At 41.6% G+C, this 144,179-nt stretch overlaps 2 protein-coding genes and 1 pseudogene across 2 annotated transcripts; all 3 read left to right on the forward strand.

Moving 5' to 3' along the window:
- The first annotated feature begins 21,516 nt into the window (after window positions 1-21,516).
- Window positions 21,517-22,167, forward strand: LOC133749369 (collagen alpha-1(I) chain-like). Its single transcript, XM_062178538.1, has one exon. The coding sequence runs from the start codon at window positions 21,517-21,519 to the stop codon at window positions 22,165-22,167; it is 651 nt and encodes a 216-aa protein (XP_062034522.1).
- A 428-nt stretch (window positions 22,168-22,595) lies between these two features.
- Window positions 22,596-111,184, forward strand: ITGB8 (integrin subunit beta 8). Its single transcript, XM_062178579.1, has 14 exons — window positions 22,596-22,737; window positions 58,972-59,057; window positions 65,345-65,519; window positions 76,108-76,354; window positions 78,869-79,034; window positions 79,617-79,775; window positions 90,328-90,423; window positions 93,623-93,712; window positions 95,125-95,259; window positions 98,243-98,648; window positions 101,558-101,783; window positions 102,566-102,672; window positions 105,451-105,614; window positions 105,706-111,184. Exons 1-14 carry the CDS (start codon window positions 22,611-22,613, stop codon window positions 105,826-105,828), a joined length of 2,307 nt encoding a protein of 768 aa, XP_062034563.1. The 5' UTR covers window positions 22,596-22,610; the 3' UTR covers window positions 105,829-111,184.
- Window positions 111,185-132,592: 21,408 nt separating this feature from the next.
- LOC133750146 (U2 spliceosomal RNA) lies at window positions 132,593-132,713 on the forward strand (annotated as a pseudogene).
- Window positions 132,714-144,179: the final 11,466 nt, after the last annotated feature.

A 144,179-nucleotide genomic window follows, 5' to 3' on the forward strand; every position in this document is an offset into this window, starting at 1 on the left:
ATGGATCAAGATCCTAAATCTATGACCTGATTCCCTCAAATTACTAGAGAAAACATCAGGGGAGCTCTGCAAGACATTGGCATAGGCAGAAAACCCCATGAGCACAGGCAATAAAGAAAAAAATAGACAAATGAGATTACATCAAGCTAAGAAGCTTCTGCACTCCAAAGCTTCACAAAGAGGCAGCTGACAGAAAGAGAGAAAATACTTGCAAAGTATGTAAATGATAAAGGATTAATATCCACTATCTATAAAGAGCTCAAGAAATTCAACAACAACAAAAAATCCAGTTAAGAAATGGGCAAAGGACATGAACAAGAGTTTTCAAAGGATGAAATATAAATGGCCAACAGACACATGAAAAAATGCTGAGGCTCACTAGCAGTCAGTGAAATGCAAAATAAAACCACAATAAGGTATCACCTCACCCCAGTTAGAATGGCTATCACCCTAAAATCAAAAAACAACAAATTCTGTTTCTATGTTGTAGGGTATGTAGTACCCTAAATCCACTGTTTTTGGGAATGTAAACAAGTACAGGCATTATGGAAGACAGTATGGAGATACCTCAGAGATCTGAAAATAGATCAACCATATGACCCACCCATCCTGTCCCTGTGAATTTACCCAAAGCAAATGAAATCAGCATATGAAAGAGTTATTTGTACTCCCATGTTTCTTGCAACTTAATTCACAATAAATAAGATATGGAATCAACCCAGATGTCCATCATGACTGGACATTATGACTTTATCCAGATGACTAGATAAAGAAAATGTGGTGGGGCTGGCACTGTGGTGTAGCAGGTAAGGCTGTCGCCTTCAGTGTTGGCATCCCATATGGGCGTCAGTTCAAGTCCCAGCTGCTCCACTTCCAATCCAGCTTTCTGATATGGCTTGGGAAAGCAGTAGAAGATGGCCTTTAAGCTCTTGGTCCCCTGCAGCTGCATGGGAGACCCAGAAGAAGCTTATGGCTCCTGGCTTTGGATTGACATAGCTCCAGCCGTTACAGCCATTTGGGGAGTGGACAAGCGGATGGAAGACCTCTCTCTTTCTCTTTCTCTCTCTCTCTCTCTCTCTCTCTCTCTCTCTCTGCCTCCCCTTCTCTCTTTCTCTGTAACTCTGACTTTCAAGTAAATAAATAAGTCTTTAAAAAAAAAAAAGAAAATGTGGTATACATACACTATGGAATACTACTTAGCCATAAGAAAGAATGAAATCCTGTCCTTTGCAACAAAATGTGCCCAACTAGAAATCACTATGCTTAATGAAATAAGACAGTCTCAAAAAGACAAATATGCTTTCTCTGATATGTGGCAGTTAATATTAAATACCAAAAAATGTGTAGAAAGAAAGTGATCACTTTAGGATATTATTGTTATTTTCAGCTCTTATTTATACTCCTGTGGAACTGTGGTCTTCCTACTTTTTATTTGTTAAATATTAGGATTAGTGGCAATTTAAGCATGTGAATATAGCATGGATTAAAGTTATTTCTTTGCAAAAACTGATGAAGAGAGGGAAGGGAGTGAGAGAGATTGAACAGGGGAACAGAGGAGTAAGGAAAATGTGGTTGTCTTTTTGGAACTGTGCCTACAGAATGCATAAAATCTGTCCTCTTTATATTATTAAATTTTTTTTAACTTTTATTTAATGAATATAAATTTCCAGTGTACAGCTTATGGATTACAATGGCTTCCCCCTCCTATAACTTCCCTCCCACCCACAACCCTCCCCTCTCCCACTCCCTCTCCCCTTCCATTTGTGCATTTCATCACAAAATCATGATGCGTACCTTAAGGTTTTCTTCTTTTCTAGAACAAAGAGGCATAGGTAGAAGTGATCATCATTTGCTTTCATCTGAAAGAACATTGAAAGAGTAGAGAAAGAATACAACCAGGACTCCCAAGAAGCCATAGTTCTTCAAGTTGTTGCCAGAATGAGTTAAATAATTGACCTTGTTTTCTGGAGCCTTGTGTCAAATTTGAGAGGAGTTTCCAATTGCATAACAAGCATCTGGACAGTTTTGACATCTTTATTATACTCTCCAAGTTCTTAAAAAATTTCTTTTTTGTTTAAAGATAATTTATTTAAAGATTAAAACAAATACTGAAAGTAATCAATCCTGTAACACAATATCAATGCAATTATCTCCCCAGATCTGAATCTCTAATGTTAATAATCAAGACAACAATTGTCAATTTGAATCAAAATTAAGATTTCACTGATTATTTGACATCAACATCCAAATCCATTTTTATCCCAGGCCTAGTTTTGTTTTTGTTGTTTTATTTGCCTTGTGCTGAATTATTGTGATTTAAACATGACTACTTTGAAATAAGATCATAAATTCTCATAAAAGCAGACTAAGGAATTCATAATCATAGCTCTTGGCCGCCACCTAAAGGTTTCTTTCTTGTTTTTCTTTTACGTGAGACCTACTGTGCATTCCTTTTATAATAGAGTTATTGTTTATATCATCACATGTTTCTATATGAGTAAGGGTAAGGAGACTTACTTTAGTATGTTTTTTTCACTTTTAAATATTTGAGTTAACAGTATGTATTATTATATCCACTTTTCAATCTACTTGATATTAAGAAATTTAAGCTAGGTCTTCAAAGGAAACTGAGAATTTTTCTGTCACTTAAGAAACACTTAGTGTGTTCTTTTGGCACACTATCTCCTGACCTAGGCCAATCCTGGTAACAGAAAAATATTTAAGTCGTATTCTCTGACTTTATGAAAACTGCAATCATTACTGATATAAAAAGCTGGCTTCTATTTTGTCATACTTTTATCTTTAATTGGATTCCACCAAGGAAATCTAGAAGCATGAACAAAGAAAAATGTTTCTCATGTCCAACTTTGTACAATAAATTCAATTAAACCCATGCTTATTGAACCATTGCTGAAAGTAATGTATATGTTCAACTCCTCAAATTCCATAGAGAACATTAAAAATATGTTCTTTATTATGCTGAACTGTAAATGGGATATCAGAATTATTGATTCCCTGCTCCCACCTGGGACACACTTGATTGAATCAAGCCAAATATCTCCAACTTCCTGCTTGGATGCTGACACAGCCATGTTCAGAAAATAGAGCCGGTGCTGTCTATAATCTGATGGTGAGATGTTAGATATGAACTCTATAAACTTCTCATTTCAAAATCCATATGGAAAGAACATTTATGGATCACTCAAATTCTTGTTAAATGGATAGACATGATTTGCTCAGGCACATGCCATTATACATTCCACACATTTATCCAGTGATTTATTTGTAGAACACTATTCTTTCACTCATTCTTTCCAAAAATACATATTAGATCCCTACCATGTATGAGGCACCTACCCTGTCGATGACCAATAAAGCAGGCTAGTCTTTATCTTCATAGAGTTCATGAAGGAAACAGAAAATAAATAAACAAAGCACATTATAGTACTGATTAAAGGAACTAAACACTGTACTGTTGTAGAGATTCAGATTGGGGAAGATCAATCTGTATCAGAAAGCAAAGTCAAAAAAGGCCTTTCTGAGAAAGTAATATGTAAATTGAGACCTGAAGAATAAGGAGTCACCTCTGCCAAGAGTAGAGAAAGAGACAGAGGGAATTGTGTATGGGAAGACCAAGATGCTGAGAGAAAACCAAGAAGAGTACAGAAGAGTAAGCAAAGGGGAGTGCCATAGGATTGGATTAGAGAAGTAAGAGAGAAAAAAAAAACCCTGCAGAGCAATGAAAGTCTTGGTAGGGACTTGGGTTTTAGTTGAAAGGGTTTTGAAAGCCACAGTAGCAGATTAAGAAAGGAAGAAACTACATCTGATGGTTGAATGGAGAAGGGTTTGGGGACATCAACCGAACAGGGAAAATGGAAATCTATTACAAACACAGGAGACAAAGTTGACAATGATGGTGATGGGACAAGAGTGATGGCAGTAGAACCGAAGAGAAGCAAACACAGCTAAGATAAATTTTGGAAGTTGGAGTCAATAGGAATTGATGGTTAATCAGACGACCCCTGACCCCTAAATGCTGCTGTTCCTTCCTAGCTTCTCAGCATTTTCATATACCTCAACATAATTTTGAAATGCCAATGTAGCTTTCTATACTAGATTTCGATATCCATATTAGATTTCATGTCATCTAAGGTTCTTATGTTTTTTAAAAAAATCTTAATAGAATGACCAGCTTGTAATTGAAGGAAGAAACACTTATTATCTAACATCTTTGGCAAATGAGTTTGTCTATTAAAACTTAATTTAACGTATAAGGAAAGTCTATTGAAAACATTAAACTTCATTTTATTTTAAATTTTAAAGGGTTTTTCTTCACATTGTTCACCCTTTCCCTGATCTCTTATCTGGAATATTTTAAAAATCAGCTAATTATAGCTTTTCAAGAAATCAGGCTAATCATGATAAGAAAGAGTTGCTATACCTCTGCAACATAGTGTTATCCCTGCAAATAATGAGATAGAAAGATGGGTTTTCCCATTCTGAAAAGCTGAAAATTACTTTGCTTGGAAATAATTAATTTCTAAATTTTATATTTATATAAGATGAACAAATTTCATGTAATTCATGTATAGATTTAAGAGCATAATGATTCTTCCCACTCTACCCTTCCTCCCACCCAGGCTCTCATACTTCAGTTTATTTTATAATCACAAGCTTACCCCTACACTAAATAAAGGACTCAACAAGTAGTAATTTGTTGCCTCATTGACTTAGATTGTGCTATACTTGACTATAAGCCTAAACTTCTGATCCATCCTTGCATGCTGTTTGTCCTTTGCACTAAGACAGGAGTCCTGCTTTCAGATTTGCATGCAAGTGAACAGTAACTGAACTCCAAGTAAAGGGTATTAACTTTCATCTTCTATTTTGATTGCATAGAAGCCTTTCATTTATGCTGATTTCTCAAGTATATTTTAAGTTGCTGAAATCACTGATCAGCAACATTCAATTCAGGGGAATGTCCCTACGCTGGCATTTCATTTCCCATGTTTCCAGTAATAGTCCTTAAAAATGGAATTCACATACATTATCATTTTAAGTATCTACAAAGGATGAGTCCTTATTATACAAGTTCAACAAGTTCACTGTAAATGCTGGCGTTACATTTAATACCTAAAGGGTGGTTTCCAAACGTAACAACAAAGCACATAAAATTTAATTGTAAAAGTAGATGAAAATAATAATTCAAGTGTCTTGACTTGGTCTATAATGTTATCTCTCTTTTTTTGACATTGTCTGTAAACTAAAATAAATCAAATGTCTACAATACTCTAATCAGCTGCATGACTTTCAAAGTGTCTGTTGACAAGTAACATGCACCTATTATGAACCTAAAAGTAATGTTTGAAGTGCCTCTTCCAAATAGCAACATTCCCCAAAGCTATCTTAAGAAAATATGTAATGGGAATGTGCTGAAGATCAAAGCATTGGTATAAACAAAGAACTCTCTTAACAAGCATAAAATTATTTTGAGAACCCAATAAGAACCCTGGAGAAAGAGGTCCAGAAATTGGACTTTGAAGCAAATACTTCCCAGCTGATTGGTACAGGTGCTCCCTAGAATCATCTTTAGATAGTGCCATCATTGACCCCAGGTGAGCAATCCTAAGTAATTTGCTTTTTTGACTTCATGGAAGTTTGTATTTTCCAAAGATGATTCCACCAGTACATACCATCCTGTATGTTCTTCCCATGACGACACTGACATCTCTTCATTAAATGAGGGGATCATGTTACCTCTGCTTTAATCTTGGTGGACTTCTGATTATAGTGAAATCTGTGCTATGTAATTTCTAGGATCGATTCATAAAATGCAACGCAGCGTCCACCTAGTTCTGTTGGGATGCTTGTCCTAAGACTCCAGTCACTGTACTGAGAAAGCCAAGCAACCACAGGAGAAGGCTGTGTGTAGGACTTTCTGCCATAGCTCCAGTCAAAGCCTGTTGACAGCCAGCTATCAGCAACCACAATGGAAGTGAGAGCTTGTAGATGACTCCAATCTCCAGCCTTTGGGCCATCCCAGAAGAGTAAAAATGTGCTCTCTCATCTAGCCCTAGTCTTGGGAATGAACTTAATGTTGTCATTGTTCTACGTTGCTAGTTTTCAGTGGTTGTTAGAGCAATAGAAAACCAGAAAAAGTTTTAAATGCTTCTGCAACTCCTTCAGATAACCTGTGGGATCCTGGATAAAGCTGCATGTGTTCCAGCCTGCATTTAAGGATTTCTCACTCTGTCCAGCTAGTTACACCCCCGACCCAGATTGGCTTACTGGGTCCTGCATTAGTTGATTGCCTGGATTTGTGGTTCACAATCAGGAGTGATTTTATTCACCACAGGACACTGGGGAATTCCTGGAGACATTTAATTGTGGTCATAACTGGGGATGGGGTGCAACTGAGGTGAAAGCTAGATATTCTGCTCCCTATCCTGTAATTCACAGTTCAGCCCCTCCCCCAGCAAAAAGACTCACCAAGCCTCTATAATGCCAAGGTTCACAAACTGATCCAGATCTCATACCAATTGGCATTGAGATACCCGGTTTTCCCCACAAGTTTTTTGGCCATCATGTAGTTCTGGGGTTCTCAATCAGGAATTGAAGAAAGGATTTTTGTTTGATATAGAATGGGAATATTAGAATATGAGTATTATCTGTGAAGGTTTCAACCTATATAACTGCAACAGTCTGAGTATTTATGTCTCTCCAGAATTTATATGTCCTAACAGATGGGGCTTTAGAGGATGAGTAGGTCACGAAGACTCCCATGGATGGAATTAATTTCATTAGAAGAGGCTTGATGTATCTGCTTTGTCCCTCTACCATGTGAATAACCAGATGGAAGGTATCATCCACAGGAAAAGGGCCTACCCCAGACATTGAACCTGCTGGCACCTGGATCTCATACTTCTCAGCCTCTAGAACTGTGAGCAATAAATTTCTGCTGTTTATAAATTACCAATTTAAGCATTTTTGCTAGACTATGACAACAAGTGAGCCTGTGGTACTCAATCATGACTACAAATTAAAATAATTTGGCAACCCATTTTTTTCTCAAATATCGAAGCCCAGTCCCCAACTCTGGAGATGCTGATTTTTAAACCACTGGATGACAGTATTTCTGAAGAGCTCCTTAGGTAATTCTGATTTGTAGCTATGCATCAGTGCTAGAGGTAATGACTCCAGTGTCTGGAGACTGAGACTCCTGATTTAGGAGCATTATAGGAGTCTAGATGCTAAAAGTAGAAAATTCTCTTGGGCGATTCTGCGGCTTCTCCCTTGAGACCCTTTGGTTTCTGCATTTAGCCTAAAATATTCTGGCCAGAATTCTGCCATAGATTCTTCCTTCATCCTTATGCATTTATTTGAAATAGAAGAAAACCCTGAGTCAACTAATTCTTACTAAGCCAGTAGACACACCATTCAGTAAATGCTGAACAGCCAATTCTAGCACAATGAGTTCAGTATGCCATGCCCTCCTCAATAACTAAAATCATTTCTACTTGCTAGATTTCCATAATTACCTAAAAAGGGATATAAGCACATTGATCAGCAGTCTTAAAAGTTTACTACTGGAGGGGCCGGCACTGTGGCATAACAGGTAAAGCTGCTGCCTGCGGTGCCAGCATCCCATATGGTGCTGGTTTGAGTCCTGCCTGTTTTACTTCGGATCCAGCTCTCTGCTATGGCCTGGGAAAGCTGTGGAAGATGGGCTTAGGCCCCTGCACCCATTTGGGAGACCCGGAAGAAGTTCCTGGCTCCTGGCTTCTGGTTGGCTGTTGCAGCCAATTAAGGAGTGAACCAACGAAAGGAAGACCTCTCTCTCTCTCTCTCTCTCTCTCTCTCTCTGCCTCTCTGTAACTCTGTCTTTCAAATAAATAAATAAATCTTTTTTAAAAGTTTACTACTGGAGTGTCAGGCTAAATCAAATAATGTATATGGTTTCCATAGTTCCAGGTGATGACAAAAATTGATGATAGGATACTGCTTTTCCAGGGTTCCTCTCCTTGTAAATAGAACTTACCTCTCCACCACATTCCACCAGGGGTGAGGGCAGGACAGTGGACAGTATTAGGGAAGTATACTGCCATTTGCCTCAGATGCTAAGCAGATGAAAGCCTGTTCATAAAAAAAAAAGGCTTGAATAGAAAGGAAAAATGTGAAATAGCCTATTATTATAATAATTACCTCAGCAAAAATGTGTTATTTCATCATGACAATGAACTTCTCTGAACATGTTATTATTCCATTACTTTTGTGGTAGGAAGAAAAGCATCAAAACTACGTTTTTCATTTCAAAATGTAATTGTCAAACATCAATTTAATAAATATCTCGGGAATTAACAGCTTTTCTGTTTTTAACTCTTTTAGCTAAAGCTAAAATGGAAATTTTCAATTTCACATGTATTCCTACTGAATATAAAAGAGAAAGCAGAATGTCTAGAATAATTCTGAGTGCCAGTTGCGCAGTACCCACACCTACCAGATGGTAGTCATAGATGAGAGGGTTAGCTCTGGCTTGAGTTGCCAGAATTTAAATCCCAACCCTGCCATTTCTAGTGTGGTCTTAGTCATATGATTTTATGCCCTATGTCTTGGCTTCTTCCTCTGAACAATGATGAGAACAACAGTGTTAAAATCATAACTGTCTTTGTGAACTCAAAGAATAAACAGCAAAAGCTGAGCTCAGCCTCGGTACATCAGATGTACTTAGTGAATGAATGAATGAGTGTATCTTCACTACCAAATCTGTAATGACAGTTCATACTTCCTTTATTTAAAGATTTATTTATTTATTTGAAAGGCAGAGTTACAGAGAAGGAGAAAGAGAGAGAGGGAGAGAGAAAGGTTTTCATCTGCCCAAAATTGTGTCAAGGGCAAGGGCTGGGCCAGGCTGAAACCAGGAGCCAGGAGCTTCATCCAGATCTCCCATGTGGACACAGAGGCTCAAGCATTTGGGCCATCTGCTACTGCTTTCCCAGGTGAATCAGCAGGGAGTTGGATTGGAAGTGGAGCAGCTGAGACTTGAACTGGCATCCATATTACCTGCTATGCCACAGCACCAACAGTTCATACTTCTAAGCGTCAGCCCTGTATTTCCAACTGCCTTCTGGATAGCTCCCACTGAAAACCTTCAGGGCATTTCTAAACTATTTTCTCCAGAATATGAGGAATCTTCAAAAAGTTCATGGAAAATATGTGTCAGGAAAAAACATGCATGGATGTCAAAATTTAGTTAGCACCAAAATGATCTTATCTTTCAATTTTGTTTATCTTCATACAGTTCCTCAACCAGTACCCTAATTTATTAGTTTTGCTCATATACTCATTAAATAATAATCACTAGCACCATTCTACCAAGATAGAGTAAAGTGTTCTAAATGATTTTTCAAGCAACTGATGTTCTGAATCTAGAGGAAGGTTATGCTTCAAGTTATTTTTACTGTCCCTGTTCTACAGATAATTTGTTTGCTATCAGAATGTCTAAAATATTTAAATGATGCATTAAGTTCTTCAAATCTCATTAACTTTTGACCTAATTATCAAAAGAGTATTTTTTTTATTTGAAAAGCAGAGATACAGCAACAGACAAGCAGGCAGGCAGACAGACAGAGTTACCATCCATTGACTCACTCCCAAAATATCCCCAACAATCAGAACAGGACCTGGCCAAAACCAGGATGGTACCCAGCTTCAGGTCAACGTCTGGCTGAAATGCAGGCTCATGTGTGTCCAATATTCTGATTGCTGAGGAGAAGCTGCAACTAGAATCTTTTTTTGGGAAAAAAAAAACTGTAATTTTCTTAAACTATCCAAAGGATTGATACTAGGAAGGCTTAAAAAAAAAAAAAAAAAAGGTCTACTTTTGGTTCATGTGCTGCTAATTTACTAGCTTTCACAGTGGGGTTTTGGAACCACGCAACAGCCTTTCTTTTTTCTTCCTTCATTTTCTTTCTTTATGTTTTATTCTCACATTTGTGTTTCTTAGTCAACCGAGACCATGCAGAAAATCTAAGTAAACAATTAGGAGTATATTTGTTGGGATTGGGGGGGGGGGGGGAGACATCAGTTAGCAGTAGTACAAACATTTAATAGTCATACTTGAGTGCCTGAAGTTTGAACTAAGGAACAATTTCCCTGCTTCTTTTGCTAACTTCATCAAGATAGAGTCTGGCTATCTTAATAACAGCCAAGCTCCTTTCTCTCAGCCATTTGAGTTCCTTTCATGCTAAATGTGTTTTAGTAAAAGTGCAGAAATCTACACAGGAAATTGGAAAGAGAGAAGAATGAAGAGGGAAATAGTGACTCTTTCTGTCCCCTTTCTGCTGATTACCTAGGGCAAGCTGTGAGTCATAAGCAAAAGTGAAGAGTTTTACAGGTGACCCCCTTGGGATGGTCCTTCCAGTAATCCACCCCTCTTTTGCCCTTGGAAGCCTACAGATAATGATACACCTATGCCCTGTTTCTAAAACAGGGATATGGTACTGTCGCTGACACTCTTCCCCATATTTATAACCTGTCCATTTATTAGCAAATTCTCCTCAAATTGCCTAATATGCCAGATATGTTTCTGCTGCTAAGAATCTGGTAGAATTAAGGAGCATATTTAAGTAAACAAACCATTTCTGGATGCTACACGGGCACTTCAAAAAGTTCAAGCAAAGTGAAATTGAAAGAAGTTTTTTTGGCTCAAAAAATTTTGAAATCCATGCATAAGAGTATGTGATACAGAAGGGTACTCCTGAAGAATGTATGGACATAGAAATACATTAATGAATGGGGCTGGCATTTGTCCCAAGGTTAAGATGCCACTTGGAATACTTGCATCCTGTGTCAGAGTGTCTAGACTCCAGTCCCAGCTTTGCTCTTGATTTCAGCTTCCTTCTAATGCACACCCTGGAAACAGCTGATGATGGCTCAAGCTGTTATGTCTCTGCCACCTGCTTAGGAGACCTACATTAAGTTCCCTAATTCTACTTTGGGTCTGACCCAGGCTCAAATGTTGTGAGCAACTGGGGAGTGAACCAACAGATGAGAGACATCTTTGTTTTTGTCCTTCAAATAAATAAATATTTTAAATGAAAAGAATATAACACAAATGGCATAGCTACATAAAAATAAAGCAAATAAAATTAATCATCATATACAATACATATTCTGCAATAAAATCATACTGCTTTTTTTATAAAAAAAATTTAATGACATAAAAGGGAAGGGCATTGCACATTATGGCTTAGGCATCTATAAAGACTTTGTAGGAGTGGCATTGAAAATGACTCTTGATAATCAAGTGAAAACAAGGGAGAAGAGAAAGGGGCAAAACAGGTCTGGGTGAAGATGAAGACTGGGAAAGACAGGTGAAAGTGCAGATGCAAAGTCAGGATTCTGTTCTGTAGAGCAGTGGCCAGATAGAGTTGGGAAGAGCTGTGGGGATTACGTAGAAAAGGGTAGTGGGAACATGATTCAGAGACAGATTATCCTGAGTGTCAGAGCTGATGCTAAAGATCTCGTTCATGGCCTGAGAGAGAGAGGCTGGGGAATGGCATAAAATGAATCAACAAAGGGAAGCAAGAGGACAAGAAGTGAGGCTGGCACTATGGCATAGTGGGTAAAGCCACTGGCATCCCATATGGGTGCTGGTTAGAGTCCCAGCTGCTCCTTTTCTGATCCAGCTCCCTGCTAATGTGCTTGGAAGATGGCCTAAGTGCACCCACATGGGAGACAAAAAAAGGAAGTTCCTGGCTCCTGGCTTCAGCCTGGCCCAGTCCTAGTTGTTGCTGGTATTTGAAGAGTGAACCAGTAGATGGAAGATCCCTCTCTTTATCTCTCTCTCTCCCTCCCTCTCCCTCTCCTTCTCTCTCTGCAATTATGACTTTCAAATAAATTAATTAATTTTTAAAAAGAGGACAAAAAGTTTAGATTTGTATTTCAGAAGAAAAATTCTCCCAGTACTGGGAGAGGGATAGGGGTCCCAGGAAAGGATGATGAAGACTGAACTCAAGCATTTTCCTGAGTCATAAAGATAAGAAAAAGGACAGGAAAGAATCAAGAAGCTTCTAGAAGGTGGATTAATATAAATCATAGGCTAATGAAAGACAAGGGTAAACCAGCAAATATTTATAAAAGCAAATGATTGCCTAGGGTACACATAAGAACTTAATCATCTCTGTAGCTTGAAAAGGATTCAAATAACAACATTGTTTCCATTTTTATTGCAATTGTATATCATGCTGAAATATATATCTTCATAAAATAATTGATTTGCCTACTAAGTCTTGGGGAATTAATTCCCCAGTTTCAAATAGATCAATGTTTCAAATATATTTTTAAGAGCTCATTACATGTTCCCAATGCATTGCAAGAAACTTGGAGCCAATGGACAGCTCACCACAGATCAGTTCCTCTTTTGCCCTTTATTTCTAGTGTGAAGGACTGTCATTGTGAAAGGTTTTGAGCGTTAGATGGATAAAACAGCTTCTCATTTCTTAAATCAATAGTTTTGGTGCCTAGAGAAACTGAACTTGTCCATATGTCTTTAAGTATTTATATCCCTACCCTCGTTATGCATTCACCTATTGTAGACTAAGGTTTTCTTATCCTTTCATATGAAACATCTTTTGGCATGCCTTTTCATGCTTTTCCGCAACATTTATAAACAAGTACATACTTTAAAAAAAAAAAAAACTTCAAATTCGCTGATAAATTGAAATGGAACAAGTTATTTTTACATATAGAAAGAACTTTTATTACCAATGCCAGAAAGAAAGATGTGTCTGTGAGGATACTACAGGGGTGGGCATTCTGAGTTGGCAGTCAGATTAAAACAGTGCTTAGGATGTCTGCCTCCCTTATCAGAGTGCCTGGTCCAAGTAAGTCCTGGCTACTCTACACTTCCAATTCAGCTTCCTGCTAAAGCACCTGGGAGGCAGTGGAGGACATCCCAAGTATTTCAGTTCCTGACACCCTCGTGGGAGACCTGAATAGACTTCTTTATTCATGGTTGTGGCCTGGCCCAACCTGGCCCAACCTGGCCCAACCTGGCTGTTGCAGACATGTGTGGAGTGAACCAGCAGACAGAAGATTCTCTCTCTCTCTCTCTCTCTCTTTCCTCCACCCCTCTCTGTTACTCTGCCTTTAAAATAAATAACTACACCTTTTCTTTTAAAAAGGTACATTTATTTTGGAGCAAAAACAAATTGAAAGTCACCCATCACTTTTTCATAATTTCCATTTTTACATGAATTCTTTGAAGACCCTTCATGTGGTCTCATGGATTACACTAAGCCATGTAAAACTTCCTGAATGGATACTCAGTTTCTAGAGTAAGCCACTTTTCTGAATAGCTAACAACTGCCCATCTCTTTTATTAAATAACTTATCCCCTTCCCGCTGACTTCCAAATCATGTTTTATTTTAACACTATTACTACAGATACGAGAATCTGTTCCTAAGCTGGTCTACTTAGCAATTTATCAACTGAGTCATCTTCATTGTTGTCTATTATTTCCAAGCCACATTATAACATCTTTGAGACATGCAACTGGGCTTTATGAATGCTTGTATTTTCCATAAGGCCTATCATTTTACATACAGTAAATGTTCAATAAATATTTAGATGTTTATTAAATGAGTGACTCAGCTGAATATCTTGTGCCCAATATACAAAGAATTTCCTCGCTATGTTAAAAGGTCACATTCTCCAAGGTGAAACATGAAGTAATTTTGAAATTGGAGAAGGGGGCTGAGAAAGGCTGTAGTCCAAGTATAGAAATTCCATGTGAATTTGATTAGAATAATTTAAATGCTGCAGTGACTTCACTCTCCAGAGGCTATGCGATCATGAGAAAATGTGGAGAGGGAGAATTCTAGTTACGGGCTCACTCAGTTTCACTGTGTAACGATGTACACATACCATGCGGCTCACCAGCTGAACCATGTCAGTGGGGACATGTTGTCTTTACGATGTCAGCTAATACTCTATTTGGGGGAACCAGCTGTGGGCCTGTAGCACTCCTGTACATTTAGAATACTGAGTGATAAAGCAGTAACACTTAATACTTATTACATGTTAATTTACCTTGCTAACTACGTGTAAGTTTAACATGCTAATTTTTATATGGAAGGCAGTAATAAACACGTGTGTCCCCAGCATGTGCAAATAAGGAAAGCTTTCGTCCACTTGTACACCACATGACTTGCAGCTGAAAGATGCTAGAACAACTTTGTCTGATTAAGAACATGTAAAACTAAATTGTGATAAAGAATGCTAGGATTGTAGGCTTCTATGTAAAGATATACTCACTATATCTTTTAAGGAGAGAAAAGAATTATATTGTTATCAAAAAGGGAAAGTTAGGTACTCAGCAAAATCAGACATTTGATGTTATTCTTTATGAGAATATACAAGTGTTGGAGTAAGTATTTGTGTATTTTCCGTTTTGTTTAAAGGATGAAAGTAAAATAATCCAGATTACCATTGCAAAGAGCCTTGGGATAGCATGAGGTGAGATCTGACTTGTGTCATTCATGATGTCATGTGTGGGGAGGGTTACGCATCGTGTCTTGTAGAGCAGTTTTAGGTTCACAACAAAATTGAGATGAAAGTTAAAAAGACCTAAAGAGCTTGGCCATATCCTGACCCGCTTACACACAGCCATCTTCTCCTGCTGCCAATATCCCACGCTGCACTGGCACATTTGTTACAACTGACAAATCCACGTTTTCACATCAATATCACCCGAAGTCCATAGCTGAGTTAGGGTTCACTCTCGGTGTTGTGTTTTCTATTGGTTGTGAGACGTGCTTAGTGCTACATACCCACCCCTATAGAATCTCTCAGAATATACTCTCACTGCCCTGAGAATCCCCAGTGTTATGCCTACTGATCCTCCTCCTCCCCCCCATCCCCTAACAGCCATACCTTTTACTGCTTCCAAAGTTTTGCCTTTTCCAAAATGTCATATGGTTGGAATCATATAGTATGTAGCCTTTTCAAGTTGGCCTCTTTCATTCAGTAACAAGCACTTCGCTTCCTGCATGTCATTTCATGGCCTGATAGCTCTTTTTTTTAATGCACTAATTAATATTTCATTTTCTGGATATGCCAAAGCTTTTTTATCCATTCACCTATTGAAGGACATCTTGGTTGCTTCCCGATCTGAGCAATTATAATTAAAACTATTGTAAAAATGTGCAAGTTTATGTGTCAACATAGTCTTCAATTCCTCTGTGCAAATATCAAGGATTATGATTGCCGGATTATCTAGTTTGGTAAAAAAAAAAAATGCCAAACTGGGGTTGATGTTGTGGTGCAATGAGTTAAGCCACTGCCTAAGATGCTGGCATCTCATAACTGAACACCAGTGAGTCCTGGCTGCCAGGCTTCTGATTCAGCTCCCTGCTAATGTGCTTGGGAAAGCATTGAAGATGGCCCACATGCCTGGGCCCCTGCCACACACGTGGGAGACCCAAATGAATGGAGCTCTAGGCTCCCAGCTTCTGCTCCAGCCCCAGCCCTTGCATCCATTTGTAGAGTGAATTAGCAGATGGAAGATCGATCTCTCTTTGCCTTTACAATAAGTAATTTTTAAAAAACTGTCACATTGTCTCCCCACAGGGCTGAACCTTCCTGCATTCCCAACAGCAGTGAAGAACAGTTCCTGTTGCCTTACATTCTCCCAGCATTTGATGTTGTCAATATTTTGTATTTCTGACCATTCTGATAGGGGTGTGGCGGTCTCAGATACAGCATGGTGGGGAAGAATCAGCTCTCTGATTCACACCTGCTCAGCAATTCCCTTGAAGGCAGGAAGTCATTTCTCTTTGCCAGTCTGGGTCTCAGTGTCCACATTTGTAAAATGGGAATAGCTCATGGAAAATGAATCTGTGAAATGTTCTGTGAATGAAGGGTTTACCTCATTTGGAGAATTTCATTGCATTTTGGTCTACTTGAATTTCTGGAAATTTCTCCAGTGAAGACTTTAAAACTTTAACCAAGAATTTCCCAAGCTTAATCACAGAAGTCTTGTTTAAGAAAACATTAACATCTCATAGACTCAATCATCCAAAGACTTCCTTGGCAAAAGATGCTGTCCTCAGCAATTCATCTTTCTTTGAACTTGCACCTGAGCCTGGACTCTGTCAGTAAACAGGTAGGAGGGCGAGGAGGACACTCTGCCTTAGCCCATTACAGTAGGAGGTTCTTAAACATCAGTGCATAGAAGAACCACCTGAGGGGCTTGTTAACAGTGCAGGTTCCAGAACAACATACAAGCTCTAATTCTGAAGATCCTGGAATAGGGACCAAGAATTACAGCACAAGATCAGGCTGCAGGTGATTATGCCATGACCAGTATCTTTCAGTGGCTCAGGTTCTTTATCCTTGGTAGAAGCTAAAAGTCACACTCACAGAAATATATCCCACTTGTTGGAACACTCATTGTCTCCTGAGAGCTCGAGATGACAGAAGTTCACAACTTATGAACTTTTCACTGAAAACCTCCTGGATAGCTCCCAGCTCAGCTTCAGGGAGATATAATATTAAAAAGTGAATGTGGGTTTGGCTGCGACTTCGAGGTCAATAATCTAGGCAAAATCTAGTTAAAATAGCCAATGGAAGCACCAGCTTCCTGGATGCTTCTCTGACTCCTGCTACTCACCGACGTCTTAGATTCTCGCCATAAAGGGATTTAGTGAGAAATCAAGGTCAAAGGAGTAGGGAAGGAATTTAAGTCATCTGATTTTATGACTTATTCACAACTCAAAGAATCTGATGGTAGGAAGACTGGAATGAATAGCTACAATGTTATTTTTAGACTATCTGTGAATTTCACTTGTTCTCATTACCACAAACCATGAAAAATTAGCTGTCAGAAATTTCAAAGCAAGACAGCAGAACAGGGTAGAAAAACTGGAATCAATTAAGTTGTCGTCTTCAGGAACACTCACTTCTCCGTTACAGTTGCTCAGGTACTGGGAAGAAGGAGACGATGGTGCATTTCATCACAATATCCTGCACATTTTATTACAGGAAAAAAGGGTGAGTTATGACGACCAATGACATTTATTGGAAACAAGCGCTTGGTTCCTGGGTCACTCGTTGTGTTTACTGTAAGAAAACCCTACAGATGATTCACAGGATTTCAGGAGAATTCACTCTTCTCCCCATGGCCTGCAATTCAGATATTTTGTTTCTAAATAATATGGCAGGGACCACAGTCTTACATCTAGGATCTTCTGGCTAATTTTTTCGGTAGTCAGATTTTGAACTTCTTCACACTGAGAAGTGGTGACAAAACATGCTATATTGGGCCGGCGCCGTGGCTCAACAGGCTAATCCTCCGCCTTGCGGCGCCAGCACACCGGGTTCTAGTCCCGGTCGGGGCACCGATCCTGTCCCGGTTGCCCCTCTTCCAGGCCAGCTCTCTGCTGTGGCCAGGGAGTGCAGTGGAGGATGGCCCAAGTGTTTGGGCTCTGCACCCCAGGGGAGACCAGGATAAGCACCTGGCTCCTGCCATCGGAACAGCGCGGTGCGCCGGCCACAGCACGCTACCGCGGCGGCCATTGGAGGGTGAACCAACGGCAAAAGGAAGACCTTTCTCTCTGTCTCTCTCTCACTGTCCACTCCGCCTCTCAAAAATAAAAAAAAAAAATAAAAAATAAAAAAATAAAAAAAAAAACATGAACCAACGGCAAAAAGGAAGACCTTTCTCTCTGTCTCTCTCTACTGTCCACTCTGCCTGTCAAAAAAAAATAAATAAATAAAATAAAAAAAATAAACATGCTATATTATTCATCAACATCTCTGTACTGGCATTCAGACATGTATTTGTGTGGGGTTCAAATGTGTCTTTTTTCTGTGGCAGGTGTTCACAGTAGCATTTAAGACACCGTTTGGGATGCCCACATCCAATATCAAGAGTGCCTGGGTTTGATTCCCAGCTCCGCTTCCAATTCTAGCTTCCTGCTAATGTGCATCCTGTAAGGCAGTGTGTGGTGGTCTAAGAAATCGGGTCCTTTCCACTCCCATTGGAGACTTAGATTGAGTTTCTGGCTTCTGGCTTTGCCCTGGCCCAGTCCTGGCTGTTGTGGGCATTTCCCAAAAAGGGAACCATGGGAGAATTCTGTTTCTCTGCCTTTCTATCTCTCTACCTTTCAAATAGGGGTAGGATTACAGACAGAGGAAGAGTCAGAGAGAAAGGTCTTCCATCCGCTGGTTCACTCCCCAAATGGCTGCGATGGCTGCAGCTGAGCCAATCCGAAACCAGGAGCCAGAAGCCTCCTCCAGGTCTCCCATGTGGGTGCAGCGGCCCAAGGATTCAGGCCATCTTCCACCACTTTCCCAGGCCCAGCAGAGAGCTGGATCAGAAGAGGAGCAGCCGGCATTGCAGGCAGATGCTTAGCCTACTACACCACAGCACCAACCCCAAAAAATATTTGTTTAAAATAGTCTTTCTTTATAACAGACTTCAAAATATCCTCGAACAGATTTATGAGTTTTCCTTTTATTCCTGTTGCTACACATCTAATTTGGCTTAATAAATGGACTATGGCAATAACTAACGTAATATAAACTAGCATATGTGGTATCAATTTTACAAAGTTTCATCCATTTTTATTTGTATTTTATTTAATACTGTAACTGCCATTCACAAACTGCACCAAGAATTGGACTTAGGGGCTGGCATTGTGGAGTAGCAGGGTAAGCAACACTGTCATCCCACATCTCAGTGCAGGTTTGAGTCTTGGTTCATCCCCTCCTGATCCAGCTTCCTGCTAACACGCCTGAGAAGACAGCAGATGATGGATCAAGTACTTGGGTCCCTGGCACCAAGTCAGAGACCCAGATGGAGATTTTCCGTTTGGGCTTTGGCCTGGTCCACTCACTACTGCATGCATTTGGGGAGTAATTATTGCCTGCTCTCTTTCCCTTCCTCACTTCCTCTCCTTCTCCCTCTCTCTGTCACTCTTCCTTTCAAATCAACACAGAAACATTTTTTTTTTAAAAAATTAGATTTAAAAATATGCTTGGAGAGGTAGGCATTAGCCTAGCACTTAAGACACAGGTTAACACATGTTAAGGCATCCTGCGTCCTCTATCAGAATGATTCCAAGCTCCAGCTCCTGACTCTAGCTTCCTGCTAATGCATATTTATCCAGGGAGGTGGTGTTAATGGCTCATGGAATTAATTAGATTCCTACCAACCATGTGGGACACCTAGCCTGAGCCCCCAGCTTCCTCCTCCCTCCTTGTCATTGCAGGCATCTGGGGAGGGAACCAGCTGAAGAGGCACATTCTTTCTCTTTCTCTCACCCCTCCTCTCATATTAATTCACTGAGTAATTTAAGATGCATCCTGAAACTCTGCTGTGATAGTCAGCAGGCGGTGTGGACGTCATAGACACTCAGCCTTACAGGAGTTCAACTTTTGTCTTAATACACTTTCAAGGGTGGCTACATTCCTTATGTCTGAGATTTCTCTGGAAGATACCCTGAAGAGTCGCTAATTACATCTTGAAAGCATTGCTTTTGTGTTCAGATGTTCAAGTCCTGGGCAGATGTTCAGCCTAGCAGTTAAGATGCCCTCATCTGACAACAGGGTACCTGGGTTGGATTCCAGGGTAGGGCTCTTGACTCCAGGTTCCTGTTCATGTGGACCCTGGGAAGCAGACGTGATGCCTCAAGCAATCAGGTTCCTGCCCCGGGCATGGGAGACCTGGACTGTGTTCCTGGCTCTGGCATTTGAGGAGTGAACCAGTGGATAGGAGTTCTTTCTCTCTTTCTCTCTCTCCTCTTTTCAAATAAATGAAAAAAATTAAGATTTATTTGAAACTCAGAGTTACAGATAGAGAAGGAGAGAAGGAAAGGGGGAGAACGGGAGAGAGATGGGAGGAGAGAGAGAGAGAGAGGGAGAGAGGGGAGGGAGAGAGAGAGAGAGAGAGAGAGAGAATATCTTCCATTTCCTGGTTCACACCCCAAACGACCCTGAAGCCAGGAGCTTCATCCAGGTCTCCCATAATGGGTGGCAGGCCCCAAACACTGGGACCATCTTCCTTCCACTGCTTTTTGCAGGCCACTAGCAGGGAGCTGGATAGGAAACAGAGCAGCCAGGCCACACAGAAACCTGAGCCCATATGAGATGCTCTTGTGGCTTTACCTGTTTTGCCACAACCGCAGCCTCAATTGAGATTGAGTCGTCATCTACATCCAGGTTACTTTCAAGCCCTTCCTTTAAGGTCCCGCTCCAAAGTCACAGCTGTTCAAACCTGGGACTAAACAAGGCAAAGGGAAGCCGCTCCGTATTTAACCCCATGTATTTAGGGTACACCGCTCTAGTGGGGCTGCATTTGAGGATCCCTGGCTCAGGTTTGGATCCCTCAGTCGACATCTCAGAAGCACCTGTTCTGGGGATCCAGGACAAGGTTCATTTCCCAACCGGCTTCCAGGGGTGTGCACCGATTTCCACGCGCCCCGACGGGCAGTCCACACCTGAGAAGGGGGGGTTTCCTGCCTTGCACTTAGTTAACCAGGTGCTTTCCATTCGCTCAGTTAATAATTAGAAAACAGAAAGAAAAAAGGAGGGCGCGCGACTTCGACTTGTTTTTCTTTCTTTCTTTCTAACTCCAAATAAGAAGGCGGAAACCATTCGGCCAGGGGGAAACCCCCGCATATTTCACCTTGACCTGGCTGGACCGGTCCAGGAGGTCCGCCAAGCTGCTGGTGGACAAACTTCGAGGCGGGGGAAACTTACTCCCTCTCTGGTAGGAATAGGGAACCATTCCCCGAGTCTCAAGCTGGAAACCCTGCCTGGTTTCCAAGGCCAGCACCGGGTTTCCTCCGGTGCAGGAGACAGGACCCAAGGGCGCGCGCCTCTTCCCCGACGGCGCACGGACAAGCCCCAGCTCCCGGGGCGCCTGGATTGGCAAGGACACCCTCTCGCCTCCTCTGCTGCGGTCCCTAACTAATGTGTTCCGGTTACTGGGAAGGTGACGCCTAAGGTCAAAGGGCTCGCAGTCACCAGCAAAAGTCCAGAATCACCACAGACCCTGGGAAGAAAAAAAAAAAAACAAGGCTGCCCAGCCTGGGGCTGAGGCTGTGCACCTCTGGCGATAAGTCTCCGGCTCTCCCGGGACTGGGCAGCCCCGGACAGCTTTGCGTGACCCAGGGGGCGCCCCCGACCCGAGCGCAGGAGCCCGGGGGCGGGGAGAGGCCCCCGACTCCACTCCTCACGCAGCAGCTGCGGGGCCGTGAGTACCTCGGAACAAAGGCGCGCGCGCAGGGGGCGCGGAGAGCGCTCGAGGCTTGGCGTGGCGGCCCCGTGCCGAGCGCCGAGCGCCGCTCCCCGCCGGGGTCAGGGGGAGGAGGGAGGCGTGCGAGTCCCCGCTGCGAGGCTGCACTTCGAGAGCTCTGAGAACGAGGGGAATGGCCAAGTCTCAGAGCCAAGGGGGAGAAGAGGAGCCGGAGTGAGCAAAACAAAGAGCGAGTGTGGGCCGCGGTGACTTCATGCCTCACCAATGTCCCGCCCACGCTGCTCCGAGCGCTCGCTGCAGCCCGCTGCCGCCGCCGCCGCCGCCGGGGCTGCCGGGGGCGAGGCTCGGTGGCGTGGGGCGGTCTCCTAGCAACTCGGGCCTGGGAGCGCGCCCAGCGCTCCGGGCAGGTTGGGAGCCCCCCGGGGCGGGGAGGGGAACGGGGCAGGACCACGCCAACCCCCCACCCCCCGGCCCGCCGCCGGCCTCGCCTCCCTGGCGTCCTGGCCGGCTGCACGCCCCCCGAGCGCGCCAGCTGCCCGGGCTCTGGGCGGCGGACGCCCGGGCCGCGCACTGGAGCCAAGGACCAGGGCACGCAGCCCCCGCCCCGCGAGGCTGGGCTCCCGCACCCCCCGGCAGAACCTCCCCGCCTGCGCTCGCGGCCGTGCGCTCCACTCGCGGCCAGGCAGGGCGCGGCGATGGCTCGCGCGGAGCCTGCGGGCGTCGGCAGGCGCTGCTAGGGTGCTCCCGGAGCCGCCTCCCCGGCTGCTGGCGCCCGGAGCTTCCTCCCTGGCCCGCCGGGCCGCGGGGCTGCACGCCCGGGGACGTGGCCTCTCCTGCCCACCTGTGGAAGGAGCTCGCGCCGATGGCTGCGCCCTCCGGCCTCGCAGGCGTCCCCTCCCACTAAGGCAGCATCACCCAGCGAATGTACTTTAGGGTGGTTTCCCCCTCCCCAGCTTCGGGCTTTGTTTGGGTTTGATTGTGTTTGGCTCTTCGCTAAGCTGATTTATGCAGCACAAGCCCCATCGGCTGGCGAGAAACAAAAGCTCTTTTCTTTGTCCCGGGAGCTGGCTTGCGGAGCCCCGGCTCGCGTCGGCGACGAGGGGCCATCGGCCGTCGCGGGAGGCGCTGCTGGCCGAGGCCGCGCCGAGCTGGGAGGGCCGCGGGGGCCCTGGGATGCCGAGCGGCGCCGGGGCCCGCGTACCTGCACCGCCTGCCGGGGAGCGCCTGCCAGGCCTGCTGGAGACGTCCTAGCCGGGCTCGGCCCGGGCCCCGAGGTGCGCCCGGGAGGCGCGAGCGCGCGTCCCCAGAGCGGCCAGGCGGCGGGCGCGGGGCGGGCCGCTGTGCAGTATGTGCGGCTCGGCTCTGGGTCTCCCTCCCGCCGCATTCGTCCGCCTGCGCAGCTGCCGGCCAGGTCCTGCGGCGTTCCTCCAGGCGGCCTGGGTGCTCTCACTTGTTCTCGGACTGGGCCGAAGCGGTAAGTTGTTTGCTTTTTCTCCTTCGCTTCTGGGCGCGCTCCGGGAGCTGCCTCGGCCGCAGCTTGACCGGGCAGGTAAAGGGCAGACGTCGGAGGCGGTGCGAGGGGCCGGGGAGTGCTGCCGCGTCCCGGAGGCCGAGTGTCGCGTTTTCGCGCCCCGCAGTGACGGCGATCGCGAACTGCGCTGGGCGCTGCGGGCGCGTTGCCCTCAGGTGCTGGGGCCCGCAGCGACGGAACGCAAGTTTGGGGGTGCGTCTGCAGCAGCCAGTGGAGGGTCCCGGTGCCGCCTCGGTCCCAGTGCGCCCATCCTTCCAGCTCTGGGATCCACTGACCGCTACCTTGTATCTGACCCGAGGCGGTGGATCGATTTGCTGACGGTGAGAGGGACAGGTCCTTTTCGACACAGAAGTTTCTTTTCTCTGCTTAGTTTGAATGAAGTAAAGGCGTTTAAGGAAGAGCCCTGCTTGCAGCTTTATGAAATAAAGAAGTCGGTTTCCCAGCTACTCGATCCCTCCCTGAGCTCAGTCTCCAAGAATCATGGACCAGGACTGACCAATGCAGGCTGTCCGCCCGGATAGGAGCTGCCTGAAGTTGGAGATGTCAGTGTGTTCTAAACTTGGTTTTTCTCATCTGTAAAATGGGATGTTAATACTCTCCCCCAAGTCACCAAGGAAAGTTCAAGTCAGATAATACAGGAATAAGGTGTTTGGGGTCTTTTATGCAGTCAAAATCAAATTTGAGGTAGTAGTATTGGCTTGTCAACACATCATAAAACAACGTAAATAAACATCATAACCATCAGTTTACCGTGGATTCTTACTGGGTTTCCCATGTGGGCAAAATATTTATTCTTACCAATGCAATGAATAGGTTTTTTGTTTGTTTGTTTGTTTAATTACTTTTTCTCTGCTTTCTCACTGAGTCTTTATATGCTATTAGAGACTTAACTCCAATCCCTCTGGTTCAAGGGAAGCGCAATGAATAATCGTGATTGTTTGGTGGACTGATACTCCTGTGCTTTGAATTGATGTGCCAAGCTTCTGCCTGAAGCTAATTAAAACGGTCAAATCCTAACCTTATAAATAAGGGTGTCTAATAGAAACAACTAACTAGCTTCACTTAATTATTGCGTATACAGTTGTCTAATATTTGCTTCAGAGAGATTTACTCAGTGATCTGAAATGAAGGCAGAGTAAATTTTTTATCTTGCGGTTGCTTTTTGGCTTATAACCTAAGTGAAACTTCAGGCAAAGGAAAAAGTAACATTCATTATCAATTATCTCTTAAATGGAACATGCATTTGTTTTAGCAGATTTTCCACTGTGCATAATTCCATACTGTTGCAATAAGTAATAAAGTACTTTTCTAGATTTAGTAAACACTGGTAAAATAACCAAAACAGAATAGAGTGTATTCTATTCCCAATATATACTAAAGAGGAAGAAGTCCTACTTGTCTCTAGAATTTGCTAAAAACGGTTAAAAATTTTTCCTTTAAAGTCACTGTGCTTGTGAACGTAAGTTCAGTTCTTGTGTAACAGCATTGTATTTCCAAGGAGGGACCAGACTGTCTTGAAGCAAATTTTCTGAATGGGCCTCCTTGCACCTGCAGACCTGAAAGGAGAATGCTTATCTGAAATCAGAACAAGGCATCCTTCCTACCACCACCCCCCTACCCGCTCTGTCAATGTACAAAGGTTTGTGATGTGTAGTGATTTGCATGGCAGTTAAAAACATGCAAAAAATTTAAATTATAGCCAGTACAACTCAGAAAATTAGAGATCAGTGTAAACTGTTGTACTTTCGTGATAGAGCTACAAGTCTCAAATTATATGTCTTCACAGTGCAAATTAGATGCTTAAAGCAGAATAGAAATTTAGGTATCAGTTACAAAGGAAATCTTGTTCCCATGCTCAGTAGTTTACACCAGGAAAACGTTGAGGGCTAAAGAAAGCCACACAAAAGAGACCAGAAGCTCTACGAGAACAGTGTCACTTTGGGTTTACGTTTTAAAGCAGCGTTTCCAAGTCTCAAATACACATTGTGCATTTAATGATGAACGTATAGTGAGCAGAGGGGTGTTCTTCATAAAATAAAAATGTTTCTTATGAACAGGAAAATTAGTTTTTCACTCCCCTGGTGGAAATTTTCAACAGTTAGAGAAACAACAACATTAGAAATTGATTAATGATTAACCGGAAAACATAAAGACTACCTGGTGGTTAATACATGAAGAATTGATGTAGCGACTCTTGATATTACTTTCACTTATTTTAAAGGATTAGGAAAGAACTTTTGTTCCCTAAAATTTGATATAGCTGTATGAGTGACAGATTTCAGAAATCACAATTTCTTTTTAAAATGTGGAAACTATTATTGCCATGAAATTTCACCGTCTATTCAACTCTCAACTATTTGTTCTTTGAAATGACAATAAACTAAATTAGCATGCCTTAGTGACCAGTGACCGTAGCTTACTTTCCTCAAAACATATTTCATAGTGTAAGTGTTCTCAGGGTTATTTATGCATACTTAAAGTAGTCAGATATTTAAGAAAGCCAAGGCTTCATTTAAACAGCTTGTCTTCCACATTACTTACATAACAAGGACCCTCATTAATTCTATCTTAAAGCAGCAGAGTTGACTTCTGATCATTTAAAAGGTTGTCTATGCTTGCTGCGTATATGAAAGCAAAGTAGTTGATATGATTTGAAAAACGCCAGAAAATTTTATGTGCCCCCAAACAGCTCCTTCTCTTGTCAGCAATATCTGATATTTGCCACTTGAAATTTGGGTGAAAAACCATGATAATGACCCTGTGTTTCTTTTAATATTTAATATTATGTAATGGAAAATTCAGGCATATACAGAAGGAGAGAGAACGATATCAGAACTCATCTTATGTCCATCACCTGGCTTTAGTCATCATTAAATCAAAGCCAAATTCTTCCATCTCTGCTCCCACCCAGTTCATCTCTTTCCCCCAACTAAGTTATTTTGAAGCAAAACTTTCATATTACTTTATCCTAAACTATATCTAGTAAATTGAAGCACTCCTGGATAAGAAACACATTCTCACTAATTTCCAAAACATGGATTCTAAAATGAAATTTAAGACCACAAGAGTGTTCACAATCTTTTAAGGGAGGAACTGTGGAGGAGAAAGAGGAAAGACAGTCACTGTTTCAACCATTTACAGCTCAATGCATCTATTCTGGTTCCATTAAAAAATCTTTTTCTTGAAAAGCATGTGTATCTAATAGCTTTTTTGGTATGTGCGCATAGGAAGAGGAACAAAAATAACAGGAATAAATCCACTCCCCCAGACACACATTAAATGCTTTATCCCAGTGGGATCCCAGCAGATGTACCTTGGGAAAGTTGTGATTGTAAAGATTTCCCTCTATCTCTTTTATTATCAATGTTTCTCTCCTGCTAGATTGCTCATAGCAGTGTCTATATTTGCTGCAGTATCTCGCCTTTCCTGTCCCTCACTCACTCTCCTTTTGCTACATGTCCTTGAAAGAAGTGTCCATACTTCTAGCTCCAATTCTTTTTTGCAGCTTCTCTTTGAATCCATTGCAGCCAGGCTTTCTTTGTCATCCGTGCAGCCCCGCTCTCTTCAGATCAGAGTGACCTCTCCAAGTCTTGGCCTTCCTCCTGCTGGACCTGTCATTGGTCAGTGACATGACAATGGTGACCCATCTTCCATGGCAGCTCTTCTCCCCTTGGCTTCCTGAACCCACACTGCCCTGTGTAAGCTCCTTCTTCATCTCTGGTGTTGGTTCTTTCTCATCTCCCACTTCCAAAAGTAGAAACATCCCAGGATTCATTCCTTAGAATTTCTCTTCTCCTTAGCTGGTGAGTCTTCAGGTGAGCTGACTCAGTCTTGGACTTTAGATGCCATTTCTAGGCTTACACCTCACAGCTACAAATCTCCAGTGCTGACCTCATCACTGACCTGCAGAGAGTTCAGCCAACTGCCCAGTGCAACCTCTTAAAGTGATAAGAACAGACATCAGTTCAACATCTTAACTGTGTGTAAATCAGCTTAGATTCATTCAAAGCTGAAAGCCCTGTTTTCTTCCCCAAGAGTACTCCTTTTGTAATCCTTATCATCTCAGTACATGTCACGGCAGTGTCCCTGCACTTGAGGATAACGCCGTGTTCTCATCTTTCCTGCCTCTCCCTCACATTCCACAGTCAGCTCATCACCCCCACTGCCTCCACCTTGGTCCATGCCACCCTCTTTGGCTCAGCCTCTCAAATGCCTGCTCAGTGGCCTCTCTACTTCACAGTGCAGCCAGACTCAAGTTTTCAGAACCGGTGTCACTTCTCCTCTCGGAACTCTCCATGACTTTTCATCTCTGCGTGGTTGAAGGCCAAGTCTACACACGGCATCCACAACTCTATGGCAGCTAGCTCTGTTGACTGTGTGGCCTCATCTCCTTATCCTCTCTTTCCCTCTCTCTTTGTTCTGGTGGTACTGTTCCTTGCTACACTCTAGATGCACTAAGCACAATCCTGCCTCCAATCTGGAGCCTTTTGTTCCCTCTGCCTGGAACGCTGTTCCCTGGGATGTCTTGCTGACTCCTCTCTCACTTCTTCCAAACATCTACTCAGGTGTCACCATATCAGAGGGGGCCCTTGGCATCCCTTCATATGTATGTGTCCGTTTGCTTACTGTCCTTCTCCCATCCTGCCAACCCTGAAGCTAAAATACAGCTCACAAGGAAAGGGACTTTGTTCTCTTTCATAAGAAAATGCCAGCCATGTGAAAAGTACTCAGCATATAGTTCTTGAATAAATAAGAACTCAATTTCTTATCAGTGTTATCTCAGGTTGATGCCCTGTTCACATTCCAAGACAAAGCTTCATTTGGTTTCTTGCCCTCTGTTGTCTTTGTAACCAAGGTGAACTGAACAATTGAGTTCTGGTATATTTCATCATAAATTAAATAACAGTCTTCTTCTAGAAAAATAATTAAAAGTATTTCTACATTTACTATGAATGCAGGGAAGACCTAGCTTACTGAATAATGCCAGTTTTGCTATAATTTTTTTAGCCATTCAGAATTCATAAAATAGGGTTAGCCTTCCAACTTCCTTTTTTGGGAGAATTTTGAAAAGTATAGGTTTTCTCAGGTGCTAAAACCACATATGGAATCCTAAAAAGTAGTGGAATTGATTAGGTATAAAAAAGTTCTCAGAATAATTTTAACATATTTTAAAATGTATGTTTAAGTTTTAAAGGCATTATATTATTTACTCAAGTTAATCATGTCTTGCTTAGACTACAAACAAAATTAGTATTAAAATAAACCAAAAAAAAGTAAGGAGGTATAGTCCAGAAAAGAAGGGAAAATTTTTGAGTAACAGTTAATATAGGTTATTAACAAGATAAATATAATAAATTTCATTTCAATTTGATTGTTGAGAGATCTGAGAAAGCTTATGATATAGTAATACTACAATACTTTTTGATCTTCCTACATTCCTTTTTTTTTTAAAGATTTTATGTATTTATTTGAGAGAGAGAGTTACAGACAGAGAGAGGGAGAGACAGAGAGGCCCCATCTGCTGGTTCACTCCCCAAATGGCTGCAATGGCCAGAGCTGGGCCAATCCGTAGTCAGGAGCTAGGACCTTCTTCCAAGTCTCTCATGTGAGTGCAGGGGCTTGGGCCATCTTATACTACTTTCCCAGCCATAAGCAGAGAGCTGGATTGGAAGTGGAGCAGCCAGAATAGAACCAGCACCCCTATGGGATGCCAGCAACCCCCACTTTTGAGTGAAACTTCCTTACAGAAAATAAATGATACGGGTCACCTGGTCTTTGTTCCTTAACATTTCAGAGTCTGGCTAAGTTTTATCCAGGTACAAATCACTTGGTCTTAAATTCCTCACTTTGGTGTCCAGCCACCCATCCCCCACCAAGGGCCAATTTATTGAACACTCGTGTGGGTGTCAGAGGCTGCTGTTTTGATTTAAAGTTCTTTAGCATATAGAGCCAGACTTTATGTAGACATCAAGTTTTGTTGAGTTGCCTTTGATTCTTTCTGTTGTGTGTACTTGTTCAGAAAGGGGCTCATAGCATCCTTCAAAGCACCTGTTTTCCAAAATCCTCAGTCTTTGGAATGATATCCTTTCTGTTAGTTTGACAAGCAAATCTTATATAAAAATCATGTGATTTTCTTGAATGCTACTTGCCCAACTGACACAAGGACATAGTCTTTTTATTATATATTCATTGAACAACCTCGCAACTTTGTGTGTGTGTTACCAATTTGTATTGTATTTACTCAATCCTTCCTGGTCCTCCAACCCTAGCCCCTGTGGCAGCCAAGTCTACATATTTAAAGGAGTTTTGCTCGCAGGAGGATTGCGAGGTCCTCTGTACTCATATATTTCTTAGTTGTAAATGAAGTATATTCTGGAAGCTATTTAGTGATTATAAACTAATCTATAGGAAAAATAACATGTTATACTAATTTATATTGCATTTTACTAAATTGAACAGCTATTAATGGACTTTTTAAGATGTGACCTAATTGTTAATCTCTAAAATTGTAACTTTTCCAGTTATATCCTAAAGATAGTACAAATGAATGGCTTCTGCATGCAGTGGAAAGAAATGGAATGCTTATGCAATTGCACAAACATTTCAGTAGTTCTTGCTCTGAGCCATGCACTGACACAAATGGTTCACTGTGTTAAATTAATCTTTATGGTAATACCATGAGAGAGGTAGGGCTATAGTCCTAGAGCTCAGAAGAGATCACCTAGCCTCTAAGTAGAAGAGATAGGGTTGGGACTCTATCATGGTCATGATTTCTTCAAAGAATTTCTGGACGCGGTGCCTACAGTGTGACTGCCCCATGGCAGACCTTACTGCACGTGCCTTACTGGTGACCCCACCCTGGGTAACCTTGTTGCCCACACTGAGTAATGGTGGAGAGGAGACTACAGATTTAGCGCCCGGTCAGAGCATTCCTGTTTCTGGAGCATCTGCACTCACTCAGCTCACCCCGAGAACCCCTCACTAAGGATGTTTTTATCTCTGCATGAGAAGGGATGAGAAAACACATGGCTTCATGGGAATAACCTGAAATGCAACTCCTCCCTGTAACACATTGGATTTCCAATGTGTCATAGAGGTGCATGACTTGTGTTATGAGACAGAAAGGAAAGGAGAACGAGAGTGACCTGCGACATAGCTGTGAAACAGTTCAATCAAAAGTGCTCAAAGGGACAAAGTCATGGTAGAGTGAGAGCTTCCATCATCAAAGGACCATGTTTCTCCCTGCTCAGAGCTACTCAGTTGCAGGTCTAAGTTCCATATTGAATAAGAGATTCCTACCATTTTTACTCCACATAGGTTGACTAATGTACGTATTCTTTGGCTGTTAAATATTCATAGTGATTGACCACATCCACTGGGACTAGTCATTGAGAATATGGTATTCCGTACATGCTGGATTAAAGGCTTCTACTACTCTGCCTTCTTCAGCAACAGCAGGATGTCAAGATATCAAAAATTCTGTTGAAGCACTAGAAATACAGCAGAGAGCAAAGTGAAGCCCCTGCTTCATGAGGTTCACCTTTTAATAGAAGAGGACACATACATGTACATGTGCATGTGCATGTGTGAATACATGCAGATACTCAGAGAGAGAGAGAGAGAGAGAGAGAGAGAGATAAATGCAAGTAAAAAGAAAAAAAATGATGCAGAGTTATTAAATTGACCTGAGGAAAGACAGGTGGTTCTTATACACACAATACTCAGAACAGACAGCTCCTATAACATGACACTGAACTTTTTGAATGTTTTCCTTCTTTGGCTATACAAGGCATTTCATAGTCTTTCCTGGAGTTTAGCATCTCCTGGAAAAAGTGAGAAAAATGATATGTTAAAGTTTCCAAGTTGATAACAGTCATAAGACTGTTTTCCTCTTTTGCTATTAAAGATAATGAAACTCACGGAGGACTAGGTAGAAGAGTTATCGATCTGTGAAGGGTAATGAGGGTAGATAAGCAAATGATCCCAGATAAGATGATTAAAGAGAAATGGGGATTCTTAATATGTATCAAGTTTTTGGTCCGCCCAAGTTACTCCTCATTATGTGAGCTTGCTGGAGAGTATCCTGCATTTCAAACCTTGTCCACACTTCCTCTCCCTGCTCAGAGTCCTTCTATGGCTGCCCTCTGTCTTCAGGCTTTGCCACGGGGCCTCAGCTGCTGCAGGTGCACACATGCCAGCCATCTCACACCTCACACCACCTGCCTGGGGCCTCCTCGGGAGGGAAGGTGCCTGTTTGCCTGTCTCCAATGCCTGCAGGCAGTAGACTTTACCCAACTGTTTGAAATAAATGACTCCTGGATGACTGAGCACAGTGTGAGCAGTTTGAACTTGGGCAGCTAAGCAAATATGCCCTAATCAGCTCTAATCCTCCCTAGAATTGAACTAAGAGAAGTAAAGGGTGCTTTTTATTGTGGGTTACACCATAAAGGACGCTTGTGTCTGCTTTCCTGGTTCTCTCCAGAAAGCCATCTGTTGGCCTTTAAAACAAATCTTTGTCAAAGATCGAAAGCTGAGATCTGGTCGTATGTAATCTTTTTCGTAACTTGTTTCATCTTCATGATTTTATAATTATCTTCATTGTTGATAATTAAATAAGATGAGTAATTCTGATTCTTTCCCCCTGGGTGTCAATTTTTAAATGAGTTTTTATTTAGATTAAACAGACAGGAAGTTTTAGGCATTTTTAACAAAACACTAAAAGAAAAATTCTATCCTATCCTATTTAATCATTAGTTACGCAAATGTTCTTAAAATGCTCACAGCTTTATGACAGCACTGTTGAGTTTGGGAGTTAAAATACCAAAAATAGTTAAAATTTGTGGAGCATGACCTATAGGCCAGGAACCTTCTTGGACACATGTGAAAATATGAAATATTCTTTAATCTGGAAATATATCCTTTCCTGTTCATAACTCTCTGTGTATTGGTATTCCAATGTATGAGTAAACAGACTAATCAAAAATATGAAAGGCTTCCTCAGGCTCTCTTTCCTAATAAGTAAAGGGACTCTGATGTGGATTTGATTTGAATTCTCAGTCCCTGTTACAGTATGGCTCCCAAGGGTACAAGGGCTCCAGCCTCCTCTGGCCACAGCCCCTTCCAAGGGCAAGATGTCCATGGGTTCTGTCCATCCATCTGTCCAGACTCTGTCACCTCCTTCTTGATCACCCAAGCTACTTGCAAGGCCTTCCTTCTGTGAGCAAACCATGCCACCCATGTGCCAAACCCAAGGTGAGGGTAGCCCAGAGGGCCGGTGAAGAGAAGTGGAGAAAACTTAGACGTGCAGGCAGGTGTGTCCATACAGGTGAAATAAACAACAGCCTCTTTGTGGTGTAGAATAAATCTCCAGGTGGGAGAGAATTGGGGAAGATGTTGAGCTGGAGGGGCAAAGTTTCCAAGTATTGCCAAGCTCTCAGGAAGACACCTAAGGAGCTGCTAATTCTAAATTCAGATCTAGTCTTCTAGGTCATTCATTATAAATGTGTATTTATCAAGGAAGGTAGATAGAAACTATTGTACCTAATGGTTTGCTCTGTACTTAATGGTTTAACTGGTGTGTAACAGTTAAATATTTAGTCTTGCTCTGCTCACTGCCATGTGTACTATTGTTCTTGGCCCTGAAAAAGTTAAGGACAGACTTCCATAATTGTTTCCGTATTCTTGGGGCAAGGGGAGAGAGGACAAACAACAAAAGCACTAGAAACCACTGCATAAGGATAACTACCTGAGGTCAAGGTGCTTATATATTTCAGTAAGTAAATCCCATTAGTAAGCTCCAGGTTGTATACAGATGACACTGAGTTCTACTGTTTTGCAAGTAATGTTACAGTCTAGCAGATGTATATTGTTAATTCAGTTTGACTCTTTATTTCCTTCTATTAATTTAAAGGCTGTCACAGAAAATAACATTTTACTGACATGAATGAACTAAATTTGGTCAGAAAAATTAGCATTTATATTATATTTAATATACATTTAATATTATTTAGTATGTTATATTTAATATTTAAATGAGTGATATTTAGAAAAACACTGCCACACTGCCTTCATAGTGTAAAAGAACAATTTTTCAATTTAGAATCAATCATAATGTGACCTTCTGTCTATTTTCACAGTAAGAAAATTGACTGTAATTCACACAGCAAAGAAAAAATGGAATAAAGGTCAAAATATTGCCCTCTGGGATTTTGTAATTTATTTAAAACAGTCACACCTTTGAACAAAAGTGCTGGGATCAGTTCTTGCTGGGAAATCATAATATTAAATATAAATATATAAGTAGATTTCCAGAGTCATGTAAAAAGATCCCCAATCAAAATAAATAAAATGAAGATCATAATGTTAAATTACAGTGACTTTATTGGCTGTTATATATACTTAAGATGATTTCAAGTGACAGAGAGCTGCCATCTAGTCACAGTACTAAAAATCCAAATTTTTAATTTTATTTAACTTTTATTTAATGAATATAAATTTCCAGTGTACAGCTTATAGATTACAATGGCTTCCCAGTCCCATAACTTCCCTCCCACCCGCAACCCTCCCCTCTCCCGCTCCCTCTACCCTTCCATTCACATCAAGATTCATTTTCAATTCTCTTTATATACAGAAGATCAATTTAGTATAAAGATTTCAACAGTTTGCACCCACATAGAAACACAAAGTGAAACATACTGTTTGAGTACTAGTTATAGCATTAAATCAAAATGTACAGCACATTAAGGACAGAGATCCCACATGAGGAGAAAGTGCACAGTGGCTCCTGTTGTTGACCCAACAAATTGACACTCTAGTTTATGGCGCCAGTAAAACAGATCTTAAAAGCATCCTTTGGTACTGGCCTTATCAGTGAGTCATTATGTAAATTGTGATGGTTTTAAAGAAACATATCTCTTTGCCAGGTTAATTGATGCTATTTTGTTTTAAATTGACAAATATTGTCACATTTGTCATACACAGAGTCTGTAGTCATTCCAGATCAGTAATGGTGCAGTTGGATGATTCTAGAAGATTGATATAAATTTTTTTTAACTTTAATTTAACACATATAAATTTCCAAAGTACAGCTTATGGATTACAGTGCCCCCCCCATAACACCCCTCCCATCTCCCGCTCCCTCTCCCATTCCATTCTCATCAAGATTCTTTTTCAATTATCTTTATATACAGAAGATCAATTTTAGTATATATTAAGCAAAGATTTCAACAGTTTGCACCCACAAAGAAACACAAAGTATAAAGTACTGTTTGAGTACTAGTTATAGCATTAATTCACATTGGACAACACATTAAGCACAGAGATCCTACATGAGGAGTAAGTGCACAGTGACTCCTGTTGTTGACTTAACAAATTGACACTCTTGTTTATGGCGTCAGTAATCACCTGAGGCTCTTGTCATGAGTTTCCAAGGCTATGGAAGCCTTTTGAGTTCGCCGACTCTGATCTTATTTAGACAAGGTCATAGTCAAAGTGGAAGTTCTCTCCTCCCTTCAGAAAAAGGTACCTGTTCCTTTGATGGCCCGTTCTTTCCACTGGGATCTCACTTGCAGAGATCTTTCATTTAGGTTTGTTTTTGTTGTTGTTGTTGTTTTTTGCCAGAGTGTCTTGGCTTTCCATGCCTAAAATATTCTCATGGGCTCTTCAGCCAGATCCAAATGCCTTAAGGGCTGATTCTGAGGCCAGAGTGCTGTTTAGGACATCTGCCATTCTATGAGTTTGCTGTGTATCCCGCTTCCCATGTTGGATCGTTCTCTCCTTTTTAATTCTATCAGTTAGTATTAGCAGACACTAGTCTTGTTTATGTGATCCCTTTGACTCTTAATCCTATCATTATGATCACTTGTGAACTGAAATTGATCACTTGGACTAGTGAGATGACATTGGTATATGCCACCTTGATGGGATTGTATTGGAATCCCCTGGCACGTTTCTAACTCTACCATTTGGGGCAAGTCAGATTGAGCATGTCCCATATTGTACATCTCCTCCCTCTCTTATTCCCACTTTTATATTTAACAGGGATCACTTTTCAGTTAAATTTAAACACCTAAGAATAATTGTGTGTTAATTAAAGAGTTCAACCAATAGTATTAAGTAGAACAAAAAAAATACTAAAAGGGATAAAGTATTAAGTTGTTCATCAACATTCAGCACAAGGACTGATCAAGTCACTGTTTCTCATAGTGTCCATTTATAATAATATTTATAATAATAATGGTGGCAGCCCCTAGCTAGTCTAGGATAAGAGACTAGAGTAGCTGTTCAGGGCTAGCCCAAACCAAATCTCTCCAAGGGAGAGACTGAGTCTGGGAGTGGGAAGAAGGGCTGGTAATAAAGACAAGAAGATGGAAGACTAGATACATTTCAGCTCTAACAAATTGTACAAATTAGATCTTATTACATATGTGAGTGTATTGGCTGGGAATGTTTTGATATTTCACATGGTTTGGGACTTAACTTCCTCTTAAGATAGAAAGGATTAGAATTTCAAGACACATTCGTGGTACATCTAAGTACTATACTTCCTGTGTGCTAATGGTCCCAGGATCCAGTCCTAGGAATTGAGCTACAAATATGTCCCCGGACATAATCTGTGTTTCCTGATTTCAGTGGGAGTTATTATACTTAGTGTAATTTCTCAGATAGTGTTGCAGGTTCTATGTAGGGAAAGGAGCCTGGTAGAAAGCTTCATCCCTATGGAATGAGGGATTGCCCTCACACTCTGGAGAGCTTTGGAATATTCTGAGGTCAAACAAAGAAATAATTAGAGGAGAAATTCAAAATTGTTCAAGGGTTGGGTGGAGTCCATGTACTTTAAGGATGACCAAAGTGAGGAATGTCTTCCTTAATTGCCTGCCGGAGAAGGGATAAAGAACCCAGGCTTGGCTACGCCTGGTCATTGAATACAAGAAAACTGTGGGGTGGCCAGGAATTGCTGTGGAACTGGCTGTTCTAGTTGGAAACAAAGAAGTTGTTGTAACAGAGCTGTATTGTTGGCAGAAAAACCACAGAGCTGGTCTTTTTAGCAGGAGGCATACCTCCCAAGGTATTGCTCCATTGTCTTGGTGTGCATTTGCTTTGGATTTTGATAGTGAACTGAACACAAGTGGGTCATCGTTTGCAAAAGAAAATCCTCTACAAATTATCTACAAATAATAGATGGAGCTCACATTCCAAAAAATTCACCTAGTAGGTAGTAATATTGGAAAAAAACCAAACAAATGCATTCCAGAAGGAAGTCAGTTTCACACATCCTGAGTTTCGCTTAGGAAGGTCCTTTCTGTTAAGTGCTTCCATTACAGCCAGCTAGAATGCAAACCCTATAGTATGGGCTGACCTATATAGTCACAGTGCCTGGCATCTGAGACTAGTGATAGAAATAGGAGAACTAAATGTTGTTAGGAACGGTCCTTAGTTTAGAGGCTGTAGTGTGGTGATGACTTGTGAAGAAGCCAAGGCCACACACAGCTTGGTGGGATCCAGTGGGACTGTGATGACCTGGGAGAGGAGGAGGAGGGGGCTCCTGAGCACATGTCTACAGCTGAAGGCAGGATAGTGCAGCTGCAGAATGGGGCCCAATGCTCTCGCTGTGGGTGCATTGTGAATACACAGGCGGAGCTCAGCACCCCCCGGGGGCTGGATTATCTAGTGATAGATTTGATGGGACGCAGATTGACTTGTGAGCGAATTAAAAATCAGACATCGGGGCTTTTTGGCCAAATGTTTCCTCCCAGAGATGCATTTGATTTCGAAACAAAGACAAGGGCTGCCCCCTAGGCAGTGGAGAAATGTTGGGTCAGTTAGAACTATCACTGCAAGCTACACTCCTCCTCCTCTCAGGATAAACTTCTGATGGCATGGGATTTTTTTTCTCCTACACTAGATAATTATCAGTTCCTTTGGGTTTAATCTTTTTCAACAAAAACTCCCGTGTGAGGATGTTCTTGGCCCTGTGCTAAAGAACAGAGAGTCCAGAGTACATCACAATCTGATCTTCTAGTAGTGGCTACAGTGGCAGGGGACCTACTCACTGATCTACCTCCTTGAATATCTTCACCCTGAAGAATCTCAAGAAACATCCAATTATCTCAACACCTGGAGGCCCACCTCTGCAACATAATGGCATTCTTCTTTCTACATGAATGTCCTCAGAGGAATTTGGGTTACCCTGAGTGCCAGCTCACCATTGTAGAGCTTTGAGAAGCCTGGATGTGAAGAGCCCAGGCTGGTCACAATGAGGTACTTATAGAAGTCCAGGTTATTGGCTGTTTCCCAGATAAGTGGTGATCATCTTCACCCAAAAGATCACAGGAGACGTCCCATGAACACTGGAAGTCTGACAGGGAGTTGTAGAGTCTGGGAGGGCTTTACCAATAGCCTACAAGGATGTGCCCATTGCGTATTTGATAAAAAGGCCATGATTCATTTCTTTACATTACTGGCATGGAAATGTGAATCCATGAGCTTCAGGGCTGTCCAGAGGCCAGGGAATCAGGAGCCACAGGTATCCCTAGTGCATATGAGAGCACAGAAATCGGGAACCAGAGTTAGGGGCTTAGTTGTCATTTGGGAATAAATCATAGAGCTACAGATGAGAATGGGTAGACAAGCTGAGCTACCTCTGTTGACTCGGTGATCTGAGAAGTGGAGAGAGATCCTACAGCATGACTTCTAGTGAGAGGGGGACTCCTGTATTGCCCATACTAACACAGTTGGGCTATCTGTTTCTAGAGGCAGCTTGTGGGTCTCTAGCAGAAAAGGCCTGGAACAGGTCACTGAGTGTTGAATGACAAAAGAGAGCTGAGGTCCAAGGAGAAGCTAAGAAGGAAAGAGAGGAGTACAGGTATCCAAGACAAGGCCGGGAGTGCTGGGTATTGGGGCGTGGTCTCATGTCTCTGAACACAGTGCTATTCCACCCATTTTTACTGATCCAATTGATGGGGCTAACCTAACAATACAGTGTGGTTTTTCACAGACAGCAGTATTTGGGGGACCAGATAGAACAGAGGTGCAATCATGTAGTAAACTAGCCAGGGAAATCCCTCAAGGAGATTTTCCCTGGCCTTCCTGTCTCTCCTGGAGGTGACATCCTCCTGTTATCTGCCTCCTTGGCACCATCCTGTTGCTTTTTACAACACACCTGTTAGGGTTTTATCATAGGTCAAGTTTCACTGTTACTCCAAAAGCTACACCCAGGCAGATACTGTCTCCCTAAGAGCATCACAATGCCAAGATGTAATAGCAGGTATTAAGTAATTAACAAAAAAAAAATGCAGGAACAGATAAATGCCATCAAAATCATTACAACCTCAAAATTCCTCAAGAAGAGGAATTGTCTGTCCTATACTCTCAGATGATAATGTCCTTCCTCTTTGAATCTCCGTGCTCACCCGCCCCATTCTCTTCCTTTTGCTAGCTAACAGAGCTTCCAAAGAGAGGCTGAAAAACAGCTGTGGTAAAGCCATGGTTACTCAGGGTGCAGGTGGAAGGTAGTGTTTTAGTTAATTCAATGTTGTGGTCATTCATAGACCAGCACTTCAAAAATCTCACGGATGTTGTCATTAAAGGGGCAGCTGTTTGAGCTAGTGATTAAGACAATGAGTGTGATACCCATGTCTCCATCAGGGTACCTGGGTTCAATTCTGGCTGTTGGCCCAAATAATTGTGTTCCTGCCACCTGTGTGGGAACTTGAGTTGACTTCCTGCTCCCAATCACAGTGGGCATTTGAGCAGTGAACCAGCAGTGAACACACTCACACTCTTTCCTCTCTCTCTCTCTCTCTTAAATAAGTGAATAATTTTTAAATGAAGGTACCTTAAAAAGACAAATTTATTTTGATGTAAAAAATTAAATCTGTGTATTTTTTCATAATGTGCATTTGTCCATGAATTTTTGAAGACATCTCATATTCTGAGTCTTCCTTTGGAAAATCTTTATGAGATGGATGTGTACACTTTCCTATCTTGGTAGGGTCATCACTGAAGCTTTCTTTGTTATTTGAGGAGAGCCCCATTCTATGAACAAATCAAAACGTATTTCTCAAGCATCCACTCCGTGCATTGGGCCTTGGATGGATTTCTGTGAGGGCAGGCCCTGTACCTGGGCTGTCTGACCTGGAGAACACAGTATGAGGGAGTGGTTGGGACTGAGGTTGGAGGTTTGAGCAATTAGTAATGTAGGACTTTAGATTTCTGTCTGATGTCCCGATGCAAGCCTGGGTTAATTGAAGGTTGCAACTGCTTCGATTTTTCCATACAGATAGTTTACCTTTTGGGGCACAATGTGTGCCCAATGACACTTTCTTCAAAGGTGTCCACACAGAGTAGAATCCAGGTTGCATGTGCTGTACCCTGGCAGTACACAGGATTACTTGCATTGTGTTTCTTCAGCTCTTAGTAAATACTGTTAAATATCAGTGTGAAGACAGGAAGAACAAAAGTCTGAGAGTTAGTTTATCAAATGAGTAGAACGTGGATACCAAAGTGGCAAAAATCAGGGCCAAGAGAGCAGCCAGTGCCAGGTGTGTGCTGGGAGTAGAATGTCCTCAGGGTATGTGTTATAGCAGGCCAAGCTTTTCCCTGGGAGGCATCCTGCCCAAGGTCCCCAAGTTCATTGAGAGAAGAAAACAGAGTTGGGAGAAATTTGCCTAAATGTCCGGAAGTGAGCACTTCAAGCCAGAGAGAGAGAAAGCTCCTGGGACAGTGTGGTCAATGCAGAGGAAACATCTACTCGTCCACTCGGCATTCATGTCCGAGTCTTCACTATGTGCTTGCCTTTTCTCTAAGCCCTGGGGATGTGGCAGTGAACAAAGCAGACAACAAATGTCTGCCCTTGTAGTGCTTACCTCCCAATGGCAAGAGAAAGACAGTAGACAAAGAAATAGAATGCATAGCACACTGGACAGTACTGTGGGCCTAGCAAACCAGAGGAGGAATTAGAAGTACTAGGGAGGAAGTGTGTGTTTAAATAAGGCAAGTGAGGAGTTGTCCTTAAGTTCAGGTAGGAAAATAGGAGCCAGATAACATTCTGTCTCCGTGGTGCATCAATGTAACAAGAGGTTGATACTTATTCATTATTATCTCATAGATTCTGTAATTTCAGCTATAATCTAACAAATCTGATCATTTAATAAATATGTTTCAACCGTACCTGTGTGACAAGCTTTGTCCAATATGCAGGGAGAAAGAATGAGGAAACAAAAGGATTAAGGTTCTTGTCCTTACGAGTGTTACATTTGGGGAGAAGAAAGATAAAATAAAAATAATGATGTGATGATAAGTAATTACCTAGCATGTTAAGGGGTGATAATTGGTGTGAAAAAGGGAGCCAGGATAGGTGGGTTGAACAGCGTAGGCCTGGTCATGAAAGGTGATGTGGGAATAAGGTGGTGAAGGCAGTGAGAGAGAAAGCCTCATGGAAAATTAGAGAGAGCTAGAGGAAAGCATGGAGGTCACATGACATGAGAGGCATTTGATAGATGGGACCATGGAAGAACTGGATATAGCAGACTCTTGGCGTCTGGATTCCAGAAGGAGGTGAGAAGACAGGTCAGGAAGTGGGGGTCCGTTGCAGTTATTGGCAATTGCAAATTCTAAAGCAAGGACCATGGGCAAGAGGGGCTAAGTCCATGTGGAAGACAACATACTTGTGATAGAGCGCAAGGAGCAGAGGCATCTAGGATGGGAGAGACCTTCTGCGTGCTTCGTGAAGTCACCAAGGATTTAAATAGCAGGGGTGTTGGAAAGAGTGGCAGCAGGTGCACACTCATCGTATCATGGAAATGAGAAGGGCTCATGCGGGGCTCAGAAAATGCCTGTAACGAATAAGGGTCATGAGTGACTGGTGTGAGAGACAAGTGTCAAAAATAGGGAAAGCGTAGCTGGGATGCGAGCAGATGCTCGGCAGGTGTCCATAAGGAGAACGACACCTGTGCACCCCCAGAACCAGGGCCGTGAGGAGGGAGAGAGAAACATCACTTGTGAGAGCAGCCGAGCAAACCAAATCCTCAGCAGGGAGCCAGGTTTCTGTTAGAACAAGATGAAGGGAGTATTCGGAGCTGAGTCCAGGATACAGAGCCTTCTTCTGGAAATGGCCTGGAAATTTCAGGGGGTATAGGAGAAGGGTTCCTGAGTTGTAAAGGGTTGGGAGAAGAGGGGATGTGCAAGGCCTTGAGATAGTTAGATGTGGAATCATGGGCTTGTTGTAGGGACTGCTACCAACCAGGATGAGCGAGGCCAGGAGAACTGAAGCAGGGTTGTGGTGCTGAGCCACAGTGCAGGGAGCGGGGAGGGGAGGTTCAAGGACTTGCACCTGATTTGTGTGCAGGGGAGGGAAGACATGAGGAAGCCTGATTTAGTTCCAGCTGAGAAACAGATGAACTTTTCATTAGGTACATTGGGCTACCTTGACCCTGGATGATGGGGCTGATCGCCTGGGGAGGTTTATAGTTCCTGGCAGAAGTCCCTGGAGGTGATAGAAACCAATAGTGTTTAGAGAGCAGAGAGGTTTAGAGAAGAGTTTCCAAACTCCCTAATGTTGCCTATTTCCTTGAGGAATTTGCTTCTGGCTAGAAATGTCCACACATGTATAATATGTAAATGACACATGCACAACTGGTGAAATAAGCAACACACACACATGATTAACACACTAATAACTGGAGTTCTGCACCTCCTATAAGGATGACCAAGCAAGTTCTGTCAAGATTCCTAAGTGGAGAGATTGGCTGCTTCTGAAGGGAACAGGAAGAGTTTGAAGGCAGAGATGTTGAATTGGAAGCCAAGGGTCTAAACTGGACTCTGAAGGACTGGCGGGGTTGTACAGGAGGCAATGCACAGGGCAGCTCTGCAGCCAGAGAGGAGGCGTACATCCTGACCATGACCTAGGGCACAAGGGGCAAAGTGATGGCTGCAGAGTTAGGAAGGGCAGATTTGTTGGAACCTTATGCTATGGGATAAGTGCCTGTGTTTCTCTAAAACCCGCAGGTTGAAATCTAATCCCCAAGGTGTTGATGCTGAGAGGTAGGGCCTTTGGAGGAGTGTCCTTAAGAAAGAGACCGATGCGGGGGCGGCGGGGGGGCTGGTTTTCCCCTCTTGCCCCTCCACGATGTGAGAAGACCCTCACCAGACAGCAAATCTGTTGGCACCTTGATCTTGGATTTCTCTTCCTGCAGAATTTTGACAAGCTGTGTTGCTAATTAATTATTCAAGCTGTGGTACTGTTTGGAAGGATAGCGATGTGATCTCAATGTATCAGGAACTGAATCTAGCAGCAGTGCCTCTAATCATGACTGTGAGAGAAGTGTTGCAATAAAGAGAAGGACAAAGAACATGGGCCCCCACTAGGATGCAGCAGGTGGGAATGGGCAGAGAGGGAGTTGAATGCTGAAGACTGTGAAGGAAAACAAGGTCTTGCTGGCTGACAGGTGGTTGGGAGTGTGGTAGAGGGAGGAGACTTAGCCAGAATAACTAGGAAAATGATGTAATGCATAAATATGGGCCATTCAAGTCAGAAAAAAGTGTCATTTTCTATTTGAGACTCGTAGATTTTGAACTTGGAGCAATGGAATGTGCCGCAGACTTTGAAAATTCAAGTCAGAAACTTGAGTGAGAGTGTGCTACTGAAGAAGTGAATTGGTGGTCCCCAGAGAAGAGATGAGACGTAACCTGTTCATTCACAAAACTGTCTGACATAGAGTAGTTTGAGAATGGGAGGAATGATAAAGTACCCACTCACTGTTAAAACGCAGAGGGCATCAACATCACTCAATGCTAGTTGCCAAATATTAGGAGGGGCCAGTGTTGTGGCGTTATGGGTTAATCAGCCGCCTGTGACGCCGGCATCCCATATGGGCTCCAGTTCTCGTACAGGATGCTCCACTTCCGATCCAGCTACCTGCTAATGTGCCTGGGAAAAGAGCAGAAGATGGTCCAAGTCCTTGGGCCCTGGCAGCCATGTGGGAGACCTGGAAAATGCTCCTGACTTTGGCCTGGCCCAGATGGAAGATCTCTCTCTCTCTCTCTCTCTCTCTCTCTCTCATTCACTCACTCTTCCTTTAAAATAAATAAAATAGACCATAAATACACACATAATATAGTTAGGAAATTGCCATTCGTCTTTGAGTGAGTGATTCACTAGACAGGTGAAGGAAATGATCTTGACAGAGAACTCTTCTTCCCCCAGAAAAAAACAAAGATAATTTGGAGTTGAAGAAAAGCTATTTAGATTTTCTCAGTAAAGTTAAGGTAAGACTCACAGCTTAAGTGGAGGACTTGATAGATATTCTGTTTTAAAAAATTGTTGGTGCTAGTGTTGTGGTGTAGTGGGTAAAGCCACTGTCTGTGATGCTGGCATCCCTATGGGCACTGGTTCATATCCTGGCTGCTCCCCTTCCAATCCAACTCCTTGCTAATTTGCCTGGGAAAGCAGGGGATGATGGTCCAAGTGTTTGGGCCCCTTCTGCTCACATGGGAGACACAGATAAAGCTCCTGGCTTGTGATCGATCAACTGGGGAGTGAACCAGCAGATGGAAGATCTCTCTCTCTCTCTCTCTCTCTCTCTCTCTCTAGCTCTGGCTTTCAAATAAATTTTTTTAAAAATGTTATTACCCTTTCTCTTTGTCTCTCTCTCTCTCACTGTCCACTCTGCCTGTCAAAAAAATTGCTATTACTCTTTATTAGAGAGGGAGAGTGAGAGAGACACTCTCACACTGGTTTATTCTCCAATGGCTGGGGCTAACTTGAGCCAAAACTGGGAGCTGGGTACTCAGTCCAGGTCTCCCATGCTGGAGCCAGGAAACCAACCACTTGGCTATCACTGCTGCCCCTCGGTGTACATCAGCAGAAAGTGGAGTCAGCAGCTGGAGCCAGAAACTGGGAACTCTGACATGCGATGAGGATTTTCTAACTGGCATCTGAGCCACTAAGCTAAATGCCCATCCCAGTAGAAATTCTTGAAGATTTAAGGAGAGAGAATAGTGTACGTGGAAAAAATATAATGGAAAATTAACAGGAGGTAAATCAAAGCATGTCTGAGAGGGAGGGGAGATGAGAAAGGAATTTTGGGGGAGAGATTCAATCCTTAGTAGATTCATGACAGTGTCCCATAAGGCAATGTCAGATGCTAAGGTTTAAGTTGTTGTTTGGACTGTGTCACCTGACTCTGTCTGCCCTGCTTTTGCTTTTTTTTTCAATTTCACATTTAAGAGTTCCAGGCCTGGTAGCCTACCTTCTGTCCCAAATGCTGGCTTCTCTTAAATTTGTCACTTTTTCTGCTTCTCTTCGGTATCTCAGGCTTAAGAACTCTGTTGGTTTCAGGATCCAGCATCTCCAAGGCCTATGACAATGCTTGGCATCTGTCCCTGGCCCCAGGAATTCCTACTGTCTCTGTCCATGGTGGAGACAGAGAGGCCTGGGGGGGATTTGGGTAAGGCAGCAAAGCTTGAAGCCAGGAGAGGAAGACAGTGTAAAGTTTAGAAAAGTTTGGTGATGATGACACAGGTAAGGAGAGGAGTGTTTAATAAGAGCTGTGCACGTTGAAGGAGTAGAGGAGATGATAAGCACTAGGAGGTGAGAGGGTCCTGCAAGCAGACAGTGAGAGTAAGGAGAGACATTAAGGCACTGTCGGAAAATTTCTCCCCAGGAACTGTGGACCATGGATAAAGGGGAGTGTAGATAAAGGGGAAACAGTAGCTGAACTATCTTGGGAATTATGGGGAATATGGAACAAGAATTGCATAGGACACTGCAGACCAATCATGGTATCAGTATTAGATCTCCTGAATTTGCCAGTTCTACCAAATTCTAGCCCAGGAGACGAAACTGGACAAATAGTCATTGGAAAGTTTAAAGTAATTTAAGTATTGCAGAAGACTAAATATCTAAAACTTGTAAGATACGGTTGGGGTAAAATCTTTCGCTTATAATTCAGAATTCCCTTGCCTCAGCCCCCAAATGGAATTAATTTTTGGAAAAATCATAAGTAATTTAGAATAATCTTTGGCATCAAAAATAGAAAATTACTTAGAGACTAAAATATAAAGTATAGTATTAATGTGAAGATCAAACTACGTTAGTATAATTAGTGATAATAATAATAGTATTAATTGCAAAGATGCCCTCACATTGATATTGCTACCTGCTCTGCTGCTGAAGAGAGTTTGGAAGAAATTCCAAGTAGACTATAAAAAGTAATTTTTGAATTTGCAAAGAGTTTTATCATTTCACTGAGCTCTGTCCATATGAAGGAGTACTAAAATAATTTACCTCTTACTCTGAATAGAAGAAGATATGAAAATAATTCAAGTACTGTGTAGGGATAAACAGTTTTAACCACAAACTGATATTTAAGCTAAAAGACATGCACAGTGTATTAAAGGCTTACTCTCTGAAACCCATATGTTTTTCTGTATATTGGCCGCAAAGGACTATATTTTTTCATTGTGCACTGATTGTCCTTTACCTAACAAATAATACTCCAGCTGGGTCAATTTACGGTGCTACTTTTAAATAAATCTTTTGGTTAAATTTACTTTAATAAAGTTTCCATTTAAAGTGTCAATGAATGGATTTTACAGATGTATAGGCCTGGGGGTGGGGGAACTGCTACAAAACCACAAAGGACCCATCCATCCCCCAAAAGCTTGCTCATGTCTCTTTGCTGACAGTGCAAGTTCAAGGAAAAAGAGTGGAACAATAAAAGGCAGCAAGTGTTTATCCTAGAAGTTACAATTTCTTGGAGTGCTTGGGTTCAGCTCCCAGCTCTGGCTTCTGATTCTGTCTTCTTTGTGGTGCACACCCTGTGAGACAGCAGTGATGGCTGCAGTAATTGAGTTCCTGATCTCCATGTGGGAGATCAGAGTTGAGTTCCCATCTCCTGGGTTCAGCCCAAGCCCTTGCAGGCACTTAGGAGTGAACCAGCAAACAGGTCATCTATCTGTCTACCTATGTACCTATCATCTGTCGTCTGCCTGTCTATCTCTGTCTCTGACCTCTCAAATGCAAAGAAAAAGAAGAGTGAATATTCATTTTACAATATGCACAACTGTTGCATCTAATGTATGGGGATTTTGGTGGCTTTTTATAATACATCTTCCATAGTATAAAATGTATATTACAGTAAGCCCATAAATTAACAGAACTGTACATGCCATAAAGCAAATATTCTACCCCAGTCACTTGATTTTATATAGCATTCTACTCTTTAAAATGTTTCTGCTGCTCAGTGGGGAACACAGCCCCACATGAGGGGACCATTTTCCCCCACCTCAGCAGCAAGGAAGTGTAGCCTCAGAGTTCATTTATGAAGCCAAGGTCAGTGCGTTGGCAGGGGTAGGACAGGAACAAGTCGCCTTCTCTGTATCAGATTTGGCTTCCAGTGCAGAACTGGAAATCCACAAATGGAGATAGCAACAGCACACAACATTCCGTGTGCTTCTGCCTAATTAGCAGGCAGCTCAGAGCCATCCCTTGGCACGAGGTTGGGGAAACACAGTTGTAAAAGGAGCATCCCACCCTGTGCTGAGCGAGCGCCAGCTCATTTGATTCATGTGCTCGGGGAGATGTTCAGGCTGGGACTTCCATGCTAACGCTCAGTGTTTCCGTGAGCACAGAAACAACAGAATGACTGCTCAGAAGGCTATAGAAGTCTTTAGGGAGGTCTTTGGCACTGTGGGTAGGAAATAATCCTGCATGGGAGACTCTAAAACCTCATCTTTAGAGTGGGAAAGTGCGATGATCTTAACAAGGATGCGAGGAAAAGTAAGGATGCACTTTTAGATTAAAGAACTATCTTCAGCTGCATGGAAACTATAGGACTAATAATAATAATAATAATAATAATAATAATAATATCAAGGGATTGCAGGCACACTTTGGAGTGCTGTCTTTATATTATTTCCTATGAGAAACATTCTGCAGTCAGAACTGGGTTCACACTCAATCTCTGTATTTAACTAGCTGTGTGATTTGGGGATGAGAACTTACTCTCTCTGAACTTTAGTTTGCCATCTGCAAAATGAGCACAAGTAGTGCTTTCCTCAGAGGATTTTTTACGAAGTTTCAGCGAGCTAAATGATAGGAAGTGCTTGGTAGAGGGCCAAACATAGATACTTGTTTTATTTGCCCTAATTCTATTGTACAAAGATACTTTAAATATTTGTGGGTCATGTACATTATGAAAAAAACTATGCCTGGATTTCAAAAAAATTATAGCAAAGTGGTTATCTTTTCATTTCATGTTCCACGGACTTTTTGAAGTACACATGCCTATGGATTTGATTGGCAAGGACCACAGTCAAGTTTTTCAATTTTTTTTTCATTTTTTTTTTTATTTGAGAGGCAGAAGGAGAGTGAGGGAGGGTCATAGGTTTCCATCTGCAGGTCCATTTCCCAAATGCATGCAGTGGCTGCGGCTGGACCTGGGACAACTCCAGGAGCCAGGAACTCAGTCCAGGTCTCCCATATGAGTGGCAGATGCCCAATGTGTCCCTCTCAGGCTATGCCTTAGCAGGAAGCTAGAGTCAGGAGCCATAGCCAGGAGTCAAACTCAGGTTCTCCGATTTGGGCTGCAGGCATCTTAACCGCAGCAAGGGTGGGGAACCTTTCCCCCTGCAATGGCCATTTGGATATTTATAACATTATCTGCAGGCCATACAAAATTATCAGCTTAAAAATTAGCCTGCTATGCACTTAATGAATTTCAAGTCCTGTGTGCAATTGTCTTGGCAAAGCCAGTCCAAATGTTTTCATGGGCCTGGACATTCCCCATCCCTGCTAGCTAAATGCCTGCCCCCATACTTTTCTGAGTTTTGAAATACAATTACAGGGAAAAAAAATAAGTTTTAAGTGAACTAAAATTAAATTTGAGTTTTATTTATTTACTTGCTTTTTACTTAAAACTAAGTTCCCCAGAATTTAGAGGGTGGCTTTGCTGCTTTGATTAGGTACACACCTGGAATTTGACCTCAGCTTTCAAAGCTACACAGTGTAGGAAATGCATTCCTACTATCCTAGGCTATTACCTCCTGAGCCATGCCATGTGAAGTTTTGACATGAACAAGTGTGTGTGTGTGTGTGTGTGTGTGAGAGAGAGAGAGAGAGAGAGAGAAGTGGGAGAAAGGAAAGACGTAAGACGTATCTGCCAAGAGTCAGAAAAATAGGAAGAGGTCCTGGAACTCTCTCCACCGAGTATGTTAGGTTGAAAACATTATTTAGAGGAGCAGAGTGGAAGCCGGTGAATGCTTTGGCTTTTATAGCAAGGGAGTGTGCCTCGTGAACAGGACAGTTGGAATGTATGGAAAAGTTCCAGTGCAAACAAGACACAAAGCACATGACGAAGGCTGCTTTTCCAAGTCAGACAAATGCAGCTTTAACCAGCATTGGCCTCAGAGGGGCCTCCGGAGCTCTCCTTGCATCTTGAGATGCTGATGCTTTTGGGAGTCCCAAGTCTTCAGTGGGGGCACTGGCAGTGGGAGAGACCACCAGGCTCTTCCCCATCTCTCGTTGTGAGCTCCTCTCACTGCCTCACAACCTCCCACCGGGTGAGCATGAGAAGACAAACCGATGTGCTCAGGTGCGGGAGCAACTGTGACATTGAACTTGATCTCCTCCAGAAACTACTGCTGTTGAGTGTTGGGTGGCCACCAAGCCCACCAGAGAAACGTCCTTGCAGAGAAAATAATACAGACTGCAAAGTCAGCTGCAAATGACGAACACTCTTTCTCATGCCCCCCACATCAAATAGTACGTGTCCAGATATACATAAGTTCCTGGTTCCAAGTCCACCTTTATGAAGAAAGAATCCTTCATCATTAACTAGTGATTTGTTTCCTCATTCTCCTTTCTCATGTCTTGTAGCCTCTGCATGGGTTTTTTCATTTGCTGTTTTTATTTCTCATTCTACACCCCTAAAATACCTTGCATCCAGGGTGACCTTGCCCTTCAGTTGGCTTGAGGAGTTCCAGTTCACATCTGTTGTACCAGTGTAATAAATAGTGTCCCTTTCAAGTTCAAAAGTATCCCAGTGTAGGTCTTAAATTATTCTTCCGGCGTGTGTTATGATTAGAGCTTTTCCTATGAAAAGCTTCTTACAATGTGTATAAATGAATCACAATTAAAAAACCTATGATATAATCCCATTTGATCAGGCTTTAATACAAATGAGTGTCATTAGCAGATTCACAGTGGTTTATTTTATAGATTCCATCTTGAACTACAGTTTTGATTTATGCCATCTTAGCCCACTTTGAACTCTGACTCATGTTGGGATTGTCCCAAAAAGGAGGGCAGGGCATACTAATGGAATGCAACATTGCCCCAACATTTCTAAACCTGCCCAAGGTGCACAGAGGTGTTTTTTCCACATTTTGCTCTCCAAAAATTATTATAAAAGCACAAAATCCCATTATCATACCATCAATTGTTTACTATATAACAAGTTGAAATTTGTCCATAAAACATAAAGATTACATATAAGAAAAAGCCTTAAAAACTGGTTTATGAGAGTCAAAAATATCAGTGCTATTTCCTAACACTGCTCAGTAAGGAATTACTCAATTTCAGAGGAGCATGGAACATTTGCAGAACTGAAATTTGGTTAAGATATGAGTGATGACAAAAAGTGAATTTAGTGAGTTTGCATCTGTTAAAAGTAGTGTTATTATTTCTAACATTAGCATAGGTATTACAATTCAGTATCATCATACATTCAGCATTCCTTAGGAAAAAGAAAACTTGATTTACTTTAAATTACCAGAACTACACAATATGTTAAAAATATTAATCAAATGTCAACATAGTGATGTCATTATAGGTATGTTTGTTTTCTCATTTGGGACAATAAGTTCTCTCAGATATGTATCATAAAGCAAGCATAATTATACTACCTTTGGGGAGCTGGCGCTGTGGTGTAGTGGGTAAAGCCGCCGCCTGCAGTGCTGGCATCCCATATGGGTGCTCTTTCGAGTCCCAGCTGCTCCATCTCTGATCCAGCTCTCTGCTGTGGCCTGGGAAAGCAGTGGAAGGTGGCCCAAGTCCTTGGGCCCCTGCACCAGCATGGTAAGACCTAGAAGAAGCTCCTGGCCCCTGGCTTTGGATCAGCTCAGCTCCAGCCATTGTAGTCATCTGAGGAGTGAACCAGCAGATGGAAGATTCTCTCTCTCTCTCTCCCTCCCCCCTTCTCTGTCTGTGTAATTCTATCAAATAAATCTTTTAAAAAATTATACTACCTTTTGCAATAAATAGGTCTTGAAGAGGAAGGATTTAAAAAAAAAAAAAGATTTATTTAGGCCGGCGCCACGGCTCACTAGGCTAACCCTCCGCCTGCAGCGCCGGCACACCGGGTTCTAGTCCCGGTCAGGGCGCCGGATTCTGTTCTAGTCACTCCTCTTCCTGTCCAGCTCTCTGCTGTGGCCTGGGAATGCAGTGGAGGATGGCCCAAGTCCTTGGGCCCTGCACTCGCATAGGAGACCAGAAGAAGCACCTGACTCTTGGCTTCGGATCAGCGCAGTGCGCCGGCCGCAGCGGCCATTTGGGGGGTGAACCAACGGAAAAAGGAAGACCTTTCTCTCTGTCTCTCTCTCACACTGTCCACGCTGCCTGTCAAAAAAAAAAAAAAAAAGATTTATTTATTTATTTGAAAGGCAAGGTTACAGAGAGGCAGAGGTAGAGGTAGAAAGAGAGAGATCCACTAGTTCACGACCCAGAGCTGCAAAGATCCAAAACCAGGAGCCTGGAACTTCTTCAGGTCTTCCACATGAGTGCAGGGGCCCAAAGACTTTGGCCAACTTCTGCTGCCTTTCCAGGCTCATTAGCAGGGAGCTGGATGGGAAGTGGAGCAGCCAGGACTTGAATCGGCCCCATAGCACCTGCCTCAAGGGTGGATATTTTAAAATATAGTTATTCTCTATAAAAACCTCAGGATGTAAATTTTCAAAATAACTTCAACTTAGAATACCATTATTTACTACACATTTATTGAGTCATGCACCAAGTACAAGGCTCATGTAATGAAGATATTTAAAAAAATAAGAAAGAAAAAAACTGGCTTTAAGTGTTTGTCCTACCAGGAACTGATAGTTTAGTAATCTTACTTACACACACACACACACACACAAAATACATCTTTTAATGTGGATACTATACTTGATGCATGTAATTTTATGTTTTTTTTTCATTGTATTACTTCAGTTTGTCCTTTTAATTTATCTTTCAAAGCTCAGATGAATATTTATCAGCTAGGAATTGTGTTTATCTGCTAGTGAGATTGAAAAATATTAGAGTAAAATGTCTTCTGCCATCAGATGGAGTTCTGAGAGTTAGCCCTGGACAGCTGCAGTGAGTTTATGCACTATTAGCCTTGGTTTCCACGAGACAAGTTCCCTCTGCTCTGAAATAATGTTCAAGCTCTATATATCACATCCACATTCCAGGCAGAAGAAAGCAAGCCAGGCAAAAGGCAAAACCCTGCCTTTTTGAGAAACTTCAGATGAGCAGATTTGCAGGAAGCTCGGTAGGAAACAGAGCTGCCGGGACTTGAACCAGCACTCCTGTATGGGATACCGGCAACACAAGCGGCAGCCTAACCAGCTGCACCACAACACCAGTCCCCAAGCCACCAAATTTAAAGTGGACTTTGCTACTTACTCTAAAAATGTCCAGTTGAAATATGTATTTGTGACATAAAACTTATTTTAGGAACAGAAGTTTGGCAACAGCAGTCCTTCTTTTAAGTATATCTGTGTCTTGGTCTATTTCAACTGCAAAATTGTGTTCTATGTATTCTAAATATTAAATTAGACATACATACACATGTATACATGAAGTCTAAGGATGAACCTAGGAGGAAAAGAGATGGGAGTAGCTGTGCTGATTCCCAGCAACCTTGTTTTCTTTCTTTTTTTTAAAGATTTATTTATTTGTGTGTTTTTGTAAGGAATTAGCTTTGTACGGGTATCCACGTTTGTTTGTTTGTTTGTTTTCATTTATTAAACTTTTATTTAATGCATATAAATTTCCAAAGTACAGCTTATGGGTTACAATGGCTTCCCCCCTCCCATAACTTCCCTCCCACCCGCAACCCTCCCCTTTCCCGCTCCCTCTCCCCTTCCATTCACATCAAGATTCATTTTCAATTCTCTTAATTCATGTAATCAATGCGGTTAGGAAAGAGATGCTGCCTGAGAATTAAAAAGTGCTTCTCACTGATCATTTTTCCGTGGAGTCCCAGGAAAAGGTAGAATGATTGATTCTGAATATCAAAGACTACAATCAGTATCCATTTTATGTGTTCCTTTACAGACAGTTGTGGGCATTCTTTAAATTTTGTGGAAATTTTGTTGTATAGACTTATGGCAGAAAAAAAGACATGATTTTTTTTTTTTTGACAGGCAGAGTGGGTAGTGAGAGAGAGAGAGACAGAGAGAAAGGTCTTCCTTTGCCGTTGGTTCACCCTCCAATGGCCGCTGCGGCCGGCGCATCTCGCTGATCCGAAGGCAGGAGCCAGGTGCTTCTCCTGGTCTCCCATGCGGGTGCAGGGCCCAAGCACTTGGGCCATCCTCCACTGCACTCCCGGGCCATAGCAGAGAGCTGGCCTGGAAGAGGGGCAACCGGGATAGAATCCGGTGCCCCAATCGGGACTAGAACCCGGTGTGCCGGCGCCTCAAGGTGGAGGATTAGCCTGTTAAGCCACGGCGCCGGTCAAGACATGATTCTTAAAACTTTCACTACATATGATATTTAATGTATAGAAAGATCCCAAACTAAATATGGAACTTTTGTTGTGTTTTTTGGACTTTTTTAATGGGGGAGTGCATTTTACTCTTTCTCACTTTTATCCATTAAATGTACTCAAAATAACATGAATAAAGAGTATCATCTAAAACAACCATTCAAGGGTGTCACACACAGTTTCCTGACTTTTGTAGGCTCTATCCTGTTGATGATGGATGTTTATTATACTTTATGACAGGCCGTCATACAGGTCAATTCACAAGTGTCATAAACATTTGATTCTGGGAAATCATTCAGAAATTATTCAGCTTAACTCAATGTCTACATTGCAAACTGTGAATAAAATGAAATTGTCCTAAGAGATTTTCAGTAATCCAATTCATAGTCATGCCCAACTTGTATTTGTAATAGATTAAATATGTGTATTTAACTTAGTCGGCTTTTAAGAATTATTTTGAAGCTACCAAAATAAACATATTAATGTTTTACTTAATAGGTATTTTATGTACTAGCAATATTTTTAAAACTTTGTCTTTATAACCCAAGGCAGATTCATATTAAAGATAGTAAATTACATATACTGTACATTTAAAGACACATCAACATCTCACTTTTAATGAGCCTAGAATTAAAGATATTCACACAGAGATGTATATATTTGCGTGTGTATATACACATGAGTAACTAATAATAATAATAGTAATAATAATAATAACAACAACAATATTTTGACAGTTCCTTTACTGAATGCCTGCTATGCCCTGAGCACTATATGCAGCCTGGTTGACTTCAGTTCATCCTCATCTCAAGTTTCTAACATGGGTGCAGTGAGCCAGTGTTGCAGCGTGGGTGTGGAGATTTACAGAGTTTAAGGAAGTAGCCTGCAGGCACAGGGCCGGGACATAGCAGTGCTATGAAAGTTCAGAAGCTCCTTACCAGCAAGCTTTAGCAATGCTACTACAGTATACGTGTTACCTCCAGTTGTAACATCATGTATTTTATGTATCAAATTAGACAAGTGGTAACGCTATGTATTCTATGTATTCATGAGAAAAAGGAAGACCCCAGCCCCTGCTTTCCTGATCAAGGTGCAGTCATTTAGAACACGTGCACTTATTAACAATCTGCTGCTACATCCTTGACTGATTTCCGCCAAAGCAGCACATTTTTTTAATGACCTGGGTTTCAGTCAACACCAAGGACTGAAGTCGTGGGCATAAAGGAAAGATCTGAGGACCCGTGGTTTGCAATATTATCATTCCGTTTCCCTGGGCTTAAAAATTTCCATTAGGACCAATAAAAAGTTATCCAAAAGTGTGATGCTAGAATGTAATGGATACAGTGCTGAGTGTAACGTCCCTGGACAAGCGGCTTAAGAAGCAGCAGCCGCAATCCCATAACCGTAGAGTAGGAAGAGGAACCACTCAGATGCACAAGCTAATAAAGTGTGGAGGCAGTGCCAGGAGCTGCTGGAAACCACAGCTGGGGCTGTAGCCTCAGGGATTCGCAGCAAAGGAATGGAGCGACCCAGAGACAAATGACAAACTGCCAGGTCTGCAAACAGCACTCCTGTATGGACTGTGTGTGCATGTGTGTGTGTGAGAGGGAGAGAGAGAATTGCTAGCACATGCTGATGCATAGCTCTCCAAATAGTTTGATCATTCAGGGAAAAGAATTGTTATAAAGTGATGTGACATTTGCACGTTAGGTACTTCACTTACTTGCATATTTTTAAAACTAAAAAGACGACCCTGAAAATCCTGCATGTCCAAGTGGATCTGGCAGGTCTTCTGCGCAGCGTCACGGTGACACTCTCCAGAAATAATGTCTGACACTGTTCCCATGGCATTCAGTTGATGGCCTCCCTCCAGTTCTGCAGAACTACAAGGCCTACCTCCTCCAGGTCCATTTATGGGATCTTTCCCCTGTAGTTACGCACACTCTCAGAAATGTCAGCTTTGGAACCTTCGGAAGTGTGGACAGGACCGAAGTCTCTGTCCCCTTGGCCATCATCCTTAGGTGTCTGGAGTTTGAGAGAAAAATGTTGGCCCTAGAAGGTTTTTACGTGCAAGAGTCAGAATCCAAAGCGAAAAAAGGTTTGGTTGTGAATTCATCAATGACTGCCCTGTGCTTGACTCTGGGTTAACGTGGTAAGAATCTGACAAGCACTGAAAACAACCGTGACAGCCTCCCTCCCGTGAGACTGCCGGCACAGCTGCCAACACGAAGTTCTACCTGCTGAGCGAAAGTCTTGCTCAAGTCTGAACTGAAATAGACTTAATCCCATGTTCTGCTTGGCTCAAGGCTGAGTCCGTGAAAGTCAGGTTAGGTGCATTCTTGCCGCTGGAACAAAACCCCCGACACTGAGCAATTTCTAAGCAACAGAAACCGTAAGAGTTCTAGAGATCTGGGAAGTCCAAGATCAGGATACTGGTGTTCTGTGTCTGCTGAAGGGTTTCTTGCTGGGTTCCAGTGTGGCAGAAGAACTGAGAGGAAGAAAGGGCTCAGTACTGTGCATGCCTCTTTTATAAGGGTCTTAATTCTCTCCATGAGAGAGAAGCCATTATCACGTTACCACCTCGTCAGACTGCCACCTCTTAATACTGTTGCATTGGACACGAAGTTTCAGTACGTGAATTGAGGGAAACACATCCACACCACAGTGGTTTGCAAATGTGCTTGATTTTTTTTTTTTTTAAGATTCATTTAGTTATTTGAAAGGTGGAGATACAGAGAGAGGGAGGGAGAAACAGAAAGGTCTTCCATCTACTGCTGCATTCCCCCAATGGCCAGGGCTGAGCCAGGCAAAGCCAGGAGTCTAGAATTCCATCCATGTTTCTTATGTGGGTGCAAGGGCCCAAGCACATAGGCCATCCTCCGCTGACTTCCCAGGCGCATTAGCAGGGAGCTGGATCGGAAATGGAGCAGCCGGGACCCAAATTGGCACTCAGATGGGGTGCTGACACCACAGTGGCTTAACCTGCTGTGCTTGATTTCTAAGCTTAACTTGGTTTCCTGTCTGGAAATAAAACTGAAAAGATCACTCCCTCTTCAGAAAATTTCAGAAATCAGCAGGTTTGACAGGTTGCTGGCTAAGAAAGATGGACTGTTTGTAGGCAATGGAATCTTTATATTTGAGTGGCCACAGTGTTAATGATGGGAGCCCAGAAAATCAGAGTTATTTCTAGGTTTGGAGATTCTAGGTCATGTTTTGAAAGATGAGCAAAGAGGTTTGGAATAACATACATAAAAAGTTGATAAAAGAAAAGGGACACAAACAGGGAATAGTAGCTTAACCCAAACCATTCCTGGAAAACACAGGGAAGAGTGCTCACTAGTGCTCCAGTCCTCTGTCTGCCCACTGCCAACACCCATCCTTTGCTACCTTCATGTCAGAATTTTTTTTTTTATATTAGTTTCCAGAATGTTGGGTAATGCTGAGAGGAAGAGAGGCAAAGAGAGGGAGAAGAGACCCAGAAAAAAAGAGAGAGAAGGAAAAGGAAGCCAATTGGCATGGGAGTTTTGTGCTCTCTATTCCTTTATTTAATTTTTTTAAAGATTATTTATTTATTTATTTATTTGAGAGGTAGAGTTACAGACAGTGAGAGGCAGAGACAGAGAGAAAGGTCTTGCCTCTGTTGGCTCACTCCCCAGATGGCCGCAATGGCTGGAGCTGCACCAATCCAAAGCCAGGAGCAAGGTGCTTCTCCTGGTCTCCCACGTGGGTGCAGGGGCCCAAGGACTTGGGCCATCTTCTGCTGCTTTCCCAGGCCATAGCAGAGAACTGGATTGGAAGAGGAGAAGCCAGGACTAGAACCGGTACCCACATTGGATGCCGGTGTCACAGGCAGAAGATTAACCTACTATGCCATAGAGCTGGCCCATGGTCTCTGTCCCTTTAAACAGCCATGTCAAGGTCAATGCTGTGGCTCAGTGGGTTAAGCCACTGCTTGCAATACCACTGGCTGGAATGCTGACTGTTCCACTTCTGAACCAGCTCTCTCTTAATGTACCTGGGAAAGCAGTGGAAGATGGCCCATGTACTTGGGCCTCTGTGCCCAAGTGGGAGGCCAGGGTGGAATTCCAGGCTTCTGGCTTGGGCCTGGCCCATACCTGGCTATTGTAGCCATTTGGAGAGTGAAGCAGAGGGAAGAAAGCTCCTTCCCTCTCTGTCTCTCCCTCTCTTTCTGTTGCTTTGCTTTTCTGACAAATACATATTTAATAAATAAATAAAACTACCATGTCCCTGTGTGGCTGTGAATATACACACTTTTCTTTCATCAGTATTACATTTTTTTTTATTTTACAGGCAGAGTTAGACAGTGAGAGAGAGAGAGAGAGAGAGAGAGAGAGAAAGGTCCTCCTTCCGTTAGTTCACCCCTCAAATGACCACCACGGCCAGCACGCTGAGGCTGGTGCACTGCGCCGATCCGAAGCCAGGAGTCAGGTGCTTCCTCCTAGTCTCCCATGCAGGTGCAGGGCCCAAGCACTTGGGCCATCCTCTACTGCCTTCCCAGGCCACAGCAGAGAGCTGGACTGGAAGAGGAGCAACCAGGACAGAATCTGGCGCCCCAACCGGGACTAGAACCCAGAGTTACATTTTTGAAAGAGAGGGACACAGATTAAAAGAAGCAGACGATGGCAAAGGACATGGCAGATCACTGCCTCTAAGTAGCCATCTTCAAACTTCTTGCACCCCTGTCTGTTATCTAAGATGGTGAGAGCCTCCCTCCCATAGCAACCTGGTGAACTCTCTTATGCTTGGCACACTGTGTCTGTTGTCAGCTTATCTCGTTTTCTCCTCACCTGGCCTGTGAGCTGCTCATGGCCAGGATGTTGACCTCATTGGCTGTGAGTCCATGAGTGAGATGCACAGAATCCCCCTGTGAAGTTCAGTGCCCGTGATGTGTGTGATCCACCTCAAACTCATGATAAGATGACATCTGAATCATTCTGCATCGTAGCTTATTTGTTTGTCTATAATAATAAGTCTTGTTTTAACTGTTTGAGTTGTTAGTGGAGAGAGGAAAACAATAAATCAATTCCAGGAACAACGAGGTAGTTGAAATATCTTAGCCAAGGACAGGAATCTATGGAATAGGGCATTGGTCATAATGTTAGTGATCCAGCCCAAAGTCTGTGTGGCTTAGCAGGTTAAGCTGCCACCTGCAGTGCTGGCATTCCATATGGACCCTTGTTCGAGTCCCAGCTGCTCCACTTCTGATGCAGCTCCCTGCTGATGCACCTGGTAAAGTAGTGGAAGATGGCCCAAGTACTTGGGCCCCTGCACCGACGTGGGAGACCTGTATGGAGCTCCTGGCTTCAGCCCAGCCCAGCCCCAGCCATTGTGGGCATTTGGGGAGTGAACCAGCTGATGACAGATCTCTGCCCGTCTCCTTTTCTCACTGTCTCTCTTTTTCTCTCTGTAATTCTGTATTTCAAATAAAATATTTTTTTTTAAAAAGTGACCCAGCTTGAGAAATTAAATTGAGCTAACCAAAATAACTTTCAGTTTAGCCACTTTAGTTCTAAAATACTGAATCCACCACTCTATCTGGTTCTGATATTCTTCATGCCAAAACAATCACTGTTAACACCATCAGAATTCCCAACTTAAATACTTTGTGTGTCCACCAAGGTTATTTCTCGGGAAATTTCCTGACCATGACTCAACATGGTTTTATATATTAAAATTTACGTCTGTACATGCTAAATTTATAGGAAACCTTTACAACCCAAAAACCAACTGCTTGGTTCAGAGATTATGAAATTCAGCAAAATGTCAACACACTTAAAAATTTGGAGTCCACTACTATTGCAGCAAAACTCAAGCCAGACCCTAAGATGTGACTAAAACCGCATTTTTAAACACCTTCCTTTTCCTCAACATTTAAATAATAACTCTCAAGGTATATATTAATTGCAGTGAGCAGTTTAACTCTTCCTAGAGAGGTTGCACATTTTTAAAAGATTTGTTTATTTATTTGAAAGGCAGAAAGAGAGGAGAGGAAGGGGGAGAGAAAGAGAAAAAGAGTTCCATTCACTGGTTCATTCCCCACTGGCCATAACAACCAGCCCAGACCGGTTCAGGCTCAAGTCAGTAGCCTAAAGCTCCATCTAGGTCTCCCACGTAATGGCAGAGACCCACGAAATTGGGGCATTCTCATCTGCCTTTCCAGGCACATTAGCAGGGAGCTGTATGAGAAGCAGAGCAGCCAGGATTCACAGATGAGAAGCCAACATTGCAGACGTCAGCTTAACTCACTGCATCACAACACCGACCCCAAGAAATGACACGTTTCTGATGGCATATATTTAAAATGAAAGGTTGCCTGATTGAAGTCTTCAAAGTCCATTTCTATATAAAACTACAGAGCCTTCCTAAAATGAGTGTGAACCCTAACACCTCCTTTTCTCCTCTATTACAGAAAACAGTAGATGCGCATCCTCCCATGCTGTGTCGTGTTCCGAGTGCCTTGCGCTGGGTCCAGAATGTGGATGGTGTGTTCACGAGGTGCGCCTTTTCGGTCTTTCATCTTTTCCTTTCTTCACAGTTGATTTTGCTCACCAGATCGATTTCATTGCCTAAGATTCTGTGCCTTGAAGGTGCATCAGGAAAAAGAAAGATACTGCTTAACATCAGGAAAGTTTTACTTGGTTTTATCTGGCTGGATATAAAATAAGTAACATTTTTATTAGGAAAATTATGGTAATTTTGAAATGAACTGCAAACCATTTTATATTTTCCATCTGTTCTATAGAGAGAATTGGCAAACACAGATAGTGACTCTTGGTAGTTCAGTAAGCTTTGGCGTGACATTCCTGCTGCAGCTTGAAGCATAAAGTTATAAATCCCACTTGGATCATTCACTTGTATTTGCTTATTAAAGCAAAGCCAGATAATTTATTGGGCTATTCCGTTTATTTTATTTAAAACACTTGAAGATAAGTGATGTACTCGATTTCATAACATCATGAATCAATTTGTCGGTTACTTATGGAAAATGTGATGTTCTGCTTTTGACATGAGACCCTGTACGTGAGATAATTTATACATTTAAATTAGTTGGAATGGAGAATAGTCCAGAAAATGTTTATTTGTTCAAAATTAGCGCTTTCCTATTCTACCGAGAGAAACAATCTCCAATAACAAAATGCTTAGTAAAACAGTTATTGTGCATTGTTGAGTTTTTTCTTTAGTCAGAAATGCAAACATTGCAATGAAGAAGCCATCTGCTAATTTGGGGTTTCTTAAGTCATGAGATTTCCTAAGTAATTTTACAGTTACTTATATAGTTCCTGGGCCTTTTGCTTGACGCATGTCTGGCTGGTGTTTCCTCCGGGTTAGCTCAACAGGTGCACCTACCACCATCTTTCCATCCCCTCAGGTTACTGTTTGTCGCGAAGCCTCCCCCAGGAGGCAAGGAAAACTGAAAGTAGAAAAGGATGATGGACATGCCTTTCTTCTGTGAAACAAGTCAGATAGAAGAAAGGGAAAAGTTTACAGATAGCAGTCATGCCTGAAAGTCAGCATCTCTTACTGACAGCCTCAGGTTGCCCAGAGCTCCACCAGTGAGAAAAGCAGATACCATTCATAAATTAGGACATGTTTGAGTGGAACTCATGGAGCCAGGTAATGTCAGGGTGGACAACTGCAGAATCCTGGGGCCAGTCCCCTCACTTCCTATGAAGCAGATGATCTGTTTGAGTCTCTGCCTTTCTCTGAGTCTCCATTTCCTTGAATTTGGAGTTTGCCTCTAGGATTTTCTCTGTTAAGAATGCTTCCTGGCTTGATATTTCCTGACCCCCAAACCATATCCATTTTAAAGTTTAGCTGCATCCCTAAGGAAGATCCTTAGAGCCTTGAAATTGGTGCCAACCTGACATGAGCTGTGGAGTGCATCAGTGAGGGTCGTTTGGGAGAACTTTCAAAATACAGTGCAGAAGCCCAGTTGTCAGCCAAGTACAAATGCCAGCCAGAGAGGGCCGGGTTCTGGAAATATCTCCTCTCCAGCTCACACAGCACAGAAAGAGTGGAGAGTCACAGCTCTGGGAAAAGCAATCATGCCACATAAGGGGAGGGGGAGATTCTGAGTATTCATAGGAATAGGCACTCAGATGAAAGGGAGGAAGATGAGGGGCAAATGGGCAGTAGCCAGAGGAAGGAGGCAGACCTGCAGCCATGGATGGCCCAGGCTTTTAGAGGGGATCTTAGCAAAAACTTCCAGTCATTCACTTGAATACGTATGCCCCAAAGTATCTCTCTACGTAGTGCAATGCAATTGACTTTATGCATTGAAAGGCAGGCTCTGTAGAGATGCTGAGTTGGATTCAAACCCCAGTTGCCCAGTGTCTAACTGTACAGACCTGGACATCTGATAGATCTACTCTGAATCTCAATTTTCTCCACCTCTAAGATGGAAATGCCAGTTGGACCTCACTCACAACACTGCACCAATGAAATGAAGCAATACCCAGGACAAGGTGGACACAGAGGCATTGCGGAAGAAATGGCACTGATGAGTAGAACAGACCTGAATTGGGCGGGGTGGGAGGTGGGGTCTGGAGGCATTCCTGCAACTTAGGAAACCCAGGGGATTGCCTGATGGAGAGCATAGCCTCAGGGGAAGTGGTTGGGTTAGAATTCAGCCACTGACACTTTGATGAGCACAAGGAGCTGTCCACTCCCTGCTGGCTGGCCTGACAGCATCAAGAGGAAGAATGGATTGGTGAATTTGTAGACCCAGATGCAAATGATGTCTCTGATTTCTCAAGCAGCAAGAATGGACAGAGAGGGAAGGAGGAGGCAGTTGGTTTGCTTCTGATTTGAAAGTAACTGAGAGATAGGAAGGAAAGGATCTTATCCATATGACCTAATGCTACACCTTAGGTTCCTTTTTAACAGCTATGAAAGACAAGTTCTGAAGAATCCTTTTGTTCTCTTGACTCATGTGACTTGGCTGATAGAAAGTATCATGGCATAGCCAAAGTTGAGAGGGCAGGTTTGGGGCACAGTTACACTGGCATGTGATACAGAGGGCATTCACTGTCCCAAGGAAGTAAAAGCCTTTCATTTCTGTGCGGGTTGCCTTGTTTGGAAATCAGAAAGGTTCAGGAGCAGGCACTGTGATGCAGTGGGCTAACGCCCTGACCTGAAGTGCTGGCATCCCATATGGGCACCAATTCTAGTCCCAGGTGCTCTCTGCTATGGCCTGGGAAAGCAGCAGAAGATGGCCCAAGTGCTTGGGCCCCTGCACCCGAATAGGAGATGCGGAAGAAGTTCCTGGCTCTTGGCTTCGGATCAGCATAGCTCCGGCCATTGCGGCCATCTAGGGAGTGAACCAGCGGATGGAAGACCTCTCTCTCTCTGCCTCTCCTCTCTCTCTCTCTCTCTGTGTAACTCTGACTTTCAAATAAATAAAATAAATCTTTAAAAAAAAAAAAAAGGTTCAGACATGAGGAGGAGGAAAAAAAAACTTCCCTTCTTTACACCCCTCAAATATTGTATTAAATGAATGAAAAGATCGATTGGCACAGAGCCAGCCAGTGTCATGTCCACCTGGGTTTTTTCACCCTTGAGTAGTTTTTAGGGGCAAAAGATTGACATGTGATTTTGCTTGTGCTGTACTAGAAGAAAAAGTAAAACATACGGATTAGAAGAAATGAAAATGACACAAAATGCCAAAAATTAAAAGGATGTGCTTTCAAATTGCTTTTCTTTTACATGAAGTGGAAAGTAGGCCACAATGGGCAGGACAGCGTTCCATTCTCCTCTTCGATGCCATGGTCTTTTTTTTTTTTTTCCATTTCAAACCTAATTGGCAAATTGGCGCTGTTTTGCTAACTTCATTTTTATAGCGGTGTAAAAACAGCCACGCTGATTGAGCATATTTTGCTGACTTCGGCAGAACTATTTGACATTTAAAGGTCAGGTTTCACAGTTTGATGTATAGTTACCATGATTTACACAAATCTCTCCTCCATTCTGTATACACAATTAACAGACTACATGGCTGAAAAGAAAAACAAAAAACAAAAACCAGTTAGAGCTATTTGTTCTTTATTTCCTTTCCGTGATGTGCCCTCATGGGGGTTTTAGATGAGTAACATGCATGTGGCATTTGTCGGAGGCAGGTTTTGTGAGTCATGGGTGAGCAACCGTGTGCCAAGCTTCATGTCCTCTCTATGGCTCTCATGCAGGAGTGGACTCTTGGGAGGAAAGTGATACACATGCTAGAAGCTTCCTTGCCACCTTTCTCCAAGGAACTCCCAGCTGTTTAAAAACTAAGTCTCACTGGGGCCAGCACTGTGGTGCAGTGGGCTAATGCCCTAACCTGAAGCGCCAACATCCCATATGGGCACAGGTTCAAGACCTGACTGCTTCACTTCCGATCCAGCTCTGGGAAAGCAGAGAAGATGGTCCAAGTCCTTGGGCCCTTACACCCACGTAGGAGACTCAGAAGAAGCTCCTGACTTTGGATCGGCACAGCTCTGGCCTTTTCGGCCATCTGGAGAGTGAACCAGCGGATAGAAGACCTCTCTCTCTGTCTATGTCTCTCTTTCTCTCTCTCTGCCTCTCCTCTCTCTGTGTAACTCTGACTTTCGAATAAATAAATAAATCTTTAAAAATAAAAAAACTAAGTCTCACATGCAGTACCTCCAAATTTTGTCAGTAGGTAGGATAAGACAAGAAATTAAGACTTCGATTATTTCAAACTTCAGTCGGAAATCTTGATGTGCGGTCAACTGGAGAACAAAGTTAATCTTTCTGTTTCCATGAAGTCGTTTGCCAGATAACACCTGTAAATCCTGACTGGAAAGAAGGAGCTATTCCCTCTTGGCTTTACATGTATTTGTGACACATTTTAACTCGGTATAAAAAGTCCCATGATGAACATTCTGTCTTGACAGACCACAGGATGTCTCCATTGCACTCTTCATCTGTTTCATTGTTTTACAATTCTTAAAAAATGTAAAAGTGTTTTTTGGCATTCAAATGATACAGAAACAGCCCATGAGCTCCATTTATCTCAGTGACTCTAGTTGACTCTGTTGGGAAGGAAATTAAAGTCTTTGTGTGGATGTTTTTATGTCACTTACCACCATCCCATCTCAGTACTCACCAGTGCCAGGGATGTCCCTGGTTATAGCGAGTGACTTCATAGTCAACATTTACCTCTGCTTCAACTTGATAACCCCCTTTATCTATAACCCTATGACGTTCTGTGCTTCCCCTAAGTTTAATTCCCATGAAGAGTGCATTTACTTATTACATTCACCTGTGGTTTGTCGACTTGGCTGTTAGAGACTCTACCTTCCTTCAATCTGTATGCTGAGAACCTAACAAATCTTTGTTTCTGAGTAAGGATTCATTCAACATCCTGTGATGGAATAATTAATAGATTGGAAACCCAGTTCTCTGACTCATCTGAACTAAAGGAGGAAAGTTGAATATCAAATCAAAATAGCCACTGCTGGGAAGATCACTGAGCAGATATCCAGCTCATGTGAAGCTAATATCCCAAGTAAACCAGGCCAACATTGTGCAGTGTATATATATATATATATATATATATATACACACAATGTTATATATTTATGTATATCTATATAGTATACATATACATATATTATACAAATCTAACGTTATACATAATAAAACATGCTTCTATACCGTTATTATATTTACCACTCTTAGAAAAGAAATCTGAATGGTTATATAAAAAATAAAAATTTCAGGTTTTTTTCTGAATCATGATGAAGTAAATTTTAAGTTTGTTCCATTAATTCCAAGTGTATTGGATGACTTTTTAAAAATACATTTATTTATTTGAGTGTCAGAGTTATAGAGAGAGGGGGAGACACAGAGAGAGGGAGAGAATATTCCATCCGCTGGTTCACTCCCTGCATGGAAGCAACAGTCAGAGCTGGACCAGGGGAAAGCCAGGAGCCAGGAACTTCATCCAGGTCTCCCGTGTGGGTGACAGGAGTTCAAGCACTTGGGCCTTCATCTGCTGATTTTTTCAGGCTATTAGCGTGGAGATGGTTCAGAAGTGGAGCAACGGGGACATGAACTGGTGACCATATGCGATGCTGGTGTCACAGGTGGCAGCTTTACATACCATGTCACAATGCTGGCCCCTGGATGACTTTTAGATAGCTATCAAATGTCTAATTCTGAACGTTAGTTAATTGTTTCAGATTCAGTTGCAAATCATGAGACACTGAACTGCAATCTTTTTCTTAACCCCATCATGAGCATCATCCTTGGATTACTGAATTATTTATAGACTGTTGCATATATAACAAGTTGGGTGATTCTTGATGCAAGTCTTTTATGAATTTTCAGTACCTAATTAGGCAGGTCATGTCTAAGGATTTGCTTTCATATTCCAAGCATAACAGTATTTAATAGACATACCAGAGGCTCACATTTGGAACCACTGAGTAGTCTATTTCAGTTAAATTTTCTCTTGGATCAGTCTTTCCAACATAAAATATCTACAAAGAATTAAGTTGGTATAATTTTACTGTGATCAGTTAACAATGTTTGAAGTGCTTAGTTTAAATCTCTTTTTAATAATTCATTTTCTTCTTTATAAATAAGATTCAGACATTAAAATTTTATTTCAGGCACATTTCCCAGTACTCTTGCTGGAAACATGCAACTACTTTGAATAGTTGCATAATTTATTCTCTGTTGGAAGATGCTTCTTTGCAATATTTGCTATGTGGTTTTCATTGGTTATAGCTGAGATGATGTGCACCAAAAGCGTCAGTGATTTTCCTTCTTTCAAACAGGATTTCATCTCAGGTGGACGAAGGGGTGAGCGCTGTGATATTGTTTCCAATTTAATAAGCAAAGGCTGCCCGGTGGATTCGATAGAATACCCCTCTGTACATGTGACAATTCCAAGTGAAAATGAAGTTAATACCCAGGTGACACCAGGAGAAGTGTCGATTCAGCTGCGACCAGGTTTGATGATTTTTCAAATAAAACTATGATGAGTTTTGATTGAAAATTATAGTTCATTTGAATTTGCTGGTGTCTAATATGGGCTAACAGTCAAGAAACCAGAATTGTAGTCTCTTGTGCCTGTGGCTAGCTGCGTGACCTGAGACACCCTGTGACCATGACCACACGATGTAATAACAATGTGCTTTGATCACATAATCTGCTCACACCATGACATGGTCATGTTCCTGCTCACCACCAGCTCACAGACAAAGGCAACATGTTTCATTCCACTTTTCCATTTTTCCTCCAGTGCCCAGCAGAGTGCTGTCAATAGTAAATACTCCATAAATATTTACTGGATTGATTGATTAATTAGCTAGCAGGAGATGGGAATTAAGCTTTGTAATGAACTTGTAGACACAAAACTGGACTCCGTGACTGTTGTAATTACAGTGGACAGCTGTGTCATGCCCCTTCCTCCTGTGCTTCTGCCACACTTCCTCTTCCACCACAGTGTATTCTATAGTTTGATACAAGCCATAGGGCCACAGAAAGCACTTTTCCTCCAGTGCTAGAGAATCCCAGTGTATGATTACATAGAGAAAGGTAAGTCAGGATACACAGGCACTCAATTAGGTGGATTTGGTGTACAGCGGTATGCAATTGCCTTCAAGTCTTCATAATTTCATTCTGGGTGGTCCTGCCCTGTCATTTTTTTTTTAATAACCACTCTTGACACAACCCCCTCCCCACTCCATAGTTGAGCTAGTTCTTCCAGACTATTTGATCACCAGAAAAACAAAATCTACTTCTTTCTTGGCCCTTGATATATTTCCAGCTGCCAATTAAAACTGTGTTCTTCACCATATAAAATAATACTGCTGCCCAGTATGTGCATACATGAGCAACAGCAAGAAAATGAGATAGAAAATGAAAGTGCTTAGGTTGGCAAGATTGTGGATCTCGTCACCTTTTATTGCAAAAAACAATTTACAATGGCTAATGAGTTCCTTTTTAGAAAAACAGAGGAAAGCAAATATTTTATGTTTTTGTTCACCTAATTCTAATTCAGTGTGTTCCCTAGACTCTGCCCTTAAATATGGCTGTAATAGCTCATGCATCTCTCTTGCACATACACACTGTGTTATCATTGTCCAAACACCTTTACTGATTTCGTTCTCTCTTCCTGTTATTCTAATAAGTTCATTGCTCTAGATTTTCTGATCAGTGTGAGCTTTCTTGGAGCTTCTCCTGAGGCTAACTGTAACATCCCCAGTTTCTGAAGCGAGCATTTGGCAAAGCAGTTAAGCTGCCCCTTGGGACCCCCTGCCTCCCATCTCACAGTGCCTGGGTTTCAATCCCAGCCTCCACTTTCTATTCCAGCCTCCTATCACACCCAAGGAGGCAACCACGATGCTCAGGTACTTGAGTCCTTCGCACTCATGTGGGAAACCTAGATTGAGTTCCTGACTCCCAGCTTCAGCGTGGTCCAACACTTTCTGTTATGGGAATTTGAGGAGTGAACCAGTAGATCGTAGATCTCTGTCTTTCTTTTTCAGTCCCCCTTTCTTTTTTTAATATAGAAAACTATTATTTAATAAATATAATTTCAAAAGTACAACTTTTGGTCTAGAGCGGTTCTTCCCCCCATGACCATCCTCCCACTCATAAACCATCCAATCTCCTACTCCCTCTTCCATCCCATTCTCCAATAAGATTCATTTTTAATTATCTTTCTATACAGTAGATCAACTCTATACTAAGTGAAGATTTCAACAGTTTACACCCACACAGACACACAAAGTATAAAGTACAATTTGAAGACTAGTTTTACTGTTAATTCTCATAGTACAACACATTAAGGACAGAGGTCCTACATGGGGACCAAGTGCACAGTGACTCCTGTTGTTGATTTAACACTCTTATTTTTGAAGGCCGTAATCACCCAAGGCTCTTGTCATGAGCTGCCAAGGCTATGGAAGCCTCTTGAGTTCACAAACTCCAACCTAATTTAGACAAGGCCATAGTCAAAGTGGAAGTTCTCCCTCCCTTCAGAGAAAGGTACCTCCTCCTTTGATGGCCCCTTCTTTCCACTGGGATCTCACTCGGAGCGATTTTTCATTTAGGTCATTTTTTGCCACAGTGTCTTGGCTTTCCATGCCTGAAATACTCTTATGAATCTCTCTATCTTTCAAATAAGTAATGATAAAAATAAATAATGCATAGAACCCAAGTTTCTTACACATTTCCATATCCCCAGCAATGCTGTCATCTGGTGCCTTCCCATTGTTCACAAGACTCTTTAGGGTCTTAGTTTAGCCTGTTGCTCCTTTGAGGCTGATTAACACTGAACTGTTGCTAATATATCACTCAGTTACATTTCAGTTTCCTGACTCCGATGAGTCTATAGATATTCTTCAGTTCACACTTGAATGTGAGAGCAAGATACTACCAATACATCTTTTACAAATTGTTGTTCAATATTCTGGAATCCTATCTATCCATTCTCCACCCACTCTTCATTTTCCTTCAATGGGTTTTTTAAAAAGGAGAATTTGAAAACACACTCCTTACTATGTGTAGACAAAGTACAATACAGTGATCATAAACTTGCCACCTTAGTCTGTTTGGCTGCCACAAGAAAATGCCATCGATGGGGTGGCATAAACCACAGAAAAGATCTGTTTTCACAGTTCTAGAAGGACTAGAAGTCCAAGAGAATGGGATGGCCAAGATCAAGGTGCTAGGAGATTCAGGTCCTGTGAGGACTCTCTCTGTAGCCTCACATGGCAAAGGAAAAAGGGAGGGAGGGAGGGAGAGAAACACTTGCACAAATGCTTCAGTATCTGCTTTGAGAGCACTAAGCCCATCGTGGAGGCTGACCCTCGTGAACTCAAGTAAACTAATTATCCTTTAAAGGCCCCATCTCCAAATACAGTCACACTGGGGCTTAGGGCGTCAACACAGGAATCCTGGGGAGCAGCTTCAGGGCAGGTAATTCAGTCCATAGAGTTTGATATGTAAAATAACATTTTTAAAATTCACAGAATATTTTTAACAATTAATCATATTTTAGACAAACAAGAAACATCAATTCTAAAAAGTGAAAAGTGTTTTCATAGGCCAACATCTCTGAACATAATGCAATAAAATTTGAAAACAATCCAGAAAGATAAGGATCAAATAACAGTAAAATTAAGGAAAGCCTAAATAATTCTAGCTCCAAGAATAAAGCAAAACTATAGTCACAGACTAATAAGAAGAAGAACACACATCAAACTATATGGGATGTGACCAAAATTGTTCTCTCTCAGAAAAATTCAAGACACTAAATGCTTTTATCATTAAGAAAGAATGAATAATAATGAATTAAGCATCCAAAGAAAGCTATGAGAACAGCAAAAAGAAAATAGCCATATGAAAACCAAGAGAAGGGAGTTCAAACATTTAAACAAAAACAAGATTGAGGAAATGCAAAGTAGAAATAACAACAAAATAGACATATAAGTCTAGGAGTTGGTTCTCTGTAGAGTCCAATAAAATAAGTTACTGGCAAATCAAATTAAGGAGAACAAAAAACAACCTAATTGTATAACTAATCACAGAAACAAATACTGAAAAAGGAGACTTCAAGAGAATATTAACCAAAAACCTATGGTAAAATGTTTAAAACTTGGTAATACTGATAATTTTGTAGGGGAAATGCAAGTCTAAAATTGACTCTTGAAAGGGAAGAACCTGAAAAAACCCAAGAATATACAAGAAGTTTTAAAACCTATAAATGTTTATAATTATAAAAATTACAATCATTCTTTATTAAAATAAAGAGAACTCTCTAAAGACATCAAGCCTAAGCATTTTCAAGGGAAGGAGTGTTTCATGTTCACTCAAACTTTCCAGGAATATATTCTCCGTATACTTTATAGGGTACTTCAAAAATTCAGGCAGTTAAGATATCTGCATCCCAAATCAGAGTGCCTGGGCTTGACACCCAGCTCTGGCTCTTGTCTCCAGCTTCCTGCTAGTGCAGACCCTGGGGGGCAGTAGTAATGGCTCAAGTGGTGGAGTCCCTGCCACTCATTTGGGAGAACTTCCTTCCTTCCTCTCCCTTTCTCTCTCTCCCCCACCCCACCTCAAATAAGTACATTTAAGAAATAATTTAAAAGATGTTTATTTTGGAAATTTTTAACTCCAGGCATAGTTTTTCACAATAAACATTTCCATGAACCTTTTGGAGACCTCTCATACAAAATCGTACACAGCTTCTAGAGGTTTCCCAGTTCCTTCAAGGTAGTATAATTCTTGTATCAAGTCCTTAATAAAAATTTAGTAAATATAGTTAAGCTCTATGTAACATAGGTCAGTGTTGTAGCATAGCAGGCAAAGCCACCACCTGCAACTTGCTAGCATCCCTTACCAACCAGATCCCTACTAACAGCCTGAGAAAGCAGCAGCAGATGGCCCAAGTGCTTGGGCCCCTGCACCTGCTTGGGAGACCTGGCTGAAGCCGCTGGCTCCTGTGACCACCTGAAGAGTGGACCAGCAGATGAAAGATCCCTGTCTCTGGCTCTCACTTTCTGTAACTCTATCAAATAAAAATAAATAATACATTTTTAAAAGATTTATTTTTAATTTAAAGGCAGAGTTACACAGAAAGGCGGAGGCAGAGAGAGAAAGGTCTTCCATCTGCTGGTTCATTCCCCAGATGGCTGCAATGGCTGGAGCTGCGTAGATCTGAAGCCAGGAGCCAGGAGCTTCTTCCAGGTCTCCCACGTGGGTGCAGGGGCCCAAGCACTTGGGCCATCTTCTACTGCTTTCCTAGGCCATAGCAGAGAGCTGGATTGGAAGAGGAGCAGCCGGGACTCAAACCGGCGCCCATATGGGATGCCAGCATGGCAAGTGGCAGCTTTACCCACTAAGCCACAGCACTGGCCCTAAATACATTTTTAAAAGATGCAGGTGATAGTAACAATATGACCCAAAAAAATGGCCTTAATAAGAACAATCTAATCACAAATAAACATATACAAATTAGCATAGTTTGCTAATGTGGCTAAATCTTTCCAACATAGCTGAGATCTTTATTGGCAGAACTTTATTTTGTAGCAAATGTGTATTAAATTACATTGAAAATAGGCTCATCTGAAAAATGAATTTTGCTGCCAAAGACATACCGGCTGAGCACAATAGAGTCATGGAGGTTGATGAATGACGATGCATGAACCTAACATAGAAGCTTCAGCCATGAAGAAATAGTTCTTGCCTTTCACTGGTTAGAGTCTAGTAGCGATAAGAGCGTTAATGACAAAAATATATGTATTTACCAATACTCTGGTAAATATTCTACATAGATCTACTCCTTTAGTAGCCCTTAACCACTAAAAGAAGATGAGGATGCCCTTTCTGGAACCTCATAATTATATAGCAAGCACTGTGATGGTGGGACGATCTTGTTGTCATGGAAACACAGGGGCAGGGACCTCAGCCCACTGCTGGGAGGAGCAGATTACCGAGTGGTAATTATGGGAAGAGGTGGTTAGGCCACCGCAGGAACACAAGGCACGTAAGTGGACACAGGATGAGAAGAGGCGGTTAGGGCACCGCAGGAAGAGAGATCACGTAAGCAGGACACGGGAGTCTGTTTGCGGAGTGTATGTGGGGAATTCCCAGCCCTTTTGTCCTGCAGGAACTAATGATGTAAAGTCAGGGTGGTGGAGTCACTTTGATCTGCTCTGATTAATTGTCTGATAGATGGAGAGCGACTGACATACTAAGCAGGGAGTGACGTATGCGATTTTCAGTCTTAAAAAAGATGGACTCGGTGTAGATAATAATTGCAGGAAAAATGAGACCATTAGGGGAAGACAAATGAAGAGACTATAGAAATAATCCAGGCAAAAGCCAAGACGAGCTGGGTTGGATGGAAACATATCTGACATTCTAAAATGCCGCAGGAGGTCATTGGAGATTTTTAACTTGGTGAACATAAGTGAAGTATTTGACTACGTACTAAACTACTGATTCACAACTCTTAAATCCTTTAACATGTCAGCAGTAATGAGTTTGAGCTACAGCGTTAAAGTCAACCTAATTTTGCCTCGTGTTAGAAATTCTACATCTCAAAGGAAAAAGAAGAAACCAAAAAGGAAGTATTATGGTCAACCCCAAGTGATGGTCTATTACACTATTTTCCTTACGGTTGGCCTTAACTAGTCATCACATATGTTTAGTGGTTGGGATTCACTGTTTAATGCAGAAAAAGAAAAAACTAAGATTAGTGAAACAATGTGTACTGAGGGGGAAAAAAAAAGATAGCCCCACATCCAGGAGTCAGTATTTTAAAGATATCCATAAACTCACATCACCAAATAGATCCTTCATACTTACCTGTTCTCCAAAAATTAGAAAGCTGTTGAAAACAAGGAACCATTTGCAACAAGAAAACAGTTGAGTCATCACATTCCCTATTGTAGGAAATTACTTGGGTTCGGGGTGCAGGGGCGGAGGACCCTTAGTGTTTCAGTTACGATGCTACTTGGGGTGTTCACTTCTCATATAAGAGAACCTAGATTGCCAGTCCTGGCTCCACTTCCAGTTCCAGCTTCTTGCTAATGTTCACACCCTGGGAGGCAGCAGGTGATGGGGTGAGGGCTCAAGTACTTGGGTGCCTACCACCTATGTAGGAGACCTAGTTTGACTCCTGACACCTTTCTTCTGTTTGGCCCAGCCCCAGATGCTGGGGGCATTTGGAGAGTGAACTGGAAGATGGAAGATGTCACTGTCTGTCTCTCTGTTTCTCTGTGTCTCTTCCACCCAAATAGATAAACAAATTTTTAACAATTGTATAATAATAAAAATACTTAAGCTATGTTCTGATACTGACAAAGAAAGATACCAGTCACAAGAAATATAAAGTTATCTTCAACAGCCAAATCCCTTAATGTGACAAGAGCAGCTATCATTAACTTAATGTGAAATAAAAAAGACACATTAGCATTAAATTCAATTTAAATATTTAGCCTTATTAAACACTGACAATATTTGGAGAGTGCACTGCAGTCAAGTTTAGCTTTATTTATATTACATATTCAGTTGAATATAACTATTTAATACCATCAGATATTTAGAAAACTCCAAATAGTTTTAAAATAACAGAAATGTATGAACCTAGACCATGAAAAATTAACAAAGCTCTTAGAGAAAATGGGATTGCAAATCACATATTTCTGAGAGGATAATTGGGTGTGCAATGGAGTGTTATTCTAGAGACAACCGTTCTTCAAGGGAAGAAAGGTCAAGAGTGGAACATAATCACTTGGTTATAACCACTCAGTATGTGACGAACCTAAGGGCACTACCTCTCCAGGGCAGAGATCCATGGTCTGTCAGCAAAGTGTAGCTGTGGCCCCCAGGTAGTCACCTCCTCCTGCCAACTACAGTTCCTTTGGTGGTAACCTGGCACCAATGGCGGGGAGTGAAGATTGGCCCCAACTCCTTGCAACCAGCCCTAGCGCTTCATAATTAGATAGTTTTCAAAGTCCCTCTAAGCCCATGTTTCACACCCTGTTCTATTTCTCATCCCGAGTTATGCCTCTGCATCTTGTCCAATCTAGTTGATAAGTGGTAACACCAGGAGATTACATAAAAACTGGTTTCTGTGTACTGGTCAATCCACGCCAGTGTTGCAGAATCTAGGAGCAGGGTGCAGCTCTGCAGAGCTCCTTGGTCAGAGGAAATTTGTAACCTCATGGTGGTGACAGCACACGTATGAGACCTTACTTCTAGATATGTTTCTTTCCAATCCAGCATATTCAAAGCCTCTTTAATGTCATCTGCCTTTTCAGTCCTCCATTGGTAGCATTCTAGTATTGAGTGAGTCTGGGTTTTTCCATCAGACACAGTAGTATCTGCACTGCCAGAGAGAGGTATTTCTACCACCTTTTACTGTGGGATACAAATGCCTAAGAAACTTTCTTCTACGAGAAGCAATCATACATAATTATCCAATCCAAAGCCAATCTGGGAGTATATTTTCAGGAAGGTCTCAAATTTCATGGGCAAGACATGGTGATCCAACCTCAACCCCTTTTGTTTCCTTGTTAGCAAGTGGCATGAGATTTGGGCTCCACCTCTCTATGGCTGATTGCTTAAAACTGGGACCTCCCAAGAAGTTCAGGGGCCTTGCAGTGTAAGTGCTTGCAAGTGATTGCTTTTCTCTTCAGCAAGGACTGTGTATAAAGTCTTTCTCCTCTTTTAGTGAAAACTCGTCATACTGAGGCCCCTGCCCATACTGAGATCTTCATCTGACCCTAAGTACTTGTGCAAGACCAGCATCTATGTGATCCATAACCAAGCCACCGTGTCCTGCAACCCCCAGACTCTGATCATTTGGGCAGGATTGCACATAGCCTTCTTCCTTACTGGGGCCATTAAGAACCTAGTGTGCTTCCTAGACCCAGTAGCTGATGCCTGCTCAGGGCCCCTGTGTGGCTAGCATTTGTTTGGGCCCCCAAAGACTGTTTCTTTGCTAATGCTCCACAGACCCTGCCTTTTTGCTGAGGTCACCAACCCACACTTTGGCTGAGCCCCCTGCACAATAGGCCACGTATCTGGTACATCCAGCTATGCCTCAATGAAAACACACAGACATTCATCTTCAAACAGAGCTACCATAAACTGCCATGATTCACCAAGATAAAAATACCATGGGCCAGTGCCCGAGGCCTTTAGCAACACAACCAAGTCAACAGTTAAGAAAAAAAATAATAAAATTACACAATTTATAAAATTTTAAAGAATGCTGACCCACACGTTAAAGTTCAAGACCCTCCAGAGGAACCACACTCCAAAATTGTGCTCCATTTCCATGTCTCATTGATCTGTCCCATGTTCAGGTTTAAGTTTTCTGAATTTCATTATTTTTTAAAGATTTGTTTTATTTATTTGAAGGTCAGAGTGACACAGAGAGAGGGCCGGACAGAGAGAACAAGAGATCGTCCAGCTACTGGTTCACTCCCCAAAAGGCTATAAAAGACAGAGGTGGAGCCTGGAGCTCCATTCATGTCACCAGCATCAGCAGCAGGGTAAAAGTGTTGGGTCATCTTCTGCTGCTTTCCCAAGGACATTAACAGGAAGCTTAGATCACAAGCAGAGCAGCCGGGACTCAATTCAGTGCTCTAATATGGGATGCCCATGTCAAAATTATCAGCTTAACTTGCTTCACCCCAATGCCAGCCCCTGAATTTAATTTCTCAGAACAGGTCTTGTCACCAGAAGCCCGAAAGCTGTGCAGAACACTCATACATGCTCTCCTTTAGCCCAGCTCCCAGAATGAAGGGGTGAGAGAATGGGCTGAGCTGGGCTATGCATGCCCTGGTTCTTCTGCCAAACTCTTGGACCAAAAAGCTAGGAGTGTAACACTACAGGGAGTTCCTACACATAAAGGCAAATTAAGAATGAAAGAACAGGTCCCTTTCTCCTGTAACTAATACTACATTTTGGTAAAACCTTACTATTTTGAATAAGTTACTAATTCAAATGAAAAATGTTTGATGTGTGAAATAATTTAAGAGGATATTGCTACTTTCAAGTGCATTAAGACTGGAAATATGATTGGATAAATTAAGGTATTCCTTTAATCAGTAGATTAGCCTAGCAATTATGGATAGAAATTGGTGTCTACTTAGAAACTATTTTCCACTAAAAATATTTTCCATGGGAAAATAATGAGTGACTTACTCTATTGTTTAAAAAAAGTGAAATTCTCATATTGCTTGAATTTAAATAGATGACTTTTCACCGAATATTTTAAATTAAAAGCTCTTCTACTAACTTTGCTTGGGGATAATCCAGGTCCTTCTTTCAATAATAATGTGACACAAAACTGAAAAGAACAGTGTTACAGATGGCTGTCCTTGGGAGGCTGACTTCTCAATTTCTCCATGTAGTCCCCTCTTCACATTCCAGCTGTTTTGGCCAAGGCCAGTGCCTCTCTGCTATGGTTCTTCTCCAGTATACGTTTCTTGTACAACCACTAAGTGCTGGACAAGTGCAGCTCCCTGGATCCTCCAAGTCTTCGGTTGGCACCACTGTGTTAGCCCTCAGTCTAATTCATTGACTGCTAGGAAGAATCTTGTTAATTCATGATGAGGCATTAAATATTTTGGCCAGCTCCATGTACTCTCCACTACCAGAGTTTTCATACCTCATATGTAAATAAGATGTGCATACCTTCATCCAATAAAAGAGCATTTTTCTTGGGATATCTTTCTGATTTCCTCAAATCTTTGCACGAGCGCAGCCACCTACTGTTTGACATATTACTGCTTGCTGTTTTGTACACTGCATTTCTAGCTACTGAAGGCAACACAAGTTCATAAAAGTATTCTGTTTCATTGCATTAAGATCATCCATTGGTTATCATCCCTATCTAGCCTATAGAATTAAGAGAAACGTTGGCATAGTTTTAAATGCTTTATATTCCAGAATATTCCAAATTCTGTTATATGCAAATTTGTGGTAATTGTTCCAGATGCTGAAAGGTAACTGAATCCCAAGATGCTTAAAATGAAGACCATATGATGATTTTTTTCTTTCTTTGAACTAGGAGCTGAAGCTAATTTTATGCTGAAAATTCATCCTCTGAAGAAATATCCTGTGGATCTTTATTATCTGGTAGATGTCTCAGCATCAATGCACAACAATATAGAAAAATTAAATTCTGTTGGAAATGACTTATCGAGAAAAATGGCATTTTTCTCCCGTGACTTCCGCCTGGGGTTCGGCTCCTATGTTGATAAAACAGTCTCGCCATACATCAGTATCCACCCAGAAAGGATTCACAACCAATGCAGGTATCTCATATTTGACACAGATATCATATTAAATCAATTTTTTCTTATAAAAATCTCACATTATTTTATATAAAGAAGTGTACAGATTTTATATTTTAGTCTTATTAGATAAATATCAAAGATATGTGGACGTTAGTTCCTGCCTGCAAACTTCTGAAAGGGTGTGTAGATCAGGTTTTTTGTTTTTGTTTTTTCAATATCAGTCATTCAGTTTTTAAACACCAAAAAAAATACCCTCTACCTAACATTGGTAACTTTGGATAATCAGGCTGCTGTGTATATAATTATGTGTTTGGAAATTCGGCATTTCTCCTCTTTGATTGCTCTAAATTTGTTGAACTAAGATTTCAGAGTGTTTATCTTGCCCACACTGTGCCTAGCTCTCTGTGACTGCATTGTGACTGTGTATAATTGTATTGCTAAGGATATGACCAAAAGAAAACTCAGCTAGCTATCACATGGAGAGTGAACCAAAGGATGAGAATTTGCTGAAAGTCTTTTTTTTTTCATCATTTTGGAATTCTGGTTCTAAATAGCACATGCTCCACCATGAATGAAAAAGTAATCTTAAAATTGCATATTTATCACATGGCATTATCATAATCCTGCTGAATTTTCAGAGAAAGAAATCTGTGTAGTTCTTTTTTCATCAAACATTTTAATACATTTTAATAACTTTCCCACTTCCATGAATTGCTCACATCGACTTCCAGTACATGTTTCACTTCATTAAGGCAATTTCTTCTTGCTTTTATATATATATATATTATATATATATATATACACACACACATATATACATATATATACATATACATACATACATATATATATATATATATATATTTTTTTTTTTTTTTTTTTTTTGCTCCAGAACAGGACTCACTCAGACCCTATGGAGTTCCATGAGTTCCTGGCCTTGAATGTCTGACAAAGAAGTCTCATTTTCTGGGATATCCTATAATTCTTAAAATAATCTTGATATTTTGGTTCATCACCAAGAATTCCACACCAAGTATCATTTTGAAAATCAGTATAATAGGGAGTGTGCGTTTGGCTCAGTGGGTAGACATCACTGAAATATACCTGCATCCCATATTAGAATTCTGAGTTTGAGACCCAGTTCCACTCCCAGTTCCAGCTTCTTAATGCACGTGCTAGGAGGCAGTGGGTGATGGGTCAAATACCTGGGTCCCTTCTACCCACATGGGCAACTGAGTTCAGGCTCTCAGTCTGGCCCAACCCTGCCTACTGTGGACGTTTGGATTTGGAAAGTGAACCAGCAGATGGAAGATTCCTCTCTGTATCTTTGTCTCTCTCTGTCATTCAAATATAAATCAATAAAAATAATCATTTAAAATTCAGTGTAATATTTTTAATTGAAACAATAAAAGAATACATCAACTAAATTCTGAAACCATTTCCCAAATACGTGCTACTCAACTATCTCATGATCAGTTGTGATAGGGAACCACTGCAAATTCTCATCTTAAAAATTCAACAGGCAGCCGGCGTCGTGGCTTAACAGGCTAATCCTCCACCTTGCGGCGCCGGCACACCGGGTTCTAGTCCTGGATGGGGCACCGGATTCTATCCCGGTTGCCCCTCTTCCAGGCCAGCTCTCTGCTATGGCCCGGGAAGGCAGTGGAGGATGGCCCAAGTCCTTGGGCCCTGCACCCGCATGGGAGACCGGGAAAAGCGCCTGGCTCCTGGCTTCAGATCAGCACGATGTGCCAGCTAGAGCAGCCATTGGAGGGTGAACCAACGGCAAAAAGGAAGACCTTTCTCTCTCACTATCCACTCTGCCTGTCAAAAAAAAAAAAAAAAAAAAATTTCAACAGGCAGGGGCTGGTGCCGTGGCGCAGTAGATCAATCCTCCACCTGTGGCGCCGGCATCCCATATGGGCGCTGGTTCTAGTCCCAGCTGTTCCTCTTCCAATCCAGCTCTCTGCTGTGGCCTGGGAAGGCAGTGGAGGATGGCCCAAGTGCGTGGGCGCCTGCACCCACATGGGAGACCAGGAAGAAGCACTTGGCTCCTGGCATCGAATCGGGGTAGCTCCAGCCGTAGCTACCATTTGAGGGGTGAACCAACGGAAGGAAGACCTTTCTCTCTGTCTCTCCCTCTAACTCTCACTGTCTGTAACTCTACCTCTCAAATAAATACATTAAAAAAAAATCTTAAAAAAGAAAAAAAAACAATGTCACCAGGCATATTAGCACATCAACAGCCCTTCATTGTCCTGTACTACAGAAACATGTTTAATCTTCACTTTTTTGAACACCAAGCTTTATAGTTCTATTTCCACCATGCAAGAAAGCATTTACCAATATTAAACTTCTATCTAACTTTGTAAGTGTAACTTTTTGCTTATAAAATTTCCCTGATTAAAAAAAAAAAAACAAAAAACAAAAAAACAAACACTCCCTTCTCCTACCAACGACATCATGTTGGTGGTATTCTGGAACATTCCAGGAAATGAAAAATGAATTTGCATTCCATCTTTCCCCTTTCAGTGACTACAACTTAGACTGCATGCCCCCCCACGGATACATCCATGTGCTGTCCCTGACGGAGAACATCACAGAGTTCGAGCAAGCTGTGCACAGACAGAAAATCTCTGGCAACATTGACACGCCCGAAGGAGGCTTTGATGCGATGCTGCAGGCTGCCGTCTGTGAGGTAAGACATTGCACCCTGCTGAGCACTGGCGCACCTGCAGAGCTCTCAAAGGAGAGCTCCTTGTCTCATTGATGGAGTGAAACCGTCATGCAGAAGAACGCACTCTCCTATCTCTCCCGTGTCTCCAGTGTTATGCATCTGGGCACGGGTTTGAGACAGGCTGAACTGTAAGAGGAGGCTAAATCGAACGCACCAAGGGGAAAGGGTTGTTCATGCACATGGACTAAGCCTCTCCAATAAGACTGCTTTCTTTATGCACCTCACTTCATGGAAGAACCAGAAATAGCCAGCGGTGGCACTCACAACGTGTTACTGACGTACTTGGTAGCTTGTCTCATTCCTCCTCCAGGCAGGGCAACCCCAGAACTCTGTATCCAGGAACTAGTGTGGTCAAAGTGACTGTGGGAAAACAGAGAATAGACAAATAAAAGAAAATGCTGTTTATGAAGTAGCATTCTCCGCGTGCACATCCTTCTAGCCTTGGTTTAATATTTGTCAACTGAAATGTTACATTTACTGGAGGTAAAAACCACAGTGCAGATCTGTGTTACTGCACTAGGTCTAATTACATGTTTCTTTAAGAGTCACATCGGATGGCGAAAAGAAGCTAAAAGACTGCTGCTGGTGATGACGGATCAGACATCTCATCTGGCCCTCGATAGCAAGTTGGCAGGCATTGTGGTGCCGAATGACGGAAATTGCCATCTGAGAAACAATGTCTACGTCAAGTCCACAACCATGGTAATGTAGCAGTAGCCCTCTCAGAGCTATGACTGAGTTCAAGGACAAGTTTAAATTGGCAGTTCAGCTGTTCTTGTACCAAGAACTGACCTAAAAGAGCAGGATACAGCATCAGGATAAGCCATGAGCGAGAACAGGTAGAATAATGCCATTTACAAATGTGGATCAACAGAACATTAAATACTTGGACAACACCTGGTTTGATGGGTTGCAAATGTAGCACTAGGCAAGGTTTTAAAAAATAAAAGTGATACAAAGCCTTCTTTCTTGTGCAATTCAATAACCTTGAAAAGGAGAGGGGGGAGAGTATGCTTTGTACAAATAGACAAGTTCTCCAGGGTTGCTATCTACTCACAGATTAAGGAGTGGTATGAAAAATGATTGTGTGGCCATCTGGGGAGTGAACCAACAGGTGGAAAATTTCTGTGTGTGTGTGTCCCTCTCTCCCTATCACTCCGCCTTTCAAATAAATAAAATTAATCTTTAAACAAACAAAAACGGATAGAAGCTCTCAAAATTTCTCAGTTCTTGGCTCCCTAGTGTCTCAATGATTTTTTTCCACAGTGCCTCTAGGCCAAAATAAATATCTATCAATTGCATGTATTGAGTAGTTGGATCTAAATAGCTTCACTGTTTATGTCACAACAATGTAGGAGGTAGTAAAAATAATGTTTGTTAATCAAATATATAGATAGAATTTTGTGTCAGTTTTTGGAAATAACAATGAGAACTTCCCAAACTTTGTAATCACACAGGACATTGCTCCCCTAACTTTCTATTTCACCTTGACCCACATGGCCAAAATAGGATTCCATTTAAAGGAATAGAACTAAATGGAATCTTACAAGGAACTAACTGCTACCTCCAGTGAGTAGTTCATGGGCTCTTGACATATACTAACTGTCACTGTATTTACCTTGAAATTTTAAAATATTTCGTGAGGCCACCATTTGGTCTAGCAGTTGAGCCACTAGCTGGGACACCTGCATCCCACATTGGTGTACTTGGATTTGATTCCCAGCTCTGGCTCTTGATTTCAGTTTCCCACCAATGCAAACCCTTGCAGGCCCTGAAAGTCAGTGGTGATGGGTCAAATAATTTAGTTCCTACTACCCATGTGGAAGACCTAGATTAAGTTTCTAGCTCTTGGCCTCAAGCCCCCAGCTGTTGCCAGCATTGGTGGAGTGAGCCAGCAAAAAAAACTAATTCTTTCTCACTCTGTCTCTCTCAAATAAATGTGAGTGTAGCACAGTGTTCCAAGGCACCTCATACACAATTTGGAGCTACAGTATTGGAAGCAGACATGCTGAAATGGTGTGGTCCCCATGTATAAAATTTAAAGAGATCACCAGTAACACTCTCTCTCTCTCTCCCTCTCTCTCTCTTTCTCTCTCTCCGTCAGACACTCTACAAAACTTGTTGAAAAGCTAGAGGAGCAATTGTGTTGGCATAGACCATAAGTTCAACCTTTGGTCAGTGAATTTAAAACTTCAGAATTTGGAGTTATTCCAATAGTCTTTCACTGTGTTAGTTCTCGTGTGCCTCATCTCACTTTGGCAGACACATCTACTTCTACTTAATCATTTCATATCTATTATTCCTCTATGTGACCTCTGTTAATCTGAGGTACAGTTCTCATTTATTTATTGAAGACTGGAGGAGGAGACAGGAGACAATAAGAAGCTCTTATTTTTTAAGGAGAAATAATAGTGACATTCTTCTCAAATTGCTATATTCTTTTGAAGTTCTGCCAGCTCACTGAAGTCATCTCTCCTTTGTTGAGAGGCCATTGCTCATCTAGAGAGGATTCCTTAGGCAGGGAAATGCTGTAATAATGTTAGACATACATCATGTCACAGGACCTTATGGAAATAAATTAGAATTCTGGTGGAATTTCAGACAGTGTTTGGGTTTTTATGATATCAGGAAATTGGACAGTCTGTCATGAACTTCCCCCACCTGCTGAGTGATCGAGTCATTTATTTGAAGAAATGACCCTTCCATGTGTCACTGGTGTGATATATTGAGTAGGCCAAGGGGTAGTGTGTTGGCTACTACATTAGAAGAATAGTTGATTTCAGTTATGGCAGGTCTGTGTTTTCAAGGAGCTTAAAAGCACTTTGATTGCTCTCTTACCCATGCATTTATAGATCCGTGGGCTTAAACAGTTCATGGAAAATGTGCTTTGAATTCCATTTCCCCCCAAAGTCTGGAAGCTTCCTCTCTGCAAGATGTGCTGCTGTTCTAAAACTCCCTTTATCCAAGGCTGCCTTGACCTTGACTCTAAGCATTTCTCAGATGACCACCATCCTTCCTAATTTGACCATGATGGAGGAACTTTAAGATTTCTTTTTAAGATTTATTTATGTATTTGATAGGCAGAGTTACAGAGAAGCAAAGTCAGAGAGAGAGAGAGAGAGAGAGAGAGAGAGAGAGAGAAGGGTCTTTCACCTGCTGGTTCACTTCCCAAGATGGCCACAACAGTCAGAGCTGCACCAATCTGAAGCCAGGAGCCAGGAGCTTCTTCTGGGTCTCCCACCTGGGTTCAGGTGCCCAAGGATTTGAGCCATCTCCCACTGCTTTCCCAAGCCATAGCAGAGAGCTGGATTGGAAGTGCAACAGCCGGGACTCAAACCAGCGCCCATATGGGATGCCGGCACTGCAGGTAGTGGCTTTACCCACTACGCCACAGCACTGGGCCCCAGAACTTTAAGATTTCTATGAGGTATACCAATAATGGAACACTTGGATTCCTGGTTTTATCCCAGCAGCCAATACCAACAATGTTGAACAGTGCTCACATCTGAGTTTCTTGGTCTAAGACTCTGGTTCTTTTATTCAGAAGGAGAAATAATTAGTAAAAGACCTCTTACACAAATACTTCAAAAAGGTCATGGAACAAATGGAATTAAAAGGTAAGTTTGGGACTGACGTTGTGGCACAAACCATTCAGCCCCAGCTTGCAACACTGGCATCCCATTTCAGAGTTCCAGTTCAAGTCTCAGCTGCTCATCTTCACATCCAGCTTCCTGCTGCCACACCCGGGAAGGCAGTGGATGATGGCTCAAGTGCTTGGGTCCCTGCCACCCCTGTGGGAGTCACAGCTGGAGTTCCCAGCTCCTGGCTTCAGTGTGTCCCAGCCCTGACTGTTGCCAGGTATTTTGGGAGTGACCCAGCAGATGAAAGATTTATCTCTCTTTCTTTCTTCTCTCTGTCTCTCTCTCTCTCTGATATTCTGCCTTTCAAATTAAAAAATACATCTTATTTTTTTAAAAAAATATGAGTTTATTTTCGTGCAAAGAAAATTTGAAGTGATGCATAGCTTTTCATAATATGCATTTTCTACCAACCTTTTAGACTCCTTGTATGCAAGGATTTCAATTTTTTGCACCAAAATAAACATCTTTTAATTCTAGTTTCCACAAACCTTTGAAATACCTTCATATGTATCCAAATTACAAGGGCCAGAGTTCCACTGCTTATACACATAACTGTTGCATGATTATCAGTGCAAACCCTAGAATCATAACAACTAGCACTGAGTATGTGTTAACTGAAAGCACTCCAGCAAACAGTGTCAAGCTAATCGCTACAACAACTCCATAGGATTATCATAAGTATCTCCTTTCACATACTGAAAGGTCAAAGGTCAGAAAAGTTAAGTTAGTTATCTTAGGACAGAGAGCTGAAAAATCACTAAGTAGCAGAGCTGGGCCAAATCCATCTCAATCTTATGTTAAAATCTATAATTTTTGTCTACTTTGTCACAGAATCTCAACTGAAAAGGAGAAATGCAGAGATGAGGTTCCTGGTATAATTTCTGCTCTAATTTTCTGAGTGCATCTTACTTAGGATTTAGCTTATGTAAATTACAAAATAAGGTATAATTTAAAATTGTTTATGTGTACACATTGCTTATATTTGTATAATGGCAATGATGTTACACAAGAGAATAACATAACATCTTTTACTGCTTTTTCTTCAAGACTGAGTGCCTGAATCAGAAACCCAAGTAGTTTAACAACCAGTAATAAGGAGAGTTCTTTCTATAATGGTAGATGTCCATATGAAAGTTGTTCGTGGTGTAGAAAATGGGTTATTAATACCGAGGGTCTGGAATTTCACCCTGCCTCCCCACCCAGCTCCTCCGGGGTTATTCCAGCCTCTCTCAGCCCTCCCAGAAACCACTCACCCCACCCTTGGCAGAGGCTGAGAACAGCACAAAGATCTTCAGTCACAATGAGAGGAGAACAAGGAGCAAGTATGTGGAGGTCACCCAATGGACCTCATCAGTGCGGTTTTCAGATGTTGGTGCGACTGTCGGTCCTGAGTAGAGAGATTCGGCTCGGTGAGCTCCTGCCACACTCCTGCTGTCTGTGCTACCAGTCACGAGGTCAGGCTTGGTGTGGCCTTTTCCACCCAGTACTTCAGTGCCCCGTGACACGGTGATCAGAGATGCTGCTACCTCCTTGGGATTCCCTTACCCCTGGCTTCCTAGTGTGTTCCTTTTGCTGTGGCCTCCTTTGAGTAGAGCTGGTGCAGCTTAGAGGACTGGGGCAGTATTGCTGCAGGAATATTAGGCACAGCTGAACAGCTTTGCTCTCTCGGGTGAAAACCATCAGCACTGCTCCTCTTCTCCTGCATCTGTGCCTCACGAGACTCGACTTCTAGGACGCCACTGAACAATCTTTGTATTTGCCACAAAGTCCAGCTACTTTGGACTCTATTCAGTTGTCCTAGAACTGCAGGGAGAGGAGTGCGTAAGAACATACTTAACTAATTGAATCCACATCTTTGCTACCTGATTTAATGAATGTTCATAAAGTTATCACATTTATTTCACTGTTTTTATCTTTTTTTTCCAAAAGGGATTTTTATGACATTTCAAAGTCTGGAGGACATTGATAATTAACAATACTGCACAGAATTGCAGTTAAGGCTTTCACTGCCATCTTTTAGTTAAGGGATTTGTTTATTGTCTTTGCTGCCCTGTGAGTAGAAAGAACCTCTTGGATGTCAGAAACTTGAAAATGTTTCTCTCTCCTGTTTCTGGGTTTCTTTGTCTTGGATAAGTGCTAATAAAAATGATCATTTTTAAAGATTTATTTATTTGAGTTAGCAGGAAAGAGAAAGACAGGAGAGAGAGAAATTATTTTCTATCTGCTGTTTCACTCCCCAGATGGCTACAATGGCCAGGGCTGAGCCAGGCTGAAGCCAGGAGCTTCATTCAGGTCTCCCACGGGGGTGCAGGGGTCCAAGCACTTGGGCCATCTTCTGCTGATTTTCCCAGGCCATTAGCAGGAAGCTGGATCAGAAGAGGAGCAGCCGGGACATGAACCGGCACCCAGATGGGATGCTGGTGCCGTAGGCAGCGTCTTCACCCACTATGACAAAACACCAGCCCCACTGATTTATTTTTCATTTATTCTTCGATAGCCAGCAAGGAAAACAAATAGGCAGGCAGGCAGGGAGACAGACAGGGAGCCTCTCTCTACTGATTGACTCATCAAATATCCACAGTTGCTAGGGCAGGGCTGGGCTGTGCTGGTCTTAAGAGGAAGCCAGGCACTGGGAACTCAATCCAGGTCATGTGGGTGGCTGGAACCCAGTTACTGTAGCCATCACTGCTACCTCCCAAGGTCCATGTTACCTGGAAGTTGGAGTCAGGAACCAGAGCCAGGCATTGAACCCAGTTCTGATCAACTAAATCACTAAACCAAACATTGGCCCCAAATATGCTAATTTATCGAGCATTTATTCTGCGCCAGGCACTGAATACACCTAGAAGGTTTTAAGTCCATGTGCAGTTCTTTTCAACAAATGCATTGTTGCATTAACAAATGCAGTGTTACATCTTGCTTTTAAAAACTTACAAAATCTCTGCAGTCAGTATTTAGTAGGATTTTTTTTAACAGAAAGGTAAAGTTTTATGCAGAAATCACCTGTATCAGGTTCAAAGTAACCCAAGTATCTCTGAATAGGATAAACTGAGAGTTTGCAAAGATGACACCATCAAATTCAAACCTGATTAAAATACTTATGGAATGGACTGTCCTAATTAAACTGGAAACTGCTCTAATGAAACAGAAAACTGTTGCCATTCTTCTTGAAAACCTTACAAAAATTGCTAGCCCGTGCCTTCCTTTAGTGAATAGAGTATCATGATTACAAATCAACTCTACTTTGGGCAGAGACCTAAACATCTTCACAGACCAAGTATGAAGGAAAGGCCAGTCAACATGTATCCACGAGCACCTTCAGCCTTTGTGAGTGAACTTCAAATGCCTTTATTAGACAGTCTTTTATTAAAAACTATCTCTCAGTAAGTAATCCCAGGGCCAGTTTTGTGCCACAGTGGGTTAAGCCACTGCCTGTGATGCTGGCATCCCATATTGGACAGCCAGTTTAAGTCCCCACTGCTCCATTTCTGATCCAGCTCCCTGTCAATGCACCTGGGAAAGCAGTGGAAGATGGCCCAGGTACATGAGCCTCTAACACCCATGGGGAAGACTCAGATGGAATGCAGGGCTCCTGGCTTTGGCCTGGACCAGCCCCAGCAGCCATTTGTGGAGTGAACCAGTGTATGGAAGAATCTCTCTCTCTCTCTCTCTTTCTCTCTTTCTCTCTCTGTCTGTGTTACTCTGCCTTTCAAATAAATAAATCTCTACCAAACACACACACACACACACACATACACATACACACACACACAAAAAAAAACAGTCTCATTCCCTCATTCCCAGAGAGGAGCAGACCACCTCAGCTGGACAATTTTGCCCTGTAAAGGATGTTTGTGTCAGAAGACACTTTGGTTGTCACGGTGGAGAAAGAGGGCAGCAGACATCTGGCAGGGAGAGGCCAGGGATGCTGCTAATCCTCCCACAGTGCACATAGCATCCTCCTCCCTGCACGGGAAACATCCAGCCCAAAATGTCAACAGCACCACTACTGAGAAACCCTGACGTATAAAGTTATACTGCAAAGCCGTGTGGATAGAAAATAGGCTATGGGACTGGATTTAGACCCACAAGGCTAATGTAAAGTCGGCCTCTGCTATCAGACTGCTCCCATGGCATCTTGGTATTTGTCTCTCCTTTAGAAAATAAATTCCACTAAATAATCCAGACCACTGAGCCTTCTGTGTAACTAAGTTGTTGAGTTTTTAAAAATATCTTATCATTAACACTTCAAAATTTATATAATCTTATGAAATGATTTTTATGAATTTCCCTTAATATGAAGAGAGTCATGCACTTCTCTTTTGTCCACTTGTGTCCATAGATTCTTAAAATCTGCTGGGAGCAGGCAGTTTTGCCTGGTAGTTGCAATGCCTGTGTCCCAAATCTGATTGCCTGGGATCAATTCCAGGCCCTACCTCCCTTTTCAGTTTCCTGCATTTAATGTGCACCCTGGAAGGCAGCAGGGAATGGCTCAAGGAATTAGGTTCCTGCCTGTCCCTTGGGAGACATGAATTTAGTTTCTTGCTCCCAGCTTCAGCCTGGTACAGCCCTGGCTCTTGCAGGCATTTGGGCCAGTGGATGAGAGATCTATCTGGGTCTGTTTTTCTGTCTGTCTGTCTATCTGACTGTCTACTACGTATCTGTCTATCATCTATATCTCTCCCTGTCCTATCAAATAAAGTGTAGAAGACCCACCCCATGGCTCCACATCATCGCTTTAAGTGAAACAGCTCTCAATGACTCTCACCTGCTCTTCCTCTGACACTTACGTCAGTCCCTGCAACCTGAGTAAGAAGGGCACTTTCCCTTCTCTCTCTTGCCTGCTGGCTCTACTCACTGTGTCATGGGTTAGCCAGAGGGGGAGTTGGAGTACAGGAACAGTGACATCAGCAGAACAGGACAGCTGGCCTAGAGCGACTGCGTTCCCCTGCTAGTAACAGGAAGGACTTGAAAGACAAAGCTTCGCAGAAGATAATACGTTTCTTGGAAGGAAGTGGAAGGGCTTCAGCGATGGCTGTTCCTCCACAGGTCTGCTGTCAACGCTGGCTTATTTAAACATCTGTTATACATTTGTAATTAAGAAAAATCTGCCTGGGTTACTTGCACTTTTCTTTTCAAGAGATTTCTCTCTAGGGTTCAAAAAGTGTGTTCCACCTAACTTTCTTAATGAACTCCCGGTCAAGCTCGAATATTCTAGATTTAAAGATTGCATGCTTTTGGTCCATTGGATTTCCTGTCTTTGGAGCAGGGAAAGAGATTAAGAGGGTTTCAAAAGCTGCTTCCATCTTAGGCTGCTCTTTAAATATTGACTTCACGTGAGTTGAGGGTAAACTGGTTAAAAACATATGGATTACATTTCCTGTAAAATAGGAATGGTTTTAAAAATTAAGAAGGGTGAGTGCTTGGCAAGCTGCAATTATTTTTTGTCAAAGCAAAAAGATTTGAAAAGTGGCTGTTGCCATTAAAAATTATTCCCAATACGGCTGCTTCTACCTTGCCTTTACTTGTTCTTTTTAACTTACTGGCATTTTTCAAGCTGTCAAAAATGCATTTTAAGGTTATACATTGTATTAGGAACAGGAATAAGAATTTAACCAGCAAAATTTATATTTGGGGGACTTGTTTTCTAATACTTTAAAATAATTTTCTTAAGAATCTTTTATTATGCAAACCTATGTGGTAATACCCTGTGTCTTCACAAACTGGTTTCATATCACATTTAAATGCAATTCATGGAAATTTGATTTTTCTATCACATTTATAGAACAGCATAGAAAGAAATGACATTTGTTATGGTTACTCATGTTAGTCATTGCATTTTTAAGCACTATATCTTATGTCCATGTATAGATGTAATATTTGGGTCACAGAACTTAGACTGTAAGTGAAACTAATTAATTTTACCAAATTCCTATGGTTGTCAAAATGCAGAAATGTTAACCAAAATGATTTAGTGAAATTTTTAACGTTGGAAGATCTAATAAGAAACAAAAAGTATAGAGGGATTTGAACCTGAATTACAGGATGCTAATTAGGTTTGGCCACATGCACTAGGTGCCCGTGGGCAGGCAGAGGCTCCTGCGAGTGAGTGTTGGTATCATCTCACTGGGAGGTGTCCAGTGATGAACTTGAGATTGGAGACACGAGTTTGACTTTTAGAAGAGCATTTGTGGAAAGGAAGCATTGGAGGAAGGAGGCCAGAGGGAGACAGGCCAGCAGGCACCTAAACAGAGTTAGACAGAAGGAACAAGTTCTTGGGGACTCTAGTTCACAATAAGGTATTGGAGCCTGTATAACAAACTGGAGGGAAGGAGGTGGTGGGGGAGATTAGTAGATCCAAAGGTTGCATTAGAAACAACAGTGTTCTAATATGGTTTTACAATGAAATGTCTGCAGTTTTCAGCTTTCTTATATCTTCTAAATTAAATTTTACTCACTTTCTCCTACTCATCTCCAGCTGTCAGTCTACCACAACGAATGCCACCGTTGACTGCAAGATTAATTTGTCCATGTAAAACAGGTTTATAATAGGTAACATGGCAAAGAGATTATGTATAATGATACTGTTGAGATATCTATAATCTGTATCTTAGATAAGTAATTAGAAATGAAAATTAGAATTGCTGTTAGTTTTAACCTATTTTAGTTTATTCTTTTTATTTATTTGAAAGGCAGAATTACAAAGAGGGCAAGAGACAGAGACAGGGTTAGGGGCAGAGATCTCTTCCTTCCTCTGGTTCACTCCCCAAATGCCTGGAACAACAAAGCCCAGGCCAGACCAAAGCCATCAGCCTGAAATTCCATCTGGGTTTCCTGCATGCCTGGCAGGGATCCAAGTACTTGGGCTATCACCTGCCACCTCCTATGGTGCACATTAGCAGGAAGCTCAATTAGAAATAGAGGCAGGACTTTAATCCAGGCACTTCGACAGGGGATCTGGGTATACCAAGCAGTGGTCTAACCTGTGCCACAGCATCTGCCCCAGAATGGCTATTCAATCAAGGACCAATTGTATTGGTGCACATACTATTGTTATCATTTTAATTTTGTCAGCAATCATGAAAGCCAGAACTCTGTAAAGTGACAGACCTGAGAGTTGAAATCAGGGCTTTCTGCTACTGAAGAGGTTTATGCTAACATCATATTTGGGTATATAGATGATATTACATATACATATTTATAGGTATGTCATATACACAATATATATTTGTAATTTAACACTTACTGAGTTTTGCCTCAAACCGTGAATGCCACTAGTGTGTTAATATTTCTGTACATTAAATTACCTTTCAGTTATGTCACTTTGAACTCAACGTCAACTTCAAGAGGTGCTGATCTCATTGTGTTATGCTGAATCCAGCCCTCTTTGTTTTTCCAAGTTATAGGTTTTTATGTTACTTATAAAAGATCTTAATACATTGATACTGATATTGTCTTTGAAAAGAATGTAAATGCATCTGGTAAATCCATTACTTTCCAAAATAAGTCCATTTTCTATAAATCAAATGGCTTTCTTCATAATAGATGTTTGGATATGTGTGGGATTGAGCTACTAAATTTCACTCCCTTCTTTATTTCATTCTCCATTGCAGGAACATCCCTCACTAGGACAACTTTCAGAGAAATTAATAAACAACAACATCAATGTCATCTTTGCAGTTCAAGGAAAACAGTTTCATTGGTATAAGGTATGTTAATTTCCCACATATAAGAATTAATTAACATTAGAAGACTTCTTGGAACCACAGGTAAGGATTTGGAATTACTATATCTTGTACAGTTAATGAATTTAATACTGTAGTCACTACAGTATATTTTACAGTGTCTGAAGTTTAAATTTATACTTTGCATTAAGTATAAATTCTGTCTACACTGGTAATACATGGAACCCAGTGTGGGCACCAAATGCTGTTTGAGAACTATAGTCAATGCAACAACAAAGGAAAAGACTTCATCAAGTGATAAGTAGTTCATAATCCATGTCTACACCTTTCATGTTCAGAGTCTTGCTTATTTTGGGGGGTGTTCAGATATTCATGGAAAATGCACAGTATGAAAGAACTACACCATAGACTCCAATTTGGACACCAAAATAAACTTATCTTTTAATTTCATTTTTCCACTAATTTTTTAAGTACCCTCATCTTCTGGCCCTTGTAGAATACCAGCTTAATTTTCAGTAGCACCAACACACCCAGCTTGGCCTAGGTCACCCCATAGAAGTGGGTGAGCTGACACAGCTTCATACATAAGAATAATATTGTTGGGGTTTGGAAACTGTATTACTATGGAGGCACCGTGGACTCCTACAGCAAGACCTGCTCATCTGTGACCTTGGAGTAACTTCCTTTTCCCAGTCTCTTAAGTTTAGTTTTCTCAGATCCACTCTTCCCTTCGTGTCTGTCACTCTGTGCTGCCCTAATTCCCATCGAGCTCCTCTGTTCTCTGTTACTGGGTTTTCTCAGCTCCTTTGATTTTTGCATCTTCCTTCTACTCTGTAAATGGAAATCCCACTAAGTGGCCCATCTTCAATACCCTTTACTCACTTTTTTAAAACTTTGAAGAAACTACATTTTCAGAGTCTTGAACCCATTGCACTGTGGCATGGAACCACCTTTCCATGGAAGTGGGGAACCTGACCCAAATTAGGTGGCCCAAACCACTTTGTTAACAGTAAGAACCACTTCCACTTACTGAGCATTTAGTCATTATCTGCTGCTGAGTTGATAAACATTAACTCATCTCATCCTGTTAGGAACCCTTATTAATGAGGGCACTATGATCCATATGTCCGATGTAAAGACAAGGAACCACATATAGAGCAGTTAAATGCTTGCTCAAAGTTCTCGAACAACCCAAAGTCCAAGCTCTTAACCTCTAAATACTGTGCAGATTTTTATAACTTGTGCCTCCTCTTTCTCTGCTGTTGATCACTTCCTGATACTTCTATTAGCTATTCACACTTTTTCCCTATGCCTTGTAAACCTGCTATTGAGCAATGAGCCATAAAACCAGGTACAGTTTTAATTAAATTCTCTGCAGAGTAAGAATCAACAGATTCCAAAAGCCTGACAAATTCTGCAGCGAGTCCCGTGTGTGCCCTCATGGCCTCCTGCTTTGAGTGCCCAGGGATCATTTTTGTCCATCCCCTTTCATCTGCGTTCTAACAACCTTGTAATTGACCTCCCTAATCCAGCCTCCAAGTGGTGGCCAGATGGACTACTGAACTCACAAGTGCACCCACAGAGCTCCTGGAGTTTACTTTTCCAGTGGCTCCCTCTGGCTTAGAGGACCAGGCTCCGCTGTGGTCTGTGAGGCCCTCTGGTCTCTGCTTGCAGCAATGGCCTCATTACCCACTCTTGCTGGCCTTGCACTTGCTCCTCCGGCCAGGCGCCTCCTCCTCCTCTGCATGTACACATCAGGCCTTCTCTTTCCTTTGTGCCTTTGCTCTTGCTGCTTGCCACACCCCTGTGTCTGGATGCCAATCTCCATCATCCCTTGTTTAACTCGTACTCAGCTTTTTTTTTTTTTTTTTTTTTTACAGGCAGAGTGGACAGTAGAGAGAGACAGAGAGAAAGGTCTTCCTTTTTGCCGTTGGTTCACCCTCCAATGGTTGCTGCGGTAGGCGCACTGCGGCCGGCGCACCGCGCTGTTCTGATGTCAGGAGCCAGGTGCTTATCCTGGTATCCCATGGGGTGCAGGGCCCAAGAACCTGGGCCATCCTCCACTGCACTCCCTGGCCACGGTACTCAGCTTTTAAGATGCAGTCCTGCATCAGCTCCTCCAGGACATGGTCCTTGCTCTCAAATGTTTGCTCGCTGCCCCTCTCACAAGGGTCTGTGCAGATCTCTATAGCTTCATATGGACTATGGTTTATGAAACTGATGGATAGAAAATATGAAGTATAGGCTATATAGTAATATATGTACATATGTAGTATAGGCTATATAGTAAAGGCTGTACAATAGGCATCTAATAAAAGTTGGATAAGTGAATTTTAAGAATCTGTATGTTTTTCCTATGATCTGTGACACCACATCTTTGGTTTCTGTGGCAGCGGGCATGCTGCAGGAATCTGATGATACTTGTGGAGTAGAAAAATGAGTGAATTAATGGATTTCTGAGACACTTTGCCATCTCCTTCCTTATAAAAAATGCACCCTGCATTCTAGTGAAACTGCTTTCTTCTCTCTGCTTCATCTCTACCTCTGGTAGACCTTGTTCTCATTTCCTCCTAAGAATACTTAGACTTTTCTCTGTAATTATTAAGGACCCCATCTGGAACACCTGCCCCATAAAGCTTCTCCTTGTGACTGTGATGTGTCCCCCACTCTGGCCCTGTGTTTCCTAGAGGTGTTCTGTGAAGCAGCAGCTCTGTAAAATATTTATATATGGTACATGAGAAAAAAGCCTGATAACCTAGGCAGGATTAGGAATACCATATTAAATACTATTAAATGATTTCTAAATTGCAAGGCTGTTCTGATCCTTTTAAACTGTGGGTGTGTGTTATGAGTCCCTAAGGGTAAGAAATAAAATGCAGAACTTCTTTCTTTCCCCTCCAAACTCATTTCATGTTTAAAATCTTTTGGGGCTATGTTCCATGGAAGATACTTCAGGACACACTGGTGTGTGGTTGGAGATTAGGTTTTTAGGCCATTGTGTCATGCACACTCATGCACAGCCACACACACACACACACACTCACACTCACTACCATTTCAGGAGTATATATTGTGACTGCCCTTCTAGGTTGCTTATATTTTTCTTTGTGTCTCACAATAGCTCACCTTTTTCTGAGAAATATAAGAAAGTTTTAATATTTGCTGACTGTTAAACCACTGCATACTATTGTCATTACATAAATGCTACTGATATGTCTTCTAGGACCTTCTACCCCTCTTGCCTGGTACCATTGCTGGTGAAATAGAATCAAAGGCTGCAAACCTCAATAATTTGGTAGTAGAAGCCTATCAGGTATGCATATATTTCACCCAAGTTTCTGCAGACAATAACTTTTAATCCTGATTTCTGTGGCAAGATATAAATTATATGTATATTCTTTGGCAAGATATAAATGTTGAGAAGAGTGGTTGAAAGAACATTAGGAATTAGGAACCTGGAGCTTAGCCCTAGCTTTACTAGGAATGGTACCTTGGCAAAGTTACTTCAGCTTTCTGTCCCTCAATTATCCCCATTCACAAGAAAATAAGACTGGGCTGGAGGATACCCCAACTTCCTTCCAAATTCAAAGTTCAAGAAGTCACCAAACCATGGCTATGCAGTATACTTTATTACCAAGACATTGCACAAGTCCCATGTCATAAAGTAAAATAAGAAATTCACACTATTATTTAAAGCAAAAAATCCACCAAGGGAAATGAACTATCTGAGATATAGAGGTTACTAAGAGGACTCTGTTGGGTCTCTGTGGTCAGACAATTATCCAATTATTTTAGCAGTTTTGTGAAATAGTTTGATGAAAAGAATCACCTTAATAGCTACCTTCTTACTCTCTTATTGATTGGATGCTGATGGCCAAGAATTTGAATATCTGCTCTCTAAAACTGGGTCATTTCTGGTTAGAACATGTTTCGATGTTTTGATGATAGTGACAATTATTTTCATGCCACTAAGAACCAGTCATTTTCCACATATGATCTCATATGGTCCTCACATTTGACCTATATGACAAGGGTCAGTAGTCCATTTTACAAATACATTTGTAGAAACCAAGGTGCAGAGAAACTAAGCAAATTAACCAATGGTTACCCAGCTCATGAGCTGAAGAAGCAGGAGCAAACTCCAGCTGTTCTTCACCTCCAGGCCTTGAAGAATCTGCTAGGACATCTATCAGGTGCTTCTTGTGTCTGCAGTATAGCAATGGTCTCCCCCTGAAACTGTAATCTCATAGTCCTAGATCAGTAGGCATTTGGCTTCCATGTCAGTCTGAAGTGTTGGAAGCCGAACTTTAGCAGCTGAGTGCATCAGAGCTGTGTTCCACACTTCAAGCTGTCGAAAATGACCACTTGTGATGATGAATGTGTTCTCAATGTTTTCTTTAAAATATGTGTCAGTATTATTGGATTTAAAATGATTATCTTTGTAACACAGGCTGAGTGAGAAATCTCTTTGAAATGATCAAAACGCACAGTCATGGGAAATACGTGGGAAAATAGAAGCATTTCTGTGCAGATAATCTAACCCTTCAGTATTTCACATATTCTCAGGTCGCTGTGAAAATGTGGTTCTTATTCATCCTTTGCAGAGCAGACTCTTGGATTTAGTTAACAGCTGAGTCTAGAATGATTTAATAAGCTTGACTCTGCTTCGTTGCTTACGTTTGAAACGACGATAAGAGCGTAATTAAAAAAATGATGTCTCTGCAGAAACTCATTTCAGAGGTGAAAGTGCAGGTGGAAAGCAAGGTGCCAGGCGTCTACTTTAACGTCACAGCCATCTGTCCAGATGGGGCCAGGAAGCTCGGCACGGAAGGATGCAGCAACGTAACAAGCAGTGACGAGGTACGTTTGAGTGAGCCGTTCTGACTTACAGGAAACCAAGTTGTTTGGCGTGCTTGTTCATAGAAAAATCAAAGCACTATTGACATCTTGACATATTTATTCCAAGCGTCTTATTTATGCTCCATGTATCTTACATCGTCTCTTCACAATGTTCCTGTTTGTTTTAATTCAATTGACTATTCTCATTAACTCTCAAGTTAAAATAAATCAATATATTCAATTAAGCTCTTCCTTAATAATAATGAGCAGCTCCTAAAGCGGTTGTCACAGCCAGCATAGGTTAGAAAAGTCACATCTCTTCAATAAATTGTCTCGGACCTAGTGGCGATAAGAGTGCCATTTTGGTTTCAAATCTGCTGGTTTTCAGAGTGAATGTGAAACTGAAAGCATTAAGACACAGAAAAGAGTGGGAATGAGGGAGCAGAGGATGAAGGCTGAGAATTCTGAGGTCTTTCACTTCGTGATGGCGCTGGTACACTCAGCATGAGTGAGGAGGTTGGGACACTTACTAAGAATCTCCTAAGAAAGGAGAAGTGGCATCACTTAACTGTAAAGGATGAGGCCCCGATCACCCCCAGCAGCACAGGGGAGCAGAGGACATATTCTCTGAGGATGGCCAGAGTGCAATCCTGGAAAGGCAAACTGATTTTCACTGAGTCGTTCACCTCTTGGGGCAGTAATTGCCTCATTTTAACCTTTTTATACATTTATTTAATTTTTATGTGAAAGGCAGAGAGTTGGGTGGGGGGAGGGGGAGACTCCCCGAATGCCAGGTTTCTCATGTGGGTGGCAGGGATCCATCAACCATCAGCCATCACCTGCTGCCTCCCAAAGTGCACATGAGCAGGAAGCTGAAATCAGAAACAGAGCCAGGACTCACATCCAGGTCTCTGACCTGCAGGTGCCCCAAGTGGAGACCTGACCCCTTGCCAAACACACACCCTATTCATTTCATTTTAGATAAGTGGCTGGGACTATAGGATTTCTAATCCCTGTTTCTTCCACCTCTCAGGTATTATGGTATTGTTAATTACTTTAGTGGCATGCTATAGGTAAAGAGTTATTGAAAGAAATGGAAAGTCCTATTATTCTAAGATCAAAAATAAAGAATTTTCCTTTCTCCTTAATTAGAATATATTATTGCATCTTGGAAATTTTAGAATCTGCAATAGCACATATATTTTTCCTCTGAGCTGTATATTTTAAAATAATTATTTCAAGCTTCTAATTCTATAGTTCCCTCTATAATCACTCTTTGGATTTTGTTCAAAAGGTATCACACAGCAGTTTACAAAATATTTATGATTTAAATACAGAGAAAACTTTTACTAGCAAAAGGTAGTTATGAAACACAATTTCTTATGAGTAGTTCTTTCTTTCAAAAATCTCTATTTTAGAAAAAATATTTTCCTGATTTCTTATTTTTTTCCCCCTCTTCTTTGCCTGCATCCCTTTTCCCCTCCACTTTTTTTTTTTTTTTTTTTTTTGACAGGCAGAGTGGACAGTGAGAAAGAGAGACAGAGAGAAAGGTCTTCCTTTTGCCGTTAGTTCACCCAATGGCCGTGGCAGCTGGTGCATTGCGCTGATCCAAAGGCAGGAGCCAGGTGCTTCTCCTGGTCTCCCATGGGGTGCAGGGCCCAAGCACTTGGGCCATCCTCCACTGTACTCCTGGGCCATAGCAGAGAGCTGGCCTGGAAGAGGGGCAACTGGGACAGAATCCAGCGCCCCGACCAGGACTAGAACCCGGTTGTGCCGGTGCCGCAAGGCGGAGGATTAGCCTATTGAGCCGTGGCGCCGGCCCCCCTCCACTTTCAACCAAGTAACATAAGCAGTTTGGCTCTGAGGAATATTCATTTGCCTCCTTCCTAATTACATCAACCCTAAGTTTTGTTCCACTGTTAGGAATGGCAGGGGCCACATTACCCTACACATCTGTTAATCCTTAACAATCCTAAAAACAAAAAAAATATTTCAAGTGCAAACCAACTGTATTGATTTTAATGAGACTGATTCTACTTCCTTATGCATAAATAAACTTACATTTAGATTTTATGTATATTTAATTACATATATGCTAATTGAATAGATTTCTGTTTAAGACCACAAAATATACAACCTTCTTATGTGACAAATGACCTGAAGATGGTAAGGCAGGTCAACTATAAGTAGACACATCAAACCAATTGTGTTGTGCAAAAAGAAGAAATAGAGCAAACGGAAAAAGTGGCCAAGGGAAGGGCATTGTAGTTTCAGGAGGGAAACCAAAGCCTGGTGGTCCTCCTCCTTGGCTCCGGAGTAACTCTTCCCTCTGGGATAAATATTTGACCCCATCTTGAAGATGTAAGATTTGAGAATGAGACGTCTAAATCTTTTGTCCTTGACTGATCATAGAAAAGGTCATATTTTCCTCCTTTGGTACCCTCTATAAAAGAAAATGTGACTCTGAAACTTTACTTAGAACCCTAGAAAACAGGAAAGAAAGAAAGCTGGTTGAGTATCTCATCTCAGGGTTTTATACCAGCTGAGCAGAGCCCTTTGCTTGGGTTTATTTGTTCTATCTCTAGCACCAGGTATTCAATAATCCCACGTTTTGGGACTGAATTCAGACCAATGCTCTATTCTTTCTCAAATCTTCTAAGAAATTAATCATAAAGGTGGAGTAGATGCTTTAAATAGGCTTAGTCTCTTTAATGGTGCAATAATAGCAACCATGGCATCCTTCAACTCCCTAGTTATTAATTTATTAATTATTAGTAGTAATTAAGAAATAAATGACTGAATTAATTAATAATTAGGTATTAATTAAGAAGCAAATGACCTTGAAAAGGAAAACTGCATCTACTTATGAAAGAGATTCATGTGTATTTTACAAATATTACTCATGTCTTTAGGATAGTATATTATCAATTCAAATCTTAGCAGTTATAATATTGGTGATAAAATAATCAATGTATGTAAATCTATTTCCTCATCCTCAATTTAGGTGCTCTTCAATGTGACAGTGACAATGGAAAAATGCAGTGTCGCAGGAGGGAAGAACTATGCAATAATCAAACCTATTGGGTTCAATGAAACCAGTAAAATCCATATACACCAGAACTGCGGCTGTGAGTGTGAGGCCAGCAGAGGAGGTGCAGCGAAGTGTGCCGAAGAAGCACCCCTGGATTCCGTGTGTCCCCAGTGCCAGGAGAGTCAGTGTCATCATGAGGAAGAGCAGTCTCCTGGCCAGAGCTGCAAGGCCCACGAGGACCAACCCATGTGCAGTGGCCGAGGGGTTTGCGTTTGTGGGAAATGCCTGTGTCACAAGATGAAGCTTGGAAAAGTGTATGGAAAATACTGTGAAAAAGATGACTTTTCCTGTCCCTATCACCATGGCAGTCTGTGTGCTGGTGAGTATGGGTGGACACAGTCCGTCTTTGTGGTCACAAAGACACTGGCGTGTCAGTGAGAGTCCCTTTACGTCTCATCTTACAAATGACCACCTCTGAATCTGAATTTGATTTTCAATGTTTCTTAATGTGTGGGATTAGGAAACAGCATGAGGTCTATCGCCTCAAATTTTGCTATTTATATTTTAGCTTACTTCATGCAAGAAATACTTTAAAATAAAGACTAAAGTTAATTGTCATTTCCATGTATTCCTTGATCTCATAAAGATAGCTATCTGAAAGGGAAATGGCTGATGATGGCTGACCCACCTTCTAGAAGAATCAGATATTCTAGAAGGACCTGATTCATTCTGGTTAATGGTCACTCCCCCCAGTTGACTCAGAGGGTTTTATTTCTATCAGGATAATGAGAACTGAGCTATAAAAATATACTTTTCATTCACTGGAAAATTCTCAATGCATGATTGTAGCTGGAATTATAAATCTGCATAATTTAAATCTCTCCAGTCAATTTTTGAAAACCACTAGCAACAGAATTGCCAAAGAACAGCATTCTTTAGGAAAATGCTGTTTTACTAAGTAATCTGGAAGATTAGCTCCCGAGGCCACACACAGACCAAACAGAAAATGAAGTTATCACAATTCCTATGGGCTAATTAAGTTTACTGCCACCTAGAGGTTAGATTAGAGAAAATTTGTACACATTTGGAAATTAAAGCAAAGTATTATTTTTAAATGACTTAAATAAACAGTCATTTCTGTGGAAACGTCCCTGTAACAATGTGCTGAGTCTACGTATTATAAAAAAAAAAAAACCTTGGTAATATTTTCATTTAGCAAATATGTGTTAAATTACTGATGAGCAGAAATAGTTCGTTGTCCTAAGGACATAGAAATAACAAACTTATAAAAAATAAATTTTATATTCTTATATAAACTAAAAATGGTCCTACAGCACCTAAACATGTGATGGCAAGTTGCCTTTATACCCTGTTACGTACATAAAATATTTTAAATCCCAAGCATTTATTCAGCTGTAACTGGCATTGTGAGTAGGATGAATTAGATTTCTAGGTGACATAAGAATGAATCAGCAGTTTGTCTACTGCATGTTACAGAGATGAGAAATATTTTACAGAGGGGAGAAAGAATTTACTGAAATCGTCTCCTACAGCATCCAGTCTCTCAAACAAATTTCAAATACAATGAGGATCCCACTGTGATTACAGTGAAATGTCAAAAATTCAAGAACGAGCCCTTCTGTAGGACTCTGGCGCTCTGAGCTGCAGGCGGGGAGGATCTGTTTTGAACTGCCTGTGCTGAAGTGCACACTGCAGGGCTGACATGCGTTTTCGCCACTCATTTCCTCTGCAGGGAAAAACACATGTTCACAGGTCAGCTGGCTAGGGCTTGGCACACAGCCGACAGAGCAACAGAGTCTGGCAGACGTCTGTTTGGCCTGGAGCTCATTAGTTTTACACTGGGCTGATCCTGCCGTGGACCCTGGGGCAGTCACTGTAAGGTGCTCAGCATAGGAGAAGGGACAGAGCGAGTGGGAGAGGAAGGAAGGAAGCGAGGGAGGGAGGGAGGGAGGGAGGAGTGAATGCAGATCGGCTGATTTGTGGACACGTGCATTTAGGAAACATTATATACCCCAATAAAATGTAAGCCCCTTATGATTTCTAGTTCCCTTTGCCATACTAAACTTTGGCTACTTTATTCAGTCTAACATCTGTTTAATTATATATAGAAAACATTACTTCAACTTGCCTGTGTGCATAAGTGCCTCCACCCCACCCCTCCAAACACATACCATCTTGTTTATTTTTTTTTTCATTTATCACCTAATAAGAGCTCACCATGTAGTTAAGGACATGCCCCATTAAGCTATTACACAAAGGAATACCACTCAGACATAAAAAGGATGGAATCTTGTGATTTGTAACAACATGACTGAAACTGCTAAGCAGAGCAAACCAAGCACAGAAAGACAAGGGTCACATGATCTCACTCATATTTGGAGATGGTGATGTCATAGAAATGAAGGTTATAGTGATGGCTACAAGAGACTGAGGAGGCAAGGGAGGTAGAAGGGTTGGGGAAAGCTTAATTAGGAGCACTAGGTTATAGCTAGAAAGGAGTAGGAATGTCTGTGAGTCTACTGTACAGGGTGGCCATAGATAAAGTTAATGTACCGTGTATCTCTCAAAAACCAGCAAGCTAGAAGATGGAATTTTGGCTGCTTTCACCATAAAGACATGCTAAATGTCTGAAAAGAGAACTATTTTTACGCTGATAGCACATTTCAAAATGTGTGCACGAGCCAAAAGATCACATGATTCCTCACAGATACATACAATGTTATATGCCTGTTAAATCTTTTAAATGTAATTTTAAATGTACTGAGGGTGTGAAAGGATTAGTCAGTCTGCTTCCTAGTATCTTTAAATGGTGTTGGCAGCAAGAAGCACTCTCAGTTATCCCAGACTTGTAATAACAAGGCTGAGAGATTTACGTTACTCACTCATACTCACTCATACTCTTATTTTACTGATTTCAACTCAGACAACATTACTGCAGCCTTTGTCGCTTCTTTATAGTTTGTGTGCTTTTAACTTAACACCGGGCAAGGGCACTCAAGTGACTGGGCCGCCAGTGACTTGGGGACACCCTGGACACATGTTAGCCCAATACATTAGCATCGGGAGACGGTCTACAATAGAACTGCTTTGCAAATAGCTACCTCTAAATCCTGGCATTGTAGATGTCAACCAAATAGAAAACAGCGCTGCTCCGCCTCACTTGAGCATCATTGTGTTTCCAAGGAGATGGGATGGGAATCCACATCTGGGAGCTCTTCACAAAATCAAGGGCTCGGCAACTGAGGTCCTGGGGTGTCTGTGTTGCAGGGCACGGAGAGTGTGAAGCGGGCAGGTGCCAATGCTTCAGTGGCTGGGAAGGGGACCGGTGCCAGTGCCCATCAGCAGCAGCCCAGCACTGTGTCAATTCCAAGGGCCAAGTGTGCAGCGGAAGAGGCACGTGTGTGTGTGGCAGGTGCGAGTGCAGCGATCCCAGGAGCATCGGTCGCTTCTGTGAACACTGTCCCACATGTCCTACAGCCTGCAGTGAAAACTGGTATGATTCCTGTGTCTCCAGTCAGTCTTACAGCAGCCCTCGTGAGGGCTACGTGTTCTCATTCCTGCATTTCTTAGTCTTGAAAGTTGCCTGGTGAATTCTTACCATTACACTAAAAAGTGTTGAGTGGATTTTAGAGATCCGGAGTTGGAGAGTCAAACCTTTTGCTGTAGACAGCTTTGGAAGCATCGGAATAAATTCACTGTGGCCTTAGTGTTTTTGAAATAGGTTCCTGAACATATGGGCTACCCAGTTTATTATTAGTTGGTTATGTGATCTAGGACAAGCTTTAGAAGTTTCCATGCCTTTGTTTGCTGATATTGAAAATCAGTATAATAATACCATGGTACAATTCTGAATAAATTAAATGCTTCATGTAAGAATACCACCTTTGTTCTTGGTACATGGTAATCATAGAATACATGTTAGCTGTTATTACTCTATTTTAATGATAAAGAATGAGAATGGTTATGAAGTCCTCTAAAAGTGATTAATATGTTAAATGAAGGTGACATCATTATTTATTAGTTTCTAATAATTAATGTCCCAATAATAGTTTTTAATTTAAGTAATTCCCCAATAACTGATTTGATAATTAGCTGTTAATTATTGGTTAATTTGGAAATGCAGTATTTCAATATAATGATGGAGTTATTTCTAATGAACCTGTTGAAATTTAAACTGTCTGGTCATTGCAGATGTGTTCTTGTATTTCTCACAGAACATTTGACAGCTAACACTTTTTTAAAGAATAAAGATTTTCCCTTCCATTTCCCCTTCAGGAATTGTGTGCAATGCCTTCACCCTCACAATCTGTCCCAAGCTATACTTGATCAGTGTAGAACCTCATGTGCTTCCATGGAACAACCTTATGTGGAGCAGGCATCAGGTAAACCAACACTGGACAATCAAGGCACTGGGGAAGGGCGTTTGGTGGGCGTAGAGGTTAAGTCCCCTCTGAGGTACCTGCAGTCCCAGCTCCACTTCTGATTCCAGCTTCCTGCTGAGACACACCCTGGGAGGCAGCAATGATGGATCCATTCCTTGTATTCCTACCACCCACATGGAACACCCAGATCAAGTTCTGGGCACCTGGCTTCAGCCTAGCCCACCCAGCAACTGCCCTGTTGCAGGCTTTTAGGGAGTGAAGCAGTGGATGGCAGATTCTCTCTCTCGCTCGCTCGCTCTTGCTCTCACTCTCGCTCTCGCTCTTGCTCTCGCTCTAGCTCTTGCTCTCTCTGTCCTCCACCCCACTTCCTGTCATTCTGCCTTTCAAACAAACAAATAAATAAATAAATCATTTTCAAAAGAGAATTCTCAGCCCCCCTAGAAAATCTCCCTGGGTTTCAGTTTTTCTCATCTGTGAAACGGAGGCAATAACAAATTGAAAAGGCCATCAAAGAGGCATCTAAAGATGACACAGAAATAGGGGAAATGCATGAGACCTGTGCCTAAAGGCTGCTTAAACTAAAAACTCCGTAGAACCCAAAAAGCCAGAGCCAGCTTTGTGCAGGTTTGAGGTATGGAACGTTATCTGAACTAGAATAAACCTTGAAATCGTGTCCTCATTGGAAACATTCCTATTGCATCTACTATTTCGGGGCTGCCCCACCACCACCACCACCACCACGCCAGTAAGAAAAAATGCAGCTCTTGCAGAGGTGGAACGCAAGAGCAAACTTTCACCAGGGCTTTCTCTCCCTTTTGCTTTGCAACCACACTGGGCTTAGCCCGTAATGGATTTGGCTCTGAACGGAATCCATGTGCTGCCAGCTGGGGCGACAGCAATCACTCCAGAAAGCCAAGTGCCTTTTCTAATAAAAGGGCCCTCGCTATCAACATGTCATTTATAATGTTCAGTAAACACTCCTCTGATTTAACTGTTGTTACCATAAAAAAAAAATTGCCTAAAACTTCTTAGGAAAAGCCCCGGCGTGACCAAAACTAAGAAAAGCTTGGGTCAGAGGAAAATGTTTGACCACCCCTAGCAACGGTTGAAAAGGTAGGGGATTTGCACCCTGCAAGTGTCTTCTACCCTACCCTGTTAGAAACGACCCTAAAATGTGTCAGCTGTGAGGGGGATCCCCTCCTCGTCACAACTCTTGTGCAAGGAGTGGAGAAAAGGCTTCTTTAGGCACCTCTGAGATCCGCCCGCTCAATCACACTTAAAGAGTGTTCTTTCGGTCTCTCTGGCTAAGCTCCCACCGGGCAGGAGGCCAGAGAGGGGAATCCAGCCACGTGCCCCCTCTGAGCATCTGCTTGGCTGGGTGACTGGTCTGGAGTCAGCCAAGGCAGATGACAAAATGCATCCTGCGCGTTGTGACCCCGCGAGTCACTGCGGAAGGCTCCAGGGCACCATTTTGAGAGCGCCTTGGAGTCTGCCCCGATACGGCAGGAGCCCTACTCTGGCATTTAGGGTTCCTGTTCCACAGGAGGAGCCCTGGGGCCTCTGCCTTTGTACGTTCTTTCAAGTTAACTGATTGCAGACCAGCAGGAAGGCTCCTCAGCCTTCCCGGCTGGAGAGAGCACCCCTTGCCTCTCATCACCAAGCTCTTGGTGGATCCAAGAGCCCCATGGTGCTGGTTCCTGGGAGTTCTAACTCAGATCACCCATGAACTGGGGATGGACTACCCCAGGCCTTGGCCAGTCCCCTCCCTGGAGACCTCTCACATTCAAGGGCTCCTCCCCATGCCTGGAGAATGGGCAGAGGCACAAATGCCTCTTTAGCCAGGAAGTCACTTTCTGAATCTGGGACAGCTGTTGAGTTCCCTGGAATACTTGTCTATTGTGCAACCATGTTCCCCTGCGATTAGAGTAATACCGCTGGCAGCAACCAAGCCTGTCCACTTTCCAAGGACGCTGTGCCAGAGGCCTGGTGCTGAAGCAGAGATCTAGCGTGCTCTTCACACTGCTGCTTTTTTCCCCTCCAACTGGAAATTATCTGTCCTTGAAAAAAATAGGGTGGAAATTTTAGTAGAAAATAGAGTAGATTTAGCTACCAGACGAGTGAAAAAAAGAAATTAATAAAATTGAGGAAGAGATCTGAGTGCTGTCCCAAACTGGACACTCCCATTTCCTGGAGAAGCCATGTGTAATAATAATGAAAACCTACACTGCAACTTCAGAGGAAATATTTATTCATCTAGTACCGATTTTAGATTCTGTAGCTGTTTACTTTATTTTCCATTACTGGTGTGCAACATAATAATAAGGGAAACATATGCTCATGCCCAGAGCTGTTAGATAATTGTTTAAAATCCTATTTTCCACTTAGTGATCAACAGTAAACACTACAAAAAGTGTCCTTTTCTCTGTCATGGATAAAATTATGTTTGGTTAAGGGATTTGGACACATTCCAGTTAATACAATTAAAGCATCAAGCTGCAAAAAAAAAAAAAAAAAAAATGTTATTGAATCCCATTAGCATGGATATTCCCCTAAGGGAGGTTTTCTATTGAAAATATTTTTATAAGAAATATGCAATAAAATTAGAGAGAATACTTTTTTGAGCCAGCAATCATGTCATGTGAATCCCCTATTTTAAAAATATAGGTTTGCAAATATCTCTGGTCCTATTCATTGAGCTCTCAGCATAAGTTGCTTGGTACCATCCTCTGATCTCCTCATTCTGATTTTTAATCCATTTATTTGTTTACTTTATTACAGAGTGTTTCTCTAGCCCAAGCTACTTGAGGATTTTTTTCATCATATTCATAGTCACATTCTTGATTGGGTTGCTTAAAATCCTGATCATTAGACAAGTGATACTACAATGGAATAGCAGTAAAATCAAGTCCTCCTCAGATTACAGAGTGTCAGCCTCAAAAAAGGTCAGTGAATTAAAAAAAATGCTGCCAGTAATTATTGTCTAGCTACAATATTTAGGCCCTTAACTAACAACAATATTTCTTCTCCGTCAAGGATAAGCTGATTCTGCAGAGTGTTTGCACAAGAGCAGTAACCTACCGACGTGAGAAACCTGAAGAGATAAAATTGGATATCAGTAAATTAAATGCTCATGAAACTTTCAGGTGCAACTTCTAAAAAAAAAAAAAAGATTTAAAAAAGTACTTTGTGGGAAACTGATTTTTCAATAACTGCTCCTAAAAAGGATAGTTCTAAAAGTCACAGGAGGAGACAGATTGTTCCAGATTGTGCCGGTTGCTGGATGGACTCGAGTGAAGATTGCCAAGCATCCTCATCATCATGTGACTCACATAGCTGCTGAATTTTTCAGAGAAAAATGTCTTACTACTGTCTGAGACTAGTGTCATTGTAGCACTTTACTGTAATATATAACTTATTTAGATCAACCTAGAATGTAGATCATCTGAAGAGCACTGATTACACTTTACAGGTACCTTCCATTCCTATGCTTCCCAGAGAGAGAGACAACGTTGTGAGAGAGTTGCATTGTGTCACCACAAGGGTACAGTGATCCCTGCATTGACCATGCAGGCAAAAAATATCATCTGGTAGTTACACCGGATCTTTTAGGCCAATTTTGCCAAACACTTCAACTGTTGGCAATGAGTAGACAAGAACAACTAGATGAATAAATGGTTAGTGTCTCATTTATTCAAGAGGTGAACAGATGAAAGCTTAATATTAAGGGATATTGCTTCTGAAACTGTATAGTTTAATGCATGTGTGTTGATCTTTTCTTTTTTCAAGATGGTTACAAATTCTAACACTCTCTCCTCTTTCTCTTTGTAGTTTGTTTTTCTCCCCTGCAGGATAAGTTTATATGTCACAAATGACTGGACTGAATAAGTGCTAAGTTACTACTGCATACAGAACTAATAATACAATGTCACTTTATTAGAATACTGGTTTTAAAGGCTGAATGTTAATGAGAAACACTGTAACTGTTGTCCAAACCAGAATAGCTTCATTGTTTGCAGACCTAGTGTTTTGATTCTTCTTTACCTGGTAAACTGGATGGATTGTTCAACCCTTTCATTTGTCTAGTCATTAAGGTAAAATCTGCAAGCCATTTAGAAAGTCTGCCTCAAGCAATTGAATGAGTTCTCTTTCGTAGTTTTGAGTGCAAATAGCTGTTATGGGTTTTTTAAATGAGCAGCTCTATTTGCCCTTCAATGCGACCTGGAAAGTCATGTTTTCTCTGGATTACCCCAACCACACCCACCAGAACTCAGAAAGGTATAAAATCAGAAGAGGGAAGGTGATATAAATAAGCTCATTCACCTGTCTAGTAAGTCAGGGAACTGAGACTCAGAAAATTTAAATGATGTCTTGAAACACACCCAACTGATAAAGTGACAGCACTAGGAAAGAGCTTCTGTCTTCTTATTGCCAGGCCAGTGTTCATTGCACAATATCATGCTACCTCTTTAAGATATCCAATTGGCAAAAATTTTTAAATGGGATTTACTGAAGTCTTAAAAACATAAGAAGACATTTCAAAGCAATGCTGAAATGAGTAATTCAAACCAAATTCTCCATATTGGCTTCCTGTGTTTCCTCCTCACCAGCCTGAAAGTGACTGCAGTGTGGCGCACCCACGGGGAAATGCACACACTCCATAGCCTGGATGAATAGCGCCCCCTGCAGTTGTACAGTGCGCAGCTTGAGGCCTTGATAAAAAGGCCTTGCGCTCTCTCTCCCTCAAAGAAATCTTCACAATTCTCTATCCCCATGGACTTGGTCAGTCTGGGTCTCCTGGCTGGTGGTCCAACAGGCCTGTGTGTAGGACAGAGTTTTGCCTATGAGCACAAAGGGATTTATTTAAAGCATCTTTTAACTAAGTTCTCGGATTTGCTGCCTTCTAGTACTTGAGCTAAAGTACTAGATATTTGCATGGTGGTGAAGACAGCCCTAGACAGGACTGAGAAACCTTTCATAATTGCTCTGGAAGCCAACTGCACAACAACTCCTCTGGCTGTCACAGCCCCGCAGTGATGATCCTACATGGCATGGCACTTGCTTCCTCATATAGAGACTGGGGACATGAACAACACGTGGCACTGTGTTTCACTCATGGGAGCAACCTTTGCTTACCCAAGACTATGTACGTATGTGCGTTTGCATCCTGTCACACATACTATCCATTTTAAAGGGGAAAAAAAAGGATGCCTAACAACTTCCAAAATACAAAAATGGAAGATATCCATGATTCAAATGCTAAATTTTCTTAAAGGGACATTACACTGTTAATGAACAGTAAACTAAATGCCATATGGACTAAATGTCCATATGAGTATAATAAAATAAGATCCTTAAAAACCAAGGATGTATATTTTTCTACCCTCTCAAGTTTGCCTTAGTGGCATAGTCTACAGAGAGTGTGACCAAAGGAGGGGCAGACTTTCTCACAGGAAACTCAGTGCTAGCTGGTGATTGTAGTTACACTCATGACATCTTGTGCTTTCTTGTTGTTTTGTTTTGTTTTTTAACTTAATGAGCTAATTCTTAAAGATTTTAGAGCTTATCTTTTACTTGAATAATTGATATATTTTCTGTATAATGGTTTGTGAAAAGAGAATTAATATTTGACTAGTTAGATTTAATTAAAAGATAAGGGGACACAGGGTATTCTTAGATTAAATAATTTATGTACATAAAGCCTATTTTCAACTACTAGGACTACAGGAGCCTTTTGAGTTTCATTGATATTAAATACAACTGTAGAAATTTTAGTTTGTTAATAACATTTAGAACTTGAACACCACTTTGGTACGGTAGCATTTTGTGCCCTAAAGTTTCTAATGACTTAAAGACGTGCCATACATACACTACAACACAGCTGAGTGCTGTGTGCGTCTGATTTCTCTGGGGACATCTTTACATTGCAGCGCACATATATTTGTAGGCATTCGCTGTACTTTTGGAAATTTGCTAATATTTATTAAGTCTTAGAAGTTCCCTGAAAGATTAAAAATTCACTAAAAATCTGACAGGGTCCTAAATATTTAATTTGGCATTGATTTACAAAAGTAACCCCCAAAAGCCCAAGGTTAAACAGAATAAATATATCTGGAGGTGAATTTTTTAAAACTGATAAATAAAATTAATGGATGGATACATCAGATGCAACACATCGTGGAATAATGAATCCTCAATATTTTAAAAGATATTTACTTAATCTTCATTGAAGACATCCCTGAGACACTGACGTATGTTGTGATAGACCATGGAATGGGAAGGTTTTCTCCACATCACTGTATTCCTTCTGGTACCTGGTAACATAGATTACACTCGGTGACTTTTCCTTTCCTTCCTGTTTTTCCCTCCACATGTTTCCAAGACGTTGCCCTAAACTTTCAAGCTCCATAAACTTAATAGTGAAAAAATCACTGAATCGATTGATATAATGAAGTCCTTCATTCCCATACACCTTACCCATTTTAAATCGCCTTTGAGTCTATGCTCCTAAACAAGCATAGACCCATTAAAACCTAACAATGTCACATTTTGAAACTTTCATAACTGTTTGGGCTTCTGTCCCTTTTGAAGAATTTGAGATATATGCTTTCATGGAAGTATCAAGCGATAGACGGTGACCTGGGAGCTCAGCTATGTGCACCTTTTGCTCTGTTTTGTTTACTCATATATTTAATTTATGACTGTTCATGTCTATTGTGATCCTAAGAACTCCATTTCCTCCAATGCAAACTGAGATGCGTTTGCAAAGAAATATAGTACTAGCATCGTTCAGTTCATTCTCCTTTTCTTTTGTAATTCCGCTACAGCAAATGTGCTGCATGTAATTGATTCTACACTTCCATGTTCATATTTCATAGATTCCAAGACACTCACCTTTTCCATAGAACATCTGAAATTGTGATCTATCTTGCAATTGTTGGCATCTGCAATTGGTGCAGTGTTAAATATTGTGCTTGAATACATATTACACTAATTCCAAGTTAGCTGGATGTTCATGGCTATAAGGGCATCCCTTGCCTTATGAATGTGAGTGAACTCTCATATGATAACATGTGAAGCCAATTTTCAGTACAACTATATCACATACAACCTACATAGAGCTCATCTGGTCAGATACTGCAGATCTTTAAGTTACAACAGCTCTTTCAGGCTCCTGATTATACTCTTCGCTAGCGATTATGGTTTCAGCAAACTTAACTGATACGACTAGGTGGGTTTCTTGCAGTTTTGTTAACAAAGTTTTATATTTTCTATTCCTTTCTAAGGGATCCTTTTATATGATCATCTCACTTTTAAACAGAATTAACTGGAAAAAATACGATATGAAACCATCATAGTTAGATTTTGCAGTATCTTATATGTCTTACGTCAGTGGCAGGAGAAAAATATGATACAATCCATCCATGCAGTGAAAAACAACTTTCCTCGTGGGTCTTCCTACTTGTTCATTCTTCGTTATCATTTTCATTCTTTTCATTTTTTCATGGGCTCTGATAAACTTGCCTTCAAGCCCGTGTAATGACTGTTGTAAATCTGCATATTTAAGTGATTTGAATTATTTGAAATAATTGTTCAACTCTCTGGGCAGCTGTTAATGAAATATCTGAGAGTAATAACACTACTCTTTTATCTACCTGGAATATTTTTTCTGCATAAATTTTACCTTTGTAAGCTAACTCTTCTAATCAGGTGTCTAGCCTCAACAGCCAACTTCAGCTAAAACTGTCTAACACAATAATGATTTTAAAAACACTGCAATCATCAAAGATAGGAAATGTGTGATTTTTGTAAAGAACTTTTACCAATTTTACACTGTCCTACAGATAAATGTGATTTTGATGAGATTACTACACAATGACAAGTATGGTACACAGATTTATTGAGAATGTTGAATATATAATGTTTTAATTCTAAATTATAAAAAAATTAAATTTGCACATATTAATATAGAAATCCATTGTGTATATTTAACATATCTTTAAAGCTATTTTACATTTACCAGCTACTTTATTAAAGTTGTTTAAACCTCTGCAAAAAAATTTTAGAAATGTTTTTAAATTATCAGTAACATAACCCTATTTGTCTCACGTAACATGTACTGCCTTTGTAAAAAGAACTTTAACATAGAATGTATTTTTAAATTAAAATATTTGAATATAAATCAACTAAGAAAGAAACAAATTTTCACTTCACATGTATCCTGTTATTTCTGGCTTTTAATTATTCATAAATATAAATTGCCTTAACTGATACAGATGATTGGAGAATATGATGATTTTACATACTACACTATGAACCTGTTTATAGAGCTGATTGACTACTAACTTCCGTTCTATGTATTTATTAAAGAGCTGACACTGTAGTTTGTTGTGAGATGTATATTTTTCTAACAGAGCTTACAACAGTTATGACAAGGCCCTTCACTATTGCACCATTCTGTTTCAATGTAGGTGTTAACCAATAAGAAACTTTATGTCTTAAAATAAAAATGTAAAGATCCAATGTGAAGAATGCTGATTTATTTGCCTTGTGCTACTTGACCTTCAAAGCTGCCGAGCACTAGTACAAGGTCACGAGAGGAAATGCAGTGATGCCCCACACTCTGCCGTGGGCAGAAGACATGGCATAATTCCAAAAACGCTACTCCTGGGAAACAGTACAGCCAATGGTGAATAAGTGAGACCAGATAATTGTCCTTTGACTTCCCAGAGCTGCCAAAGTGTGGAAACAGAAGAAACATCCTAGTGAAAAAAAAAAAAAAAAGAACTGAAAAATTAGCTAACTGTTAAAACAGGCTTTTCCCCCAATAGAGACGTCCACCATCACCTCGACGCAAGTGTAATGTTACACATTCAACAGTGCATTCTGGAGGGTCAGACTTAAAACAACTGACATCTATCAAACACTCGTGTACTGTGACTTTCCATTATGTAACCTAGGAGAAAGAATAAAGCAGAAAGGTAGTGCACACGTTAAAAATTCTGTAAAGACATGTCTACAGATTCCCTTTCCCTAAAGAGCTTCCATCACTTGAAGGAAATGGGATGCGTAACCCACCTGTGGGTGGAAGTGTTCTGCTGGAGAGTTGAGGGGAAGCTAGCCCAGGGCCTCCGAAGCCTCAGTGTTCAAGAACTCATCCTGGCTATTGGGACAGCTCAGAATCCTGATTTGGACATGAGTGTTGTTGGACCCCATTCCTCCCTTCCCCCCGTTAGTAATGAGATCAACCTCTGGAGGATCACAGAGCACACAGTTAAGACTGGAATTCCCAGACTCCTTTGCAGCTAAGTGTCATTGCAAGTCTAAATGTGAACCAGTGGAAAGGGAGAAAGAGGCATACATTCAGCCCCAGGTCTCACTTCCTCTCTCCTTTCTGTTGTCTGGGACAACTGGCAAAGTGTGCCCTGTGCTGAAGTTGTCAGAGCCTTCCCTTTAGCTGTTGACTGCTTCTCCCATCAGTAGTGCCTGGGTAAGGAAATAATCTTACCTCACCCATTGCATCTGATGCTATATCAGACAAGCAGTACTCTTCCCTAATCCAGCATTATTTATACAAACATCTCGGCACCGGCGCTGTGGCACAATAGGTTAATCCTCTGCCTCCGGTGTCGGCACCCCATATGGGCACCAGTTCTAGTCCCAGCTGCTCCTCTTCCAATCCAGCTCTCCATGAACCATCGGATGGAAGACCTCTCTTTCTGTCTCTCCCTCTCACTGTCTGTAATTCTACCTCTCGAATAAATAAATAAAATCTTTTTTTAAAAAAAAAGTATACAAACATCTCACTGAACCCTCAGCAACACAATGAAGTACAGGGAAGCCAAGAATCTTGTATAAATTCATGCAATCAGTAAGTAGCCAAGACAGAATTCATATCCAGTTCCAATTGTCTTTCCATAAGAAAAGATCATTTGCATTGTGAGGATGGGTTTCACTGGTTAACATTTGTTCTCACATTCAACAAAACACATGCAACAAATAAATTGGAGAAGCTGATATATATACAAAAAAATTACATAGGAAAACAGGAACAAGTCTTAAAATTGACAAAATGCTAAATGCACTCAAATGTTGGAGTCCAGGGATTATTAGAAAGCCAATTGAGGACAGTATCTGAGCCAAGCCTTGCAACAAAGGTGAGTGTTGCTATGTAGAAAGAAGAGATAAGAGTGATAAAGGGACAGCAAGGTATGACCAAGGCTGGAAAGTGTGAGGACTTCATCCAAGGTCATTGAAATCCATTAGGAATCAGCATTGATAATGAGAAAAAAAAAAAACCTACAGTTCCTAGGTTATGCAGAGCTTGATTTCTAGACTGAGAATTCTGAAATTTGGTTACTAAGGAGAGAGCAACTCTAGAAATTTCAGAACAGAAAAGTGGTATTATTGGAATTAAACATGGTTGACACAAACAATGAATATAGTTTTCAACATTAATTTATGCTAATAATAAATGTAAGTACTATTTAATGCTATTAAAGGTTATTTAATACTAAAATTGCATACTATTTGATCCTGTGGTTTAAAAAATTGGAAGTATACAAAAGCAGGAAAAAAATTCAAAGTCTAACCCCTAGTGGTACTCATATTCATATGTAGATTCGTTTTCATTTTATTTTTCTATGCACTTACTACTGTTATCATATAGATAATAACAATTTATTATAAAAAAATCCAGACATCAAAATTAAATGTTAGTCTGATCAACCACCCAGAGTTCACCAAGGCCAATATTTTTGAAGCATGCACATCTATTTGTGACTACAAAACAAACAGGCAGATTAAGCTGCTGCCTGAAATGCCAACATCCCATTTCTGCACTGATTAGAGTCCAGGCTGCTCCACTCCTGATCCAGTTCCCTTCGTAGCAGATGATGGCCCAAGCATTTGGGCCCCTGCCACCCATGTGGGAGACCTGGACAGAGTTCCAGGCCTCTGGCTTGGACCTGACCCAGCCCTGGCTGTTACAGCCATTTTAGGAGTGAACCAGCAGAAGATTTGTGTGTGTGTGTGTGTGTCCTTCTTCCTCTATAATTCAATCTTTCAAATAAATAAGTAAACCATTTATAAAAAACAAATGTGCCATAGTCTAGTATAAAGAGATTTTATTCTTCAATAAATTATTACTAAATGAGAGACCCTTGAGCACTTCTGATGCAGTAGAGAGATAGCCAATGTGCAGACTTGTTTATGTTGAGAAGAATTGGATGAATATAAAATACAACAGGGGAACATTTCAAATTCTGACACAGAAGAGCCAGTGAACCGAGCATGAAGACTTTTCATGAGCAAGTAAAGACCTAGACAAAAATAGAGAGAGAGGGAATATGACTGCTACTGAAAGGAAGGCTGGCAAGAACCTGGGCACTGTCTCGATATAGGTGATAAGGAAAGGAGTTACTTGAAGAAAAGTCTAATGCCAGCTCCAAAATTCACTGTAGGCTTCCAGCCAAACTGGGTAACTCCCCATCTTGTCTCAACAACCACTCTGCTCTTGCCAATCTATGACTTTTAGACTAAATTCTAACATTCTCAAAATATTTGGCCAGACAAAAATAAAGCTGGCAAGTTTTAAATCATTTCAACGGTCAAGCTTTCAAATATTATCAGAATAAATCTAGTGGAAAGATAAGTAGTATCTTCTTTTAATGTAAGTATTTACATCTGAATGTTGTGATCCTAATTGAAGTGCAGTGGACTTCATGAAAAAATCACATGGCACCTTGCCTTCCGGCACCACAATTCTTGAGAACGTCACTGGGCCAGTGCCTAACTTAGTGCTTAGGGTCTGGTGTTGTTCAGACTCCTCCCACTGAATTGCCTTCAGACCTGAAAATATCTTCAGACTAGACTGGTGAGAGGAAAACCCTTCCTTTATTCCTGTTCTTTTCTTTGTTATGAGTGCAAAATTCATGTGGGTCATAATGAAAGTCATGAGATACTTCTTTCCCACTTTTTCCTATTAAATACAAGACAATCTGTAAGTCCATGGCTTTTGAAGGGTTGTCCTTGAACCAGCAGCATCAACATCACCTAGGCATCAGTGAAAAATAGAGATATTTTGTGATTCCTGTGTTTTAAAAAGCTTTTGAAGAGATTCTAATGCCCATCAAAGTTTAGGAACTATGACTATAAAGGCTAAAAACTAAGGAGCAGGCACTGTGGTGGTACACTTAGAAACTGTCATTCCACGGAGGCCCCCGCCACGTGATGCCTGCTCACTATCTCAGTGTTGCCTCTCAGCCTTGCTCAACTTCCAATCCAGCTCTCTGCTTTTGCCTGGGAAAGCAGTAGAAGATGGCCCAATTCCTTGGGCCCCTGCACCCATGTGGAAGAAGCTCCAGGCTCCTGGCTTCGATCAGCGCAGCTCCGGCTGCTGGGGAGTGAGCCAATGGATGGAAGACCTTTCTCTCTCTCTCTCTCTTTCTGCCTCTCCTTCTCTCCCTCTGTGTAACTCTGATTTTCAAATAAATAAATCTTTTAAAAAAATCATAGACGAAGAATGCTATTAAAAGAACCGGAAGTTAAAAAACCACAGATTATTGAATAAGTGCTACCTGTTCTGTCTACTGGCTTTATAATTGGGATAAATTAATTTATAATTAATTGATTAATTTTATAGGCAAGTTAAGTTTCTTCCCTTAATTCTTTGTCTGTTTCAATAATACCTTGCTCCTTTGTTAACCTGCTTAAGTCTGTTTAGAATATTAGTTACCAATGAACAAAGATTTTGTCTAAAGCTTCCCATAAGAATGTCTTTCCTTGAGAAAATAATTTTCCTGAATACTTCCTGATACAACATTTAATGGGTATGAAAACAATTGGCAGTGTAGAAATTTGTCATCAAAGTTCACTTTTACTCTCTGCGAAAGTCAGTAATTAGGGAAACAAGCGCATGGTGGTGCTAGAATGGGCATGACCCACAGCACTTCCAACTGGGGCACCTGCTGACGGTCAGCACAGTGCTGGACTGAGTGTGATAACTCCCTCCCACACTGCCAGATTTTCAAGAGTAACAGTTCTGAGACTCTCCTTCAGGCCATGGAGGATAAAAAGAGACAGAAGGGATGGGAGGAAAAGAAAATCATTACTAAGTTTTTTGAGAGATCCTTGGTGCGAGTCCCCATTCCCCCTCTCTTTGGAGAGAGGGCAGAGGATATCCCCTCTAGCCTCCAAGCCTAGTGCAAATGTCCCTCCAGTTGCCTTATATGCTATCCCCTCAGAATGTTCCTTATGCTTTTCCCAGCCTGGGATGGGTGACTCACGTGTCAGCTTGACCGGGCCACAGCTCCCACATGTGTGGTTGAGATTCGTGCTGGATGTGTCTCCAGGGTTGTTGTTGGATGAGATCAGCATATGAATCTACGGACTTGGAGTAAAGCCGATCGTCCTCCAGGTGCGACTGGGACTTCATTTTCCTGCAGACACCCTCTGACTTCCTCTGTGGCTTTGCCTTGTCCTAGTTCTCCAAGACTCAAACCCTATCCTGAGTCTCCAGCCTGCCAGGCTGCCCATCAGATCATGAACTTGCTGATTCATCAAAGTGTATCTCCTATTGGAGCTGTTTCTTTGGAGAACTCTAATACAATTTCACTTCCTTGTAATATCTGACTTCAACATTCATCCTATTTTACTTTCTCTTAGAATAATAGCTTCTCATCTGACATTTACCCAATCCTAACCTTTTCATGGTAACACTAAAATATGGAAAATGGGGCAGGTGTTATGGTGCAGATGGTTAAGCCACCTCTTAGAACCACCACACCCCTCATTGGAGTGTCTGTTCAGTTCCAGGATCCTCTGCTGCTGATCCAGCTTCCTGCTAAGGAGCCTGAGAAGCAGAGGATGATGGCTCAAAAATCTGAGTTCCTGTCACCCAGATGGAGTTCCTGGCTCTTGGCTTCAGCCTGGCCAACCTCTAGCTGTTGTGGCCATTTGGGGAGTGAATCAGCAGATTAAAAAAAAAAAAAGATTATCTCTCTATATATATCTCTATCTCATCTCTATCTCTATCTCTCTCAATCTTTCCTCACCTTCCAATTAAATAAATATCATTTTCAAATTAAATATGAAAAATAGACTGATATTTACATTACATTTGCTTTCTCTAAAGCCAAATATATTCAGGTAGAACTTACCCTACAGAAAAGCTCATTCTTTTTAGGAATGTCATCAGATGGGTCTTAATAAACACATGCACACAGTTCTGAATCCACTATCACAATCCAAACACAGAATGCTTCCGTCAATCCCATCTTCTGTCCCTATTCTCATCCATGGCAGCCACTCACCTGATTCCTATCACTGTGTCCCTCTTGTCCAGAATGCCACATAAAGCAAATCATGAATAATAATACAGATAGCCTTTTGTGGGTCACTTTTGTGTGACCTTCTGTCACTTAGCACACTGCTTTTGAGATTCAACCATGTTTCCTTGTGCAAGTTGTGCCTTTTTATTGCTGAGTTATGAGATTCCACTGCATGGATCTACCATAATTTGATTATCCACTCTCCAGCTGATGGACATTTGGAGAATTTCCAATTTTTCATGACTATGAATTAGGCCGCTGTGAACATTCTCCCGCAGGGCCTTGTGCATGGATGCGTTTTTGTTTCTCTCACTTATGTACTTAGAAGTAGCATTATTAGATTGATTGGAGAGCATATGGTTAACTTCATCAGAAAATCCCAAACTGCACTGTTTCACATTCCAGCCGCAATCTGAGTGATCAGATTGCTCAACATCCCTTGTCATGACTTTGCAGAACGGTTTTGAAGAACCATGCTAGCAGGTGTGTACTTCTCTCTTTCTGGTTTTAATCTGTACTTGCCAAAGACTAAAGTGAGATAGCTTCTCTTCATGTGCTTTTCTTTTTTAAAAATGATGTATTTATTTACTTGAAAGGTAGAAGAAGGAGGAGAGACAGAGACAGATCATCCTCGATCCACTGGCTCCCTTCCCAAATGACTGCAACAGCCAGACTTGAGACAGGTCAGAGTCAGGAGCCAGGAACTGCATCCTGGTCTCCCACATAGTGGGCGGAGGCCCAGGCACTTGGACTATCCTCAGCTTTCTCAGGTGCATTAGCAGGAAACTGGATGGGACACAGAGCAGCCAGGACTCCAACTGGTACTCCAATATGGAATGCTGGCATTGCAAACAGTGGCTTAATCCACTGCACACAACACAGGCCCCTTTATGTGCTTCTTTGTTATCCACAGTGGCCAACCTCCAAGATGGACCTCCAGAAACCCCTAGATAATGGAATTCACACCCTTTGTAGTTCTCTTCTAAATTTAATAGGCTATGTAAAGGCAGGCAAATGGCATAGTAACTAAGATGCCACTTGGATGTCTGCGTCCCACATCAGAGGACCCAGATTAGAGTCCCAGTTCTGCTCCCAACTTGAGCCTCCAACTAATGTGGACCCTGGGGGATAGCAGGGGGTAGCTCAGATAGCTGAGTCCCTGCCACCCACATGGGAGACCTGAACTGAATTCCCGGCTCCTGGCTTCAGCCTGGCCCAGCCCCAGCCAATTCAGGCATCTGAGTTGTGAAGCAGCAGATGGGAGTTCTCTTGTCCATCTCTGTCTGGTCCCTCCTTTCCACTCTGTCTCAAACATTTTTAAAAAATAGAAGAAAATGGCTGGCACCACAGCTCAATAGGCTAATCCTCCACCTATGGCGCCGGCACCCCAGGTTCTAGTCCTGGTCGGGGCACCGGATTCTGTCCCAGTTGCTCCTCTTCCAATCCAGCTCTCTGCTGTGGCCCGGGAGTACAGTGGAGGATGGCCCAGGCCCTTGGGCCCTGCACCTGCATGGGAGTCCAGGAGAAGCACCTGGCTCCTGGCTTCAGATCAACGCAGTGCACTGGCCGCAGCACACCGGCCGCAGCGGCCATTGTGGGGTGAACCAACAGAAAAGGAAGACCTTTCTTTCTGTCTCTCTCTCTCTCACTGTCTACTCTGCCTGTCCAAAAAAAAAAAAAAGAAGAAAATGAAAGATAAGTTCATGTTGGTTCAAAAACTTTTGAAATTCATGTGTATGAGAGGGTCTTCAAAAAGTTATGGAAAAGTACATATTAGGGAAAACCTGTGCACAGATTTCAAAACTTAGTACTAAAGCAAACTTTTAAGTCCTTACCCCATAAACTTTTTGAAATATTCTTTCACTTCGGTTATAAACCTTTACTAAGATAAGCACTATGCAAATCTTTGCTCCCAGTTTATGGTGTTTTAAAATAATATTACAGAAGCTTTCTAGAGAAATTTTATATTTTTATGAAATCCAATTTGTTTTTTTTTTCCTTTGCCAGTTCATGCTTTTGGTGGCTCAGCTAAAAAATCTTTGCCTAATGAAAGGTTGCATTTTGTTTTCCAACATTTCCTTCCAGAAGTTTTCAAAATTTAGGTTTTGTATTAGTAGTATGATCCTTATTATCCATTTTGAGGTTTTTATAAAAGTTGGTGCAAGTCCATTTTCTTTGAAAGTCTAGTTGTTCCAGCATCATTTCTAGGAAAGATTGTTCTTTCTCCATTAACAACCTCAGTACATTCATCAAAAAATGACTGATGGGGCCACGCGCTGAGGCTCAGTGGGCTAAAGCCCTGGCCTGAAGTGCCTACATCCCATATGGATGCTGGTTCAAATCCCAGCTGCTCCTCTTCCAATCCAGTTCTCTGCTGTGGCCTGGGAAAGCAGAGGAAGATGGCTCAAGTGCTTGGGCCCCTGCACCCACATGGGAGACCTGGAAGAAGCTCATGGCTCCTGGCTTCAGATCAGCACAACTCCGGCCTTTGATGCCATTTAGGGAGTAAACCAACAGAAGGAAGACCTTTTTCTCTGTTTCTTCCTCTCACTGCAGTAACTCTACCTCTCAAATAAATAAATAAAATCTTTAAAAAGTGGCTGATCATGTGTGAATGGTTCTATTTCTAGAATCTGCTCAGTTCCATTGATCGATTCCATCCTTCCACAAACACGTGCACCTGGGAGGCGGCAGGTGATGCTAATGCACTTGCCTCCCAGGGTGAGCATCAGCAGGAAGTAGAAATTGGAAGCAGAGACTGGAACCCCAGCATTCAGATACAGGATGTTGTCTTCCCAAGTGGTTGTCTTAACCACTGCACCAAATGCTCAACCCTCCTGACTTTCTGAGTGTTGAACCTACCCATCCCCTTTCGAGTCTCTACCCCATTCTATAACCTCACTCCAACTTATTCAGCCATATTTTGCAGAAGAGGCAATCATAAACTTTAAATTGTGCCTCATCTGCTCACTGATGCCAAACTTTTGTTTTTTTCTAAAGATTTATTTTATTTATTTGAAAGACAGAGTTACAGAGAGAGAGAGAGAGAGAGAGAGAGGTCTTCCATCTGCTGGTTCACTCCCCAGATGGCCGCAACAGCTGGAGCTGCACTGATCCGAAGCCAGGAGCCAAGAGCTTCTTCCACATGGGTGCAGGAGCCCAAGAACTTGGGCCATCTTTTTCTGCTTTCCCAGGACATAGCAGAGAGCTGGATCAGAAAAGGAGCAGCCGGGACTAGAACTGTATGGGATGCCGGCACTTCAGGCCAGGGCTTTAACCCAGTGCACCACAGCACCAGCCCTGATGCCAACCTTTTGACTTGCAATGTTCTTCCTTCACTTGTCTGAATCCTGATCTCCCTTCAAGTCGTTCTAACTCTACCTCACTTCCTCCATGATGCTTGATCCAGTTACTTCAGTGCCCCGCCCCCTCTTTCTGTCTCTCCTTCTCCCTTTCTTCCTGAGCCAATCATTTGGATGTGAGCACTCTGGGAGGAGGGCAGGGATGAAAACAAAAGTCATCGGAGGGCATTCGAGAGTAGGATAATACTGCAGAGTCACAGTCGGCATTCTGTTCCTGGTGTCACAGTCCAGGAAATTGCTTGCTCCAGTTCCGGGGAGATTCCAGTCATGCTGTTTCTGATCAAAGATAATCCTCCTTCCTCCCCTCCCACTCTTGGAACAATTCTGGAAGACTGGAAACGCAAAGATAAACACAACCTCTGGCTTCTCCCAAAGTCTTTTGTAGAACTACAGACACATGAATAAAGTGAAATGTTACATGTATCTGTTCATGTATGCTATACAAGGCAAGACCTAGTTGACATCTCTGGATTTTAATTTATATGTGATTTATTATTATATTAATTTATTATTATTATTATCATATGAATTTACTTACTGTCTGTGTTGAAATCTCCACTCCTTTGTAGTCCCCTGGCTTCTTTCTCCCCATGGAAAAATGCTAGTCAACATATAAAAACCAAAATATTTGGTCTCATAAACACATTAACATCCCTTTAGTATTATTTCTCTTAGTTTTACACAACCAGTTTCTTTATCAAACTGTCATGAAATAGAAGGCTTAATTCATAAAAAACATATTGAATATCTCATCATCATCTCTGAACAGAAAATCCATTTGAAATATAGCAATTGATTTTGACTAATGATTAAAAATAAAAGGCACCTTAGTTAAAACTAATGAATGTGACATCAGTTGTTTTTTTCTTTTTCTAAATATTTATTTTACTTAATTGAAAGGAGGAGTGAGAGGGAGATTGGGAGAGACAGAAAGAGGTCTTCCATTTGCTGGTTCACTCCCCAAATAGCCAAAATGGTAGGTGCTGGGCCAGGCCAAAGCCAGGAGCCTAAAACTCCATCCAGGTCTCCCACTTGGGTGCAGAGGCCCAAACACTTGGGCCATCTTCTGCTGCTTTCCCAGGCACATCAGCAGGGAGCTGGGTCAGTAACAGCAGCTGGGACTCGCACTGGCGCCCTCATATGGGCTGCCAGTGTTGCAACTTGATGGCTTAAACCAGTGCACCACAACATTGGCCACTGGCATCCCTGTTTATGAAAGCATTTTGTCACTATAATTCACTGAAGATGAATAATTCCATTACCTGGGGAAGGAGCTTCAAATTGCTGAACACTTCATTTTTTTTTTTTTTAAGTATGTTTGTCTCAGTGTGACAGATACTACCAAGGAACCGCCTGGGGAAACAGAAATTGCCAAATGTTGGGTTCACACAACCCGCCCTGATAGAATCTTAAGACACAGCAGTAAAACTTTGGTGATTTCCATGATCCCAGATGAAAAACAAAGAAGAAAGTCTTATACTGTAAGTGGTAGCGGGGATTTTTCTCCCTTATGTTGGAACTCAGCTCATGAAAATTCAGCTGGAGTTTACTGCACCGAATGATCAGAATCAATCGATGGCTTGCCCAGACAACGCGAGTCAGCCGCAGAGGGAATTACGGGCTGGGTTCCTGACAAACCTGTTTCGTGTGTGATCCACGGTTCAATTCTGATGCAAGTCTGAATTCTCCCTTGAACAGTTTGGGAGTCAAGGGCCTGAGAAAGTTCGTGTGTTCCTCTTTCTGCAATCCCCTGGTTCTCTGATTTTTGGTATGTTTTTCTAGCTAAGCCTTTGTCAGCTGAAAGTAAATAATTTATTAGTTCTGGTGAGGATGCGATGCTGCAGGAATAAACAGCATGATGCAGTTTATACAAGGAATGTTTTTAAAGTACACAGCTCTGTGAGGATGCTTCCTCGGTGGTGCCTAAACACGATCCCTGAAGCCAGAAGGGACAGACCGGAGAGGTCATGACGGAAGAGCCCAAATGAAGAGGAGGGCCACGGACACCCCTGCCAGCTCCCACAGAACCGCAGCACATCCCAGCACTAAGTTCCACAAACACACAAGAGTCTACCGTCCACACGACCCCAGCCCGGCCTCTCCCAGTCTCCGTTCGGACATTCCCCTTCTGAAGGTGTTTTTTCCGTTTTATTTGAGAATTTCTCAGCTCTCCCATAGCCAACAGGACAAGCAAATGGAAATGCTGAAACGCAGACAAACCATTAAATACAAATAGTGGGTACAACAGTAACTGTGAGATGCGAGAGAAACTGATGCAAGTGTCACTCGTGGGTGGCAAGTCACTGAGCTACAAGACACTTGAGATGGAACAAGTAAGGAGAGCTTAAGGAGGTGCTGCGATTTGTTTCCCAAGGGTTCGCGTGGGAGCTTGGTCCCCGTGCGTTGGCACCTTTGCCAAGCGAAGCCTCAAGGGAAGCAGTTGGGTCCTGGCTCCACCCTCAGGAAGGAACTGATGTTGTCACCACGTCTCGGATCACTTAGAAGTGGGTGAGTTCTCAGAAAGAGTGGGATGTTAAAAAAGAGCAAGCCGGCCTCTTCCCAGTTTCTTTACTGTTATTATTACTAATTATTGTTGTTTGTTATTTAAGGCAGGGGAGAGAGACAGCCTGCTCCCATCTGCTGGCTCACTCCCCAGATGTCCTCAACAGCCAGGACCGGGCCAAGCAAGGAACTCCATCCAGGCCTCCCACATGTGTGGCGAGGACCCAAGAACTTGGGCCATCCCTACTGCCTCCCAGCGTGTGCATTAGCACAAAGCTAGGATGGAGTGACAGAGACGGTGACTGACCCCAGGCACTGCAATGCCGAACGTGGACATCCTATCCAGCATCTTCCCCTGCGCCCTTCTGCATGCAGCTGGCTCCCTCTCTGCCGGCCCACCCTGTTGTGCCACAGCCAGGGGGCCCTCACATGGTGCTAGCACGACCCTACGGGAAATCTACAGGCACCAGACGTCTGAGCTGCATGACCTCTTTTATTTATACACTCCCCAGCACTGGGTATTCTGTTAGGGTGCATGAAACAGATCAAAGGAGTATCTTAAACACAAGTGGGGATAGAGGGACCAAAAGGCATGAAATTGGTTCATGAGTCACAAAAGTCCATGATCTACTAAGTATTGATGCGGCAAATGTGACACCATACATGATAATGAGAAGACACCAAATATTCAGGAGATTGTAAATGGCATATCACACACACACACACACACACACAGGTGATACCCATTCTGGCCCAGGTTCTCAGCCTGAGATGAAATCCACAAAGTCATAGCTGCCTGGTAAGCTGGTGCTGAGACCAGGATGCTTTTGCCCTATTGCTCTTCTATAGCATAAGTGTTTGCTGATTTCTGGATCCTTCCATCTGCTGAGCTCCTTGCTCACCCTCAATTTGGATTCTTTTAATCACACTGGCCATGGAGATGGCAGATAAGGGAGAGAAAAGTAAGACTTGGAAGCACTGTGAGAGAGAACATTCACATCCCATGTCCAGTTCTAACCCTCTACCCTCTTCTCAGTGTGCTAACTTATCCCACCTCTTTCTCCTGCGTCTCACTCTGTTTACATCAACTCGATGAACCACTAGCTCTGATGATTTGTGTTTGCACTCTGAGTCTTTCCATTCTGTGTCTTCTGGGATGGCACAGCGTCCCTGGTTGCAGCTTGGAAACTGCCAGTCCATTGAGACCACTGCCACGTGACGCCTGCCCACCATCTCAGTGTTGCCTCTCAGCCTTGCTCGAACACCGGTTTGAGTCCCGGCTTCTCCACTTTAGATCTAGCTATCTGCTATGGCCTAGGAAAGCAGAAGATGGCCCAAGTCTTTGGGCCCCTGAACTCACGAGGGAGACCTGGAGGAAGCTCCTGGCTGCTGGCTTCAGATCTGCACAGCTTCAGCCATTGCGGCCATCTGGGGAATGAACCATCGGATGAAAGACCTCTCTCTCTCTCTCTCTCTCTCTCTCTCTCTCTCTCTCACACACACACACACACACACACACTCGCTCTCGCTCTTGCTTTCTTTCTCTCTGCCTCTCTGTAACTCCGTCTTTCAAATAAATAAAGAAATCTCTAGAAATAGAGAGAGAGAGAGAGAGAGAGATGCCACAAAGCTTCCTGGGCTTAGAACCTCGTGCTATCATTTCATAAAGACTATGAAGCCCCTCCCCACATGTCAGGCATTTTCCCTATGACTAGGCTAATTTTCCTTACAGAATCTCCCAATCTTCCATGATATTCAGGTTGATAGTTCTACATCTTATTATTTTTGGTTACATTCTTTTATTTATTTAATTATTTTGGCTTATTTTACCATGAACAAGCCTCAATTAAAAAAAAGTTTTATTTCTTTTTTGATTTGAAAAGCAGAGTAACAGAGGTGGGGGAGAAGGAGAGAGAGGTCTTCCATCCATTGCTTCACTCCCCAGATGGCTACTGGGGCCAGCACTGGATCAAGCCAAAGACAAAAGCCAGAAGGATCCAGGGGTGGCCAGGAGTCCAAGCACTCGGGCCATCTTCCTTTGCTTTTCCCAGGCCATTAGCAGGGAGCTGGATGGGAAGTGGAGCAGCAGGGACACAAACTGGTACCCATTGGAGATGCTGGCCATGCAGTAAGAGGCTTTATCCACTATGCCACTCTATCAGCCTCCATACTCAAATTATTAATGCTATTAAGTAAGTCACTAGCTCTATGGTACAGGAATCTGAAAACGTATGTGCACTTCTTGCCACAGAATTTGATCAGTAGGACTTGGCTTAATACAAGTAGCTCATTAGTAGGAAATCCACATATCCAAAAAGGGAGTCATGAAATGCAGGGGTCTTGGCATGTTTAACATTCCTAAACACAGTGCAGTCAACAATATTTCTGAGGAAAAGAACCGCATGTCATATGGAAGCTGGATTTTTATCAGTCACGATTCTTCCATTGTGAACATTAAGGATGGAATAAAAGTCATTATCAGTAGAGTACTCTCCTAGTCTAAATAGTAAAATAGAACTTAATAAAGGGATTTTTTTTCATTTTGCATAAATTTTAGTATAATTTATGAAAAAAATTTCCTGATTCCAAAAGCTTGTTTACCACCATTTTCTATTCTTATCATAATTTTGCTACTTTAGATCATTAATTTTTTAAGATTTATTTATTTATTTGTTTGTTTATTTAAAATGCAGAGTTACAGAGAAGAAGAGGCAGAAAGTGAGAGATGTCTTCCTTCCACTGGTTCACTCCCTAAATGGCCACAACGGCTGGAGCTGGGCTGATCAGAAGCCAGGAGCCAGGAGCTTCTTTTGGGTCTCCCACGTGTGTAAAGGGATCCAAGGGCTTCTTGGGCCATCTTCACGGCTTTCCCAGGCACATTAGCAGGGAGCCAGATTGGAAGTGGAGCAGCTAGGTTTCAAACCAGCACCCAAATGGGATGCCAGCCCTGCAGGTAGAGGCTTTACCCACTACGCCACAGCGCCTGCCCCTGGGTCATTAAGGAAATGATTTTTTAAGTCCCTTTTTTAAAATGAGTGGCTGATTTGAAAGAGTGACAGAGAGAAGAGAGACATAACTTCCATCCACTGGTTTACTCTCAAATGCCTGCAACAGCCAGGGCTGGGCCAGGTCAAAACTAAGAGCCAGGAACCCCATCTGGGTATCTCATGTGGGTGGCAAGAACCCAGGTATCCTAATTACCATCAGCTGCCAGCCATGCACATTACCAAGAAGCTGGACTGGAAGTGCAGAGCAGCAAGAACTCAAAATGGCACTCCTCTATGTGATGCAGGCATCCGAAGCAGCGGCTTAACCTACTACACCCCAACTCTGGCCCTGATTTTTCTCAGGTGCTTCAAAGTCTTTTTCCCACTGCTGTCCCTAGTTACTCAGATCCTTTCTCCACAAGCAACAAGGGAGGAGAAATTAGATAAAATAGAATTATTCAAGTAACTCAACCAAATTTAATTTTTATACTATTCCCAAGTGTGATGAGGATGAAAGGCAATAATTTAATTGATTATCATCAAAATACATTTAAGATTGGCACTACTGATCATGAACTATTTATGAAAATAGTTAAACAAAATTTTTGGTACTTAACAATATGCAAAGGAATCTTCAATTTATATTTGTTCATACTCACGGAAATTCATTAAATGCCTGGCACTTAATCATCTGGGTTTCTTTATTGTGATTTATTCACATCCTCTTTTTGATTCCCTATGACATGTTCATCCTCTTTTATAAAAAAAAGATAGTATAAGTATTCACTATGTATATGAGATATAAACCAGTTGTAAAGACAATACTTCAATTCAGATTTCTCTCTCTCCTTTAAATAGGGTTCTCATTCTCCTATTCATTTCTCTCCCTGAATAAAAAGCCTAAAACTTAACAAAAAAAAAAAAAAGATAATGATAATACTTCAGGGCAGGCATTTGGCATGCAGTTAAGTAGCTGGTTGGGACATCCCCACTCCATATTGGGGTGATTTGAATGTTGGCTATGCTGCTTCCAACTCAGCTTTCTGATAAGGAACTCCCTGGGAGGCAGCAGGTTACGGGTCAAGTACCTGGGTCCCTGCCACCCACTAGGAAGATCCAGATAGTGTTCAGCCAGTCCCAGCTCCAGCTCTTGCAAGCATTTGGGAAGTGAACCAGTGGAAGGAAGATCTCTTTTATCTATTTCTCTGTCTCCCTCCCTCCCCCACTCCTTCCCTCCTTTTCTGTTTTTCAAATAAAAACAAAAATAAATAGTTTTAAAATGATTCTTCAAATTAGACTTTATCAAAATTTTTAACATTTTCCAAAAATTCCACGAAGCACTTAACTAGATAATCTCATTTAATGCCCAGAGCGCCCTCTTGAGTGGGTATCATTATTATTCCTATTTAACAGAAAAGGAATTGAGACAGCTGGATGAATTAATTTCCCCAAGGTGGTACAGCTAGAAACTACAGTCAGATCTTAATTCAATGAGTTCACTCATTTCTTCATAATGTTAATAGCATATTCAATGCCCTTTAATGCTATTCGGAGCTTTTGGTGTGGATATTCTCAAGTCCTAGTCTCTCCGTCTGCCTCTGTTAGCTTCAAGTTTCTTTTTCCTGCTCTGATGACTGCAAATCAATCTCTTACTAAGATTTAGTCGCTGAAGTGCGGGGGGCATACTAGAGGCAACAGGCTGCACAGGGTCCCAGGCCACCATTCTTGTGAGTTCATTTACCTATTCTACAAACATCATCGTGTGCCACACCCTGTCTTGAGGTACTGGTTTTTTTTCTACAGGAACCACATGCCCTGAGCAAACAATATGGTAGCCCCCAGACTGGCCATTCTCAAAATTCCCAAAAGAACATGATGGCCATCCTATCATTGACTAATCAAGGAAGACCCTGAATACAGAGACATGCACAAGGAAGACCCTGAATACAGAGACATGCACACAAGCTGAACGCTTACCTCTTAGCTGCAACTTCAGCTGGAAGATTCCTTATCTTTAATCCCTCATGCAGTCTGGGAATTAAGCAACAGCTGCCCATACTCCTTGCTCTGTGCTTTGCAAAAATAGAAACCTACTTCCTCCCAATCCCCAACCCAGGTGCCCAGTAATGACTCAATGCACGTTGGGTAAGTAGATTCAGAGTTTGGGGTTCTGTCACAATGACATCTGAAGACATTTTTCACTCTATCTTTTGGCATTGTTTATGTCACAATGTTTCATTTTTATACAGTATTATTCAGCAATGTTCTGTAGTTTCATCACACTTAATGTTCAAGATAAGATAAATATTAGGTAATCTTTTCTAGTGCTCCAGAGTATCTTTTATTTATTCACTGATCAATATGATATTTATTTTCTGTGTTCACTATGAAGACAGAAATAACTTGATTTTTGCCCTAATTGCCAGAACACCATGGATTTTTCTTTTACTAGTAAATGAATTTACTTTTATCACAGAAACTAAGCCACATTTATCTTTATAAATTTGAAAGACAGGAATTTAAAAACACACTGTACTATGATAATGTTATTGTAGCATCACTTTGAGCAGAACATTAATATCTGCACTCTAACATTAAAAATCTGTCAAGAATGCAATTCCAAAAGTGGACTTAGAAGAAATGGCAAACTATCAGGGTCTCTGTCTTGCACAATGGGATGACTCCTGGAGTGCAACCAAGTACTTTCTGGTAAATGATGCCCCTGGGCTATGAAGCCCTGGCCCTGTCACCAGCAACTAAATTTGGATGATACCTTGGTCTGGGCTCCCCATGAGCCATAACCTCTCCAAAAATTCAGGTGCAGATAATCTATCTGGAAGGTTATCTCAGGAAACACTGGAAGAGTAGGGAATTGAAAGAGAAAACAAAAACAACCAAAGAAGAGCACATTATCAACCCTTCTACTGCTGTGGATAATTGTACCTTAAGCTTGTAGGGAACACGGGGAATCCGTGCAAACATGGTTCCTTGGAGTTGTCCTGCAGAGAGGTCACAGAGTTGGAGATTTCATGCAGCGACTCTCAGCTGAGAAAGGAAGAGGGGGTGGGAGGTGCTGATCATGCCAGTGAGGCCCCATGGGACTCGGGTAGACACTGAGTCCCTTCTCCAGTTGATAAACAGAAGTGCACTTAGGAATGGTCTTCAATGAGTTGCTTAGTTAGAGGAAGTCTTCAGAATGAGTCCCTTGTGACTGTTCTATATGGGCTGTGAATACTTCCTAGGGTGACTGCTCTATCCCACAGTGACCATTCTGATCTATTCTTGCACTACTACAATATTTGAATCATAAGAGTTACACATTTAAGATGAATCACTCATCTTTACATTGTCCTCAAGAATATTTTAGCTAGTCTCATGTTTCCAGACACAGTCGAGAATTTTGCACCAAATCCAACAGGCATAAAAAAAGAAATCCTATTAGTAGTTATGTCACGATTCGAGAAAATAATTTAGAAAGAATGAGCTTCTGCTAAACAAAATCAGTCTCCCTGTACTCATCTTCATTCTAGGATCTGTAACTGCATATTCAACTCTTCTTTTATATTTGGGGCAGTGATTAAGAAGCGACTTGGGAGGTCCACATCCCATATCTACGTCCCTGGTTACAGGCCCAGCTCCTTGGCTTCCAACCCAACTTCCTGCTAATGTGCCCCCTAGGAGGCAGCAGGTGACAGCTCCAATACTTGGATTCCTGCCACTGACACAGGAGACACAGATTGAGTTCCAGGCTCCTGGCTTCAGCCTAGCTGTTTAAGGCCTTGAGGGAGTGAACCAGCAGATGGAAAATCTGTCTCTTTCTGTCTCTCTGCCTTTCAAATAAAGTGAGATCCACTATTTAAAATACCTTCAACTAAAAAGATTATTTCTGGATATGTTACATTGAATATAAGTTATCGAATTGTATACATTTATGTTATTATATTTATTATTTTATTGTAACCTTTTCTACTATTTTGTTGTGTTAGCTAGGTTATAATTAAAGATTCTAACAAATGAATAATCGTATAAGTCTATTATTAAATATTTATTCCTTTTTACCCAAAGTATCATCTCAAAGGCACTCTATCCTTTGGGTGGAAAAAGACATATTTAGTTCTTATCTGTCATTCACAAATTCACAAATGAGGTCCTCTCTAGGAGGAGATCTAACTACAATAATCTAACTGTAGAGGAAGGAGAAAAAGTACCACAAGAAAGAAAAGGCTGGGCCTTGATTCTGGACCTGTGGAGTTAGGCTATGAACAAAGCTGGGCTGGGGAAATACCCAAGAAGAATGTTTTCTCTTTTGCAAGGATGATTAGAAAATCCTTGCTCTCAAATGATCTATCCACTTATCAACCTGGCTCTTTCCCAGGTCACTGTCTGGCTACTGTTTCCACTCCACTGGATGACAAGAAAGAATTGAAACGCCTTTGCGACAAGAGCTTGGCTCAGTACCCACACACTTCCTGAACTGCCCAGGCCTGCGTGCTTGGAGTATGAATAGTAGAATGTTCTGGATTTGATTATGACACAACTGAATTGCGAAGCATTTTCATAAGTTTCTGGAACTTAGGACACACACACAAAAATAAAGGATTTCATTACTTTTTACTCTGGGGAGCTGAGACAAAGTGCTGAAACATAATAGCACAAGGAGATGACTTTAGAGAGATTAGCAGCATTTAAACAACTGTAAACAAAAAGGAGAAAGAATGTCCACTATCCACAAGCTCAAAAATGATCTCCATCAGCACCATATGAAAGTACTTCAAAGAGTTTCTGGCAAATGGGGCAGGTGTTGCGGTGCAGCCACTTGGATACCGACATCCCATGTCAGAGTGTCTGGGATTGAGACATACCTCCATGTCTGCTTTTGTTCCAGCTTCCTGCTAATGCACTTGGGAGGCAGCAGATAATGGCTCAAGTACTGAGTCCCTGCCACCCATGTAGGAGACACAGATGTAGCTCCTGGCTCCTGTCTGCCCTGGCCCAGTCCCAGCTCTTGTAGGCATTGAGAGAGTGAACCAGTCAGTGAAAGATCTTTCTCTCTCTCTCTCTCTCTCTCTCTCTCTCTCTCTCTCTCTCTCTTTGTGTGTGTGTGTATCATTTACCTTTCAATTAAGTAAAATAAAAAATAAGCATTTTTGAAGAAATCTTATTTGATTGAAAATAAGGGGAAAGGGGAAGAGAGGTATGGAGGAAAGGAAAGAAGAAGAAAGGAAAGGACCGTGGGGAGAAGGGGAAGAAGGAAGGGAAGGAGAGGGGAAGGAAGAAAGGAAGAAGCTCTTACATAGCTATCAGTTTCAAGTGATTTCTGCAATCATATCTAATTCCCACTTCTCTAAATTACTTTTTTGGTCTTTATTCAGTACTCCTGCAATTCACCTCCCTGAATACCCTTGTGGAAAAATTATTCTAGGGGTTTACCAGGTGGGAGTACTGCTATCCGACTGCCCATTAATGGGCTTCCTCTTGTGCACCAAATTTTGCAATTTCGTCTCTACTCTTTTCCTGAAAGTTCCCCGATCTTAGGCTCTAGAAGTTGACCCAATCACACATTTGTAGGCTTCTGATTCCTTAGGAGAGCTGCTCAGGACATGGTCACACATGTGCAAGGAGACACAGGGCAGAGGACTGCACATCACACAGCAACAGCATGTGCAGAAGAAACCTAACCTGTGAAGCCAAAAAGATCAGAGCACCACCAGACATTAAATGCACCAGAGCCCTTTCAGAAGCAAGGGGCCCATCCAACCAGAAAATCTGGAATTAAAAGCCTGAAGCAGACATATAGGGCAGTGGTTAAAGTATCACTTGGGAGCTCTGCATCCCGTATCTCAGTGCCTGCGCTTGGGTCCTGGCTCTGCCCCTCAGTACAGCTTCCCTCTACTATGCATCCTGGACTCAAATAGCTGGGTCCCTGCCACCCACGAGGGAAACGTGGATTGAGTTCCCGGCTTCTGACTTTGACCTGGCCCAACTTATGTGGGCATTTGAAAAATGAACCAGGAGATGGGAGAATTTCCTTCTCTCTCTCTCTCTCTCTCTCTCTCTCTCTCTCTCTCTCTCTCCTAAATAAGCCAATAACTTTAAAAAATAATAATAATAAAAGGAAATAACCCACTTACCATGCTGCTGCTCTGACTCCATGCCCCTCTAATCAGAAATAGTGAGGCCAGCATTTCTGCATGCCAGATTTTCCCTACCTAATCCATAAAACTATCCCCAGACCCCTGACTGAAGAGGTAGGGTTAAGTCACATTCTCCGGCCTCTTCACGATCGCAAAATAAAGACTTTCTCTTCTCAAATGACTGATGTCAAAGGTTGTTTTTGTGTGCACAACAGTCACCAGATCTGGCTCATTTGGTAACAATTTCTGGCAAGCACAAAGGAACTTCAGGTCTTCAGACCATCTGCCAGTGGCATCACGTGCCTGCTGCAAAAGGAAGAAGGCTAGGGCGAGCACTATGGCATAGGGCCTGCAGTGCCTGCATCCCATACAGGCGCCGGTTCGAGACCCAGCTGTTCCACTTCCAATCCAGCTCTCTGCTATGGCCTGGGAAAGCAGTGGAAAATGGCCCATCCTTGGGCTCCTGCACCCACATGGGAGACCTGGAAGAAGCTCCTGGCTCCTGGCTTCGGACTGGTACAGCTCCAGCCGTTGCGACCATCTGGAAAGTGAACCAGCAGATGGAAGACCTCTCTCTTTCTCTCTCTCTCTCTCTCTCTCTCTCTCTCTCTGCTTCTCTGTAACCCTGCCTTTCAAATAAATAAATAGATCACTAAGATCAAGTGTAGTATCTGTTCTTATCAGTTTAATATCTCATACGTCCTCCGTGCAAGGACACACACACACAAAAAAAAAATAAAAAAATAAATAAATCTCTTTTTTGAGAGAGAGAGAGAGAGAGAGAGAGAGAGAGAGAGAGAGAGAGAGAGAAGGCTACCATGACTAAGCCTGAGAATCTGCTTAGATCCCTTAGTTCCATGTTTTAGTCAATGGGAACCCCTCCCTGTTGCCGTAGTACAAGCTGCTTAGCACTTCCCTTTGAGAAAACCAGTTCTGAAACAAGGTGTCTCTGGGTGAGTAATCTCAAAGATACATTGCTCTCCTCCCTTGCCTCTCTGTTGAGCCTTAGTTTTTGACCCTCTGGGGACCTTGATTGACTTTTGTGAATACTGGCAGAGTAAACCCCAAGTCTGGTGTATCAGAGGCAGGACCAGGTTTCATTGTTGAAAATGGATGATCCCAGGGCTGGTGCTATCATGTAGTGGGTAAAGCCACCATCTGTGGAGCCAGTTCAAGTCCCAGCTGGTCCACTTCTGATCCAGCTCTCTGCTAATACACCTGGAAGGCAGCAGAAGATGGCCAAGTGCTTAGGTCCCTGCATTTGTGTGGGAGACCTGGAAGAAGTTCCTGGCTCCTGGCTTTGGATCAGCTCAGCTCTGGTCGTTTCGGCCATTCAGGGAGCGAACCAGCAGATGGAAGATTCTTTCTCTCTCTCTCTCTCTCTCTCTCTCTCTCTCTCTTTCTCTGAAACTCTGCCTTTCAAATAATAAATAAATAAATATATATTTTAAAAAAAAAGGAAAGAGAAGGGATGGGCTCAGTCCCATTGTATTCCTAGAGATTAACTGATTTTTATATCCTCCTCTGTAGCTCTGGCCTCATGGCATTATTTTCAGTGTAGACCATATGAGGATTATGGAGCCTACAGCAGAGCCCAGCTTCGCTTTCCAGGAGTGCAAGATAAAGGACAGGAAAAACAGCTACATGCACATACAAACACACACACAAATCAAGGGATTAACTCAAACCCAGGCAGGGGAATTTCCACTTCTACAAGTCCTGGTTGACTTAAATAATCAGTGACAACCTCAAGCTTTTTAAAAATATGTCCACTCCCTGTTCCAAACCTCAGATTTATATAATTAGAAAAACCGCATGCCTTCTTATTGAAACAATGTGAGGAAAATAAAAAGTTTATTTCATTTTATCTTAACCATTCATACTCTCAGTTGGTTTGATATCTGGGCTAAATACCTTACTTAGTGCAGAGGAGGGGAGAAGGATTTCATAAAAGCCCATTGGGGAGTTAACTAGCCGCCTAGGCTGACTCCAACAAATGGTGCTCCTGCTGTTGAGGCTGTCATTGGGACCACACCAAAGAGGGATCAAATGCCTCTAGCAAATGAGAACTAAATCACTAATAGATTAATAAAACCATTAATAAAGATCAAACAGAGCAAGTGTTAATTACATGGGATTAGGATCTGTTAACATTTATTACTTTTAGTATTTTTAACTCAAAATATTGTTGATTATTCACTTAAATGCTTTTAGCATTTTACTCTAAGAACTACTCTTTAAAAAAATGTCTTTGTTGATTAACTGTGACTACAGGGGAACCAGGTCACCAACCAAGACAGATGGATTCTAGTAACAAAGGACACAAAACATAGCAAAGGAAGATTTACAAATGGTGCTTTTCAAGAAAAAAAAAATGATCACAAGGGAGAAATAGAAAAAGTGCCAGAATCTAAGTGAAGTTACTGGTGTCAAACATAAGCAAAAATGAATAAAGCCATGAAGAAAGGGTTCTTAGGCATCATTGCCTGATAGGAACTATCACAAAAGACTGCGAAACCTACAATCCATGCAGAAGGTCACCATTTCCCATTTTTTAAATCTAGAAATCTTTTATTTAATATATACAAACTTCACCCATTTCATATATACAAATTTAGAAACATGGTCGTGTTTCCCACCCTACCCTATTTCCCACCCACAATCCCACGTTTCTTCTTCTTCCCTCTCCTATTCCCATTCTTATTTTTATAAAAATCTATTTTCAATTAACTTCATATATATAACATTAGCCCTAAACTAAGTAAAGAGTTCAACAAATAGTATGAAGAAAAAAAACTATTTCTCAACAGTTGAGACAAGGGCTGTTTAAAATCATCACAGCTCACAGTGTCAATTTCACTCCCATAGATTATCTTTTAGGTACTCTATTAGTTACCACAGCTCAGGGAAGACATATGGTATTTGTATTTTGGGAACTGGCTTATTTCATTAAGTATAATGCTTTCCATTTTCTTGGAAAATATAGGATTTTTTTTTTTTACCACTGAGTAATATTGCATGGTGTATTTGTGGGAGGGAGGTTATGGGGGGGGGGGGAGCCACTGTAATCCAAAAGATGTACTTTGGAAATTTATATTTATTAAATAAAAGTTTAAAAAGACAAATCTATAAGAATTTTACAGTCAGACCCCCCCCCCCAAAATAAGAAATTAGAAAAAATAAAAGCAGTGTTGGAGATTTATGGGTTTCTATCAAATGAGCCAACATACAGGTCTCAGGACTTCCTGAAGGTATAGAAAGAGAGAGTGGATTAGAAGGCCTATTTAGTGAAATAATTGCAGAAAACTTCCCTAATTGGGAGAAAGAAAGGGAAATCCAAATATAGGAAGCACATAGAACTCCTAATAGACATGACCAGAAAACATCGTCATCACAACACATTGTAGTCAAATTTTCCACAGTAAAACATAAAGAAAAAATTTTGAAATGTGCACGAGAGAAATGCCAGATTACTTTCACATTGATCTCCAATTAGACTTGCAGATACTCTCATCAGAAACCCTACAGGCTAAGAGAGAATACTGGGATATAGTCCAGGTCTTAAGAAAAAAAAAACCCCATCAACCCAGAATACTGTACCTTGCAAATCTCTCATTGATGAATGAAGGTAAAGATGCTTAAGGATGTGTTACATCCTTAAGAAACACAGGAACATAGTCATCACTATGAAAGAATGTGAAGGCAGAAAATCTCCCAGTAACAGTACAAAGTAAATCCAAAATAAATAATAGTAATATTTATGGAAAAATGGCAGGACCAAGTTGTTACTTCTAAATGGCAAACTTGAAAGTAAATGGCCTCAATTCTCCAGTTAAAAGATACAGACTGGTTGAATAATTAAAATAATAACATCCATCTATTTGCTTCCTTCAAGAAACACATCTCACCAAAAAAGATATCCGCAGACTGAAAGTGAAAAAGATATTGCATGAAGACAGAAACCAGTAAAGAGCTGATGTAGTCTTCCTAATATCCTAATAGATTTTAACACAAAAAACTGTGAAAAGAGACAAAGCAGCACACTTTGTAATGATTAAGGGATCAATGTAACAGGAAGATGAGATTATAATAAATATATATGCACCCAATTACAGGGTGCCTGGCTATTTAAAATAAATGTAAATGGATCTAAAGGAGACGTAGACTCCAATACAATAGTAATGGGGGACTTCAAAACTGCATTTTCAGTTTTCAGACAGAAAATCAGCAAACAACAGAGTTAATTGACCCTATTGACTAAATGGACATAATAGGTATCTATAGAACTTTTCACCCTACAGTTGCAAAATACATATTCTTCTCACCAGTGCATGAAATTTTCTCTATGATAGATCACATGCTAAGCCATAAAACAAGGCTCAGTAAATTAAATTTTTTTAAAAATTGAAATCATAATATGTACCTTCTCTGACCACAATGGAATGAAATTGGAAATCAACACTAAAGAATCTCTAGAACATAAGCAAAAGCATGGAGACTGAAAAACATGCTCCTGAATAAACAGTGTGTCATAGAAGAAATCAAAAGAGAAATAAAACAATTTCTGGAAATGAATGAAGATGACAATATATCATATCCAAATTTATAGGATACAGCAAAAGCAGTGTTAAGTAGGAAGTTTATAGTAATTGTTGCCTACATCAAGAAATTGGAAAGTCATCAGATAAATGAGCTATCAATGCATATCAAGGACCTAGAAAAACAACAAATCAAACCCAAAATTATTAGGAGGAAAGAAATAATTAAAATTGGAGAAGAAATAAACAAAATTGAAACAACAAAATACAAAAGATCAATGAAACAAAGAGCTATTTAAAAAAAAATGAACAAAATTGACACATTGTTGGCTCAACTAACCAAAAAAAAAAAAAAAGAACCAAATCAATGAAATCAGGGATGAATAAGGAAATGTAACAAAGATACCACAGAATTTAAAAAAAAAAAGTCATCAGAAATTACTACAGTGAACTGTATGCCAAAAAATTGGGAAACCTAGAAGAAACAGATACATTCCTGGAAACATACAATCTACCAAAATTGAGCCATGAAAACAGAAAACCTAAACAGGGCAATAACCAAGACAGAGATTGAACCAGTAATAAAGACCTTCCCAAGAAAGAAAAGCCCGGGACTGGATGGCTTCACTGCTAAATTTTCCCAGATATTTAAAGAGGAACTAATTCCAATTCTTCTCAAGCTATTCAAAACAATTTTAAGGGAGGGAATCCTCCCAAACTCCTTCTATGAAGCCAGCATCACCTTAATTCCTAAACCAGAAAAAGATGCAACAAAGAAGAGAACTTTAGACCAAACTCCCTGGTAAACATAGACACAAAAATCTTCAACAAAATATTAGCCAATTGAATCCAACAACGTATCAGAAATATCATTCACCTGGACCAAGTGGGATTTATCCCTGGTGTGCAGGGATGGTTCAACATTTGCAAATCAATAAATGTGATCCATCACATTAACAAACTGAAGAAAAAAAACCATTTGATTATCTCAATAGATGCAGAGAAAGCATTTGATGCATTTGAAAGCTTTGATAAAATACAATATTCTTTCATGATAAAAATTTTAAGCAAATTGTGATTACAAGAAACATTCCTCAACACAATTGAGACCATTTATGACAGACCCACAGCCAGTATCCTATTGAATGGGGAAAAGTTGGAAGCCTTCCCGCTAAGACCCAGAGCCAAAGATGCCCATTCTCACCCTTACTAGTTAATATAGTCCTGGAAGTTTTAGACAGGGCCATTAGGCAAGAAAAAGAAATCAAAGGGATACAAATTGGGAAAGAGAAGGTCAGATTATCCTTATTTGCAGATGACATGACTCTAAATGTAGGGGATCCAAAAGACTCCATTGAGAGACTATTGGAACTCATAAAAGAGTTTTGTAAAGTGACAGAATGTAAAGTTAACACACAAAAATCAATAGTCTTTGTATAAACAGACAATGCCATGGCTGAGAAAGTGCTTCTAATTTAATACCATGTACAATAGCTACAAAAAACTAAATATTTGCAAACTATGCAACTGTTCAAGGATTAATATCTGGAAGCTCTAAAGAGCTCAAGACATGCAACAACAACAAAACAAACAATCCAGTCAAGAAATGGGATGAGGACTTGAACAGGCACTTTTCAAAAGAGGAAATTCAAATGGCCAGCAGACACACAAAAAATTCTCAGGACGGGTAGCCATTGAGGAAATGCAAATCAAAAGCACAATGAGGTTTCATCTCACCTCAGTTATAATGGCTCTCATACACAAGTCAGCAAACAACAAATGCTGGTGAGGATGTGGGGGAAAAGGAACCCTAATCCACTGTTGGTGGAACTAAAAACTGGTGCAGCCATTGTGAAGGGTAGTATGGTGATCCCTCAGAATTCTGACTATAGACCTACCGTATGACCCAGCCATCCCACTCCTGGGAATTTACCCAAAGGAAATGAAGTTGGCATATGAAAGAGTGATCTGTACTTCCATCTTTATTGCAGCTCAATTCACAATATCCAATTCACAGTTTCCAGATGTCCTTCAGCTGATGACTGGGTAAAGAAATTATGGTACATATATATCATGGAATATTACTCAGTGGTTAAAAAAAATAAACTCCTGTATTTTGTGAGGAAATGGATGCAACTGGAAACCATTATACTTAACAAAATAAACCAGTCCCCCAAAAAACAAATGCCATGTATGGTAACTGATGGAGTACCTAAAATTTAATGTGTTGGAGCAAAATGGATATATTGAGATTCAATGATTGTTTACAGGCTCTGTCTCTACTGTTGAGGAACAGTGTTTTTTTCTTCATACTATCTGTTGAACTCTTTACTTAGCATAGGTTTAACCTTATGAGTTTAAAGTAAACTGAAAATAGATCTTTGTGAAAATTAATGGGAACAGGAGAAGGAGGAGGAAGAAGGGTGGGGTTGTGGGAGGGGTAGAGGGACGTTTGAATGGGAAATCACTCTGTTCTTGAATATGTGTATATGAAATTTATTAACCTTAAATAAGATTTTTTTAAAATTAAAAATGAAAGAAATTATGCTGACTGTAACTAAAAAAAAAAAAACAGCAAAAGTAACTTTTACTCAGATAAAAAAAAAAAGCATAAGATGGGGAATTTTCAGGAAAAGAATGGGGAAACATGTCATGAAGATTTTTAGATTGGGAGACCAGGGGGAAGCCCAGTACAGGAGCAGATCAACCCCATAAAGATGCAGTCCTTCCTTCTGTTGTTACTTCCTTGATCTTGAGGGAGTGGTATGATGGCCACTCTATCTACTTCCTGCTGATCATGCAGGTACTGCTGGGGTTGAAGAAAGTAATTTTTTGCCATTAATTCTAATTATTCTTGGATTTCAAGGTCTTATCCTTTTAGAAGCAGATTTTTCACCAATATAATTAGTTGAGGTTTCTTGTAAACATCGGGAAATACAATACCCAACCCATCTTAATGCAATTGTAATACTTGAAATGTTAACACGTTTTATGATAAAAATTTGCAATTCTGAGTAGTTAAGGCCATGTGAGCCTGAAAGTAGAAACTGGGCCATTCAAGTAGAGGATCCTCTCTCCTAATTTTTTATAACAATGTAGCTTTTTATAAACATTATTTTATTTACTTGGGTTTTAACTTCTTCAGAATTATTAATGCAGATACAACAATCAGTGTTTGCAATTGCATACATTTCTGCTTGTCTAACCAATAGATAATCTAATGCTACCCAGGTACTTATAGTTACAGAGGCAAGAGAATAGGGCAACTTGGCAGTGTCTTCAGCTATCTGATAATAGTAGCTGACAGATTTCAAGTCACATCCCTGTTTACATAGATTGTACCATGAGATGTGAGCATACCAAGAATACTTGCCTGACATTGCCATCACATCCAGTTAGCATCTCTCTTTTGAAATGGTGACCCTCTGCCTTGGAGGAGAGAAGGTAAGGGTGAGAGCTTATCAAACCCTCCCCTATGATAAAAAGGAGGAGATATACCTCACTCAACTTGGGTATCACCTTGGCACTGAACAGAGCTCCCTGGCCACACCCAGCACACACCACTGACAAGTCACTGAAAGAGCAGGCACTCTACCAGGCCACAGAGGCATAGTCCAAAGATAAATGTCACCAGAGGAAAAAACCCAACAAATATCTCCACAAATGCTTAAAAATAATGCAGAAATAAAAATAAATGCAGAAATTCAAAATATAAGAATAAGGAAGGCAGAATGATGCCTCCAAAAGGAATACAGCAATACTTCAATACTAGAATGTGAAGATGAAGAGATTGTTGACATGCCAGAAATGGAATCCCAAAGATTAACCATAGGCTTACTCAGAAGCAGTAAGAAGCAAACCCATATATTAAAGAAATCTATACATGACATAAATATAAATTTTCCCATGGAATTGAGATGTTAAAGAGAAATCAAAATAAAATATTAGAAATGAAGAATTAAATAGATCAAATAAAAATGCAGAGGGAAGCCTTAACAGCAGACTCAGTGAGGCAGAAGAAAGAATACACGAGTTAAAAGACAAATCAAGCCTTTGTCCTGACTGTCGAGGAACAATTTAATACTTTATCCTTTTCAGGCTTTTTTTTTGTTCTACTTAATACTATCGGTTGAACTCTTTAATTAACACACAATTATTCTTAAGTGTTTAAATTTAACTGGAAAGTGATCCCTGTTAAATATAAAAGTGGGAATAAGAGAGGGAGGAGATGTACAGTTTGGCACATGCTCAATCGAACTTGCCCCAAATGGTAGAGTTAGAAACTTGCCAGGGAATTCCAATTCAATCCCATCAAGATGGCATGTACCAATGCCATCTCACTAGTCAAAGTGATCAGTTTCAGTTCACAAGTGATCATAATGATAGGTCAAAGAGTCAAAGGGATCACATAAATAAGACTAGTGTCTGCTAATACTAACTGATAGAATTAAAAAGGAGAGAATGATCCAACATCGGAAGTAGGATACACAGCAGACTCATAGAATGGCAGATGTCCTAAACAGCACTCTGGCCTCAGAGTCAGCCCTTAAGGCATTCAGATCTAGCTGAAGAGCCCATGAGAGTATTTCAGGCATGGAAAGCCAAGACACTCTGGCAAAAAAAAAAATGACCTAAATGAAAGATCTCTGTGAGTGAGATCCCAGCAGAAAGAACAGGCCATCAAAGAAGGAGGTAGAAGAAGGGAGGAGAAAGAACTTCCACTTTAACTATGGCCTTGTCTAAATAAGATCGGAGTTGGCGAACTCAAAATGGCTTCCATAGCCTTGGCAACTCATGACAAGAGCCTAGGGTGATTACTGACGCCATAAACAAGAGTGTCAATTGTTAAATCAACAACTGGAGTACACCTGACTTCATGCCACAGAGGTGACTCAGGGTCAGAGAGAAACACAAAACACAGAATTCAAGGGCTGAAGCTTTGAGCTCAGTCATATCAGCCCAGCCTCCAAGTAGGAGCGAGGGGCTGGCATTCAATCAATCAAGCCCACATACACAAACCACAGTGGAAATCCTGGATACTAAACCTTGGATGAGCTTCCCTGGTTGGCAACATATACTGTCCCACACTGATGTGCTTATGGACATGCCCTATCCTACATAGAGGAGGCAACTGAAGCTCTGTGCCTAGGACCTGCACAGACATGGCCCTGTGCATCTGTCCCTTAGGCTGGTTCTAGTTTGTATCATTTTTGTTATAATAAATCTAGAAGCATATGGACAATACATTCCTCAGTTCTGTGAGTGATTCTAACAAACTACCCACCTAACCAGGTAGAGAACCCCTGGATTTGCAGCTAGGCGGTCAGATTTTAGAGGTGGCCTGAGATCCCCTGAACTTCAATCTGGGATCCTAGATGAACCTTATGGAGCACAGTGTCTTTAAGCTGCGATGTTTAGTCTTGTTCACATCAGAACCCATGGCAGAGGCAGGTGTGGGGACATAGCAGGTTAAGCCACTGCTGAGGGCACCTGCCTCCCACATCAAAGTGCTGGTTCCAGTCTCTGCTCCTCCACTTCGATCCAGCTCGCTGCTACCACACCTAGGAGCAGATGATGTCCAAGTGCTCGGGTCCCCACCACCCACATGGGAGACTCAGAGTTCTGGGCTCCAGGCGTGGGCCTAGCCCAGCCCTGAATGCTGTGGGCATTTGAGGAATGAACCAGAAACAGATGAAAGACATCTCTCGCTCTCTTCCTTCGTGCTCTCTCTCTCTCTCTCCTCTCTCTCTTTTAAATAAATAAATAATACATTTTTAAAAACAAGAACTTTCTGCAGACATTTTTAATAGAAATCACATCATATCTTAATGTCATTTTTCTAAATTCTGTAAGACTTTTCTTAGTTGCTTTTCATCCTCTATTAGTGAATCCATCCAACAGTTTCACAAAGAAATTGGGAGCGTGAGGTAGTATTGAGGTCAAACCCTTTACTATCACTTTTTCCTGTGTCCCTCCCAGGGTGCAGAGTGACATTCTTGCACTGTCATTGCTCTCTGCAAGCCATGTTCCTGACCAACATCTTAACTTTGATAAGTAAGTATCTTCGTCTCCCCCATCTGTTTTTCAAAAACATTATTTTTAAAAGAACACACAATCCTTTAAAATTATTATCAGAATAAACTGATTTAAAAAGCAAATTTTTTCTTATAATTTCACTCTTTTTTTTGACATACAATTTATATTAATTCTATTTTAAAAAGAAATACTTCCGGATATATAATTTGCTACCTGACAGCTGAAATAAATGTTTAGCTATATTCTCTATTATTATAGTCAGACCTTAATTTATATTCATAATTCATACAAATAAACAAGTTGGAAAATAGTCTAATGAGCCTTTAGAATTACTCCATGTGTTTTCTCTGCTGGGACACCCAGCCATTGCCAAGGTAAATGTACCAGCTATCCCGATTTCTGAGGTCCAGGGCAAATTTCATCTAAGAACTCCTGGCTGCAAGAAGTCTGTGCTGTTGGTGGGAAATGCCCTGATTAAAGCCTGGAGTTATGTAAAGATTTCCCTTACCAAGGGATTTGGGGTTCTCAAGGAAGACCTCAACTGCAGGAAAGAAAGAGATGCGGGCATTTCCCTCACCATTATCACGGAAATCCATGTGTCTGATATCATTTTTTTTTTAATGAAATTGCGAAGGAGGAAAAAAGATCAGAACATGCAAATGTCTTTGGCATGTTGACAGACCTTATAATTCACTCAGCCCTGACAAAAGACAATAGCCAATGCTTTGTTTCCTGTTTGTTAACAACGTCACTAAACAGGAAAGATGCATCAAGAAATGCTTCTGTTATGTAACCCTCTTGCTGTCCTGGGGTCTGGTATCTTTAGTTACAACAAGGGTTTGAAGAATGAGGAACCGAGACTCAAGAGTCATGGCCACATAATGGATGCCTTATCACTCCACGCTGCTTCATTTCCCAGGAGAGCCGCAGCTTGAGGTGGCACTGAATCAAGACGTGACGCAGGTGGCTTACGGACAACTGTCCCATCGGGCAGGATGTGGAAGGCTCACTAAACCACAAACCATCTGCCTCCTGCAGTTCCCAGCTCATAGCTGGCTGGCTTTCCTCCTTTCCTGCCTTGCTTCTTAGGCAGGGGGTAAATTTAAAGAAAAAGAGAGGTGCATTCCCACATTTATCCCACCAAGCTATTGCTTCATGATGTTTGTTACTGGCCCTAAGGGCAGAACGCTGGAGGAAGAGTAACTGAGATGCCCAATATTTGGCCCCCAAATCTTCCGTTAGTGCAAAGCACTGAAATATTCCTTTAGAAAACTTAAATCTCTGTGCTTCATGGTTTATGTTGGCTTCCAAACAAACTGATTCCTGTTTATTTGATTGGTTTGTTCATTGAAATCCCACCTTATTCCTCAAAGTTGAGGCATTTCAAAGTCAAGATGTGTTCAACAAATAATGATATAATATAAATAAAAAGAAAGCATTGTGACAAACAGACATGCAAACAAACAACCTAGTCCAAATCCACCAATGTTAGCTGTGCAGACCTTCCAAGCCTTTTTAGAAGGATTTCTTAGTTTCCAGGCAAAGGGAAGGGGGATTTGGTCACTCCATCCCCATTTGGGAGAGAGAGGAGGTTCATATGTTAGGTTCTTGAGAAAGGAGC

The sequence above is a fragment of the Lepus europaeus genome, chromosome 20 (assembly GCF_033115175.1).
Source record: "Lepus europaeus isolate LE1 chromosome 20, mLepTim1.pri, whole genome shotgun sequence".
Classification (NCBI taxonomy): domain Eukaryota; kingdom Metazoa; phylum Chordata; class Mammalia; order Lagomorpha; family Leporidae; genus Lepus; species Lepus europaeus.

Bases quoted from the DNA above. Each gene is read 5' to 3' on its own strand.
- ITGB8 (XM_062178579.1), top strand. From the start codon at position 22,611: ATGTGCGGCTCGGCTCTGGGTCTCCCTCCCGCCGCATTCGTCCGCCTG. The intron at 95,260-98,242 runs GTACGTTTGAGT...TCCTCAATTTAG, and splicing joins ACGTAACAAGCAGTGACGAG to GTGCTCTTCAATGTGACAGT. The intron at 101,784-102,565 runs GTATGATTCCTG...TTTCCCCTTCAG, and splicing joins ACAGCCTGCAGTGAAAACTG to GAATTGTGTGCAATGCCTTC.
- LOC133749369 (XM_062178538.1), top strand. From the start codon at position 21,517: ATGCCTCACCAATGTCCCGCCCACGCTGCTCCGAGCGCTCGCTGCAGC.